At 41.6% G+C, this 142,160-nt stretch overlaps 5 protein-coding genes across 9 annotated transcripts; 2 read left to right on the top strand and 3 right to left on the bottom strand.

Annotated features, from left to right (window-relative positions):
• Positions 1-1,842: 1,842 nt before the first annotated feature.
• Positions 1,843-8,283, bottom strand: LOC134518384 (nucleoporin NUP35-like). The gene is made up of 8 exons (XM_063341124.1): positions 8,080-8,283; positions 6,206-6,370; positions 5,694-5,754; positions 4,945-5,086; positions 4,483-4,552; positions 4,264-4,392; positions 2,527-2,697; positions 1,843-2,127 (listed from the first exon to the last, which is right to left on the bottom strand). The coding sequence occupies exons 1-8, from the start codon at positions 8,281-8,283 to the stop codon at positions 2,077-2,079; spliced, it is 993 nt and encodes a 330-aa protein (XP_063197194.1). The 3' UTR covers positions 1,843-2,076.
• Positions 8,284-11,712: 3,429 nt separating this feature from the next.
• LOC134518494 (nucleoporin NUP35-like) lies at positions 11,713-17,553 on the bottom strand. 2 transcript variants are annotated; one of them, XM_063341357.1, is made up of 9 exons: positions 17,427-17,553; positions 16,407-16,577; positions 15,687-15,814; positions 15,175-15,235; positions 14,464-14,605; positions 14,002-14,071; positions 13,783-13,911; positions 12,412-12,579; positions 11,713-12,012 (listed from the first exon to the last, which is right to left on the bottom strand). In XM_063341357.1, exons 1-9 carry the CDS (start codon positions 17,458-17,460, stop codon positions 11,935-11,937), a joined length of 981 nt encoding a protein of 326 aa, XP_063197427.1. In that variant the 5' UTR covers positions 17,461-17,553; the 3' UTR covers positions 11,713-11,934. The 2 variants fall into 2 exon arrangements, with proteins under 2 accessions (XP_063197427.1, XP_063197426.1); XM_063341356.1 differs by lacking the exon at positions 17,427-17,553 and adding an exon at positions 17,113-17,230.
• A 241-nt stretch (positions 17,554-17,794) lies between these two features.
• On the bottom strand, positions 17,795-24,821 carry DUSP19 (dual specificity phosphatase 19). The gene is made up of 4 exons (XM_063341359.1): positions 24,539-24,821; positions 24,256-24,302; positions 23,047-23,199; positions 17,795-18,993 (listed from the first exon to the last, which is right to left on the bottom strand). Exons 1-4 carry the CDS (start codon positions 24,759-24,761, stop codon positions 18,772-18,774), a joined length of 645 nt encoding a protein of 214 aa, XP_063197429.1. The 5' UTR covers positions 24,762-24,821; the 3' UTR covers positions 17,795-18,771.
• Positions 24,822-38,772: 13,951 nt separating this feature from the next.
• On the top strand, positions 38,773-99,123 carry NCKAP1 (NCK associated protein 1). Of its 4 annotated transcripts, none has more exons than XM_063340560.1 (32): positions 38,773-38,984; positions 50,753-50,770; positions 51,905-52,015; positions 62,367-62,459; positions 62,663-62,719; positions 63,720-63,862; positions 63,952-64,042; positions 66,169-66,306; positions 67,070-67,118; positions 67,483-67,639; positions 68,253-68,309; positions 68,869-68,965; positions 69,103-69,209; positions 70,306-70,438; positions 71,932-72,013; positions 72,462-72,520; positions 73,268-73,413; positions 73,906-74,038; positions 75,755-75,874; positions 76,158-76,297; positions 77,488-77,619; positions 79,093-79,311; positions 79,656-79,786; positions 80,189-80,286; positions 84,158-84,251; positions 84,941-85,023; positions 85,499-85,579; positions 89,158-89,251; positions 90,216-90,332; positions 94,169-94,278; positions 96,783-96,872; positions 97,496-99,123. In XM_063340560.1, exons 1-32 carry the CDS (start codon positions 38,877-38,879, stop codon positions 97,610-97,612), a joined length of 3,405 nt encoding a protein of 1,134 aa, XP_063196630.1. In that variant the 5' UTR covers positions 38,773-38,876; the 3' UTR covers positions 97,613-99,123. The 4 variants fall into 4 exon arrangements, with proteins under 4 accessions (XP_063196630.1, XP_063196631.1, XP_063196633.1 ...); XM_063340561.1 differs by having other exon boundaries at positions 62,373-62,459; XM_063340563.1 differs by lacking the exon at positions 50,753-50,770.
• A 12,769-nt stretch (positions 99,124-111,892) lies between these two features.
• Positions 111,893-132,168, top strand: FRZB (frizzled related protein). The gene is made up of 6 exons (XM_063341993.1): positions 111,893-112,452; positions 121,854-121,901; positions 126,951-127,016; positions 129,059-129,263; positions 129,500-129,563; positions 131,151-132,168. Exons 1-6 carry the CDS (start codon positions 111,999-112,001, stop codon positions 131,259-131,261), a joined length of 948 nt encoding a protein of 315 aa, XP_063198063.1. The 5' UTR covers positions 111,893-111,998; the 3' UTR covers positions 131,262-132,168.
• The last annotated feature ends 9,992 nt before the right edge of the window (positions 132,169-142,160 follow it).

The raw sequence follows: 142,160 nt of genomic DNA on the forward strand, positions 1-142,160 counted from the left end.
AAGAAGAATCAAGGTGTTTGATGACATTATATAGGACATAAGGATTTACAGCTTCTCAGACATGCTCTTGATTTCAACATAGAATCATAGAATCTTCATGGTTGGAAAGGACCTTTGAGATCATCGAGTCCAACCATACACACACAAAAAAAACCCCTACAATCTCTGCCACTAGAGCATGCCCTGAAGTGCCAAATCTAGACATTTCTTAAATACCTCTAGGGATGGTGACTCAATCACCTCCCTGGGCAGGCTGGTCCAGTGCCTGACCACTCTTTCAGTAAAGTAATTCTTCCTAATATCTAATGTAAACCTCCCCTGCCCCAACTTCAGGCCATTTCCTCTGGTCCTGTCATTATTCACCTGGGAGAAGAGGCCAACACCCACCTCTCTACAACATCCTTTCAGGTAGTTGTAGAGGGCCATGAGGTCTCCCCTCAGCCCCCTCTTCTCCAAGCTAAACATGCCCAGCTCCCTCAGCCTCTCCTCATATGACCTGGTCTCCAGACCCCTCACCAGCCTGGTAGCTCTCCTCTGGACACGCTCCAGCGCTTCAATGTCCCTCTTGTACAGAGGGGCCCAGAACTGAACACAGGACTCGAGGTTAGGCCTCACCAGTGCCGAGTACAGAGGCACGGTCACTTCCCTGCTCCTGCTGGCCACGCTATTCCTGATACAAGCCAGAATGCTGTTGGCCTTCTTGGCCACCTGGGCACACTGCTGGCTCATGTTAAGCTGGCCGTCCAGCAGCACCCCCAGGTCCTTTTCTGCTGGGCAGCTTTCCAGCCACTCTTCCCTGAGCCTGTAGCGTTGCTTGGGGTTGTTTTGACCAAAATGCAGGACCCGGCACTTGGCCTTATTAAACCTTATTAAACCTATAAACTTGGCCTTGGCCCATCGATCCAGCCTGTCCAGGTCCCTCTGTAGAGCCTTCCTACCCTCCAGCAGATCAACACTCCCACCTAGTTTGGTGTCATCTGCAAACTTACTGAGGGTGCACTCAATCCCCTCATCCAGATCATTGATAAAGATATTAAACAAAACTGGCCCCAAAACTGGGCCCTGAGGGACACCACTGGTGACTGGACACCAAGAAGATTACACCCCATTAATCACAACTCTCTGGCACGGCCATCCAGCCAGTTTTTAACCCAGCGAAGAGTACACCTGTCTATGCCATGATTCGCCAGCTTCTCCAGGAGAATGCTGTGGGGGGCAGTGTCAAAGGCCTTACCAAAGTCCAGATAGACAATGTCCACAGCCTTCCCGCGTCCAGAAGGCGGGTCACATGGTCATAGAAAGAGATCAGGTTGGTTAAGCACGACCTCCCTTTCCTAAACCCATGCTGGCTGGACCCATCCCTTGAGTTTTACTTCCCAAAAAGCAGAAAATACGACTTAGTTGACAGAAACACAGTTTATATGCATTAGACTCAGAGCCATTTAAAAAACAATATAAGGAAAAACTTAACTTTATATCTTTATCTATAAAACAAAGAATTAAAAGGTTCCTGTGACATTTAGAACATGATGCCAGAAGTAATTATAAAACAGCAATAAATGCTAAAAAAACCATTAACATTGCAAATACTAAGAACAGTCCCTGTCCTGGGCAGTCAGCTGTGCACAGTGTTCTTCCTCCAAGGAGTCCACCACCTTTCAAAAAAAAAAATACAACCAAACAAAAAATGAGTTCAAAGGCATTGGGAAACAAAGCTGCCATTTTAAACATTTCCAACTTACTGGGAAGTAATTTACAGAAAGTAATTACAGAGGGAAAAAAATAGTCAGTGCTGATATGCTTTCTACAATCATGCAATCAGAGAGCAAATGGGGAAAAAGCACTTCTCTTTACACGTACTCAGTTTTTAAAATCATGTCTACATTACCGTCCTTTACAGTGCAAGCTACATGTCTGCTGAATTAACTGAAGGCATAACAGGTGAGATGGAAGTTAAAATACTGCCACCAGCAGTTATACAACTAACCACAGATGCCAGTAGCCTACTTCAAACCCTGAACAACTTTGTGTATTACTTCCTCCTGTATATTAACAGCCAAACACATATTCCATTATTTAAGATGCAATACTTTCACCTTTCCTAGGAGTTTCTCCATTCAAAAACACCTAGAAGGCAGCAGGAAAGAGGAAGAGAGAAAACAGAATCAGTGATCACACAGTTAATTCTTTTTAAAATACACAGTCTTTGTTTCTTTCCCAGAGTGTTACTGTATTTTGACAAAATATCTTTGAAAGATTTTCAAAACCTCTGGAAACATGTCAAGTCATTAATTTCTTCACTAGATTACTACTATCATCATTATTATCGTTATCATCATTATTACTATTGTTATTATTATTTTTGAGACTGAACAGAGTGAGTTTGTACTTGAAACACATCTTTAAAGAAATGACAGGAGGAAAAGGTCAAGGCTAAGCTCACATTGAAGTTAATGTGCGTACAGCCTCATACAACTAAGAGGAGACAGCACAAAGAAACACACGCTGCTGTTCCCCTTAAATTACCTGGTAGTCACTAGCGAAGGCTTTATATGGTGGTGCAAGAGGTCTCATTGTGGGAAACCTCGTCGTATAATTTGCAGGCTGTACTGGTGTGCTGGAGACGCATTTTGTAGGTGGAATTAAAACTGAAGACATGGAGGATGTAGAGCTTCTGTCAAAGTTTGTCATCACAGTCTTAAAAAGAGGGATGATATAATGTAAACAGATACTCAAAAGCAGTATTTCAACCCTTATTATCTAGAACTATTACCTAGGATCGTTTGATAACATATCTTCACATCTCAAAGTCAGCAAAGACCACGGGTAAATTGCCTGTCAGTACAGAGCACCACCAAGCATTTCCCCCACCGCAAGCATTGGTATGTTGGATTATGCCGTTGCAAAGCGGTGAAAGCTTGAAATCTCTTCCCTGTACGTACTAAGTGGCAGCCGGGTTTGAAACAGTAGAGAAAATAAAACACTTGTCAGAGTTGCAACAAACCTCAAGAGGTACTTTTTTTCAGGCCAGCTGAACATACGTAGCATAACAACCTCTTTCTAAATACTTTTCAAAATATTTGACCCGATCCCTACAGGAGCGTCTCCAATCCCTTAGCAACTTGCAGCTTTTGGCTCAGATTCAGTTTGCCAAGGAGTTTCACGCCATCCCCTTACCAAATGCTAGAAGAGGAGTCAGAAGGCTGCATTTCTGTAAGCTTGTGTTTAGAAGGGAATGCACGTCAAATGGAAGAGGCAGCAAGTGGCTTGATGGGAACCACAAGTTCCCCAAGAACCCAGAGAAAACAAGGTGGGGAATGACAACCAGCCTGGGGAGACCCAATTTGCCACGTTTAAACTCAGTGGAGCAGGGCCTTCAACCAGCCTCAAGGCAACAGAAATTCAGCAGCACATCTGGCAGGAGGTGGATATCCAAAACACAGGATAGGAGTAGTGTCCAGTGGGGGCGGCAGCTCACTCTGCTCAACACAAGGGGAGCTGAACCGTGGAACTAACTGCTCCTTTTAAATCAGAAGCCCGAGCACTCGCGTCAAAGCCATCCTATCTAGCTGCCAATTGCAAGGACGAGCTTTAGAGACTAACGCCAAACCCTCACACACATTAGCCTCCAGAATTCTCCCTTGCCTCCAAACATAGAGGTTAAGGATTATGGGCTTATTCATTGATATTTGAAAGCGGACACTACGCACAAGAGACAGAAAATTCAAAGCAACAAAGGCCAGAGACCTGACAATTACATGTCTTGCATCGTTGCTTCTCGAGTTTCAGCTTTTGGACAATTCAGTCATTGATACCAACTGGACACCAAAACAGCAAGTAAGGTAAGAAGAGACTAGAAGCCCTACCAGAAGCCCGCACATGTACCGTAACCAACGCAAAGTGTTGCAGGAACTCATGGGCAGAGCATTGTCAACGCCTAAAAACTAAGAGCCCATGATCAAATTAGCTTGAAATACAGCCAGCCCGACTCCAACCGCTATTTAAAAGAAAGGAGCATGGTTTGGGGGGGGCAGGGTAGCTTCCAAGCAGCACAGAGGTTTCCAATCACGACCCTTCTCTGCAGGAAATTTTGCCAAACGCTTAAGAAAATCCTCGTGTAAGGTAGAAGAGACTCCGCCCGTAGAAGTTAACTTCCTAGGCTTTGCAGTTCAAAATGGAAAAACTAGAAGACGTCGGGACAAATAAAGAGGAAGCCCAAAGCCAGAGTGCCTTCCACTTAAATAAAAACAACAGTTAACTTACTTTATCTATACACGGCTTGACACCAATCATGATAGATTCACCAAAAATTCTTCCATCTTTGCTTAAGGCTTTCCGGGCTTGAAGCTTAGACTGATAGCGAATATGCATCCAGTTTCCTGTGTTGGACATCTAGGCGAGATTAAGGGACAGTTGTGACACTCAGCCTTTTAAAGAACGAGCCAGAACCTTTCCAGAAATTAATCTCAAGCTAAGACATACCACATGCTTTAATATGTTTCCATACTGAGCAAATTGTAGAAGAATATAGGAAGCTGATGCTTGAGGAAATCTGAAACGTGGAAAAACATATGCAAAAAATTACAATGAGTAGTTTATGGAGTCTGCTGCTACAATAGAACCCTATGAAGGGTTTTCAGAAATCCAAAAGAGGCACGGGCGTTCGTGCCACTTTAGAAGCAGTGACTTGAGGAATATTCTCAGCTAGGCTCTTTTACTTCACCACACCTCAATGGTTAGAAGGCTGCCTTTCTAACTTGAAAAAAATAACAGGCAGCTTAAGTTCAGGTGCTTCACTAACACAGGGGCAGTTACTGGCTTTAACCACAGCTGTATTTCTGGCAGAACCTAGGAATGCCAGACAACAGCACGCCCAAGTACCTCTTTCCACACGTTGCCAAGATTTCACCCCTGATTCTTCTAATACTTTGGAAATCCACTTACCCAAATACAGTTACCCACGTGCCATCAAGCTGATCCTCTGAAGTCAGGGAATCACCCTGAGTATAAAAAGGATCTAGCTGAGCAGGAGAAAGCGTCGTCTTCCTAGGCTGCCCAACACTTGCAGGACTGAACGCACTTGAAGCTGTTAAATTGAAATGGCATTTTTAACAAATTACTTTTGCCAGACAGACAAGCTTAGGAGCCTACATGGAAAGAATCAAGTCAGTATCAAGCACTTCGTTTGCTTATGGAAGAGCTGGGGGGAGATTCAGCTGCAGACACAGACAACCGGTAAATCAATCCAACCCTCCCATCTGCAAGCATGCTAGGAAATCTTATGACTCGCGCCCCAACTTTCCCCTTCAGCCCCGGACACCGGCAGCTGAACACAGAACCCAAACAGGAACAAGGCAGCACAATTAAGCTTAGCAAGAAGCCACAGGTTCATACAGAAGACAGGAAATTTAATGAAGATGGAAGACAACCCATCCGTCTCAGTGGCTTCGCTCAAGTGCAACCACCTCTGTGCTCAGTTCAACACCACATTTGGAATAAGGAGTAAGTAAAGTCGATTGCAATTCAGTCACTCTCAGAGTGGAAAAGTATTTCACATCCATGTACCTTTTGAAAAGCTAGTGAAGAAAGATGCAACTCCTTCATAAATTAGCAAGGAGTTGATGCAGCAATGATTTTTGTCTATTGAGGAAAGCAGTAAGAAAGCCGATTATCTATTTTGACAGGACACCTACCTGTTCCAGGAGTTGATGGCATACTTCCAACCAAGGGGCTCTGTGTTATAGAAAAGCTGGCCTGCATTAAAACACAGAGAGTGTAACAGAAATCATTCTTACAGGCACGCTTCTCAGATCAGCAGAGATCATTTCCAGGGAACTCAAGCACCAGGCAAGAATATTTGGACCCTTCTGGCAATCAGCAGCCCAATACATTTACAAGAAGGTGAAAAGCTGCAACAAGGCTGCATTTGTCATGGACAAAGCATAGCAGAGGCAGGATTTGCATTTGTCATTCTCTACCGTACCAAAACGCAAAACCAATAGGAGACAGCTCCACCACCGCAGCTCGCAGTTGGGCCACACAGGAACAGGCACACCAAGCAACCAGACCAGGCAACAGCACGAGCTGAAGTACCCACCAGGCGTTCTGCCACAGCAGTTGATACAACTGAGTTAAAAGAACTCCCTGAAGCGGTAAACTACCTCACATCTTCTACTACGAGCAGGCTGGTATCTAAGCCACTTACTGGTATTCTTGAGCCTAGAGGTGTTGATCCAAGCCCAGGACTAGACAATTCGTCATATAGGCTTCTAACTGGTGGAGCACCACTTTTATCTTTATGTGTAGGGACTACTGGTTGTGGGGGAGATCCTCCTGCAATCAAAAGGAACAAATGAAGAGCCTGAGAAGTCTTGGAATTTTACTCTGCTTGTTCTCAAAAGTTCAACGGGAAATTTGGCCAGGAAAGACTGTTGATTCTTTCACTGGGGGTTTGCAAAACCATCTGGCCTACTAAACTCTTCAGGTTGGAATGTTCTATGTAAGAATATCGCACAGGTGTCAGAACCTGCTTCCTTATGCAAGTATCAAGAATTAAACTGACTGAAAGACCTTGGCATACCTCTGAACATTCTGTGTGGTTACCCCAAGGGGAAGAAAAAAACCAAACAAACAAGCAGAAGAAAACAAAAAACCCCCAAAGACCTCCAAGAACTGTTACAGTGTGTTCTACAAAGCACTCTCCTCCCAGCAAGGTTTCCAGTTCCAGTGACATACTTAACCACCCCTTTTGGGAGGCCTGCGTTAGTATCTTACTGGTTCCCTCTTTTCTGGAGTTCATACCCTGAGGCTGTAATAAACCCTTTTAAAAAACTATCAATCAGGTGAAATTCACACGATTATTGTCAATTTCATAAGTATTTCCCTCAGCGGTTTGTATTGGGGGCGCAGGGGGGTGGCAGGGCGGACAAGATCAAAAAGCAGGAGACCAGCAGAGCACCAGTCCTAGAATATCTCAAGTTGGAAGGGACCCATAGGGATCATCGAGTCCAATTCTGCTTGAAATGGAAAGACAAGAATATCGACAATTATCCTGCACATTCTTTAATCCTCAGTTTCTCCTCCAAAATGACTAACACGCTAACACCATCAGATATTTCGATAATGCCAACTGATCTGATACAAAAGCCAAGACCACCCATGACGTGAAGTTAATCCGTGAAGCTGTCGACTACTCACTCATATTGCTCAGAGAAGAACATAGACATATAGTACCACCACCGCAGAAGCATAGGAAAGGACTATTTCTAGCCAGACGAAGTCAGTGGTTTGAAAGAGCTGAGCATTCACAGCTATGAAAAGTCACTACTCCAGCCCAATTACAGCAGACATATATCCTGGAAATACAACCACTAGATACTAAGTAATAAGTGCTTTGTAGTCTTTCTCCATCCAGTTGTTATGACTCTGGCAATCTGTACGTGACTTCTTAGAATTCATTGCAAAGAAACCAGCAGCTTGCACAAGCAGCTTGTAGGTTGCCAGCAGACATCTCTGTTTTGAACAGAGAGAATCATAGAATCATAGAATCATAGGGTTGGAAGGGACCTCTGGAGATCATCTAGTCCAACCCCCCTGCCAGAGCAGGGTCACCTAGAGCAGGTTACACAGGAACACGTCCAGGTGGGTTTTGAATGTCTCCAGAGTTGGAGACTCCACCACCTCTCTGGGCAGCCTGTTCCAGTGCTCTGCCACCCTCAGGGTAAAGAAGTTCCTCCTCATGTTTAGGCGAGAAAACATTGATGGCTGCATGTGCAATTGACTTGTCACGAGCTGTATGAATTGATTTTATATTAGGAGAGGTTCCTATCATCTTCCCTGTCCAACAGCCTTTCCTGGTACCAAACCCGCCGTGTTTCAAACTCATTTCAAATACATTTCAAACTCAAATGTATTAAACTCAAGTTTACTTGGAAGAACTTAGCCAAACTCTATTGGGTACACTTTAGCTCCCCATTTGTTCAATGAGTTGAGCTCATTTATAGCAAGTTACAAAACTACAAGAACTCAAGCCGAATTCAAGTCTTTGCAACAGTCATGTAGAGCAGCAGTAAGACAGACCAGATTTTGACTCTCAGGACAAGTTTCAGCACATAACCAACTCTGACCTGCAAGTAGTGCCCAAAATTCCCACACGCAGACTGTGTGGCCACGCAAATCGGGTATCGGCCGTCCCGCCCCATCGGGTAAACCGCCCGTCAGGAACTCGGGCAGAAACCGAGCCGCGTCTGCTGCTTTTGGAGAGGCCGGGGTGCCGGAAGCCATCACCGCGTCTCCTGCGCCAATGCCAAAACCCTCTAATAAATAAAGCGGCCAGCGGAGCGCGGGCAGCGCCGGGGGGAAGAGCCGGGCGACCTCGGCCGGGCAACCGCCACCTCTGAGGCGCCTCGCGCCGCCCAACGGCTCCGCGCGAGGCCAGCGGCGGGCGGGAGCGGCGCGCGCGGGGCAGAGGCGCAGGGGGCGCGAGGCCGGGAAGGGGCGGCGGCCCCGCGGCCCCGCTCAGCTGCGGGCGGCGGCTCCGCGGCGAAGACGGCCGAGCCGGGCCGAGCCGGGCCGGGCAGGCGGACGCCTGTGCTCGGCCCGGAGGCGTCTGCACGGCCAAGGGCTTTCCCCGAGAAGCAGCCGGGAGCGCGCTGGGAGACCGCGTTCGGGTGTCGGGCCGGGGGGAGCCGACGAGCGAGGGGCGACCGGCGCTCCAGAAGCCTCGGTCAGCACATGCGGGAAAATCACCTCAGAAACCGTGGTATCTGCCCGCGCAGAGGCTTCTTCTGGACGCCCATCGGTGAAGCCCAAAGTGCCCCGAGGCAGAAACCTCGCTTCTCCCCAGATGCTCTGGGGACTTTACTCAGGACGAGCCCCAGCTTTGTCCTGTGACCTGGGCACCCATCAGTGACCTCCACAGAGCAAAGCCTCTTGGTCAAGAGGTTTTGGCTGGCACGTGGCCCAGACGCCACAGAAGGTGCCTGACCTCGAAGAGGGTGTGAAACCAAACGACATGTCACATGTGTTTGTTCTGCTGCAGCTGCTGCCTTAGAAGACAGCAAAAAATGGAACTTCTGGACCAAAGTCGAGACCAGAGTGTATCCCAGACTAACCTGGGGCAACGGTAATGCTAAAACACACCCCCCGTTGAGAATAATGAGCATGCTAATTAGGTAACCTCCCTCAATGGTCTAAACATGAGCTGAGCTGCATCTGTACAGTCAGGAGCGGTGAGTGAATCATTATTGACCAACTAGCTGTGTTTCAGCAGTAGAAAGATTGGGCAGTTGGAAACATGAGCTGTGCTGGCTGTTGATAAATGCGCGGCACCTGATTCTGCAGAACCGAAATAAAAACAAATATCTCAACTCCATGTGTGTATTGGCTCTCGCACAGTGGGTGAAGAACCCTCATCTAGGGACAACATTAGCATCCGAGGGACATTAGGCATGCTCCTGGACTAACCTTCCAATGTCATTTCACCAGAGAAGTACAGTTGAAAAACCTTGAAACCACACTGCAGTATGAAGCAAAGCATAGAGATAGGTGCGACTGGATATTCACCTGGCAAACATACTACTGACCCACACTGAAATGCTGATGTGGATCCACACTAACACAGCCACAAAATCACAAAAGGAATAGTTGCATGTGGCTTCCCAAGTGACGGCAAACTAATTGCTCTCTTCCCAGACAAGAGAGACCTCTGTCTCAAAGACCAGGAGCTTCCACAACACATAATTACTTGAGACGCTCACCTCCAAAAGAAAACCTCAAGGGGAGGGAAGTTCAATTTTTATAACAAAAAATAAAAAAATCATCATTCAGACAATACCTTTGTGCTAGTTTTGGCTGGGTGTCCTGGTTTGAGCAACACGGCATAATTTCTCTTATCATGCTTGGGAAAATTGCACTTTTTGAAGACTCTGGTGTCTGAATTCGTGAAAATACTTTAAGCCAGCTAGGCTACGTGGGATTCAATGTCTTGGTGTTTTTGAGCCTTGCCAGGTGCAGGGATGAGGAGCGGCGAGACCCGGGCACTTGACCTAGGCTGGCCAGCAGGATTATTTCATACCATGAACATCACGTTCAATACAAATTGGAAAGTTTGCTGTGTAGTTCTCTCTCTCCCTTGATGGCAGCTTTACAGATAACTCCTTGCCCGGACGCTGGAGCCTTGAACCCTTCCCTTCCTCCCAAAGCCGCAGCACTCGCAGTGTCCCACCTTTGCTGTCCCTTGCTGGGAGTGCACAGCTTCCTACTGATAGAATTCACTGAGTATAATACTGGTCCTGCAGTATTATTGGTAAGTATTTAGTCTTATCCTATTAAATCTATTTATATTTCAACCCTTGTGTTGTTTCCCCAATTCCCCTTCCCAGGTGGGAGAGGTCAACAGGTGATAGAATAATTGTCTACACACAACAAGAATTTGTTACGGGTTTTCTCAAACTATAACACTGGGTTAGAGTTAATTTTCTTCAGAGTAGGTAGCATAGGGCTGTGTTTTGGATTTGTGCTGGAAACACTGCTGACAGTACAGGGATGTTTTATTTACTGCTGAGCAGTGTTGCACAGTCAAGGCCTCTTCTGCTGCTCACACAACCCCAGCAGTGAGTAGGCTGGGGGTGCGCAAAAAGCTGGGAGGGGACACAGCTGGGACAGCTGACCCCAGCTGACTAAAGGGACATTCCGTGCCCTACGATATCATGCTCAGTACATAAAGGTGGGGGAAGGAGGAGAAAGGAGGGGGATGTTCAAAGTTATGGCGTTCGTCTTCATGCTATACGTGATGGAGCCCTGCTTTCCTGGGGATGGCTGAACACCTGCCTGCCGTTGGGAAGCGGTGAATTAATTCCTTGTTTTGCTTTGCTTCTGCACACACCTTTTGCTTTACTCATTAAACTCTCTTTATCTCAACTCACGAGTTTTCTCGCTTTTAGTCTTTCAGTTCTCTCCCCCATCCCACTGAGGGGCTGCAAGCAAGCGGCTGCGTGGGGCTTGTTGCCAGCTGGGGATAAACCACGACAAGCTTAGAGAAAATTTCTTAGAAGAGTCCTGAATGAAAGCAGCTTTGGTCATTGACACGTTGCATTTTTCTATTCATCTATTGCAAGTCAACTTTTCACAGCTTAGAATGCTACAGTAAAATGCTTCAGTAAAAGTCAGCAGCATCTGCTCTGTTGATCACACTTTAATAAACATTAGGCAGCATCATACTTAACACTTAGGAAAAACTATTTGCGTACTCTTAACAGAACTCGCACCCATTTAAAAAAAAAAACACTAAGAAAAACTTAACTTTAATTAGCTTTATCTATAAAACAAAGAGTTAAAAGGTTGCTGTGACATTTAGAACATGATGCCAGACGTAATTATAAAACAGCAATAAATGCTAAAAAAACCATTAACATTGCAAATACTAAGAACAGTCCCTGTCCTGGGCAGTCAGCTGTGCACAGTGTTCTTCCTCCAAGGAGTCCACCACCTTTCAAAAAAAAAAAAAAAAAAAACAAAAAAAACAAAACAGAAAACCAAAAAAAAAAAACCACCACACAACCCGACAACCAAACAGGAAGCTTAAAGGCATCGGGAAACAAAGCTGCCATTTTAAACATTTCCAACTTACTGGGAAGTAATTTACAGAAAGTAATTACACAGGGAAAAAAATAGTCAGTGCTGATATGCTTTCTACAATCATGCAATCAGAGAGCAAATGGGAAAAAGCACTTTATTTACAATTACTCAGTTTTTAAAATCATGTCTACATTACCATCCTTTAAAGTGCAAGCTACATGTCTGCTGAATTAACTGAAGGCATAACAGGTGAGATGGAAGTTAAAATACTGCCACCAGTAGTTATACAACTAACCACAGATGCCAGTAGCCTACTTCAAACCCTGACCAACCTCGTGTGTTACTTCCTCCTGTATATTACCAGCCAAACACATATTCCATTGCTTTAGATACAATACTTTCACCTTTCCTAGGAGTTTGTTTGTCAGAGACCACCTAGAAGGCAGCAGGAAAGAGGAAGAGAGAAAACAGAATCAGTGATCACACAGTTAATTCTTTTTAAAATACACAGTCTTTGTTTCGTTCCCAGAGTGTTACTGTATTTTGACAAAATATCTTTGAAAGATTTTCAAAACCTCTGGAAACATGTCAAGTCATTAATTTCTTCACTAGATTACTACTATCATCATTATTATCGTTATCATCATTATTACTATTGTTATTATTATTTTTGAGACTGAACAGAGTGAGTTTGTACTTGAAACACACCTTTAAAGAAATGACAGGAGGAAAAGGTCAAGGCTAAGCTCACATTGAAGTTAATGTGCGTACAGCCTCATACAACTAAGAGGAGACAGCACAAAGAAACACACGCTGCTGTTCCCCTTAAATTACCTGGTAGTCACTAGTGGAAGCTTTATATGCTGTGGCAAGAGGTCTCATTGTAGAAATCCTTGTAGTATAATTTGCAGGCTGTACTGGTGTGCCAGCAGATTTTGTTGCTGGAGTAAAAACTGAAGACATTGAGGATGTAGAGCTTCTTTCAAAGTTTTCCATCACAGTCTTAAAAAGAGGGATGACATAATGTAAACAGATACTCAAAAGCAGTATTTCAACCCTTATTATCTGAGCTTTTGGCTCAGACTCAGTTTGCCAAGGAGTTTCACGCCGTCCCCTTACCAAATGCTAGAAGAGGAGTCAGAAGGCTGCGTTTCTGTAAGCTTGTGTTTAGAAGGGAATGCACGTCAAATGGAAGAGGCAGCAAGTGGCTTGATGGGAACCACAAGTTCCCCAAGAACCCAGAGAAAACAAGGTGGGGAATGACAACCAGCCTGGGGAGACCAAATTTGCCACGTTTAAACTCAGCGGAGCAGGGCCTTCAACCAGCCTCAAGGCAACAGAAATTCAGCAGCACATCTGGCAGGAGGTGGCTATCCAAAACACAGGATAGGAGTAGTGTCCAGTGGGGGCAGCAGCTCACTCTGCTCAACACAAGGGGAGCTGACCCGTGGAACTAACTGCTCCTTTTAAATCAGAAGCCCGAGCACTCGCGTCAAAGCCATCCTATCTAGCTGCCAATTGCAAGGACGAGCTTTAGAGACTAACGCCAAAGCCTCACATGCATTAGCCTCCAGAATTCTCCCTTGCCTCCAAACATAGAGGTTAAGGATTATGGGCTTATTCATTGATATTTGAAAGCGGACACTACGCACAAGAGACAGAAAATTCAAAGCAGCAAAGGCCAGAGACCTGACAATTACATGTCTTGCATTGTTGCTTCTCGAGTTTCAGCTTTTGGACAATTCAGTCATTGATACAAACTGGACACCAAAACAGCAAGTAAGGTAAGAAGAGACTAGAAGCCCTACCAGAAGCCCGCACATGTACTGTAACCAACGCAAAGTGTTGCAGGAATTCATGGGCAGAGCATTGTCAACGCCTAAAAACTAAGAGCCCATGATCAAATTAGCTTGAAATACAGCCAGCCCTACTCCAACCGCTATTTAAAAGAAAGGAACATGGTTTGGGGGGGGCAGGGTAGCTTCCAAGCAGCACAGAGGTTTCCAATCACGACCCTTCTCTGCAGGAAATTCTGCCAAACGCTTAAGAAAATCCTCGTGTAAGGTAGAAGAGACTCCGCCCGTAGAAGTTAACTTCCTAGGCTTTGCAGTTCAAAATGGAAAAACTAGAAGACGTCGGGACAAATAAAGAGGAAGCCCAAAGCCAGAGTGCCTTCCACTTAAATAAAAACAACAGTTAACTTACTTTATCTATACACGGCTTGACACCAATCATGATAGATTCACCAAAAATTCTTCCATCTTTGCTTAAGGCTTTCCGGGCTTGAAGCTTAGACTGATAGCGAATATGCATCCAGTTTCCTGTGTTGGACATCTAGGCGAGATTAAGGGACAGTTGTGACACTCAGCCTTTTAAAGAACGAGCCAGAACCTTTCCAGAAATTAATCTCAAGCTAAGACATACCACATGCTTTAATATGTTTCCATACTGAGCAAATTGTAGAAGAATATAGGAAGCTGATGCTTGAGGAAATCTGAAACGTGGAAAAACATATGCAAAAAATTACAATGAGTAGTTTATGGAGTCTGCTGCTACAATAGAACCCTATGAAGGGTTTTCAGAAATCCAAAAGAGGCACGGGCGTTCGTGCCACTTTAGAAGCAGTGACTTGAGGAATGTTCTCAGCTAGGCTCTTTTACTTCACCACACCTCAATGGTTAGAAGGCTGCCTTTCTAACTTGAAAAAAATAACAGGCAGCTTAAGTTCAGGTGCTTCACTAACACAGGGGCAGTTACTGGCTTTAACCACAGCTGTATTTCTGGCAGAACCTAGGAATGCCAGACAACAGCACGCCCAAGTACCTCTTTCCACACGTTGCCAAGATTGCACCCCTGATTCTTCTAATACTTTGGAAATCCACTTACCCAAATACAGTTACCCACGTGCCATCAAGCTGATCCTCTGAAGTCAGGGAATCACCCTGAGTATAAAAAGGATCTAGCTGAGCAGGAGAAAGCGTCGTCTTCCTAGGCTGCCCAACACTTGCAGGACTGAACGCACTTGAAGCTGTTAAATTGAAATGGCATTTTTAACAAATTACTTTTGCCAGACAGACAAGCTTAGGAGCCTACATGGAAAGAATCAAGTCAGTATCAAGCACTTCGTTTGCTTATGGAAGAGCTGGGGGGAGATTCAGCTGCAGACACAGACAACCGGTAAATCAATCCAACCCTCCCATCTGCAAGCATGCTAGGAAATCTTATGACTCGCGCCCCAACTTTCCCCTTCAGCCCCGGACACCGGCAGCTGAACACAGAACCCAAACAGGAACAAGGCAGCACAATTAAGCTTAGCAAGAAGCCACAGGTTCATGCAGAAGATAGGAAACTTCACTCAAGTGCAACCACCTCTGTGCTCAGTTCAACACCACATTTTGAATAAGGAGTAAGTAAAGTCGATTGCAATTCAGTCACTCTCAGAGTGGAAAAGTATTTCACATCCACATACCTTTTGAAAAGCTAGTGAAGAAAGATGCAACTCCTTCATAAATTAGCAAGGAGTTGATGCAGCAATGATTTTTGTCTATTGAGGAAAGCAGTAAGAAAGCCGATTATCTATTTTGACAGGACACCTACCTGTTCCAGGAGTTGATGGCATACTTCCAACCAAGGGGCTCTGTGTTATAGAAAAGCTGGCCTGCATTAAAACACAGAGAGTGTAACAGAAATCATTCTTACAGGCACGCTTCTCAGATCAGCAGAGATCATTTCCAGGGAACTCAAGCACCAGGCAAGAATATTTGGACCCTTCTGGCAATCAGCAGCCCAATACATTTACAAGAAGGTGAAAAGCTGCAACAAGGCTGCATTTGTCATGGACAAAGCATAGCAGAGGCAGGATTTGCATTTGTCATTCTCTACCGTACCAAAACGCAAAACCAATAGGAGACAGCTCCACCACCGCAGCTCGCAGTTGAGCCACACAGGAACAGGCACACCAAGCAACCAGACCAGGCAACAGCACGAGCTGAAGTACCCACCAGGCGTTCTGCCACAGCAGTTGATACAACTGAGTTAAAAGAACTCCCTGAAGCGGTAAACTACCTCACATCTTCTACTACGAGCAGGCTGGTATCTAAGCCACTTACCGGTATTCTTGAGCCTAGAGGTGTTGATCCAAGCCCAGGACTAGACAACTCGTCATATAGGCTTCTAACTGGTGGAGCACCACTTTTATCTTTATGTGTAGGGACTACTGGTTGTGGGGGAGATCCTCCTGCAATCAAAAGGAACAAATGAAGAGCCTGAGAAGTCTTGGAATTTTACTCTGCTGCTACTTGTTCTCAAAAGTTCAACGGGAAATTTGGCCAGGAAAGACTGTTGATTCTTTCACTGGGGGTTTGCAAAACCATCTGGCCTACCAAACTCTTCAGGTTGGAATGTTCTATGTAAGAATATCGCACAGGTGTCAGAACCTGCTTCCTTATGCAAGTATCAAGAATTAAACTGACTGAAAGACCTTGGCATACCTCTGAACATTCTGTGCGGTTACCCCAAGGGGAAGGAAAAAAAAAAAAAACAAACAAGCAGAAGAAACAAAAAACCCCCAAAGACCTCCAAGAACTGTTACAGTGTGTTCTACAAAGCACTCTCCTCCCAGCAAGGTTTCCAGTTCCAGTGACATACTTAACCACCCCTTTTGGGAGGCCTGCGTTAGTATCTTACTGGTTCCCTCTTTTCTGGAGTTCATACCCTGAGGCTGTAATAAACCCTTTTAAAAAACTATCAATCAGGTGAAATTCACATGATTATTGTCAATTTCATAAATATTTCCCTCAGGGGCTTGTAAGAGTCAGACAAATTCTTACCTGCAAGTAGTGGAGACCTCATTTCCATCACACCAACCGAAGGGCCGCTTAAAGTACGTGGTTGTGGGGTCACTGGTGCAGGTAAATCGCCCATCAAGAATCCAGGAAGAAACTGAGCACTAGCCCCTGGTTTTGGAGATGTTGGGGAACCAAGCGTCATTGGCTCAGCTCCTGTGTTAATGAAAAAAACAGTTTAAAAACACGGCAGACAAGTGGTCGAGACTTTTCCATAGCTTAAATGATCATTCTATTAAAGAAGCATAAAACAGTATACAGTAAGTGACTGAGATGGTTCTAGCAATTTTTCCAGTGAGTAAGGTCTATCACCATCCTGCATTTTTTCACAACTACAAGAACTGCCACACCGACACTTCATTGTTAAAATACACGGCCTTGGTTACGGCTGGATTTCTGGTTTTGAGGGTAATTATGGGGTTTGGGTTGGTCCAAAGGTGTTTCTGATACCAACGCAATCGCGCCAAGGCCGGGTTCTCCTCCCTTGCCGGCCGGTTACACGGCCCTGCCCGGGGAACGCGCTCCGGGAGAGCACGACGGGCTCATGCCGGCCACACCGCGGCTTCCCTGCGGCCCTGCCGCCCCCGCCGCATCCCTGAGCCGCCCCTGGGTTTCGGAGCGCTTCAGGGACGGAACTCATAGCACGGCGGCCCGGCTGCTCAGTTCAACCCCACGCCCCCTTTCGCTTTACCCCAGAGGAAGCCGCTGATCCTAGCACCGTCTCGCATCATCCCACTTCAGCCTGGCGGCGCCCGGATTCCACCAGCACGTTCCCCCCACCACGCCCAGAGCAGGGGGCCAGCCGCGGACCCGGACTCCCTCAGCGAGATCGCGGAGCGCCGGGGGGGAGCGCCGGGGGGCCTCGGCCGGGCAACCGCCACCTCCGAGGCGCCTCGCGCCGCCCAACCGCCCCGCGTGCGCCCAACGGCCGGCGGGAGCTGCCCCGAACGGCAGAGGCGGAGCGAAGGGGGCGGGCTAAGGCGGCGGCCCCGCGGCCCCCCTCACCTGCGGGCGGTGGCTCCGCGGCGAAGGCGGCCATCTCGTCCCGGGCGGCGGGGAAGAAGGCAGCAGCAGCTGCGCCGGCCGCTTTCAAACGGGACGGAACTTCCTCCTGCCGTCACTTCCGCCCCGCCCTCGCGCCGCGGCCGGGCGGTGTTACAGGGAGGGGCCCGGTGTCGCCCCCAGGCCTCGCCCGGGCCGCTGAGGTGGCGGAGCCATCTCCTCAGGACGGCGCCGGGGAGCCGCTGCCACGACCGACAGCACACCAGAGGCACCCACCCCCATGCGAAACGGAAACGCAACGCCCAAAATTTATTAGCACAAAATTTATCCAAGCGTAGTGTTCTTATTTTATTGTGTATTAATACATCAAACCATTTAGAACCGGCAGGAGGGCCACAAAAAAATACTATTAAAATCTTTTACAGATTGTTCTTTTTTTTAAACAGGCCATCTTAAGACAGTAAATTCCAGCCCGAGATCTCTCAGGAAGGTCAAAGTTACCCACCCCATGATGTCTGTTCTTTATCCAGGATGTGGAACGGAGTGAGGGGACAGCAAATGAGGACCAAATGCAAAGTAAAGGCAATAGCAGCGAGGCAGAGATAGGTTGTTATAAACATTTTTTGTATTTCCACCGAAATGATCTACAAAAAAAAACCCCAATAGCCTGGTTCCAGCGCTTTGAAAATGTTAATGCACTTCAAATCATTACTTGGTGAGAAACAGTAGAAAAACATGAAGCATTAAAGCGTCCTACGCATCCTGAGCATCCTCAAAAGACCATCTGTTTTAATTTCCAAAAAGATTTAATGACTGACTAGCCCACAAAATTCAATAAAATCCTCTTTAGTTGCAATATACATTTAAAAACCAATATGAAGGTAGTTTATTACATGAACATTTCATTGTCTAGATTTTATAACTAAGTAGAATGCAGAGATTTGGTTTAGTATTAAAGTGAATGTGGAAACTTACCTTGGTTATTTTATTCCCTTTCTCTATTGCCTACATTTTCTGATGGTTCAATAAAAAGCCATCATTCTGGTGTTTTTTCTAATATATCAAGGAAAATTGAACTTTATCTTTTTTATTAGCGCTCTAGGAAGAGCTTGTTCTTGTGCAAAATCATCTCTGAACTCTGTGGAATACCGTCCAGCCTTTGTATACGCTATATGCTGAAAAAAATAGAAGGGGGGGGGTTGAAAGAGGGACACAGGAAAAAAAAAAAAACCATAGAGAAAAACTTTAAAATACACATGTGAAAGGGGACTGCAAAAGGAGAGATTAAAGTACATCCAACACCTGTTACTGTATAGCCAAAACAGATTGTTTCACTTCTCCCTTTTGATCAGTTGTGGTCAGTTATGCTTCCATTTGCCTTTATGTTCTGTTCTTGGTACTTGTGAAGCTGCTCCATGAAGCCAGGATTTGGACAAGCTGCAGGCCTTGCATTTTTCACTATGGAAAAGGCTCTAGCAAAACTCAGTCTTTCTGAATTCATTAGAAAACCAATGACTACTGCCGCTGCACGAGAGACTCCTGCATTACAGTGGACCAGTACCACACCATCCTTCAAGAAACAAATGAAACATTAATTGGCATATTCATTAAGTAGTTTGCAATAAGTATTATAAACTTTACATAAAATCTATTAGGATTAAAAGCTCCTTGCTGACCTCAAAGTAAATATTTGCACATATAAGTAATTCCAAACACAGAGATATATATATATATAAAAGCCCCAAATTATTTTTCTAACCAAAGCCACGTTATTACTATCAAATACTTCAAACGTAATTCATACCTTAGAACTAAAAAAACCCATGTTCCTCCATCCCCTTCCCCAAGACCTTGCAGCACCTCCCCCTCATGTAAAAACCACAGCCACAGACATCTGGGATACTGACGTATCAGATCTAATTGGGTGACAATTGAAAAATAAATTTTATTTGCAATACAGACTGTGTCTTGTTACCAGGTTAAAAACATAGCAAGGCAGCAAACAGCTAGGCACAGAAGCAGATTTTACAACATCTTGTAGCTTCAGTCGCATGCTTCTTGCCTACTCTGGAGTTCTTCAGTGAAGATTCTGGGTAAGGAGGATAATGCACAGGAACAGGAAAACCAGAAAAGATATCATGTGATTTGCAACAAATCTCTACCTCCCCATCACACCGTAGGTACAATTGTAGCGGTTGGTACAGCTGGTACCAACTAAGGTCCCTTAACTGGGGGACAAAGGTGCAAAATCCCACACTACCGAACCTCCCATAAATTCACAAATAAGTCTCCTGGGGGTTAAATTCAGGCTCATCCTGAATTATATTTAAAAAGAATGTTTTTATCTTACTTAAAAGACAACTAGACAGGCTAGTGTGGCTTAGGCAACATTTGCAGTGCCCAGGCTTTGTGTTTGTTTGTACGCCCAACTATGACCTGGAAAAAGCTTGGTCCAAACTGTTGGTCAAATACAATTTTCACCAAAAAAACCCAACCCAAATCCCTAGTGTCTCCATATTCTGAATAAAGATACTGAAACATGACACAACGTGCTCAGATATTTGAGGCTAAAGAGATATATTCTAGATACAAACAGCCTGCTCCGTCTGCCCTTAGCAAGCACAAATTACTCAACGAGCATTTTACACACAGGAAAAATAGGCCTTGTAGCCACTGGGGTTCCTGTGCAGGAAGGTTATGACTTATGTTACCGACCTGGGAGTTGCAATTATTATTAAACATTCAGAGCAGAAAATGGATCCTGCTCCAAAAATCTTCCAGTTTAAATAATAAGACCCAAAAAAAGTATGAAATTGAGTGTTATTATCCTTGTTTAAGAAATGCCAAGCTGACACCAGATGAACGACTTGCTCAAGGTAACACAAGATTATGGCAGAGCTAAGAACGGAACCTGAGCTCCTGCATCCCAGCACTACAAATCACAATACCGCTTTTTTTTTTTTTTTTGCGCCAAGGAAATCACATCCCCTTTTCACTGTCTGCTGGAAACTGTAATCTTCATTCCGTTTCTCACGTTCCCACGGGCACATTTCAATCACACAGACTACAGTAGAGCGCAAAGCAGACTATCCATTGTAGATCTAGAGTAGTTTTTACTGATTCAATGGGTTGGTTTTTTTCCAGACATAAAGTGTCATAATTGAGATCGCTATCTAGCGGTGGCACTGAGGGTAAAAAATAAGCATTGAAAATGAACCTTTCTTTTTTTTTCGTTGTAAAGTTCATGCTTTATTTTCCGTCTTCACATTTCTTTTAAGGTTTTTTTGTGTTTTTTTTTTTAATGACTGTTCTGTTGTACACTGCCAAAAATTATACAGTGATGTCCATGGAACAAACCTGAAAAATCACTGAACATGAATGAACACGGGCAATAACACTAAACCCAATTTAGTACTGGGAACATTTATCTTTCCTTGCTAAATGCTGTTTTTTCTTTATACAAAGATGAATTTTCCATGCAATTCTTAACTAAATTTGCATTAGATACGAATACCAACTAAAACTAAAAAAAAACCAAACAAACAAAAAAACCCAAACAGATTGCAGGTATGAAATTAATCTTTTATTACTAAGAAATCCCTGCTATGATCCTCATAGCCTAACCTTTGCCTACCCAGAAACGGTCCATGGTCTTGCAAGAACCTCTTAAGATTCAAGACCAAGTTGTTTGGTTTTTTCAGTTGGTTTTTTTTTTATACAGGGAGAAACAAAACCACCTTCCACGGCGGTTATACATAGTGGAGACAAATCTCACTGTGGAAAGAAATGAAAAAGCCTAAAGCTTTTGGTGAAGAGCCATGGGCTAGTGTAGTTCTTTAGAGACCCACTTTACTTTGCAGTGGTGCCAGGGCTTACTCTTTAGGAGGGACAGAGGGAGTAGTAAGGAAAGATGTTAATGAACAAACTAAGATTTCCTCCCAGAGCCTGGAAAGACAAGATTTTAGAGGTTTTACGACTAGATATTAAACTGAAAGATTAAAAAATATCCCTCATTCATAGCACTATGATTTGACACAGGTCACCTAACGTGTCATGGAAAACCTGCCTGCTAACATGGAGCCTAGAAGAAAACGTGAGCTCTGATCAGTATCAGAATTTGTATCATGGTGTCTACAGACTTGAGCAGCTACAGTTTTAGAAAATTGAATCCTGTTACAAGTACCCACCGGCAGTGACATACTGAACAGTGCACGCTTTGCTTGCATTCTCAAATTTAAGTGCTGTCGTACTCCTTCACCAAGTTAACCATGTTCTAGTAAAAATTTCTCATGTATCATGCTCTCTCACCAGCGAACATCTCTCCCTCCCCCATGTTAGGAGATGAAACTGTGGTATCTCTTTGTGACTACTTATACAGCAGAGCACTTCATGATACAATTTATCATAGGCTCTTTTAATGCTACTTTGACAAAGCAAATACGGTGATTCAAACCACCCAGAGATCTGTGTTCATGTACTCACATGCTTCATGATCCCAGAGAACATCTATTCCATCAATTACCTGCTCTTTTACCCAACTCTCTCATTAGAAAAATTATTAATATTGCTATAAAACTTTTCAGGAAAACTCCTTAGCTCACAAAATAGTAACTGGAACATAAACCCCAGAGGCTGGAAGCAACGCTATGCAGTTATGTATGGCAAGTCCCATTTGGAAATGAAGTGGAAACCGTAACTAGAAACCTTGAAAAGGTCATTAAGTGACAACACGTATCACATAGCTTGTAAATGATAGATGAGAGAAGGAAAGAACACTGTGTGACACACAGATAGCTGTGGCAAAATTATCTTCTTTTATCCCAATCTACATAAATAATGAATATGGTAGATATGGTGGAATAACATGCAATAAGGTTTGGTTTTCAAGTCATAGTTTTGATACCAAAGCAATGATGGTCCTAAATTACACAGTAAGCCTGAATTTAACTAATAGGAGTCAGGGATGGTCTTGGCTACAGATGGGTCTGCCAAGCAACCCCAAATGGAGTCCCTTCACCCTATTTCCTATGTCATGTCTTTTTCGGGATTTTGTTAGCAGTTAAAAATCACTGGTTGACTCCAAGACTAACACATTCTCTGACAGCCCTGGTACATAACAGTATGTGGATTCACAGCTCAGTGTCTTCAACGGGTGATGAAGGAAAAGCACAAGGATGATGGACAACTGATGACAAACCACATAGATCTGTAAAAGCCCTGTTAGGCTTTCTGCTAATCCAAACCAACATCCCCGATGGATAAATAATAGAAAGTAAAAAAGTTTCCCTCTGTTAGATATAGCGACTTGGACTTACGATGGGATTATGACAGGTAAAGTCAACAACTGTTCCAAATGCATTAAAGAAGCATTTCTCTAAAACATGCAAGACAGTCATTCTGAAAAAACAATACTGGAGGGAATAGGGATTAACAGTAGTGCCATGTCTCTAGGAACACTTAGAAATTGCCTGGATTTTCTACTGAAAATTAAAAAAGTCAACGGCAAAACTATTTATTTGGTATCATGTTTTCTTTTGACAAAAGCAGCTACTTCAGATTTTAAATAGGGTAATAAATAATCTAGACAGGATAACTAGTAGCATTAATTATTGATATACTCTACCTGGATCTTGGCTGTCTCAATAAACTCAAAACATTCTGGGAAATAGGAGGTAATATCAGTTTCTGGGAGGTCCAGAATAGAAATAGTCTTGTATGTAAAGTCATCAAGGAAGGCATTTTGTACTCCATATGCCACATTTAGAACATGAGTAACCTAATTTAAAGAAAAAAAGGGGGGGGGGAAGAAAAAAGCATTTTCTGAAGACAGCAAGCAAAATCAGCAGTAGCAAAGGTGGATTATTCCTTAAGCATCCACAGATTGTAACTTACACAACTGCATCATTCAGGTTTACATACATATGCTGTCTATGGTGTGCTTTTCTCTGAGCAAAATTTTACTGCATATTAAAATACATTGTGATAAATTTCAGCTTTCTTCCTTTGAGAGGAAATGAAAAGATCTGTGCTCAACCCAACACAGCCTAAAGTAAGGATTTTCAACAGAAAAGGGTGTCATCAGTGCACAGATGGAAAATAAAAGAGAAAGCAATAGGAATGAGAGCACAGACCACCCAACAATCCCCCAAATTTCAAGCCTGCCCTAACCCACCAGCTTAATGTTCCTCCCACTGAGTTACCACAGACTGGAGCAGAAGGATATCAGAGTGAACTACACCTGCGCTTTGTCAGGCGAGGCCACCGCTGGCCTCCTGCCACCTTTGCTCTGCCCAGGCTATGGGTTATTTTAACTTACAGTGAAGTGACATTTAGGTGGCACCAGGTGTCAGACTGGTGCACTCCCTGTCCTGCAAGAGCACCACTGTCCGAAGGCCTTATCACCCCATTACTCTAACAGAGAAGAGTAAAAAAGAACAAAGTTCGGGACAGACTTGGAGCTGCTGCTTTGTTTTTCCTGTCTCACCAACCCCTATGAGGCAAGGTGGCCTGACGCTGCTTAGTGCCTGAGACTGAAATGCGGGAATCTGACCATTAAAGAGCTCTAAACAATCATTATTAGTCTGGCAGCAAAGCATGTCAGCTTCTTGTGAAGCTCACAGGCATCCATCCATCCATCCATCCATCCATCCATCCATCCATCCATCCATCCGGAAACGCAGCAGCCTCTTAAACATGCAAACGCAATACCATTTTTCTTAAAGTTACTTGAGAATACTTCAGCATTTTTCAACTTAGAAAAAAAAAAAAAGAAAGAAATCCACTAGCGAGCGCCGTGGATGAGCGACGCGTGCTGATCTCCGGGTAACGGTACCTTGTGCTTCCTCATGGTCTCCAGGTCGTGCGCCGCGTCCTGCGACCCTGCGGACAAAGCCAGCCGGTTGCCACGCTAAACTCCCGTTCCCGGAAGGCGGCACCGCCGCTCCGGGAAGCTCCTGGACCCGTCGTGTTCCATCTCCCCCGCCCCGGTTCGCTTCGCGGGACGAACCGCAGCCTTTCGAGCGGCGGCCACCCCCGGACCCCTGCCCCGGCGAGGCAGGACAAGGCGCGCCGCCACCGCCCCGGAGCCTCTCGCCGCTGCCCCCGGTCCCACTCACCCAGCAGCAACCAGGGCTTCACCACGCCGACCTGGAGGTCGGCGCTGAGGTCCGGTACGTAGCCGCCGCCGCCAGGAGCCACCTCCTCGTCCTCCTCCACCTGCAGGCAGGCGCCGCGCCACGTCTCGATAATTCTCCGTCCGGTCAGCGTCGTCACGCGGGTGCGCTGCTTCCGCAGGTTGGCCCTAGAGAAGCTGCGGATCTCCTGGGCGAGGGAGTGCATGGCCCGGGCACCGACCACCGCCGGGCACCGACCACCGCCAGCCGCCGCCCGAGCCGCTCCCCTCACCCTCCTCCAGCCGCTGCACCAGCCCGCCCGCCATTGGCTGAGCGCGGGCGGCCCTCATTGGCTGCTGGCCCCGCGGGGGCGGGGCCTCGGCGCGCAGTCGCAAGGGCGCGCGGAAAGGGCTCCCCTGCGCTGTGAGGGGCGGCGGGGTCGCGGCGGGCGGAAGGGCCGCGTGGGCCCCGGCCTTCCCGCCCGGTTTCGCGGTGGGCTCGGGCCGTTCCCGGGACTGGGCACCGCGGCCTTCCTTTTCCCTCGCTGTGGGAAACGAGCTCCCTGCGAGGCGTTCGGCTGGTCCCGGAGAGCTAAGGGCGGTGGGGTCTGCGGTGGCGTCGGTCGGAGATGCGCCGATGCGCCGATGCTTTTTCTTTTAGTACTTCCAAGCCTGTGAGAAAGGTTTGGGTTCGCCTAAAACTTCGGAGTTTTAAGTACTTTTTAAGTTATTATTTCTGGGGTTTTGGTCTGCCGGTAGAGAATGCAGCAGATGTAGTTAAAGCAGTCTTTCAATAGAAAATGCCCATTTTTTAAATAAGTGCTGCTGTTTTGGAAAACAAATCACGCAGCAATGCCAGGCCGGCCGTAGTTGGGACTTGCTTCATGGGAAGCATGGGAAAGTATTATAAGCAGTTAAATGGAAAATATTAGAATTAAATGCTCCTTCCCCACCCGCCCAAGTCACTGGGCTAGTGACCAAATGCTAAACAAAATCACTTCTTGTGTTTACCAAAGAGGCAAAATACGAAGAAAAGGGAGGTGAGGTGAGGCTGGTTTTCTGTTATTCCTCAGTCACTAGAACTCACGTTTTCATGTATTCTCTATAGAGTATTATTTGGAATGTTACACAGCTAGTACGTAAGTATGTGAAATTTGTGCCTGTGAAGTGAAATGGTAGTACCTAAACTCTGCAAGAAATACATTTCAGTTTTTAACAGTCCTCCAAGCCAGTTCTTAGAATAAGGATGTATTACTACAGCACTTCCCCTCTGATGTTATAATGTTCCTCAAACCTATGCTGGCAGGATATGATGACTCTGAAAAGATCCTTCTGATAGTTCCCTAGAATGCAGTACAGAACAAAGGCAACTTAGTTCCAGGTAAAGAGGTCTGCTATGCCACATCAATTCAAGAAGCGGAGAACAGTGTTAGGAACTGCAAGAGCATCAGTTATTTCTAGGAATGCCAGAGGCAATATTCTCACAGGAATTAGACATAGAATCAAGTTCATCTGAAAAAGGCAGAATACCCTGCACACTGGAAAAGCAAGAGTCTAAACCAAGACATAAAAATCAAGGAGGATGCTTAGGACAGGGAGAGGAACCGAACAGAGATTTGGGCTGAATCAGACATCACAGTAGCAAAGGTGCCAAACACAAGGTTCCAGGACAAAACATAATTCTCAGCAATCAGTTTCTGCAACAAAAATTAAATTTTAAATACAAGTAGGAGGTTTTGCAACATTCTGCATGGTAGGAGTGTATTCAGTAGCCTCTCTGAAAGTGGGCTGTGGTTCATAGCAGTTAACTTAAAACAGTAATGATGTAGAAGTTGATTCATTCATTTTTGTTAAGGTCTAATCAATAATTTTGATGCAACCGATCAGAAGACAGCAACGGAGAGCTTTAGATCTGTGGGTTAAACTAGCAGTTGCATAGTATTTCACGGCTGTTATTTTCAAGTTGCATTGGCTTGCTACAGGTGTCCCTGTGAAAGACCAAGAACAGTAGGGTATCCCACGAGAAAGCGGAGAGCCTCATGCGTCAGGAAATTGGCAAGACCGGAGCAAAATCTGCTTGCAGTCCAGACCCAGAAGCCTGCCATTAGAGTAGCAAGGCTGGCTGTAGGATGTGTTTTGTAACCAGCTTCTGCCCCATACCATGACAATGGGGCATGCTCTGTAAGCGTTTGCAAGACAGCTCTGACAGATCTGTAAGACACTTGCATTAAACTTAGTAATACAACTACGTGTTGCTTCTTAACCCCTGAAGAAGAATCTGCAATATGTGTGGACATGGAAAGGCAGCTGATTCCAAAGTAATTGATTCATTTTCTGCTAGGAATGTTTATCGTTGCTATAACTACTTTAAACACCAGGGGTCACTACGGGACGTAAAATCTGTTCTATTATCTCTTTGAAAGCCAAATATTCTGCAGATGTTTATATGCGGAATTAGTGTATTATTATCTAATTAGTGTGTCCGTATCATGAGCACTAGATCTAGCCTGGATATTTGTAGACACTATTTTTTGTGATGCAGGCATTTACATGCTGCTGTCAAGTTTTTCATACTTCCCATTACAAGATAGAAGATAATAATCAGATTAGAGATTAAAATTGGGATCTCAGTTCTCAGATGAACACTTCCTCTTGCGTGCTTTGCTGAGGGTAGAAAACTTCTCTAAAGATATGGCAGGAGCTGGATGCTGCCTCCACTTCATTGGTTGAATGCATTTATGGTACTGCTGGGTCTTCGGATTTTGAATAAGCTACCTACCAATGCAAATGCGGTAGAGCTTTAAGTAATTTTTAAGTTTATGTTTCTTCTGTTTTGTCTGTCAAGAAATTCAGCAGAACCTGTTCTAGTGGTATAAACTAAGAAATGTGCAACATAGACACTAATTATTACAGAAAGCAGCTTGTACACATTCGGAAAGCTCATATGACGATACATCATCTCTCTGCTGTGTTTGTTTCCTTCCACTATTCATTTTGGTTTTGGTACTGCCTGTACTTATCAATGCAAAAGAGCTAGCTTCTGTCAGAGAAATGACAACCAGGCATTCCAGATAGCTGAGAAACCAGCCTTGCACTCTGAAGAATGCATATGTTAGAGGGTTGAACTTGATTGTAAAATGCACCAAAAATTGAGAGTTGATTGCTTATGTCAGTATTTTAACTGAAGCGGAAAGTCAAACCCTAATTAGTTCGTTAATTGCATCGCATTTCAAACTGCAATAACCAGATGAGTTTGAAGAGTAAGAGTAATGGGGCAAAAATCAAAATATTGTCAGCTAACATCTAACTAATAATACAAACCTCTGCTGCAGACTGTATACTCATTAGTTGAAAATAACTGAGAAGTTGAAAATGCCTGCACCGGTTGGTCACAGGAGGACTGTGAATCATGAATGTAGCGTGGTGAAGAGAAGGGAAAGCATGACCATAGATTACATCAGGAGGTATTTGAAATAGGGAAAGGGAAATAATAATGCTATTGTATAAAGTTTTAATAAGCCTTTTCTGAAGTGCATTGTGCTATTTGGGGATGACTCTATTCAAGAAAGATGATCTCATACTTGAAACAAGTGCAAAAAATAGCTAAAAGCTTAAATTGCACTATATATGTGAGACTCTCATCAAAGCAGTCTGTGGTACTTGGACCCCTTGGGACAGGCAGCTCCTGTCCATACTGACTTGAGCAGGAATAGCATAGTAACTATTTCACCACCATTTATGCCAATGCACATATGAGCACTTCTAGCAGTGACTTGTCTGCCTCATACACTCCGGAATGGTGTCCCACACGCAGAGCAGAGGCCCTTACCTGACGCAGAGTCTCAGTTTCAGCTGTGCAAAGTTGTAAAGACGTGATGCCTACTCCTGCTGTCTTTCCTATTTCTGAGGAAGGCAGCAGTTTGGAGGCATAAGTTCAGGATCACTCACATCCTAAGCAACTGGGCAAGAGGGTACATGGGAGGATGGCTGGAGCATGGCATGCTAGAGACAAAAAAAAATATAATATTACATTTCTCTTCAGAGGCATTTGGTTTGGCACGTGTCTGTGTTCCATACCGTTTCCCTCCTGTAGAGGGGTTTTGGCTGAGAGACAGCTGCTCATTTGTTCTCATTCATTTGTTTTCAATCCTTTAGACTTGTCTACATCTGGTAGGCATGGAAAGAATATTCTGGAAGAAAACTAGAGCCCCAGCAAAGTGAGAGTGAAGTTGATGGAGAATGACTTGTCGTCTTCTCCAGCCTCGTTGTGTATCATTGTCCCATATCCTGAATGAGGATGCAGACACTACCTCTTCTGTCCTGGTATACATTAACATGCCTGGAAGATCTGTCTTAAGTGGGATCCTGACTGGGAAGCGAAACATATGACCTCAAAAAGCTACTTAAAAGTGTAGACAAAATCCTGAAGTGTCATTTTACGAGGAAGAAAGAATTTGTAGCAAAGCCTCTTCTGGAACTGAATATAGTGAAGGTGAAAAGTCTGCAGGGATTCTCAGTTTTGTGTACTGAGATCACTACATCACTGAGGTGAGCCATATAGGCTTAAGAAACTGTAAGTTTGCCAATTATTGTAGTGTGGTTTTTTTTCTTCTAGGATGGCAGGAAAAAAGGGTGAAGGCAGGGGCAGATTGTTAAGTATATGGCATTTTAAAAGTGTTGCTGTAGTACTTGGTCTAAATGGGGAAGGTTATGGGAAGCAGGACCACGCTGAAGGCTGCCTACAGGATGTTATCAAAACAAAAAGTTGACAGGGCATTCCTGGGCGTATTGCTGCAGTTGCACGTACTGTGACCTGGCGGTTAGTGAGCCGGGCTTCAGTATCAGGTGTGTGTGTGTTTGTGGATTTCTGGCTCTGCCAGTTTGTAACACATTAGAAGCACTAGGCCCTGCTGTCTAAACAATGTGCAGTTACTCCTATGTGGGAACCGGGTGAGGCCAGAGGTGGTGGGAGTCATCTTTGAAGTTTTTGTGTGCTTTGGTTCTACATAATCGTGGCGCTCATTTACTGCTGCAAAGGGTTTCCCATTGTAGGGGCTACTATATATCCTAAGCACACATTTATATAGCCTCTCTTCCTATACGCCTTTAACATACAAATCAAAACATCCGTTAAAGCTACGCTTCTAATGTATGCTACATCATTCTTGACCAGCTTTACCTATGTAGTGTTTCTTCAGGTGAGAGCAGAGGATGGATCTTGGTCAAGCACGGAAATAGAGCCAGTTCCTCAAGTCTTTGAGTCTGTAGCCTGGGAGACGTAGTTGGTGACCTGACTCTGACAACGTGCGTATGAAAGCCCAGTCCACGCTGCAGAAGACTGTGAACAGTCAGAGGCCCAGTCGTTGCTCCTAATAGTATTGCTAAGTCTGTGGACCTCCTGCAAACACTACTTTCTATCCCTGGACTGAAGGGTAGGCAGCTTCTCTTGATTTTCTTTATTTATTCAAGCAGCTTTTAAGCAGTATTTGCACTGGCATATCTCTTCATATTGCTGCAGGGGAACTTCCCCAGAAGCAAAGCCATGCCCATAACCAAAGGCACAGCCCTACAAACGCTTATCAGGGGATTCCTCTCAGCTCTCACCACACTTTGTGAGCGATCCATGCAAATGAGCAGGCTGATTCACTGATCTAAAGATGTATATTTTCATAGTGTGTCACAGATTATACTGAATAATGAGTGCTGAGGAACAGGGTGGAATGCAAAGCTGAAATGTTTGATAGCCATAGGGAGTATCCCTGGGGACCTGTTAGTCTGAGGAAGATCTGGTAAAACTCATATCTGTATTACCTAAGTAGGATCTGAATTCCACTCCCATTTGTGCTCAGGTTTCTCTTCTCCAAGAGTACTTCAACTTGCTTCAGTGCGGTCATCTGTGAGCAAATATATATATATATATATATATATACACATATATATATCTATATATAATGTTCTTGTGTTCAGGAACCTTGGTGTAAAAGCAGGTATGTCAGCTCAGTAGTAGAGACACAGGCAAAGTTAACCAGGGAAAGGAACAGTCTATCAAGAGACTACAAAAGCATGACCCGTTTTAACAAAAATGTACATGTACAAAACACCTTCCATTCCAGCTGCACTGCAAAGGAGTGATGGTTCACTATACAGTTAGCACAGGCCATCAGTCACCAAGGCAATTGTTCTCCACCATTTGTGTGTAGTTTCATTTTAAAAATACCTTTTCTTCAGAAAAACTGACTTAAAAGAAGTTAACTTTGGAGTAAATCCTGAAAAGAATCTGTAAGGGTCAAGACCTTCAAAAAGAGAAGAAAAAATCTGCGCTTTTCAAGAGAAATTATTTTAACATAGGTGAGCTTCTGTAATGTTTTGAAGTCCTTTGAAACCCCAAACATGGATTTATTTCTCCATTTTAGGGGGCAGGGGTGAGGCAAAAGGTAAAATTACTATTTTTCAATGGCTGACCATTATGACTACTCATTATTTGTTTTTTATCAAAACACTCAAAAGAGCAATTTTCATTTTGCTGTTCAGCGTCTAGCAGCCTACTTCTGCATAAATGCAATTAATCTGTCTCCCAGCCTTCCTGTTTCTCTACGTCATTCAAAGACATAAGAGCTACTTTAGAACAGAAGCCCCCAAAAAGTTGCTCCTGCAGCAAAAAAGGTAAAATCAAAGTTTATTTCAGAGTTCTTGTAGCATCTTATGCTTAGCTTTTGCTTACGTGTAGCTTCCACAGGCATAATAAAATATTAATGTTACAGTTTGTACTGGGATGCATAGCAAGTTTTTCTAGCTTCACAGAGTTCAAGAAGGAAACCATTATAGCTACTAGTCAGGATGATAAACTGAGTGGAGTAGGAGAATTATTTTGTAGATTAGCTTAGTCAGACATGGAAGTAGGGCCTGTTCTTATTGTTTACCATGAAGAGATGCCTTCTATAAGTAGGAGTTAAGGTGAAGTGGAACATGCATAAGCATAGCATCTCACTTCCTGGAAAAAAAATAATTGGAGAATACGGTTCCTCTGCATGCCTTTTTCTTGCCTTAGCATATTGCTAATATTGCATTGTGTTTGCATGCTTGTGTGTGGGACGAAGTTCCCTGCAGGCAGGGAAGGAAAATGAAGCTGTCTGTGCCCTATCTCATTTTCCGTCTACAGCTTGATCCAGCCAGCCCAGAGCTTCTTAATAACTTCCATCCTTCTAACAAGGAGAGATCTAATTTTCCTTTCCTTCTCAAAATACATATATATTCAGGCAGGAGCTGGCCTATGTTACTTCTTCAAATTCCTATATACAAAACACAGTTAAGCTAAGTGAGCCTTTTCTACAGAATCCTAAAAGTTTGCGTGGTTCAGAAGGCGATGGATGCATTCATAGAAGAGAAGCAGATCAACAGGTATTAAATGCAAGACAGTGTCTCCGGCTCACAAAGTCCCTGAGCCACAAACTGTTGGAGCCTGGGAGTATATTCTGCAGAAGCAGTGGTCCGTACTTAGTAAGTTCTTGCATTCTTCCTTAATGCTCCATTCTTTGGCCACGGGATAGAGACAGGGTACTGAGCTGGATGGACTTTTGGTCTGACCTAGTTCTCAAGTTTTTGTTTTCTTTCTGATCAATTAAATTTCTTTCTGGTCAATTAAATAATAAAAATGAGTAAGCTCAGTTATAAGTGTGTCCAGTTCTGGGCTCCCCGGTTCAAGAGGGACAGGGAACTGCTGGAAAGGGTGCAGCGGAGGGCTACGAGGATGATTAGGGGACTGGAACACCTCTCTTATGAGGAAAGGCTGAGGGATTTGGGTCTCTTCAGTCTGGAAAAAAGACGTCTGAGGGGTGACCTTATCAACGCTTATAAATACTTAAAGGGTGGGTGTCAGGACGATGGGGCGAGGCTCTTTTCAGTGGTGCCCGGGGACAGGACAAGAGGCAATGGGCACAAACTGGAACATAGGAAGTTCCACCTAAACATGAGGAGGAACTTCTTTACCCTGAGGGTGGCAGAGCACTGGAACAGGCTGCCCAGAGAGGTGGTGGAGTCTCCATCTCTGGAGACATTCAAAACCCACCTGGACGTGTTCCTGTGTAACCTGCTCTAGGTGACCCTGCTCTGGCAGGGGGGTTGGACTAGATGATCTCCAGAGGTCCCTTCCAACCCTATGATTCTATGATTCTATGATTCTATGATTCTATGATAATAGTTATTATAAAGTTTAAAAATTCCATAAAATCGCTTCATATTTTAATTACACAAAATTCCTGACCTCAGCTGCTGTATCTGAACTGCAAAAGAATACAAATTGCAGATGACAAAGTAAAACCTTAATAGTCAATAGTGTTGATGGGCTGAAATCTACCACCATAACTAAGTTTGTAAGGTGATATTGCATGTGTCAGCAAAGAAAGCGATACTGCTGGGATTTATTTTTGCTGTGAGGACTGAGATAGATGCATCTATCAATATTTGGGGGTAGCTGAAAGCCTTTGAAAACCAGGGCTTCAAAAACAGGAAGAAACCTGATAACTTAAAGGAAAGAAGTTTCTAGAAAAAGAGGTGACATCCTGGAATATACGCATACGCACACACATGCACACACACTCTCTAATCATTTTTGGTATACTGCAGAGTCAAAGAATGACCCAGATTGACCTAAACTGGTGTCTAAGTGTTTAATATTTTTTCTTTTATTCTTCAATAAGCAGACAGACTGAAAGGTCAGGGTTTTTTTAACTATGTCTTCTCTTTGAGTATTTCAGTAAAGAGAAAGTACAGAATCATTTTGCTTCAACTCAAAAGTTACTCCTAACTTTTATCTTCTTTAATCATTACTTTTAAAGTAGCCAAATGCTTCCATTCTGATCTCTTATTAAAATAATTTATTAATTTATTTTATTATTTTTATATAGAATTCATTTTGACATGTAGACATGTAGACCATAAATGAAGTTCTTGATGATGTAATAATGTTTTCTGATTTACTTTAGAAAAGAAAAAGGGGGGTTTGGGGTTTTTTTTGTTTGTTTGTTTTAAAAGCTGGTGGTGTAATCCCTGCCTAGAAACAACTTAAGGTCTACACCCATACCAGTTCAAGACCTTAATTTAGTCTAGTGACTCATTCTGACATCCCTCCAAACCTTTATTTGATAGCCAGCAAGAAAACTCTTTAATCCATTTGGTTAATGGTTTCTGCAAGAGTTAACTGTAATCCTAACTCTGAAACTATACAATTGGATCTAACCTACCATCTTGATTCCACCTCTGTTCTAAAACTAATCACTGCTTCAGGCTAAAACAAGCCAAATCTTAGCCCACCACTACTTTCTAAGCTCATTCTGTTCAGCCGTGCTGATAGCTCACACGTAATCAGTTTTCTTCCTGCTGTCACCAACTTCCATAGCCACCAGGCTGATGTTTGATTTGCCAGTTAAGCATTACTGGTTAGTCATGGACCTGGGACACACTGAGAAAGTTGATAACAACCTGCTTCTCAACTGATTAAGACTCGTTTGCATAGTGTAGGACTAGAAGTTCTGGAACAGGCTCATCATACTTGTCCTTCCAGTATGAGCAGAAGTCCTCATGCATTCGCAAACTGGGGGGTTTCTGCAGTGCATAAGAGAATATCTGCTATAGTATTCGCCATCTGTTTCAAACTGGCTTTGCACACCTCTTCCATGTCCTCCCTATCCAATGTTCGTATTCTTTTCTTTAAAGTTCAAAGGCGTAGTATCTCTGAGCAACTGCAGTATGTCGTGTACAACCTCGGCTAGAAGGACTTTGAGACATGCACAAAATTGAACAGGGAGCTGGCACACATGTGAGCTTGTGTTAAGGGGAGAATAGGTTAAAATAATACCCAAATACCTTTAAAGCATGAGAAATTGCAGACGTTTTGGCTTCATGACAGATTAAATAATGAAAAAGGTTGGTATTCATCAAGAAAATTATAGATTAAAGTATAATGAATCTGTCAGCTTGGTTTAGTGGGGATGATAGGTCTTTTGAACCTGTTGCTCTTTCAGATAGGATTAGAAGTCTGTCTGATAAAGGCAACTCTGTGTGTTCAATGCTATTTATTATTTTTATAGGTGATCTAAACAATGGTATAGCCTTTGCATGGTAAAGTTTTCAGCTTGTGTGCCTTTACGTGCAAGCTCAATGATGTAATAAATATTTATGTATTATCAACAAATATTATGGCATGACACAAATAATTGGGATTATGATGATGACCATTTAAAAATTCTAGTCAGTGCAAATAACAATTTGGCTTTGTGTTTTGAATTGTTTCTACCTGAAAAGGGAATATTGAAACAAAGCGAGCCTGTAAAAATTGCTTCTTGGGTTCTGTTGGCCCAATGGGCAGAAGTCATGCAGTGGACCATGCTGGTGGAGAGCGCAGCTCCTGAGGGCTGCGTTTCACTGGAGCTCCTGGTCATAGAGTTTTGAATAGTCCCCAAGTCAGAAAATGTTGAACCAAGGAAAAGAAATGCAAACAGGAAAGGAAATATATGTATATAAAAGTAACTTCTACAGAAATGTAGGTTATAAGTGTAGCAAAGACCTAGGTGGCAATGCAGTCTACTCTGCAGTAGTAAGTTGTCCATTACGTGTTTTAAAGTAGCAACGCTAGAAAAGTATACACACCATTTACGTGCTTCACTGAACACCAGTGGGGTTGATATATATGGAGCTACTTGGTGATTATTCTTTTAAAGCTTCTCAAACGACATTTTCATTACTGTCTAAAAGCTCTGTAGTGAATAGCACAATTAAACCCTGAACTGAACAGAAAGTTGACTTTAAAAGGACCAGAGCTGAGCGCAAGCCAAATCCAAAGTACTGTTTGAAACTTGGTCTAAACTCATACTTTTGGAATATAGAAAGCTGTTTAATTGTTAATCATTAATAAAACATCAAGCAAATAGTAGTTGTGTGTTTTAAAAGTAATTGTTAGCCTTATTCTTCCCTTCATTTAACTTTGCCACACCTGTAAGAGCTATGCTATTACTGACAAAGCTTGTATTTCCACTTTATTGTTATGCTTGCTGCTCGACTGGCGAACCCAGACTGTACAATGCAGACATTTTTATAATTTAATATGCAACAAATCTTCCTGCCGAAAGCCTATACGTATTCCTGCAGTTTCTACACAAAGTTGCAGCAAAAGCAGTACGACAACATGGGCTTTATCCTGACGCCATTAAACGCAATGACAAAACTGTTGACTGCTTAAGTATGTGCATTCACATTAACCAAGTTCGATCTCAGTGACGTCTGCTTACTCTTATTGTGTTTTCTGCATTCACATATAGCAAAGGTTTCCAAGTTTTTTTCATGTGTTTCTATGAAACCTAACTTTTTGGCTATACCGTATCTATCTTCCCTAGATGTGCCCATTTTCTCTTTCTAATAAACAGTGTTTAAAAGCAAGAGGAAAAAAAACGCATGCTTTGTAGTTCCAAGCTTGACACCAGTCCTGACACCCGGATTAGCAAGATGCTGCTAAGTATGTGATCAGCAGCATCTTGTGTCTGCGTGGGCAGTAACATCTTCTGTCACTGAGTTTTGAACTCGCCTTTCATGTCTTTCTCTGAGTTGAGATACAGTATACCTTTGCTGAAAAAAACCCTCATTTTGCAGAGAGTGGTAAGGGACACTCTGTACTTGAAAACATCTGGTCTACTTTGTCAGGCTCTACTTAAAGAGGAGATTATTTTCTGTTTTAATGTATCTGCTTGCATGTTAGAACAACATTGTTAAAAGTCTGTGACTAACCATGTTACAGTGATAACTCAGATAATAGTCTATTTAGTGTTAGGTCTGTATGGCTGCACAGTAGTAAAAACCCTTGTATCAGAAATTCTTATTTACTGATATTTAGCTTTCCCTATACCAATATTCAGTACGTTTTCATGAAATGCAGCTAACTCAGCACTGTTTGCCGTAAAAAGAATATTATAGCAACCAGAGGTGCCTCCTTATAATGCTAATAAAATAGGATCTTGCAAACAGCCTCACAAATAGTGTGGGAGTTTAAAAACAGGATGCTCTGCCGTTTCTACAAAGGAGAGAGTCGGTCGTTTTTCCCGTCTGGGTCTCACCCTATTACCTGTGCCGCACGGAGAGCGACTGGCGTTGCTTTCACGTTGAAAACTACGTTAGTAGTTACAGAGAGCTTGAAAGTTCTCCAGCAAGCTCTGTAAGCGCAAACTTTATTGAAAGCCAATTGACTTTGACTCCATTGTAATCCATAGTTTTTCTACTAATTCCAGAGGAAGAAAGATTGGGATATTAGAGCATAGGTGATTCAGTGTGACACACAAAACACCCCAACGATGTCGATCTCATTCCACTTGCTTGGCTATATATAAATTACAGGTTCTGTGATTGTTAGTGTTTGAAACTTTCAGAACACTCAATATAGCTGAAAAACAGTTGAATATGGAATTAAAAATTGGCTGCTGTGGTTTTAGCTGTAGATGAGAAACAAAACAAAATTGCTCTCAGCAATAGTACAACTACATGGGAAATACCTTTACTGCCACTAGAAATATTTGATATTTTTAAAAAATTAGTTAATAGAAGGAATATGCTTTGCGTAAAAATATTACTATAGATATTATCCATTAAATACTTTGAAACTACATAGCATTTTGTGCTTTACAAATTTAAATACCAATTTGAATGTTTCTGATGTTTTCCATAGACTCTAGTAGTGAAAAGTCAGGTCTAACCCGATTAATCATTACAACATTGTTGCTAGGTATTCCCAAGTCTTGGACACAAAGCTGAGGCAGAAAATCATCTGATGAAGGCCAAAGAATGAGTCAATAGCAGACTTAAGGCTGGAACTCTAAGTTCTTGCTTCCCTGTTTCATTCTGAATCATAAATTATCTTCTAACTGCTCAAGTGAAGAAGGAGGTCAGTAACAATTTAATTACATCTAGGCTTTTCACATTCATTTCTATGCTTTCTAAAATCTATTAGTTTAAAACCGCTAAAAGGCTGAGATTGTCTGATTCTGATTTCTAACGCAAAAATGGAAACTGAAAATTAAATGGAAGTATTAATATGCAAAAAAGGCACAGATGGTGGTGCCATTATAAAAAAATGAGATTAGAAGGTTAATTCTTAAGCCTGCCTCCCATAAACTGGTTGCAGGAGCCCTGCATCCCAGCTGGTTGTGCCTGGTTGTGTAGCAGGTTGCAGTAAGGGGTAGCTCTCGTGGAAGCCCCTCGTTGACATTCACAGCACGGAAATATCACTGTTCCTTGAAAATATATGCTTTTAATTCCTGTGGTTTCAAGAGAAAAAAAAATAGCAGTGATGTGACTCATCTAATTGGCAAAATGGTTTTTCTTGGATTTGCTGTAGAGCAATGGAGCTGTGTGAGTGGAGAGGGTCCCTGGGTTCCTTCTGCTGCCCGGATCCCAATCCAGGTGCTATTCTGCGGTGCTGACAGAAGTCCCCTCAGAAAATTACAGTCACCGTTGATGATAACTGCGTCAATATTCGCTGTGCAGTGCTTCCAGTATCTGAAGGGGGCCTACAAGAAAGATGGAGAGGGACTTTGTACAAGGGCTTGTAGGGATAGGATGAGGGGTAATGGCTCCAAACTGGAAGAGGGGAGATTTAGGTTTGATATCAGTAAGAAATTTTTCACTGTGAGGGTGGTGAGCCCCTGGCCCAGGTTGCCCAGAGAAGCTGTGGCTGCCCCATCCCTGGAGGGGTTCAAGGCCAGGTTGGACGGGGCTTGGAGCAGCCTGGGCTGGTGGGAGGTGTCCCTGCCCAGGGCAGGGGGTGGCACCGGGTGGGCTTTAAGATCCTTCCCAACCCAAACCATTCTGTGATTCTACGATTTCAGTTGATTTAGTAAAAACAATTGGGTTTTGTTATAAACCTTGGGGAAAAAATGAATGTTCTTCGTGGTCGTGAGGCACGCCTTGGGATTCCGCCTAACATACAGCCTAGTGGCTCTCATATTAGGAACAACGGCCAAAGAAACCAGCCCGAAGACGACTCACCGCCGTACGTACGCGCACCTAGCGGTCACGCCCTGGGCTTTTCAGCGAGGCGACCAGCCGGGCCGGGGGGCAAGCGGGGGCCGAGCCGGGGCAACCGGGCCCGCCCGCGCCGCCGCCCGCCCGCAGGGGGCGCGCGAGCGCCGCCCCACGTGACCCGCGCCGCACCGCCGTGGCCACGCCCCGCGGAGGCAGCAGCGAGCGAGGCCGCCGGCGGCGGCGGGGGGAGGCGGCGGCGGGGGGAGGCAGCGCCGGGCCGGGCGGCCGCGCCACGGCGGGGCTCTGGGCCGGGGCCGCGGAGCGCAGCGCAGCGGGGCAGGATGTCGCGGTCGGTGCTGCAGCCGAGCCAGCAGAAGCTGGCGGAGAAGCTCACCATCCTGAACGACCGGGGCGTCGGCATGCTCACCCGGCTCTACAACATCAAGAAGGTGCGGGGGGCCCCGGCGGGGAGGCGGGGGGAGGAACCGCCCCAGCGCGATCCCCGCCGACCCACTGGCCCCCGGCCGGACTGGCGCGCCGCCGCCTTGCTTGCGGCTCACCCGTCCGCGCTGCGGCCTAGCTGCGGGGCCCGAGAGGCAGGGCGGGGAGGCCGCGGGAGCCGCGCCGCCGCCGCGGTCAGGCGCTCTGGCCCGGCCCGCCGCTGCGCCGCCTGTGGGCCCGGCGGCGGGCCGGGGCTTCGCGGGCGGCCGCCGCCTCGTTACCTGGCGGGGGGGAGGAGAGAAGGGAGGCCCTGCGCGGAGCGGCGCCCACAGGCCCGGCACCCGCCGTCGCGGGGCCTAGGCCCGGTGCCGCCTGGAGCCGCTCCCGCCCCGCCGTGCGTGAGTCACGGGAGCCGGGAGTGGGCTGCTGGGCACGGGCCTTCCCACGCCGCCTTGCGAAACCCGTCGCTACCGAACAGAAGGGTTTGGGGTAAAATTAGTAAGTTTAATTTTAATAAGTTGGGGGCGCGGCGTTGCTTAGCAGCTCCGGCCTGAGGTGGAGCAGCTGTTTGAAGCTGTGGGAGCTGGGGCTGCTCCCCGCCCGCCCGGAACGCAATAAACCGGTGTTTGCATGGGTGAGGTGGTTCGGCGGCGCAGGAAGCTGCAGGTCTCGGTATTGACGGCAAAGATGGGGTACGCCTCCCTGCAGAGTTGATTCCTCTTCTGGAGGAAATCTTTGTGCTTTCGTCTGTGGAAGAGCCTGATTCATGGCCGTCTAGGTGCCTCGTGTCCTTCCCAGCTTAATCTTCCTGACATGCGATACACCATCTGAATGTGTACAGCGGCTCGGTCCACTTTCAGTATGAATTAGTTAGGATTTTGTTGCTTTGTCTTGAACACAGGTATTTCTGAGAGGTTTTTCTTATTTCAAAGAAAATGTGAGTTATTACATCCAAGCAATGAGCACTGCTTTGCAGATTTAACATGCTAAAATTTCTGTGCTGTTCTGTATGCTGGGCTCAGCTGGCTTGCGCTGCAGCAGTAGCAGAAGGAATTTGAGAGTTTTAGGTGCTTCCTTGATCACTCTGACTCTAAACCCAAGTTTAGGGAGTGATCCTGCCTAACGGATCTGAGCTAAAGGTTGTGTTTTGTCAAATTGTTTTGCTCTTATGGGGGACTTGTACTTCAGAAGCGGTAAGGGCTACTTGGCTATACCAATTGCAGTGTTGATTTTAATTAAGGTGGTGTTTCCAGGAAAAAAAACAAATGACTGCAGTATTCCAAAGTCAGCGTTGATCCAAAGCAATGTCAGTAGTTGGTGTGCACTTAAGTGTTCCTGCAGGCCTTCACTGACATAAATAAAGCATTCTAACTTATTGCAAATTCTTCTCTTTCCATATATAGAAGTGATGTTCCTTTCGGTTTGCAGTTTTGTTTGTTGGAAAATTGCTTCAACTTAAAAGTGTGATTACATTGTTACAATTATTAACACAAAACAGAAATTCCCTATTTGTGGGGGAAAGCATTAAAATGTTATGCTTTTAGAGAAGTACACCAGGTGAAAAGCAGGCTAGGGGAATTTCGTGTGAGCATAGCCATACTTTGTGGGGAGAAGGCAGGAAATGAGTCAGGAAAAATTAAACCTCGTCTTGACAATTGTGAGTGCGGCCTCTGTTTTTGTTACCGGAGTTCTGGTTTGGGGACACTTACTCATGTTAAGCAGTCCACTGCCTACAGACACATTTCCACTGTTACGTTTAGATTGCAGAGTCCTGACTGCTTTTGCCCATATGGTGGTGGTAACTTCTGCCATTGCTCGTCTTAGTGAAGTGAGGCAAGCAGATAGGCTCTCGGTAGGGGAGTATCAGCACAAGAGGTGGCACCGGTTTTTCCTGCAAATGTCATGAACTGAGTCCAAAATTGCGTAGGTCTTGCGTACAGAGAGAGAGGAGGCATGTCCAAGTGGCTAGATTGTTGTGTGAGTATAGTTTTGCAAATCTGGAGATGTCCCAGACACAACTCTGGGTATTCATATAGTAATTTGTGATTCAAATAATTGTTTTCTTAAGCTGCAGTGAGTACCGCTTGACAGTGGTAACTAGAGAGCTCTGATGATGAGCCCCAGAAATCTCAGGATCGATTACTGTATTTTAGTGTGGATTTTTCTTCAGACCAGCTGCAGCATAGCTGGCTGCTTGCAGCACTTTATTTTTCTTTATTTCGTGCTTTTTTTTTTTTTTTTTACATTTTCCCTCTCTGAAAACAGTGGGTTCTAAAACTGCTGTTTAAGACTCTTATAGCTTCCTCCATTGAAGACGATACCGAAACTCAAGTTACTAGAGATAACCACACAATATGTGGTATTGCGGTTAAAGGAAATGGTTAAGACTTTTTTTAATAAGAGGAAGTGGGAGGTAAAGTATTTGTAGCTGCCTTACAGATTGCTGTAGATGCTGTCTAGGGAGCAGATTTTAACAGATTAAGAATTTTCCCCACTGTTAGAAACAAAGCGGGACAATTTTACTTCCCAAGGAATTACAGAAGTTGTTAAAAGCAGTTAGAAACTTGATATTTATACTTCATCTTCCTATCTAAGTTTCAATTTTGATGTCATTGTGCTTATAGCTGTTAATTGTTCATCATTTTCTGTCTGCTGACCTTCTGTGCTGCTGTTGTCTTCTGAAGTAGTTCAAAGTTTGTTGTTTTTAAGATAGAGTATCTGAATATATAGGGGTTTGCCTCTGAGAGTGACATGGAAACTAGGAAAAGTGGACTTACTAAAGTAATAGTGGATGATGAGATAAAACTTGCATTTGGTCTGTGTGGAGATGGATTTTGTTGCTGCTGGTACTTGAAAGGATGATCCTTTGCCTGCTGCTTTCACTGTCTTTTGTACTGGGACCAGTACTAGTCCTGAGCTAGGAACTCTTCCCATTGCAGTTGCTCTCCTGTTTTGTTCCTTCTGCTTTTTAAGAATTTGTCCTCAATTATCCAAGCTAGCAATTTTATTATTGCTTTTCCTTATAACTCTCTTGTCATTACTTGCCTACAACGAAACCTCTGTAAGTCAAAGACAGCAGGGTTTTTTTCATGCCATTCTGGCTCAGGTGAAACTTGAATTTTCTGGTTATCGTTCAGAGCAGACCGAGACTGTTGGTAAGCTTTGTGTGATGCTGCCGGTATTGTCAATTAAGTGTATTGTTCAAGAGTGATGGTAGAGGAATAATCTTGTTTTCTCTGGGCCTGTCTTTTGTTTGTTTATAAAACCCTTGGATACTGGGGACTATTTGCAGTAAGAGATTTAATCTTAAAATATCTGAGTATCTGATTTAGTCAGAGCAAATCAAGAAAGTGTGATTTTGATGAATGTTGAAGCAGTGCTACTGTAAACAGTTAGGGTTTTGAATTATTTAGAGTATACATTATTCAAATGTGACGTGTCTGTTATTTATCATTAATTGCTTTGCTAGCAGTGTTCTGTTGTTCTTCATGGTACAGGTTTTATATTCACATGCAAAATTTTTTCTTAAAATGTCATTACCAAAACTAATTCTTGTGATTTTTACAATTCTGATGATTATGTACTATCTGAAAAATGAGAATCTTAAACCAGTTCTTAGATATGAACTGCATAACCATACTGAAGTCATAGATAAGGAACAGAATAAATATTTGCAGGTGCTTTAGCTGACTTTATCTTCACCGTTCCAAACCAAAAATGTGGTCCCAGTCCTATTGTGAGCACCACATAGTTTAGTATGAAGCCAGGTTTAAAATCATTTAGCAGGTGATTAATTGCCAGTTAGTTCTTTAAAGATGCAATAGTTGGAATATTGGATTTTTACCTGTATTGAGGACGTTACTTGTTAGCTGTTTTAAAGACTGGCTACTTTTTATTTTCCCTATTTATTTTCTCTTCTGCAGCAGTTAAAGCACATACTCTTTTCAAAGGAGCAAAAGAAGGCATATACTGTGAGGGAAAGAGGAGGACTGCATCAGGTCTCCTGTGGTAAAACGGTGACAAGTTGGTCAGATCAGCCAAGGCTGAAGAGACCAGCCTTTTACGCTGCTCCTGAGATTGCGGTGAAGAAAAAGATCCCAAAAGCTCCAAAACTGGACTGGAGAGGACCTGACAAAGTCTAAATATTGCAGGGGGACAGTTGTAAAAGCCAGTCAATAAGGTGTTTTATTTTGCTCGGGCACTAGAGCAGTTCTTCAGGAAGAATTAGGAGAGATTTTTGCTGACACTCAGAACACGCAGAAGTTTCCAATCTGCACAGCTCTGAAGTTTGGAAGGGTGTAGGATCAGATCACCCTTTTGACACTGAGCTCTGTGCTGGAGTGTGGAGCTTTGAGCTGAGAGGAAAAACTCACAAATAATACTGTTTTGAATTGAAAGTTTGGTATTGGAAAGAACAGATAATGTCTTCAGGTCATCAGGAAGTGTCTTAGGGTGCGGCAGTGTTGCTTCTAGTGCTCAATAGATGTCAGCAGTTCTTTAAAGGTTAAGTTGCCAGTATATATTGGTCTGTGATCTTGGAGGAATAGCTCAGAATACTGTCCTGCTGATAAGAGGACAAGGAAACCCCAAACAAACTTACAGTCAGCGCTGGCAATAAACAAAAAATAAATACAAGAATTCCTTTGTTCAGGAAGCAAACAAAGACTGATGATACCATGTCACACTTTTTTTTTTTTAATTGAGAAAAGCAGCTAATTTTGTAAAGAAACAATGAGACTTTCTAATACAGTATGAAAATATACCATGACATCCTCTAAAACATACAGAGAGAAAGCCAGGTGGATTTATCCTTTTGTATCAAGTGTGGATACCCAGAATTATCTTGCATTGTTTTTTTGTTTACAAATACGAATTACCTGCACCCCCAATTCCTGTTCATTTGCCCTGCCATGGGTTGACACAAAAACTAATCTAGTTTTAGTTGCAAGGGCTTTTTAAGATTGTGGACAAAGAAGATGCAGCCAAAAGGTCTGAAACAGTTGACATTTTAGATTCAGAATAGACAAGACATCCCCATTGCCTTGCTTTCTTTTATTAAGATGTTACTTTGTAAATTACAGTTAGGGAAAGTTTTGTGGCAGTGAAACTTCTCTTCATTTTTCACTTTGCATTTTACCTGCCCCATATTTGATGAGTAGAACCAAGTGCTTGCTTGAACAGGTGCTGCAAACTCAAGAGGGCAATAAGAATTTATCAATGTACAGATAGTGGTAAACCAAGTCTATTTCTCTCATGGGCGAGGTGACAGGTCACTCTAGTATGGACAACTTAGTAGATATTTTACACATTAACCTTGGCAAGGCTGCTGACATGACTTCATCTGATTGTTCTCACAAACAATGTGAGGAAGTACAGTCTGGATGAAGTTGTAATGATGAACGCAGCTGGATAACCATGTTAGGGAAGGGAACGAAGATCCCATTGTCAGACCGTGGTTCAGCAGGGTCTCCTTGGGTGTGTTTTACCTCTGGTTCCAGTCACTCTGTGCATTAACAACCTAGATGATGACTGCAGTGTGCCTATTAAATTGGTGGGTGATAGGAAACTGGGAGAAGCTACAGAAATAATGAAGAACCTAATTGGAATTCAGTGTGAGCTTAATGAATTGTAGGTATGGTCTAACAAACTTGGAGGTGGTTGAGCAAGTATGATTGCAAGCTATTTTGTGCTTAGTGAAATTTAAAATACAAAATTAAAAATAAGGAGATAGCAAGTGTGCAGAAAATAGACAGGAAAGGTTAGGGGCGTCCCAGGGCAAGCATTAGCCAATGAAGTTTTGCTACAAAAAATCAGGGATGACGTGAGGTTTTATAAATGTGTGAGCAAGATAGTCTGAAGACAAAGTAGTTCTTTTGCTCTACATGGCTCGTTTGAAATGTATCTGGTTTGACATGGTTTTCAAGAAAAATGTGGATAAATGGAGAAAGTCCAGAGCAGAATAATAAGAAAGACCAGTGATGCAGAAAATTTGACCCGCTAAGAAAACTGAAGTAGGTTTTTAAAGTAAATTAATAAGTGATATGAGTTTTAAAGTATTTAGGACTGCTGTAGAGAGAGGAGGAATAGTTTGTGCAATTCAGTATGGCCACGGAGATCAAGAAGCGATGAATTAAATTGTAGTGAGAAAAGTTCAGTTTATATGTTAGAACTTTCGAATGAAAAATACCATTAAATATTGGAAAAGACTGTGAGAATGTTTTTGAATGTAGCCTGTTGGAGACCTGTGATTTGGCAGACATCTCCCAGGTGTGATACAGATACAGTTGATCCTGCTTTGGAACAGGAAAGTAGGGTACGCAATTTCTCAAGGTCCTTTCTAGGCTTTTCTTCAGGTTTCATGTGAGTTTACATTTTAATGGGTTGGATCTCTGAGTAGAGATACACTAGTATTTAAAATAAAGTATATACTTGGGCGTTCAAGACACACCAAATAATGAATAATGATGGGGAAGAAGTCTTGCTTAGCTGTAGGAAATATTGGACTGACTTTTAACACCTTTAATTGTAATTTTGAATTAATATGAAAGTGTGTTATCTTTCAAACTTTTGAACCTTTGTGTGTGAAAAGTGCAATAGCTGTTAAATTTATAATAATTTTGAGCCATATTTTGGATATGTCTGAGGCCTATAGAGACTGTCCGAAAATTAGTTAACTGTAGACTTTGTTCTGATTTCCAGACCCAGTTTTGGCTGAATCTTGTAGCACAGTTTATATATCAAAATACAGGTTTACCTTTTGTACAAGTATCATTTATGTAACTGCAAACATCAGTAAAGTGATTTACTTGGTACAGTGGTACTGGTGTAGGACAGTTAAATTTTAGTCATCACAAGTATTAAACTAGACTCTAATAATTTGTCCATGTGCGATCAACTAATTCTTGCATCTGTTTGCCTAGCTATTGGGAGGGACAAAGCTTCGTTCACAAAGCTCATCTGGGACAAGCCTGTTTATTATTAAACTTAGGCTTCCACAAAACCTAAAGTACAGGAAAGCAAATCATTGAATGGTTTGGATTGGAAGGGACCTTAAAGATCATCCAGTGCCACCCCCTGCCCTGGGCAGGGACACCTCACACCAACCCAGGTTGCTCCAAGCCCCGTCCAACCTGGCCTTGAACCCCTCCAGGGATGGGGCAGCCACAGCTTCTCTGGGCAACCTGGGCCAAGGGCTCGCTGCCCTCACAGCAAAGAATTTCTTCCTCATATCGAATCTAAATCTCCCCTCTTTCAGTTTAAAACCATTCCCCCTCATCCTATCGCTACATTTCCTCATAAAGAGTCCCTCCCAGCTTTCTTGTAGGCCCCCTTTAGGTACTGGAAGGCTGCTATAAGGTCTCCCCAGAGCCTTCTCTTCTCCAGGCTGAAGAACCCCAACACTCTCAGCCTGCCTTCATAGCAGAGGTGCTCCAGCCCTCTGAGCATCTTTGTGGCCCTCCTCTGGACTCAGTCTAATAGGTCCACATCCTTCTGATGTTGGGGGCTCCAGAGCTGAATGCAGTACTCCAGGTAGGGTCTCACGAGAATTGCAGTAGGCTTCATCAGAGATGTTAAGGCAAATGGAGTATGAACTCTTTCCTTACGTATTCATCATTCAAAGCAGCTCTCTATTGATTATTCATCTCTCTCTCTCTCCTTCTCAGTAGCTTTGCTCTTTCAAAGTTAGAGATTTGACAGTTGGTAATCTCATTATTTTAAACACATACCAGAAACAAAGAATAAATATGTTTTGTCCTACAGAAATATCAAGTTAATGATGAACCTGTCTCTTTTTGAATGCTTTTTTGCCAGGTATTATTTAGTGTAATTTATAGGATGCATGGCCGCAAAACAGGCATTGAAACTTATAGCTGCATTTTAGGGTAGCTTTAATGCCAGCACTATTACAAGGGAAGAACAACAGTGTTACTGTGCGTGCCTTTCTTGCCTGCCAAGAGAACATGCTGTGGTAAACTAAATGGTACGTACAGGAGCTTTTCCCATTTTTTTAATATGAGAGATCTTACTATATTTCCATTTACTATTGAATGTTACTAACTCGGGAGATGGCATGTTTTTTGCTGTCATTGAAACTTATGGAATTGAGAAACTCAGAGGTTTGTAGTGTAGATTCATTTGTAAATGAAACTTGAAGGTGAGGTGATTTGTTGACTAAGATTATTTCAGTCTGTGTTGTCACAGTCCAGTGGAACTGTGCTCAGCAGTGTTTTATCTCAAGTCTGCAGTAAGTCAAGTAATAAAACCACATTAAATTGCTGCAAAATATGACTTGTTTTATGATCATCTGATGTAAGGGGCTTGGGGGATGAAAATAGGAAATGATTGATTCAAATGGCCCCCTTTCTTTTTTTTATTGGGAAACAGCCCCGCTAATCATTTGGAATAGGTGGGGCTTAGCAACAAAAAGAAGTATAAAAAAGGTATTTCTACAGTACAGTAACATATTTAGGCTTTTTTATCATCCTACCCCATGTAACTCAAGTAATACTTCCCAATGTTCTCACTCAAGGACACATGGCAGGTGTATGTAGAAGGCATAAAGTGAAGTTTAAGTGTTCTAAATGCAAGCTTGCACCCTGCATACTGTGCTGTGGCGCTGGCTTTTGACAGTGATTGTACCTGAAAATAAATGTCCCTTTATTCATGTCACATCAGATGGATATATATAGTAATTTTGTTGCTGGAAGGTTTTTTGTTCTCCTCCAACGCCCTCTGTCCTCAAGTAGGAAGGAAAATGTTAGGCTTTGATTTTTCACAGGGATAGCTGTTAACTGGGCTGGGGCAAAAGGTCTTTATGCTGTGTATCTTAATGTTGGTGTACTCTGGGCTAAAGGCAGCTGTGCTGGATTTGGTGGTGTTCTTTAAGGGCCGCTTATCGTATGTGTAGACCTTAAGCAGGCTTTTATTGTTGGATATTTTCTTGTTGACCGCTTCTGAATGAGTACAACCTAGAAAGTGAAGCTATGTAGTTTTTTTCATTTTCAAAGTGAAAATAGTATAGAAGAACCTAATAGCATGAAGTAAAGAATAGAGTCTGAATTTTGTTTAATAATAATAATCTAGTTGTCTAGATTATTAGGGTAGGTAGAAAAACACTGCTTTAATTCAAAACGTATGGCATAGTGAAGCATCTCTAAAGAGTACACGCAGTCTGATCTGTCTTACCTGAAGTTTGATGGCGTGTGCATATGATAGCAGAGATGTATTCTGAATAATGAATCTCTTAGCTATAGAAATCGTGATGCTCTTGTTAGAGTTGGATGCATAGAATCAGATCAGGAGAGTATGTCCACTTATAGCAGGGTACCGTTCTAAAGTGCTGTGGAAAGAAATGTTGTGTAACTTGATAGAAATCCAGTGTCTGAGTCTTTTTTAATTTCTTTTTTTAATTACTTAGTCTCTATTGGGAGCTTTGCGTCATCTTTTTCAGCATAACTGCTTGACAGCTGTTTAGTAGTGTACAAAGGAATTTAAAGATGACTGCTGGGAGATTCTTTCAGTATAATATTTCGGGGCTGAAGCAGCTGGAATCCCATAGCTTCAGAGCTGTATTCCATGAATGCTGCACTAGTAAGAACACTTTTACTTCATGAATTTCTTTTTAATGCCCCAAAACTGTAGCCATCCTGTTGTTGGTTTTGTTGTGGTGGTTTTGTTTTTTTTTTTTTAAATAAGAAATGAAACAAGGTTATTGCAGCCCACTTAGGGGGAAAAGTGATATCTGAGGCTGATTGAGAAAGCGCTACAGCGTTTGGCTAATTCTCAAAATTCTATTTGAATGCTGGAGAGCTGTATAGGGCAAAGTGATCTTTGTATGTTGTACCATCGTGTTTCTGCCTGTTACAGTACTGACAAGGGATTTTGTATTGACTCATACAACAACTAAAAGCAAAAGCCACCTTTCTTATCTATAGTCTAAGACCGTTGCCCTCAATGTCTTCGTTCTTTCTACTGTGCAAAATTGTGTTTATGTGCCTTATCACACATTCATGCTTGTGCGAAAGTGCTAAAATTGGGGATCATATTTTCATTCTTGTATACTTTATAGAGTAAACTGTAGTGAGTTTGATCTTCATAGGTGTGTTTGGCCTTTTAGGAGAGGTTTAGCTTACGTAGACAGTTTTACATGTGATGGTGAATGCAGGTAACAGTACAGATGAAAACTGTATTGGTGCAACAACAGTTAGTAATCAAATAATATCAATTCTTAGGAAGGAGCTGAGCTGCTGTGGAATATGGGAGAGGGAAGGAAAAGGCATCAACCCACTCGTTCGATGGTGTCTGTTCTCCTTCTATTCAGTCCACGTAGGTGGGCTCGTACAGCTTTTTAGAAGGTGGAATTTTGAAATGTATGAAGGATATCTTTAACCTTTTGTATCTTGCAGCAATTTTCTTTCTTATCCATGGATCAGTCTTGTGTAGTTTATTAGTAGGAAGAATTACAGTTGCTTAAAGTGTGATGTTAGCAAACAAACAATGGGAAGGAACAAAGCTCTCTATTGCATATTCAGGTATATCGAGGGGACTGCCAGTTAGACTGAGCATAATATTAATCATCTCTGGGAACTGAGTTCCTGAAGCCATGTGAGCATATGCCTGTTAGTGTTTTCATACATCTGTTTCCATGTGAGTGATCTGTATGTGAAGGCCTGTGTAGGACATAATTTTTAGTAAACATTTTGGAGAGCTGATTTATAAGAGGAAAAACATCTGTTGCTAGGAAAAACTTAAGGAGTATGTGGAAGTAATGTTTCAATTCAGGCTGAAAATTATTAGGAAGTCAATGGTCGCAGTTATGTTGTATATAAGGGCAACCATATTAGATTTTAACAGGCCACAAATATATGTTGTCCATTAAACTGTTTCCTTTAGCTTGTAATCCGTCTTTTAGTAGAGAAAATTATACAATGTGTGAGAAGGACAGAAAGTTGAAATAATCTGACACAGATTCTGACAAACCCATGGCATCTAGTTAATTAAGACTTCGTGAATTTGAAGCTCAGTGTTTATTTTTTTGATGCCTATTTGCAGTACAATTTTTACTTTTGAAATTGTGTAAAGACTTTAAAGTGTACACAACAGATCTTCTGTGGCATGTGTTGTTTGCTGCTGTGAAAATATCGAAGCAACTATTTAATATCTAATTGATAATGTGGATGTTGCTGAATTTATTTTCCTTATAAATTCCTCTTGGAGTATTACAGTTGTGACATTTTAATAAAATTTAGTATTTTTGTGGTAAAATTAGCAAATGTAAGAGCTATGGTGTCAGAGTAGCATGTTAGCGTACATCATGATGGTCATGTGCTACTGGTAGGAGTTTTAGAAACTTACAATAATGATTCTTTTGTTTTTTTTCTTGGCTACCGTTTCTTTTTCAGGTATGTAAAACTTCACTGAGTTTCTCTCCTTTTTTCCCCTGTAGTTGCATGTGATATTTGTTAACTCCTTTTTTTTTTTTCTCTCCCTACTTGAACTTAGTTTGGAAATATTATTAGAAGTTACATGTTTCAGCTTATAAGCAGCACTTTGCACAATAGTAAAATTCTAATAAGTACATGTAAAGTTGTTTGTGAGTATTAGAATAATCACCATCCAGTAGAAAGTATGCTGCCTAGAGTAACAGATTGATCATAATGTTCTCTTGGATGTAGGTAATAGTGTATTAGTTCACTTAAATGTAACATATTTTAGAATTTAAGAGTAATTTGTTTATATGTAATTTTTCTCTCTTTTTGTTACACTGCTTTCCCAGCAAGGACAAGTTTGGAAGGTTTGCAAAGCTTTTCACCTTCCCTTTGCCCGCTTGCCCGCTTTCAGAATCGGTCTCATATTCCATGACTTCTGTCTCTACAGTCCACAACCTGGTCATAGAAATTAATGTGGAAAAGTTTTTAAATGAGCTGTCATTCGAGTTCGCTATGTTGTGTAGAAATGCCTAGCATGTAATTTAGTTCTGCATGAGACACAAAACTCCTTAGCAAATCCCTCTGAGGACTGTAAAACTAAATGAATATTTGAGAGAAAGTACAATTTGAGCACAAACTTTGTCATGTAAGTAATGCTGCTTTTAGTATGTTTCTCCAAACTAAATGGTATAGCATGGCTCGCTAGTCAGAGTAGTTGAGAAGTAGTAGCGTGTCTGACAGCATGCGCTGTAGCTGGCAAAAGTAGGTGCTTTGTCAGTTGTTTGTCCACAGAAGCTGTTCTGGTATGTCTACGTAAGTTATTGAAGAGTCCTAACACTTAGTTGCGACTTCTGTTGAAATCAAAATGTAATGAAATTTCTTGATTGCTGCTTTTAAAGCACAGCCTATGCTACTGTAGGAGTAAAGAAAATGAGAAAACTTGAGTTCTTAATCTAAGGAAATAGAATACTTCAGGCAAGTACTGGTGGTTTTATTGTAGAATGGAAAACTGTCTTGCAGTTAATAATTTAAAGAAAAATGAAACACAGATTGGTGGTGGGGCTTTTAGTTTTGTTTCACAAAGGATAGTTTAATCATTTAATGTGCCCAGCACTGTCCTCCACAGATGATGACATGATTGAATTTTCTAACAGTTTATTAACTCCAGATGCATACAACACTACCTCAAACAAGGAATAGCATTAAAAGGAAACCATTTTTTTCTCCTTCTTTTAGGATTGAGTTTTTTCCCTCACTGCTGTTCTGCACTAACTGCTTTGATATTTCCATGCATCTTTTTCAGTAGAAGAGCATCTCTGTACTGTTTCCCATTGCATATTTCAGCTGTGACAGTCCCTGCACTTTGCCTTTCATTTTATCACCTGCTCACTAAAAACAAACAAAGAATCTTTCTAGTTTGTCTTCAGATTTGCAACTATCGCTTAGCTTTAGATGGGTGATTGTGTTTTTACTTCATTTTTTATTGTATTTTTTTATAGGCATGCGGTGACCCCAAAGCCAAACCATCCTATCTTATTGACAAAAACCTGGAATCTGCTGTCAAATTCATAGTCAGGAAGTTTCCAGCAGTAGAAACACGCAACAACAATGTAAGTAACCAAATGGTTTTATAAGTATTTTTCTCAGTACCTTTCAGCGCTTGTTGCTCACATTGGTGAGGTTTTTTGTGTTCTTTTAAAGCATTTGATGGTGACTGTGGCAGTTAAAATATAGTTGTTGATTCAGATCTCTGACAGGATACTTTCGAAAGAACTATTTTCAAAGAAAGAGTATTATACTATAATTCTGGATTGGTTTTGTTAGGGTAGGACACTTTCTAGTTTTCTTCTTGCCTCCTGTCTTCTGTTCCATTTCAAAGAATTGTCAATGGGAAGTAATCCTCGAAAAAAATCCTGCTCGATCACAGAAATTCTTGGTGACCAGACTAATTGCAGATGATGGAAGTTGCATAACTTTATTTGTGATAAGACCTGAACAGCAGATCAGTAAAAGCCACCCGACTGCAAAGTGGGAAAACATGATTGTACTTTACAGGTGCCCTTGCTTGTGGGGTCAGTCCCTGGGGCAATAAAGAATGCTTTGGTACATAAGGAGAAACCTCACAAAGTACAAAAATATGGAAATATAGTTGTTTCCTCTTCAGATGTAGTGAGTTCAGTTGCAGTAGGAAATTATTTTTCACCCTTCTGAGTGATCCAGTATTGCTGAATTTGTCTCTGTAGTCTTTTAGAGATAATTAAGATTACTGGATTACAGGTAGGTGTTCTGGGAGGTGATGTACACTTGTTTCTCTTTCAATTTGAAAGTCAAGGGAAAGGTTTTTGTTTTACCTGCTTTATATTTCTTTCCAAAGGTGGAAAGTGGAGGTAGGTGTTGGGTTTGCATGTTCCCTGCATGCAACCACTTGCATGTGTGCTTGAGAGGTTTAGGCTCGCTTTAAACATTCAGGTTTCTGCAGAATGGTACTGGTAATAGCAGTGGGAATAATTAGTTTCTTTTACAATGCCAGCTAGAATTTCTATGTAATGCTTCCAGTAATACCAATGGGGGGGGGGGGGGCGGGGGGGAAGAGAGAAAAACTTTCCCTTATGGAGGAAACAAGTTCAATAATAATGTGCTTACTCACTTTAAAACTTGCACACGTTCTGTAGTGTTTAATATTGCTGATCTCTGTATTGCATTTGATAGTAACAGATACCACAAATTCTTCATCAAATCTATATAAAAATAGTAAACCCTTCAAGCCATGTTTGGTAAACGCTTCCATATTCTCTAAACTTCAGTGGCAGATCTACTATTAAAAGCAAAAGATTATGTACATGGAATTTTGTTTAATGCAGTTGCCTGTATGCTCTCTATATATCTTCCGGTTGTTGACTGTGAATTTGGAGCTTAACTAATGATAGATACCTAAGGATTTCGTACTCTGAAGTTTATGACAAGAGATCAAAGCTAAATTGGTATATTGTGACAGTCACAGTTTCTAAAATGGGACACACTCCTTGTGTTCCGTCACTGCCTTGTGTTTATTTACCGTGAGCCAGCTAGGCCTGTGTTTATTAAGCACAGTTATCAAAAGCCTGCCCTCCTTATGTATGAGCACAGTTTAAAGTAGGGGTTTTCAGTTCTAGTAATAGGCAGCTGAGGTTTCCCCGCCTGCAGTCAGAGCTGATGGCAGTTTGCTTGGCTTAGTTGTTTACAGATTTTTCCTGTAGAGTGTTGTATCTCCCCAAAAAAAACCCTTTACCCATAGCAGATACCTAATGAGACAAAAGCAGTGTCATGTGCAGAGAAAGTTCTACTTTGATGTAAGTTAAATTTGTGTTTGTAAACCTTAGCTTCAAAAAGGCATAAGCAACTAGCTCCTGGGCAGGAAGATATTCTCCTGCTGGCCAACAACCAGCTTGCCATATGTTAGGAGGGCGCACCAGTGAGTTCCTTCAGTAGGGAAATGGGTGATCAGAGATGTAAAAGGGCAAGAAGCTTATTGGAATAAGGACATATCCATTAATGAAATATTATGAAGCATTATTGCAGGGGAAATAGCTGAGAAATCATAAGCTGTGCTTCCTCCTTGCAGTGAAAATTCCAGGAGAGCCTTTCGGGGAGGCGTTTTGGATGTGGTATGCTCAGCTGCAGCGGTTGCCATAGCTTAGCATTGTGCATCTGTGCAGTTAGTAATACCTAGTGACTGCCAGTAGGTGATGGTGCTAAACAAGCTTGCATGCAGTGAGAGGAGCAGTGGTGCCTGCTTTTTGGGTTTTTTGACCTATTCTTTAGCTGGTAGTTTGGTTTTCTCAGGTGCCATTATTCAGAGTGTGTTGTCTGAGGTGAAGAACACATTTTATTGAAGAGTATGAGCAGTGTCTGCTGTAATCGGATAGGTGCCTGATCTTGAAAAGTCTGCATTTTTAGTCTTTTGAAACAAGTGATTCTGTTATGTTTGCTATTGATAGCTTTTACACCTTTATTCACAAAAAATACAGCTCCTGGTTTTGTTCCTCCTTCAGTGTTTGACATGCTGATTCACACTACAGTGAGGTCTGGCAATCGCTGTTTTTTCAATATTGTAGCAAGAGTGAAAGTTTATGAGCAGTTCAAACAAAAGTGAAATGTCCAATGAATCTTTGACCTGGCTGAAAAATAAAATGGAGTAGTTAATCTTCCGAAGGATCAATTATAGGTGACTCTGGGCTTCATCAGTTCATCACTCACTCTCTACTGTTGTCCTAGGGCATTCCCTCTGATCTTATACTTGCCCTTTCTCCTCCAATCACCATCATGAGCCATACAAGCTTGAAAACGTGCAGTTTGAAGACTGAGCTCTTAAGTCAACTGTTAGTGATGTTGACCAGCAGTGTAGTATTGCTTAATAATGTATGAAATACCTGCAAAGGAGAGAGTGTATGTAAACAAAAACTGAAGGATTGACAAAGTGAGAAACAAATGTTTTAGATACTTTTTATTATATAGTTTCTCTCTATCTTCTGTGTTTGGGAAACCTTAGTATTTATATTTATTGTAAATTGACTTAAACTTTGCTTTGAAAATTGGAGAAGCCGCCTAAATTGGAGAAGCCTTCCATCATTCTTGGTCAGACCAGTGATCTGATTGTGCTAGTATTGACTCAGGGTAACATGTATTTTTACTGAATTTCCTTGACTAGCTTCAGAAGAAATTTTCCAAAGTAAGCAGTGCAGAAGCAGACTGACGTTTCTGAAGGTTTTTTTAGACCTCTTCCTCTTATGAGGTGTCCAGGCACGGTTCTCACCACAGAGAAATTGAAAGAGAATGTACTGAACTCCAAAAAAATGTATTAGGACCTAAAATTTGCTCAGTTAATGCTAACGTTTAATGCCATTGTAAAGCCAGAACAAAATATTTCACGATGGGGAACTGGAGATGCAGGGAGAAAAGACAATTTTCTGTGGATTGTGGGTGGGATGTGAAGAATGTGCTGCCTGCGCAGGTAGAGCTCCGTGTCTTTGTGCGGTGGAGCTGACTGCCTTGCTGCTTTCCTAAACATCACATGTGGGAAGTGGTGAGAAGGTCTGCCTTCTTTCTTGAACGTGTGTTTTTTCTTTTACTCAGACTGTTCCTCAGCAATTTCCTTGTAGAAAAACTTCCTGTATTTTTAAATGTCTATTGGAGAAGTTGAGGCTTCGTCACTGCTTAGTGTTAAGTAGACTGGTGAAACACTACTCAGAAGTTTGTAAGTATATGGTTAGTGGGAGAAACGTCCATTTCTTCCACATACCGCTAATCTTAATCTTCTAGTAGCTATCTTCCCAGTATTGCTAATGTCAGTTCCACTGTGTTTTGTATTGACTACACATTCAATTTCTTAGGAAACAATGTTTTAGGGGCTTATTTCCCTGATTTAATTGTAATAATTTTCTGCTGTATTATGGCAGCAGGGACTGGAAATAAGATCATATGAGAGTAGAGTACAAGCGGTGCGAGCATTTCCAGCCTTGCCTGGTTAGGATCTGTAGTTCACTTTACATTTTATTTACTTTTTCTTTATGAATGTGCTGGCTTTTTCCTTTTAGGTCCCAGTATGCATGTTTGTTCTGCTTACTGTGTCTTTCACAGTTGCGCTTTATAGTGAGCTGGTTGCAGGGCAAATTGGCTGGATATAGGAGAGGCATTGTGGGCACAGCGTGGCTGGACCTCCTTGGCCAAAGCTTATTAGAAGACACAAATGCATGCTTTTATTAAATGATTTCTTCTGTAATAACATTATTGAAATAGGCACTTTATAACCAGTCCTGATTTTTAATATGTGATAGGTGCTTCCAATAATTAGTCTTTTTCAGAGCACTTAACTGAATACAAATAATCATTTGCTTTTGAAGTGGTCCTTTCAGCCCCTCCAAGAGGTACAGTGCCAAAAGGAAAACGGCATTTGTTTGTTTGCTTGTTTCTAATGAAGCTTTTAGTATTGTAATTTGCACAGTGCTAGTGAAGGTAGCTTAGAAATTCTCTTCTGAGGAAGAATTGGGGTCTCAGCTGTGTTGCCTCATGTGCTGGTAATTATTTTTCTCTAAAAAACTTTTGACGAAACAGTAGGGTAATTGACACCTATGGCAGCTGATTTCTTAAGATTAATTTAAGCAAAGTAACTTAAATCCACAAATTCAGTAAATTTAAATATATTTACACAGCTTTCCGGATCTCTTGTCTGGGAGACTTGATTTTTCAGACACCTAATTGCTTAGTTTAGCAATAAAAACCCAACTTCCTGTATTCCACCACAAAACTAACTAGATTGCTGGCCATGAGGGCTAAAATCTTTTCCAGGTAAGAGGATGCCGTGCTTTCCTTGCATGGCTGCCTGTTCACCTCTGCTCACTTACTGCTCAGGGGAGTGCAAACGGGTTGGTTTTCCAGAACTCACTGGGTCAGCAGTTCCGTTTACAGGAGATCCCTCTGCACGAGTAAAGCCAGCTGATGAGTAACTAGTCTCTGTTCAGCTTTGTACAAGCAGTGGAGATTTCCTTATGTTTGAGAATAGGATGTACTAAGTTTATTTCAGAAGAAACTGCAAAATATCTGCAACAAATTATCTACGCTTTTACTAAAAATCATTCAGAGTTGAAGTTGCTCTGCTAATGTCGTGCTCTGATACAGCCATACCTACTGTTCTGATTGGGTACGCAGTGGCGTGTCTGACGTCTTCAGTGGTGGCCTGCATAAGACTGACTTCGCAACTTAAAATGACTTATGCTATAACATAATCAGAGTAGTATGTAAAATTTTTCAGCCTAACAGTCATTTGAAAGTGACCGTTTTTTCATAGTGATTCCAAAAGGTGATGTGAAATCTTGAAATCTCTTTAAAATGTTTCACCAAACAGAACTGCCATAATGTAACTTACCTTTTTTCAACATGGTAAGCGCTAGCAGCAGAGATGTTTATATTTATGGCTTAACCCTTGATTGTGCATGAATTTGAGATGGAGTAGCATCCAAAACCAATTTAATTTTTATCCTTATTTGTAACAAGTTATTGTAGTACACTGCTGTAGGTCAAATCAGTCCACAGAAGTCACTTGCCAAGGTAATCCAAACTAGTCATGTTCTCGCTCTTGTTGCTGAACAGTGTATGCAATACCAGCAAAGGAATGAATGTTTGTAATACTTACCCTGCATTCTTCATCCATTAAAACTGAAATCCTCTCTTGATTTGATGATTGACAACTTCAGAGCTTGGCCATTAAAAAACAAAGAAACCAAAAAACCTCATTAATACCTCCACAGTATTTTAGTTAAGTAGTGTCACTGAGATGGCATTCCAAAATGAGTTTTCATGCATTTTAAATTAATAGTTCTTTTGTGATTTCATGACATAAATGTAAGTATGCAGGCAGCTAGAGACATATGTCCAAAACATATGTCAAAATGTACAATATGTCAATATGTACAAAAACTTAATTTTGTAAATAGTTGCCTTGGAGATGTCAAGACCTGTGGCCAAAGCTTGCATGATACAATATGTAATGAGCATAATGTAGGAATTACTGTATGAATTTATGTAAAAGAAAGTGAGAGAATGGGAAACAGTTCCTTACGACTGACAAGTAGATCTGCCATTATTAATAATATGGTCAACCCTGGGGACAGTAATGATTGTGGAGGGTCATGGGTAGCAATTTTCCTTTTCAAAAGACTTAACTTAGTGCTAGAAACTTGAAAACAAACCAAAAATAGATCTTGCAGTAGAAATGTTAGTTAGTAAACATGTTAAGTATTCTATTACATCTTTTTATATGCAGCATGTCACTTCAGAGGCTGATTTTTAATTGGAAATAACAAAACCAAGGACACATCCATCATTCTACAGTTAGTTTACAGAATTTAAAACTCATTCTCTTCATTTGATTAGATCCTTCTCTCTTCCCACCATTCTCGTAGACACAGAACTTTGTTCACGAGTTGAATTTTTAAAATCTTCATCTAAAGACTCTACAGGTGGCAGGCATAGTGAGTATAGTAAGTGACGGTAAGAATGCTGACAGTGATTATTTACCCCTCTCCACAGCATTTTAACAGTCGTAATTTGTAATACTGCTTTTTGGGGCTTATATTCCAGCTAGTAAGATGAAGTTGATGGTGTTTTCTCTGGGGACATTGTAATATCTACAGTATCAGTTTGTAGAAAACAAATATAAGTGTTTAGTGATCATATTTGCAGAAAAAATATCACATTGATATAAGGAGGCGAAAATTCCCCTATCTACTGTCTATTTATGGATCAGGAAATAAGACATTTATTCACATACTACTGCCAGCAGTCAAAGAAATATGATAAAGTAGTTACAGAACTACAGTTATCTTCTGGTTTTCCACACATAAAACTCTCTGAACAACCTTTACTACTTATCTTGTATTCTTCCTGTGCCTTCATATTACATCTGTATTTATTCACTTTGTTAATATGCCAGCGTCTGTGTCATTACTTTCTTGTCTCTGTTCATATAAGTTTTATGTGAGGCTGTCTTACATCTTCTGATGTGGTTTTCCCTGCTTTTAATGCACTTCTTTTAATGTACTTTCTCTGTGTACATAATCAGTTCTGTAAAGATTTTGGAGGTTTAATGTGAAGAAGGAAAGGCATGAGACAACTTGGTAAAGATGAGTAGATCTCTTGTAGGTAATGTACTTGACAAAGTGTCAGCTTCATTCCCTGGTATTTAAAATCCCGATTTATGAGTAATCAAATATGATTGGAGATGTGGTATTTTGTTAACAGACAAAATAAATTATTTCCCTTTTTTTTGATCCTGTTATGTTAAAATTTCTACAGCTTTTCCTGTGTCTTAAATCTAATTCACCTTCGTCAACAAAAATACTGTTGTCCTTGTTTGTATAATTTGTACTTCAAATTCTTTAAGAATAAACAAAACACTTATATCTAACCCATCAAGAAAGCATGGTTAGCTATAGTGAAAATAATCTTTTGATGCTGGTAATGTTTTAAGAGTTATTTCTTCAGCTTATCCTATTTTAAAACTTTTGTTGAATATTGGAAACAGAAATGTTTGCTGATAAATGGAATTGCAGGCTAAGGAAAAAAGCCTCAAACCAAATACAAAATGATATAGCACCAGCTATTTCTTAACAGCTGTTAGGAAATTAGTAATGGAAAGTTTTGTTGCAGTGGGTGTGGAAGGAGCTACACCCACATTCCTGAGAGATAAAAATGCAAATAAACATCATCCAAGACCCTATATGCTGTAAACTGCTTTTAAACATCGCTGATCAGGCAGCGCTGTGTGAACTGGACTGCGTGTGCCGCACTGATGTACCAGTGATTACAGTTGATGCATTGTTTTACTTTGATACTGACATTTTAAATAATAGTTTGTTTACACCCTTAACACTCAGAGTTCGAAGAAAGATCACCTTAACTCTGTACGAAAGTTTTAGCATCCTTTAAGTATAAATATTCCTGGGAATACAGGTAACTAGTTAACAGTGCACGGCAGTGATTCCTTAGTTCTTGGTTGAATGTAATGAATACCTCCCTATATTCTGTTATTTAATATACAACTTCACAGAATTTCTGAAATAAAGATTACTTATTTTGCAGGCGTAGCTCCCAGCACTGTCTCCCTTTCTGCCTTGTCTCCCCATTTCATGGATTGCGCCCCAAATGTGTCGTGCCCTCCAGAAGTGGGCACTCAGTTGCTATTTGTTACAGCAAACATAGCTGTGGTGTACAGCAACCTATATATGATCTTGATAGTCTCCCTTAGCATTGCACCTCGTTTAGTGTGAGTTAGGATTGCAGTAGGAAGAAGTTGTTAAAGCATATGTGCTGCTATAATATGAGTTTTGGGTTTGCCTTCTTTCTGCATGAGAATTATTCCTATTTCTGAATGATAGCATGTGATCTGTTCCTAAAAAATCATGAAACAGCTCCTCAAATTCATCCAATTCATGCTTGTGTTAGTTGCACAGAAACAAACCCTATTTGTTTCTGTTTTAAAACTATATATGTTTTAAAAACAAATCACTTGGAATGAATAGTTTAAGTGACAGGGCCAGGGTAAAGATTAAACCCAAGCTTTTTAGGCAGTGAGTGTTCCTTGTGTAACAGCTGCTGACTGGCAAAGCAGCCCCCAGAGCACAAAAAGCGCTTTTTCCTCGGGGGAAATCCCGAGCGCAGGTTGTCCCAAAGGTGGCCCGAAGTTTTGCTGGAGCTGTGCACACCCACGGGAGCTTTGGATGCTTCCTTCTCTGAGCACAAAGCAGTTAAAGTTTAAGGTACATGCCGGGAAAGGTAGTAGCAAATTCATACTGAGAATCAAAACACATTTCATGGGACTTACATTTGAAAACAGATTTTGTGCAGCAGCAGCTTAAATGGAGATAACCTATTTCCTAGTGCATGAGATCATCGGGAGAAGTTACACATGTGAAGAAGAATAAACACTTGCACCCATGTTTCATTTAAGTCCCAGCTAACGACTACATGAAAGGAACTTAAATATTATATAGGGCAGGCATTGAAAGTCGGACCTTCAAAGTTAAATCCTATGCTCTCTGGTTTAAGAGTAGCAAGGAGTATTTTATAATGTAGCCATCCCGGCTTGCTCATAACTCTGTATATGCCTGTCTTTCTTGGTTATAATGGAAGTCTTATGACTGAAGGCTTTTAAAAATCATAATCGCCTCTCAGAATACAGAGGAAGGAAGCAAAAATTATCTTACATATGATGTAGTGGTCCAGGGAGTCTATTTTTTGAATTTAGAGGAATTTCAGTGCTTTACGTAAAACTGAGAACACAGAGCACAGCTTTATGAAGCGAGGGAGATGAAGCAGCGTATTCAGTTTTAACTTGTCATATGGAAATAACCAACTGGAAACAATTTATTAATTCACTCTCATAATTGATTGCTTTTGCTGAGAGGAAAATCATATTTAACGCCATCAGTCTTTAATTTAAAATCTTGCAGCTTTTTGGAGGGCACTTTTTCATATTGAGTGTTATGACTGCTTTAACTCATTTCAATTCGTATTTCAGGGAAGAGACTTAATTAGTAGATGGATATTGCAAGTTAAATAATTGGATTCTTGCAGTGCTGTGAGACTGTAATACATAGATAAACAGAATGGCTGTTCAGTAAAACCTGTGGGTTTTTTTGTGTTTTTACTTGTAATTGTTTAAGTGATCTGTCTGGTTCCTCTACAAAACGTTGAAAAACATGAAAATTAAATGATATTTCATTGTCTGTTTAAAAAAAAAAAATAATAAAATCCATGTGAACTATTTTATGCCTTTGTATTCACATATGCCTCTTCCATTTTATCCACCAGTGTCTAATGCTAGTGTTTTGCTTCTTTTTTTGTTTCTTTATTTTGTTGCTTTTGTTTGAATGTATTATTGTGTTTATATGGAACTGGTCAAAGAACCGTTACTGTATTTTATGTTTGTATCTACATTTTATTTTGCATGCTTAACGTGGCTTTGCCTGGATATTCTTTTTGGTAAGTTCAGAATTTAAAAGCATAATGTTTTTCTGTAGTAAAGTTTGTAACCTGCCACCTTCTTTTCTCCCACCTCAAGAAACGTCATTGTTTTTTTGTCATACTGATTTGTGCTCCCGTACTGTTCTGCTTTTGCTAATTATACATATAACACTGTTTTCCTAACGACCCATTTTCATCCCTAGCTGAGCTAAACAATATGACTTTGGTACTAATGTGTACTAATTCGACTTTTGTCTTCAAAGTATAGTCAACAGCTGTTAACATGATCTGTTCTGAGATCTCTGTGTGTGTTTGAGACACACAGAACCTCAGTCTTAGAAAACCATGTTAAGGCTTCTTTGCGTAGCCTGGTGGTTACTCTGCGCTTCAGAGGTAGTATTTTTCAAGCAGTGTTCTCCAGATCTTCTAAGAACAGTGTGCATGTTTATGTTTCTCTTTTAGCAACAGCTTGCTCAGCTCCAGAAAGAAAAATCAGAGATTCTGAAGAACCTGGCATTATACTACTTCACTTTTGTCGATGTTATGGAATTTAAGGTAAGGTATTGCAAATATGTCAGTTGTGCTGTGACGTCAGGTTTCTGTCTTTATTTATGAAGTAACACTATATAATGAAATAGATGAACTTCTAGCCCTGTTCTTTAAAAAAAAATTATAAATAAATTAGTCTCCATCACTAAGCAGAGTAAAGTGATTTACTTAGATATTTTTAAACTACACTTCTTTTTTTTTTCCCCAAGGACCATGTTTGTGAGCTGCTGAACACTATTGATGTTTGCCAGGTCTTCTTTGATATCGTAAGTTTCTGGGTTTAAACTTTCAAATACTGCTTAAAAACGTTTCTAGTTGGAGTCCTTTGTAGACAATTAGAAGGACTTGTTTACGTTAGCCCAAGAAACATGACATCTCTAGTTGTAAACACAAGAGAAAAATATTTTAATCTTCAGATCTTTAACTTTTATAAATAGCTTGAAATCAGAAGATAGACAATTTTGAACAGGCTACTTATGGACAGTAGTAACAGTGTTGTCTGTTACCAGACATACAAATCGTTCTGTAATTTTTGCTGTATTGTATCTGCAAGTTCATTCTTAGAGGTTTACTGTCATCTACATGCTTAAGCCATGTAGGCTTACAAAACAGGAATATTACTGCTGTCCACCTAAGAGATATGTGAGGAGTTCAATTCTGGTGTTGACTAAAGCAAGTGCAAAAGCAGCTAAAAGGGTTCCATTTAAAAAACAAAACCCAACAAACCAAAACCACCAAATACCAAAAAAACCCTCAAACACATTTTCTTTTTTGTTTCAGCTTTCTTTTTTAACGTGCATAATGTCACCTTGCTAAATGTAGTCATTATTCTAAATTTTGGCTGACTTAGTTTCACACAAAGAGGAGCAGGTATATATCCTGTGGAATGATCTCACCAGGCCAGTGGGATATGTGATAGTTTCTTACATTACAGAGTCTTATTAAAATACAATTCACAGCCAAGGCACTTGCTGACTGCTTAGTAATATCCAAGAAAAGTTTTCCTATCTGACAGCTAACCTGTGACGCTTGAGCCTGGAAAGATTTATTTGCATGCTTACTTTCATGAACGCACAGTTCTGGGGATTTGAGTGAATCAACTATGATTCAAAGTCTGTATGCAGACAGAACAAAAACTTTGGTCAAGACAGTCCATTTTATCTAAAAAAAAAAAAAAAAGGCTGAAAATTGGTGGAAAGGTAAGAAAAAGTTTTGTACTTGTTTCTGAAAGTTTTAGAATGATAATTTACTGTTTTTTATCTCTAGACTGTAAACTTTGATTTAACAAAGAACTACCTAGATTTGATTATAACCTACACAACTCTAATGATTTTGCTGTCTCGAATTGAAGAAAGGAAGGCTATCATTGGATTGTATAACTATGCCCATGAAATGACGCATGGAGCAAGGTAAAAAGTCTGTTGTGTAGGAAATGTGTTTAATAATAATAATAATAATAATGACTGCATCTGAGTGAATTGTTTGTTGTTGCTTTTAGTGACAGAGAATATCCACGCCTTGGCCAGATGATTGTGGATTATGAAAATCCTTTAAAGAAAATGATGGAGGAATTTGTACCTCACAGTAAAGTATGTAACTACTTTTCACAGGAACATAGTAACCTTAGTTGAGAGGAGCAGAGATAAAAAAGTAAATATGCAAGAGTTTGTTTTGTCAAAAGCCATTAGGTGTAATTTTTACAGGAGATTTTACTTATAATGCATGTCTGGGGCTGGTGATTGATACCGTATTAAATAAGAGAACCTATTAGAAATACAGGAATGCTAAGACCCATTGGTAAGGTTCCATTTTATTCACTAAGGATTAGAAAATTATTAAAAGTCAGTTGTGGCTCATCTGAGGATAGCTACATCTGTGTTGTATTTTCATTTGTAGTTTGAAATTAAGGAGATTCCTAATGTTTATATGAAACCGGTTTTTTGCTGGTTTACCATCCTAGATGAATGTGTGTTTTTCTATGTGGTAACCTGGGAGATTTTGCTTTGGATTGTCCTTAAACTGGGGGTGCTGAAGATTGCTGCCTCTAATAATATCTCCTATACTCCAAAGCTGACGTTGCGTACCCTGCTCGCTTGACTTTGCTAAGTTAAAGGAACCCAATCCCTTTAGCCTTTTCTGTATAAATGTTTTTAAGATTTTATTCTTACACAGCTGGTTGTGCTGCAGTTCTGATTTTTCTAGGCTGTATTTTTTTATGCAAATACCTTGGAAAAGTGTCAGAAGCCTCACCCAAGTCAATGTATATCCTGTTTATCACTTCCCATTTGTCCACTAGGCTTGCTCCTTGTCAAAGGAAACTAGATTTGTTTGGTCAGTACTGACTGACTGTCCTTTATAAAGGTGTTATTTTCTTCATGCTTGCAAATTGATTGCTTAACAACTTATTTTGGAGTCTTTGGCAGGAGTTTAAGTTAAATACTAAGTTATTGCCTGAAGTTTTTAAGGTTTTGGGGTTGGTTTTTGCCCTGTTTCGAAGTCTAGGTACTAGTTGTGTTTTCCTTTTCTAATTCTCTTGAGATTTTACTTAATTTCCTTAAACTTTTTAAGATAGTGACTAGAAGTTCAGAGTGTTTTTAAGCTACTTCTCGAAGTGCTCTGAAGTGAAATAGTTTTGAATGCATCTCTTTTGTCTGTGTTGTCTTATTTTTGATAGACTTTCTTCTGCACAATTCCCATCTTCTTAAGACTTAATTAGCTGAGAATCTCATTTGCAATTAATCTTTTCTTGTACACATTTTAGCAAAGATGCTTCACGTTTCAGTATTATTTTTGTTTATGTTCTCGTATTTAATAACGCACCAGTCCTTTCCCTTGAAATGTCTTGTAAAGCCATTTTTCATTCTGATTTTGGTCTTCAGCTTACCCTGGTAGAGGTATAGATTGGGATCAGGGATCCCTTCAGGCACCACGCTATAGAAACAGATACTTAGGTTACACTCTTACGGAACTGCACGCTCCTTCCATTATCTCACTGCTTTGCAGTAAACCTGGCAGTTGTTTAGTCCTTTAAATTAGCTTCAGCAGATGACTTTTTGTCTGAGTGACCTCTTTGCTGGCATAATGCTTAGCACTGGCTCCCTGCGGACTCATACAAACACCAGTATTGATGCAAAAGACTAGGAAAAGGTGTGGAACAGCACTTACTCAGATAAGCTTTATCTGCTATGAAGATGCTCCTGTAGACAGTATCTGTTCAAAATAATTATAATTTGCTAGTGGAGAGAGAAGGACATACTAAATGAAGTGGCAGAGAAGGTAATAACGTAGCAAATGGGATGCTTGAATAAATAAGGAACAACTGTCAGTTGTATATTTGTTGTCCCCTGTTGATTTTTTTTTCATGTCCTCTAATTCTGAACTCCCAGTTTTAGAAGTCTAATTAAAAAAATAATTAAAAAAATAAAAACCTCATGCTTCTCTTCATCCCTCTCAGCCTGGAATAGTCTTTGTGTGTGAAATTAACTAGATGCAGTGGATTTTAACCTCAAGTTTAATTTCATAACTAGCTCAGTAAAATGTTTTGATTATTGGTAGTAATACTGCTGAGAAAACAGGGCTACTGACAAAATAGTACTTGTGCTTGGAGTATGACAGTGTCAATACACAGTTCACAACGTGAAGTAAAGAACTTGGATATTTATTCAAGACTCAGCCTTGAGGTCATCTTCAAACTAATCATTGCTCTCCTTTTCAGTCCCTTTCAGATGCTCTGATTTCACTCCAGATGGTCTATCCTCGAAGAAATCTCTCAGCTGACCAGTGGAGAAATGCACAACTACTGAGCCTCATCAGTGCCCCCAGTACAATGCTGAATCCTGCACAGTCGGACACAGTATGGCCCTTTAATTTGCATTATATTAAAACTCTATCATTGAATGATTCTGTGATTACATGGTGAAGTTAAGCAAGGTTTTAATTAAAGTAATATAGGAATGTTTTGTTTTCTATGTGATTACCTTTATGTGGCTTTTGATCAGAGAAGTAGATAGGTTAGTTGGGAGAGCTGAATACTTCAGTACGCGGGAAAAGTTTTCTCCCATTAATTAAAACTTCTGTTAGTTAGCTCATGCCTTCTTTTTCGGTATTTGCTAATCAAAAGATGAAAAGAAGCAATGTTAACTTCTGCAGTGTAAAAGGAAGGAATCCTGTGTACTGTCTCAGATGTTTTGGGTCAACAGACTGGAAATAGAACTGATACTTCCTTTAAAATGTTTACTATTTGCATTTGCTCTTAGTTGTAATATGAATGGTCATCTTTGTGAAAAAAATTGTGTTAACACCTGTCAGGCTGTGATTGGCATACATCAAAAGCCTTTAGTTCTTTAATATTCTTAAATACAATGTTTGAAGATAAACATTTGCCAAAACTTGTTCACAGTTTTGTTCAAGGTATTGGATGGTATGGAAGCTCATTTAATGTTCAAACCCTCGGTTTCTAGAGGGTTGAAACACGGCCCTGTTAGTAATCGGAATCAGTCTTCCATGATTCATCAGCGTTTAAGGCTTTATTCATCCTTTTTTCTAAAAAATGCTTCTTGTGAAATGCATTGTCTTTTATATAATTAGTTGGCTACAAATTGCTGTTTTTTCAACAGATGCCATGTGAATACCTCTCTCTGGATGCAATGGAAAAATGGATCATTTGTGAGTAAAAGATTCTGAAACAGCTTGTGGTTGTATAACTTGATTAATCTTGGTTGTATGCATCCATCAGCATATGATGGAATGGATTTTGTCAGCAGTTTATTCCAGACTTTGACTAACAGTGAGGGTTTTAGTAATTCCGATGAAAATAGCTGAGTAGTATCAGCATGAAGTAATTCATGTTACAAAAATATTACAAAAATATCGCCACTAGAATGGGGTGGGCTATTTTTTTATATATAAAACTGTGTTATCCACTAAAAGTTTATCAATGAACTATTTGAACTATGCATAATAATCTCACTGTTCTCTCACTGTCTTTGTGCATCTGGTTTGTGACATAAATCAATGTGAACTTGTGAAGTTGGATTTATTTTGTGCCATGGAATCCTAAATAGTGACGCTACAGCTTTGAACCTGTGGAAACTTGCACTTCAAAGCAGCTCTTGCTTGGCTCTTTTTCGAGATGAAGTATTCCATATTCACAAAGCTGCAGAAGACTTGTTTGTAAACATAAGAGGGTAAGTTTTTGTTCTCTTTTTCTCCTTTCAGAACCTCTGTTTAAAAAAGTATCATTTCTTGAAGAAGTGTTTGAAAATGCTCCTTCCATTTCATATAAGTTCTATTTGAAGATAGTCAGTACACAGACATTTTTGCCTAGTATCTCGACTGTTTCTTTAATGCATAACTTCCAGGAGCCTGATTTCATAACAGTCGTGCCTTTTTTTATCTCGGTTCTGAACAACTCCGGTGAATCAGTCTCTAAAATGGCAAAAGTTAAAATTAATGATCTCGCCCACAAATCTTAATCTAGGGAAGAGAAATGATGTCATGAATGCAGAGTTTGCTTGAAAAGTTGCAACTGTCTGCCATTGTTTCTGCAATATATCATATGAAAACTGCAGTAACAAAGTTGAGGTCTTTACCAGCTAATACCAGGACCACTTCAATGAAGAGAATTTTCAGTTTGGGTATCCAGTTTTAGCATTTAGCTCTGAGCAGGGAAATACGTCTTGTGGGAGCTTTTTGCCGTATCCTACTTGCTATGGTATTGCGGCTCCTCACAAGTCACAGCTCTTTCTAAATTGTACTACCAATACTTATTAACGTATTGGATTATTTTTTTACTTGCAGCTACAACAAGCGTATTAATGACATCAGAGAGTGCAAAGAAGCTGCTGTTTCACATGCGTAAGTGTCTTACAAAGTTTTCTTGACAGATTTTAGTGTTATTTTTCTTAGTGAAGTTATAAAGAATGTATAAACAGGATTTCTTGAATGCTGACTGAATTGCGCATTTTCGATCAGTACATGATCTCATTTGTTCTTTTAAATCTGGATTTACTTAATGGTATGCCATTATCCATTTAAATTCCCAAGTTTTAGATTATTTTTCAAATTTTCAGGACAGAAACATTTAGTTTATATATTCTCCAGTTTTTGTCTAATTAGTTAACTATGTCTGTGTGTGAACTGTGAATGCAAACTGAATCGAGATGTTTTAGTGGAGTCAAATGCAAATCACAGACCAGGGGCAGAGAACTTGTTTTTTAAATTTAATCATAGTTCAGGAATAGACAGCATTGGTGATGGGGATGCCAATTTTGATTGAACCACATCCTTTGAAATTCTGAACTTTTGAAGTTGGTATGATATGAGCTGCCTATGCTTGGGCTTAAGCGTTTGGAAAAATCAAGTGTTTTGTGGTTAGCAGAGTGGATGATGTTTCAGTTTAATTCTTTTGATGCAGTGGTTCAATGCACAGAGAGAGGCGCAAGTTCTTACGTTCTGCACTCAAAGAACTGGCTACTGTCCTGTCTGATCAGCCAGGTCTGCTGGGTCCCAAGGTAATTACGGTTCTTACGTTTTGCATTTATGCAATCTCTCTTTTTGTTTCTCAGTGATAATAGGACATTTTGTTTCTTTTGTGGGGGGAAACACTTTATTCTGAGAGAAAACCTACTCAACAACTTCTCTTTTTCAGGCACTTTTTGTATTTATGGCACTATCCTTTGCTCGTGATGAAATTATTTGGCTTCTTCGTCATGCAGATAATATGCCAAAGAAGAGTGCAGATGACTTCATAGATAAGTATGTTAACAATTTTTAGTGTGATACCTTAAATATTCATGAGAATTTCACAGATGAAGGCGAGGGAATCTTGGAAAAGGATGGCTATATGGAAGAGTTGAGACTGTTCAGAAAATCCTTACCTGGGAATCCCAGAAACTGAAGCACATCATTGGAAGTTTCTTTTCTCTAGAAAATGTGTTTATAAAATAAAAATAGTTTATAAAAGTTTTATACTTTTTTTTCCTTTAAGGAAGCAAAACAAACAAACAAAAATCTTTATTGTGTGTCTTTAGTGTTAATGATTTGCATTGAACAAATCAGTGGTGGGGGGAAAGAAACTGTCAAAAAGCTTGATCTGTTGATTCGTAGAATGTCTCCTGTATTGTAGCAACACCGTCTTTCAAATCAGATGAGATTTATTTATATGATACAGCATTAGTATAATCATAAACAGAAGGTAAAATGAGAAATGGTTTTAAGAGACTTATGAGTAAGCGGAAGGGCACTAGTTTTCTTTGAGTTGTTCTCAAGATTATTGAACACAAGATTGAACTGAAAAGCTGTGGGCTCAGTGCAGGAGTTTAAACGAGAAGTGACAATCACGAGGCTAGAGCAGAAAAACCTTGGGTTTTCTTCACTGTACTAGGGATGGTGGTCCCACAGCCACTCTGAAACAAGTATTTAACCATCCTCATGGTTTTAAAAACCAAACAGCCAAGCTAAAACAAACCCAACAGAAAAGCAGTTATTACAATTGTATTCTTCAGATTTAACCACTTTTTGAGATTTTATTTTTTTTCCAAATAGAGTGTTATAGAAGGGCTTCTTCAAGAAAATAAGTGGAGAGTTATACAGACCTTTGAGGATTACCATGAAGGCATCCTGCTAATTTATCTCCTGATGAGTGGATTTTACCTTGCAGAGAAAATTACCTATGTAAACTCTTTTTACAATGTGAACAAATATTTTAATACAGAAATTGCCTATTAGTAATAGTTTTAAAGGCAAGGTGTTAGGAGGAAATCCCCTTGAGAAGCATTCCACTGGTAGAAATTGTCTGTATTATTTTTGGATGTTTTCTTACTTGTAAGCTTTTCCTTGTCTTCTTGCCTAGGCACATAGCCGAGTTGATATTCTACATGGAGGAGCTCAGAGCACATGTGCGAAAATACGGTCCCGTGATGCAGAGATACTATGTACAGTATCTCTCTGGCTTTGATGCAGTGGTCTTAAATGAGCTTGTTCAGGTATGTCAAAACTCTGGTTTTGGGTTCTCAAATGCAAACTTTAAAAAGGGCGTTTTGTCCGAAGTGTCTTTATGAAATGCAACCTGGTTTGAATGTTGCGGAATAAGGCAAATTAGCTTAACTTGCTGTTTAATTCTGGGAGGTAGAGTTGTGCTTTTGGTTGTTATGTGACTGCTTAAATCAGCAGTGTTATGTTGAGAGACAATGAAACAAGTACTGCCACTGAAGGAGCGTTGTAGAAACTTTTTCTTACTTGGCCTGACAAAGAAATGATAGGCTTTCTGAACTGTTTATTTCCTAGTGACCACTAGATGGAGCGCAAATTTTGTGACTAGGTCAGCTGCTCAAACTTGACAAGTTTGTCCTGTAAGCTTTTTTTGTTGTGTTCAAATATTAATTTCACACTTCAAGCATTACATCAATTACCAGAAGGTGGAACTTATGTACTCTACTGCTTATTTAAACAAACTATTTAAACAGTTTAAATACCAGTTTGTATCACTGTTTAAATTATTAAATGTAACTGGATCCTTGGGTTTATTTCGAGACCAAAACAATTGCATTTGGGACTCTTTTGCTTATATCTCTATATACTTGTTAACAAGTGGGTCTTTTTTTTTTTTTTTTTTAGAGTGACAGAATTAAATTTTTTTTACATTTGTCATCGATTCCTGGGAAATTATTTCCTTGATTTGATGAATGCCTTTTGAATGCTGTACAAGTGGCACAAGTGTTGTGTGTTTAGATAGGATAATACGTAGAATCAAACTGAAATGAAGGGACAAAAATTGGCTTGAATTTTAGTTGTGATTAATTTATAACAGGTACCAAGTATGAGACTTTGACAAATGATTGAGTGATAATTTGGATTTTTCAGCCTTTGTATTAAAATGTCAGTCATATCTGGAATTATGAGAAACGTCTCTATTGTATTATTTAAGGGAAATATGATCTTATCAATTGCTAAAACTGCTTTTTCATGAACTGTTGCATTTTATAAAATTTGCAAACTTGATACCCCATCTTTCAGGTGGTATCAATCATTGGAGTCAATGTTGGTAAAAACCTGTTGAGAGAGGGTTTTATGGGAAGCTGATGTGGGCTCCGTTATATCCTGCCGTGGACAGTTTTTCTTTGCAGACAGATCAGGTGTCTCTAGAGTTTGGAAAAATGTTTGGGGTCTGATGTATAACAGGAAAATGTTTGGTGTCCGTTTTGTAAATGACTACAGCTTGAAAATGAGTGGGCACATTTACTGGCAGATTTTTCTGTTTAAAGCAGATGTTGGTTTGGAATCAAGCTTTTCTAGGTATCTGTCAGCAACCAATGAATTAAAAAGTGAAAGCTGTTAAATAGCACTACTTGACATATTCCATCGATTAAGTTACCTTATGTAAATTTTTGTATATTTCAGAGTATAGCTGATAAATTGGGCATGGGCATTGTTTCATAAACCATGTTTGAAATAATAATAGCAATAACGTTTATTTCAGAATCTTTCAGTGTGCCCAGAGGATGAATCAATCATCATGTCCTCTTTTGTAAACACAATGACTTCACTAAGCGTGAAACAAGGTACGTTTAAACCAGCTTGGGAAAATTGTAGCAGAATGGAGGATTCCTCTGGAAAGCTTCATCACCTTTTCTTTCATGCAATCGGTAGAAGCACATAACTTGCATAAACTGAATTTGTTCACTTGTTTCTTTTTCATTACGGTATGTGCTGCTTCTTGTGCGTCCCTTTTCCAGGGCAGCTTTATACAGATAGAGCTTTTGAAGAATGCTATTAGGAAGTAACCCTCCCTTGTAATTTAGAAAGCACGTTACACATGTTTTCATCTAGATACTTTCATTCCTATTAGTGTGGCTGTGCTGGATTGAAATCCTGAGGTAAAAGCATGAGGTTCAGTACTCAAGTAATTTTTGAGTACTTGGTGGGGTTTTTTGGCGGTCTGATATAGTATATCTGAATTTGTAGTTGTTTTCCTAAAGGGTTTATATTCTGTATTTTTCCCTGCTGCAGTTGAAGATGGAGAGGTGTTTGACTTCAGAGGAATGAGATTAGATTGGTTTAGATTGCAGGTAAGAATTTGTAAATATGCATGACGCTTTACTAACTTAAACCCAAAACGTTTAATAAATTACTGCTCTTCTGTATTACTCTGACACTGTAAGTGGATGACAGGCTATCTAGGGATGACCTGCTCTCTCAAAATCAAACAAATACTGAAGGAGATAATTTGCTACGTTTTGATGTAACTTTGTCTGCATTGCGTACTTTTTGCAAATCATTCCTTGGGGCGTTTATAACAGTTTGGAAATAGAATATGTTGAGGATGAGCAGTTTGGCAGCTGTGCACTGCGTGGGGTGGGATTCAGCCTGCCCAGACGAGGGAAAGTAGGGAAAATGTTCGGTGAGATCACATCTGTGCATTGCAGTAACAGTATCTGCAACTGACTTAATAAAGGGGGGAGTACTGTTTAGACTGTAAATCAATTGTCTCCATGTTAGAGAGACATGTTATTTTTATATTTTCAAAATATGCACTCTTGTTCTTGCTTCCCAGAACTGGATTGTTAAAGAGGAGGCTCACAAGTGAATGTTTGTGTTTTTTCAGTACCTTTGTTCTACAGTTTGTCTGCGAATTAGTGTCGTATAAAGGCAGTTTGCTTTTCTTAAACTGTAATGGAAAGATAAAATAGTCTGTCCATGATCTTTAAGTATACAGGTGTCCTACGCATAGCATAATCAGTATTTGGGCAATGGCAATGGAATTTGAAAAAAAGCGGCTGTAGATATAACATAAACTTTTTCTTGTGTCTTTCCAGGCCTACACCAGTGTTTCTAAAGCTTCGCTTAGTCTTGCAGACCATAGGGAACTAGGAAAAATGATGAACACGATCATTTTCCACACAAAAATGGTAGATTCTTTGGTGGAGATGTTGGTTGAAACCTCGGATCTTTCTATATTTTGGTATGTTACTAACCTGACTGTAGAAATTTTTTATTATTTATTGTTTGTTTTGTCCATGCAAGTGTAATTTCTAAATAGCAAGCTTTGTAGGAAGATAGGCCAATGGGAGAATCAATTAGAATTTCTGGTTTCCATCTGAATTAGTTTGATAAAGGTATTTCTGAAGATCTGTCACAGAGATTATTCAAGTTGTCGTGTAATTGGGGTCATTTGCAGATTTTTCCTTAATATACTCTTGCAAAAGATGCAAGTTTTCGCAGTGCCTATGTGGCAAATATCACAATAAAAATATGGTAATAATAATAATGGAGAGGTCCAAATAAAACGCATAAGAAGTGAATGCAGAAAACAAACTTTGAAAGCATAATGCAATTTTTGGTGTAAGCTACAACTACAAATCTGACACTAATAGCATATTTGATTGGTGTGAAGTAGACTTTATTTGCAGCAAAGTTATGCGTGTATTCCACTTAAATGTCTATTTCTGATCAGTTTTTATAGTCGTGCTTTTGAGAAGATGTTTCAGCAGTGTTTGGAGCTTCCTTCTCAATCAAGATACTCAATTGCATTCCCACTGCTTTGTACTCACTTTATGAGCTGCACCCATGAACTATGCCCAGAAGAGGTAAGTTTTAAATATATTGTTGTAGTTATTTTCATCTCCCGTTTAAAGTAGAGGGGACTAGAGCTGAACGCTGCAAGCAGGTGTTTGTTATGGCCGCCTTGTGTGATTCTTTGTCCATAGATCTCAGAATCCTTTTCTGAAGTGAGTGTTATCTTTGCTTTAGAGAGAGATTAAACTGAGGTACAAAGGTTAGATGACTCTCTTCTGGGATCATTCAGGCTTAGACGCTGATAAATCCAGTATGACTATTAAAATTTACAAGCAACAGTTTTTCTTCCAAATGGATTATAAACTTGTAGTTAGAAAAAGGAAACAGGAAGTTGGGAATTCTGTAAGGCTTGTTATAAATAGTGTTGCTTTAGTAAGATTAAAAAAGAAAAATCCTAAGAGATATACAGTATAATGCAAGCATTCATTTTGGTCAGAACTGGGTAATGCAAGCCCTCTTTGGTTAGAATTAGAAATTAAAAAATGCAGAATGTTGCTTAAAGAAATGGATGCTTTGTTAAAGGAAGTAGTTTGATTCTGAGGAAATTCTTTCTGGTTTTGTTGTAATGAAATAGATCCTCCTTCAGTACATTTCCTGTATGTCCATTGACTTTGGAATTACTCCAGGGGTTAACTTAGCCAATTTTCTGTAGTGCTTATGAAAGTGTGTTTCATTCTTAAGAGTGTTCATCTGAAACAATTAGCTGAATGAGATCTATTGAAATATGCATGATGTGGGGCTTTCTTATTTGAACATTAAATCCTCTTCTGCTAATCTTCATCTCAGTATATGTCTATATCATTATTTTTCCTGTGTACTTTGCTTTAAACAGCTGCAAACTCTATTTATACTAGACAACCACTAAAAAGTTTCCAGGAAAGCTTCCCTTCAGGACAAGAGATGTCTTTCAGAACAATTATAGTAACAGTAAGGAATCGATAGCCAAAGTCCACTGTACACTAGTTAGTGTGAATTCAGCTGCAGCAAGCACATTTTGCCACAGCCAGCAGAACTCTGAATTCAATATCTGAATTGTATGACTTGGTAACTATTACCATTTTGGAAAAATAATCTTTGCTGTACTGCGTACAATGTGTGGTAGTGTGGCTGTTAGAAAGTAAACACTAGTGGTGAAAGAAGGATTTCATTGAGACAGAAGGCTGCGTTTGTGCAGATCCAGTGACAAAGGAACTGAATCCAGAAATTAATGCAGTAGAGCTTCGCTATTGACTTTTTCAGTGGTGTGAATGACACTGTGCTTTCTCTTTGCATGTGCTTTCAGTTGCGTGCTCTTCTTTCTCTTAAACTTAGTACTGATACAAATTAATGAAGAGGAGACTCACAGAACCCTTGAGTACTGGACACTTTAAAGTAGATTCATCCCAAAATTAAACAGGAAAACCTACTTTTTCTTAAAAATTAATTTTGCCTCCTTTTACAGAAAAGATTTTGCAAAATACAGTAAGCAAAATATTTTTAATGATAATTTGCAGTTTTGACTTTGAACATTTCATGGTTCAAGTTACTTCAAAAAAAAATAATTCTGCAGCTGGGACTATTAAGGACTTTAATTGATGAATGATGAATAGTAAATGAATTTATTATTTCTTGTACCCCAGTTCAATGATTTAGTGAACCTTTAACTGCAGTAGAGTGTGTGTTGTCTAAGTGTTGTAGGACTAACAGGAAACTGAAAAAATATGTCCTTTTTTTTTCCTCTTTAACAGCGACATCATATTGGAGATCGTAGTCTTTCCTTGTGTAACATGTTCTTGGATGAAATGGCTAAGCAAGCTCGAAATCTTATCACAGACATTTGCACAGAACAGTGTACACTGAGTGATCAGGTGAGTGTGGCTGTGTGTGGTTTAATTCTCCTCTGAGATTTTCTAGGTTGTTGAACTTTCTGAATTTTTATGGTTATATTTCCTCTTCACGTTTTTTCCCTGTTTTGGGGAAGTTTTCTGTTTATAAAATGGAAGATGGTTTGGGGAAAACTTTTTATACTAGTAGTCAGGAAAGAATGTGTTGTGTGATGAAGTCTCCACCTGGACCATAAGCTTAGTTTGTATCTCATGGCTGCTAAGAAGTTGGATTTTAACTTGGGGGGCTATTTTTTTTGTCTACTAGTTGCTGCCAAAGCATTGTGCCAAAACCATCAGTCAAGCAGTGAACAAAAAGTCAAAAAAACAGACTGGAAAGAAAGGAGAACCTGAAAGGGAGAAACCAGGAGTAGAAAGCATGAGGAAAAACAGATTGGTTGTGACAAAGTAAGACTCTTCTGTTCCTTTCACCTAGAATCCCAAGTCAAAACGTGTGTGTTTTACATATTGAATGCTTCTTGCTTAATTTATCTAAGTTTAATTGACTGTAAATACGACGACTTTGTAGCTTTGTGAGCATATGATGCTTCTGTAGCTTTATATAGAGCCTGAAATCTCTTTCACAGAGCAATAGGAATGTATATCTCTATAACTTATCCCCTTGGCTGTTCCCTTTCCTGAATGGAAAGGATCCCCGTGTTGTAGTTGGGCTTCCTGTGTAGTCATCTGAAGTGTGGCAGTCCAAGGAGTGGATGACATCTTTGATTCTGCCTTGCTTAATGTTTTTAACTAGGTAAAGTACGGGCTGGGCTGGAAGTGCTTGCTGCCAAAAGGCTGTTTGCTGCCCTCAGCTGCTGGGGTGAAGTGAAGCTCCAGGGCTGGTACCAGCTGGGGAAAGTTTCCTTCTTAGTGGCTATAGAGGAGTTGAAAGCGCCAGCAAATAAACAACAAAAATATCTGAAAGAGATAACAAGACAGATTAGTAAATGCAGTTTGGGCTTTAAGAGGTGATAGGGGAGGGAAAGGTAGAAGGTAATTGTTAGGAAAGATCACAGGACGAGATGGTAGTGACAAAAGCATGAGGAGGAAGGAAGCTAAGAAAAGGAAACAATAAGTGTTTAATGTGGCTGAGAGTGGTTGAACACACAGACTGCTGAAAGGGAAGTGGTTTTGCTATAGTTGCAACAACTGAACATCAGAGAACTCTAAAGATTGGAGAAGTTGAGGTAAAAGAACATCCTTGTAGCTCAAGATTCCCTCCCCCAATATTTTTAGGTTTTTAGTAGTGTGCTGGTAGCAAACATTACTTATGTTACTTAGTTCAGTTAGGAAAGAACCACCCGAACAGACTGTTCTTTTTTTTGGGGGGGGGAAGTATATGTACGTATAAAAATATGTATATCTTTCACATCACTGTGTGTGATGCAGATCAGTAGGCAGTTGTAGGATGTGTTCTTACCCAAAAATACCATTTTAAAAATAAGCTAGAAAAGTGTCTCAAAGCAGAAAAAGATAACGAAGGGAAGAGAGAGAGCTGTACCCGCTCTTGAGGCGTCTTCCATCCAGCGTGTGCTTTCCCTGATAATACATACTCATGTTAAGTCTTTTTCTTAATTTCTTGTTGACTGTTCTTAAAGCCTGGACAAACTGCACACTGCACTTTCTGAACTCTGCTTCTCAATCAATTACGTACCGAACATGGTGGTTTGGGAACACACGTTTACCCCAAGAGAATATTTAACGTCTCACCTGGAAATCCGCTTTACCAAGTAAGAAATACTGTAAATATAGATGTAATCACATACAAGATAAGTCTTTGTTGATTTGGCACTGGAAGTATTGTATACTTAGTACAGAAAACTAGGTTTTTAAAAGGATGGATTCTGGAACTTGTAAGTCAAATTATGAATGAAATGACAGTTAAGTTATAAAGTTATATAAGCCTAAAAAGAATACTACAACAAGTATTTGTTTACTAAGAAGACTTCATTTGCTTTAAGGGACCCCCTGATACAGTTTGCTTGAGGGCCTGGTTTCAGTGAGATACTGAATGAAGTCCGTGTCCATTTATGTTAAAAGGGAATATACAGTCCTTTGTGCATTTCTGATGTAGGTTGAAAGCTAGCCTGACGTATAGGATGTCTGTTATTAGAAGCCTGGTCTTATTTACAGTGAGAATTTGGACAAATCAAAGTATGTCCTGCAATTTCTTCACTTTTCGATTGAAGATACAAATCATTGTGTCAGCTAAAGGGAGATCTGTTTTTCATTAATAAGATTCCTATTTATTTACTTAATATTAACAATACCCAAATTTTTAAAACTGTATACAATTATAACTGAAGCTTACCTACCAAGTGATGTAAAAGTATTTCCTTTTATCTACTTACAAGATAAATGCTGAGAGGCATTAGCTGTTGAAAGCAGAGCTTATGATAAATTCCTTGAGAAGTTATTTAAAACAGTGGAAATGTAATTTTTTTAAAAAATGTGCTCCAGGAGAGCTATCTGTATTGCAAAAGAAATGAGATCTCAAGATAGCTTTGAGATTTATTTTTTTTAATACTGCATGAGCTGAGGCAGAAAGAGGAGAGATTAAATGGTCTATGGTCTGTGTCTTGCAGAATGTATGCACTCAAATACAGTCGGCATACTTAATATCACAAGATAATCAGACATGCCTTTAAATACTTGTGCAAAGCAACACAAGATAGAAGTTTTGTTTTGCATATTTTCAGTTAATACTTAATCATAGCTATATGTTTATTTTTTTTTCAGATACTTCAAACTAAAACTATGACAGCAACTTTGGTCAAAGAATTCTTGCCTTAGTTAATATGCTTTGAATACTTCAGTACATCATTGCTCTTGCATTTCCCAGAAGTTTTGCATTTTTAAAGACTTTAACATTGAGTTATTTACCAAAGTAGCTGTAATATAAGTTTTCCACATTGTGGATTGCCCTTATGTATGGGGGAGAAAAAAGCTTTATTTTAAAAATGCTCAGTGAGTATCAGTCTTGTGAAATTTTTGCTGGAACCATGAATACAGTTGTCTTTTGACATCTAGAACTATTTCTAAAAGTCCTGGTGTAGTATATTAATTGATTAGAGTTTGATCTGGAGAAGTATTCAGATAAAAACTTTTTAATATAAAATAATTTTTATAGGTGCATTTTTGTCTCAGTTTAATTTTACTAACAAATGCAATATATTTGTTTCAAACCTTTTTGTTTCTAAAAGGTCAATTGTTGGAATGACTATGTATAATCAAGCAACACAAGAGATTGCAAAGCCTTCAGAGCTGTTAACCAGTGTAAGAGCCTATATGACAGTCCTCCAGTCAATAGAAAATTATGTACAGATCGACATTACACGAGTATTTAACAATGTTCTGCTTCAGCAAACCCAGCATTTAGATAGCCATGGTGAGCCAACCATTACGAGTCTGTACACAAATTGGTAAGTAATTATATGAACACTTGTTACAAGTTTTCTTATTATTTTTTATTCAATTAAAAATGTGGGATTGGAGAAATGGAGTGTTTGGAAATTTTGTTAAGTTTCTGACTTCACGAGTTTACTTTCCCCAATACCCGTTAAAAGCACTTTAAAGTTTGCCTGTTGTGTAATTCTTTTTTTGTAGGGGGGAGATGTAGAGTAAGATACATGTATCAGTTGAACTATGAAAGTGAAACTTTAGTCTATAGGCTGTGCTGTCCCTTGTCACACAGGTGTACGTCATCTGTATAGAGTAGCTACAAACATGTGTCTCTTCACCTGAAACTTTTTCCCTTTCTGATAAGGTATTTGGAAACTTTGCTACGGCAAGTCAGCAATGGTCACATAGCCTATTTTCCAGCCATGAAGGCATTTGTGAATTTGCCTACAGAAAATGAATTGACATTTAATGCTGAGGAATACTCTGACATATCAGGTAAACTTTGATGTTTCTACTGAGTATGTTTGTGAGGGATAGTTATTGTACGCTTGAGACACTGCAGTAACAACAGCTCTTAGAGTCTTCTGTTATAGGCAGCATTTGTTAACTTTCAGTAGTATTTTAAGTACTTTTATTTGTGCTGCCTCTATGCCTTGAGAGAGCTTGCTTTTCCTATTTTTGGTCAAAGTAGGGTCGATGCATTTGAGCTACAGAGATAGGAGTATGATGTGTTGGTGACTGCTGCTTCAGTTTTATTACAGCACAAGTTCTCATACCTAAAATTCTATTTTGTGGTAAAATATTTTGCAATTAAAACGCTATTGTTAGATGCATGATGGGCATCAAGTAACTTGAAGAAGGACTGTTTGAAGTAGAACAGTTTGTTTTATTTCTCAGAAATGAGAGCCCTCTCTGAACTTCTGGGACCATATGGCATGAAGTTCCTAAGTGAAAGTCTGATGTGGCACATTTCTTCACAGGTTGCTGAGCTTAAGGTAACCTTGGGAAACTGGTGGGTGGGAAGGCGACTTGTTTTCTGTTTAAGCTTACTTTAGGATATTTAACTATACTTCTGCATGACATCTTTTTGGAAGGACTGCATCAAACAAACTGATAAAGCTGTGAATTTTACTCTTGTTTTATAGTACGTTTGCACATGTAGTACGTTTGCACATGTAGTACGTTTGCACATGTAGTACGTGTGCATCCCACATTCTTCAACAGCTGAATGGGCAGGACTTTATGGAGGCTCTCTTATTTCTGTGTAGATGCCCTAAGCTAGCAGTCAGCTCTCTTTTTATCATCAATGGGAAGATAAATGTTTTTCAAGAACTCTGGGTGCTTGTGAAGCGCTGATCAAAGTTTGTTGACTCTCAAAACTTAGTGTGAAAATCTCAAGTGTATCTTAGTCATCTACAAGGACTTACTTTCTTTACCGTGTGTGTTGGCATCTATTGTTCATTTTACATGGATCAGAGACTTCAGGTCTTTTCTTTGTTTTCCTCATTTTTAGACACACCTTTCCCTCTAGCTGAACAATATCCATTTTATTATAACTGTCTGTATTCTCATAAATAAACCTGATACCTACAGCAACACAAACAATAAAGTTGGTGCCATGAAAAAAACCTGAAAATATGGGCACGTCAAGGAAGCTAGTTACATGTATATTTGAAACAACGAACAATGACAGGGTAACCACTTGGTGCCTATGTAATTAACTCTTTCTGGAAAGAGGGTTTAATAAACTTAATAACTTGTACTACTCTACCAGGATAGTCATAGTATTAAAATGCCACTAATTGTCATATATTTGCTTTTCATATGACTTACTCTTTTACTGTCATTTCCAAAGTTAATTCCAAGTTGTTACTATATCTCGTCTTCAACTTTTTTTAACCACGAATAAGAATTTTTTTTAATTATTCATGCGTGCTGTGTTTTTAAAAATGCAGATGAATACCTAAGAGATCTAAGGAACTTTCTTTTTCTTTTCTTCAAGAACAATTTATTATTGTTAGCATACCAGGCCCTTAAAAGTGTGTTTTTTTCATACATCCCATATTACGATTTCAGAGACCTTGTTCTCCCTGTAAACATTGCGTGTTTCGGTGCTGCTGAGTTGCTAGGATGTGTGGTGCCCTAAAAGATGTGAAGCCTTTTATTCAATGTCAGAGCTTGAGGAGAGGGGCTGCTCATGCTTGCCCAGCTGCTGCGAGAGCGTGCAGCAGCCCTGACCTGAGCCAGACTGGGGAGTTGATTCCTTACGCCCATTCCAACTTTACAGTTCTAGAATGAGACTTTTCCAGGTGAGAATGCTATGATTTTAAGGTTACGTCTGTCACGTTTCAAGTAAAACACAAAGCCGTTAGGCAGATGTTTGTTGGTTACTGCTGTCTTTGTCCACTTATTGTGGTTGTATTTCCTCAAAATCAACACAATTCATACTGTAGCTCTGTGTATTTTTTTAAAAAGCAACTTTAAATTGTCTCTGAGGTTTGTTGTTTTGTGATACCGCTAAGGTTAAGCAGACTATAATGTAGTTCCACATGCGCATGACCACATATTTGGAGGAAAAAAATAAAGCAATAAAATGTTCATCTCTTTGGCTGAGGTGCAGTTGGCTTAGCAAGAGAGCACTGAGAAACATCTGTGTTTGGGGGAAGGAAGCAACATGAGGATAGAATGGGGAATTTATTAAGAGTAGGGTTCAACATGCTTGCTTTGCTTCCCGCAGTGGGACCAGGTGTTGGTTTTATATTTGAAGTTTAAGACTGGGGCGAGGAGGGGAAGTTTGCCTCATTTAAGTAACTACTTGAACTGCATTCCAGCCTGTTCCTTTTAAATCTTAAACTAACACGCTGGTTATTTTTTGTAAAGCTGAAGGCTTGACTCGATAACAGTGTGCGTGGGCTATTGCCTTCAATCTTGCATTCTGGAGAGCTTTGAGGGTTTTCAATTAAAATGTCGCACATCTGCCAAGTTCTGATACATCGGTTGGTTTAAAATTGCCCATCTTGATTTCCGTACAAACCGCTCTTGCTTTGGCTTTCAACGTAGAAGTACATCTTGTGTTTCTATGTGTGAGCACACGTTCTTGGAGGTGGTTAGTTTCCTGCATCTTGTATTACCTTATTTCTTTCCTTGCTTCTCACTGAAGATAAGAAGAATGAAGGTGGGAAGACTGGGTGGATTATGGATAGACTCGAGCTTATGCAAATAGCATGGCCATGAGACAATGTCATGGCAATCTGAGAGGGCAAAGCTGTTGCACAGATCTGCTTTGCACAGGCTGCTTGACTGGGAGGTGGAAGTAAACACAGACCACCATTTATTTCATAGCAGCATTATAGTTTAAGTTGTGCTAGATTTTTCTCCTCCTGTGTTTTTTTTTACTCTGAAACTTAATCTCCATTCTTGCCAGTTGCTATGTTTTGCCTTATTTTCAGTGTGTGTCGAAGCAAAGTAAAATACAACCATTAAAGCAGTTAACAGAACTAGCAAAGGTCAAATGTTCTGAGATCCTTAGCAGTAGGTCCCTGCAGGTATGTCTCCTCTTAGATTTTTATATGATATATCTGAAATTATGGTCCAGGCTTATAATGGCCTACATCTGATGAATAGTAGTTCTTCCTGCTTCCCCTCTCATTGCTCCTTTTGTTTGTGCTGCCTAGTAATTAAGGTAGATTGGAATGCATCCACTTGAAAAATAAAAGTATTGCTAGTCACTTTGGAAGACCACCCCCAATCAAGAATATCTTGTTTTCTTACTTCATCTTTCAGTTCTTTTCTACCTTGATATTATTTAGTATACAAAGCACTAAATTATGTCTCCTTCGCAAAAAGGGAAATACTTTCTTCAGTTAATGTTCATAAGCACACAAGATATCTTAAGTTTTCTCAGCCACTGGTTGCCCTCTACCTGAAGAGAGATAATCATATTTTCCATTTCTGAAATAGGATACTTTGTATTCGAACTGCAAAAATATGTTTTTGTAAGAATAAAGTACCTATATCTTGCTTGAAGAGAGTTTAAAAATACTACTTTGCACAACATAAGTTCCTCAGCTAGCAAGAAACCCTTTTTGGATCTGACATTTTATAGATGCGATTATACAATCTCTGTAATTTAAATTTAAATCTGATACATATTTGGAGAGTGATTGTAGGAAAGTTATTACATTTACCCTAATGCTAAAAGTTGCATGTATGACAGTTGTTACAAATTGGAAACAGACACACATTTTCTTTTCTTTTGGTCACACTGACATGAAAAATATTGAACTTGAGTTTTACTGCTTCAGGCTAAGGTGTTGAGGCTTAAATTAATGTCTTTGTTTTTATTTTAATTGTAATAGAAGAAAATTTAAAGTAAACTGCACCACGGTTTAACAGTCTGACTCTTAAACTCTTCATTCCATTCTTCAGTTTTACCAACGTTACATTTCTAATCCTTACAGCGTAACTAGTCAAAGGAGCAACCCAAAGGAATGTATTACTTTGAATATGCATTTTAATTGGTGTCTGTATCCTTTTCTTACAAAAAGCTAAATTAGCATGAGGAGCTATTGTTTGGCTTTGCTGAGTTTCATTCCCCTGTTTTAAGAAGTTGTGTACGCTACTGAATATAAAAATCCATGTTCCAATGGGTATCTAATCCTCTGCTTTTTGATTCAGAGCTTGTTTTTGGGTAGAGTAGTGCCTGACGATAATACTGATATTGTAGTCTCACTAAAACCACAATGGGTACATCTGTATTCCATGAGTTTAGTTGTCTCTCTGCCAGACTGAAATATCCTAAACCATGTATTTATCCTGTTAACATACTGAAAACTATAGCTGACCTGAATCCTTGCTTCTTTTTAGAAACTTGTGGTGGAGAATGTTGAAGTTCTAACACAAATGAGGACCAGCTTCGACAAGCCTGACCAGATGGCAGCACTCTTTAAAAGATTATCATGTGGGTAACTAGCAAGGTCCTACTAAAGATACAGTATTGTTTTTTATCTTTGTCTTTATAAAGAAAATGGGAAAAACTAATTTATCCATATTAAATATATATAGAAGCAGCAAAATGTATGTGAGCTCATAGATGCATCTTTTCAAAATTTTCTAGTCGTCTTGTGTACAGACAAAATGAGATTTCAGTGTTAACAGGGGCACCAGCACTACAGTAGTGATGAGCTTTGAGCATTTTTTCTCTTCAGGGATGATAACGTGTAGCTATAACTACCAGGTGTGTACCCATAGAATAGAAAAGGGTTTTTGACACACATTTCTGATTTGATTCCGTCACAGTGTAAATTGCACTCTTTGGAAGTATTTTTACATCTAATTATTTTTAACAAAAATAACTACTATAAAGAGACATTTTTGGCCTCAGGAAAACACAGAACTAATGTTCACATCCAATACTGTGTGTAACCGGGTTCATTCCATGAAGTGGTTAACAGGATACATCTACTGAAAATCTCATTGTCAACTCAGCTATAAAAACTTGCTTAAGCACTGTTTATTTTGGGTCTTTTAAGGAATGCCATTGTTTCAGTACCTTGTGTTTTTTGGTATTTTGTTAAATATTTTCTTTCTCTTTTTTGAAGAAATGAGCTTGTAAATATCAACTTGTTCACTATTGTTCTTTCTCTCCAGCTGTTGACAGTGTTTTGAAGAGAATGACGATTATTGGTGTTATCTTGTCTTTTCGGTCTTTGGCACAAGAAGCACTTAGAGATGTAAGAAATAACTCAATATCTTCTGAATAATTTCCATTGTATTTAATTTAATGGAATGATAAAATATTTGAAGCTTCACTATTTAGAAATGCTACCTCTTAAGATTGGCGTGTGGGTAAAACGGCAATAGTCAGTCAAACCCAACTCTGAATTCCCAGCTGAGCAAGGGGAGTCTACTTTTTGAGTGCGGTTCAGTGAAATAATTACATTAAAACATAAGTTTTAGTTTGAGCATGCTTCTCAAGCTTTTCTGTTTAGTACATTGTAAAAGCTTTCTTTTCACTTTACTTGCAAACTGCTCAATTTTGAGTTTATTGGGCTTTAATGTCTCAAATCTGCAAACAAATTCCTATGCAGAAAATAAAAAAACTCATTTTAAAAAAGTTAATAAGTCTAGTAAAATAATGGTAGTGTCTAATTGACCCTTAACATGGGAAGTACGTTTTCTCATTATTGGTGTGTTTGTGTCTCTTAGGTCTTATCCTACCACATTCCTTTCCTTGTAAGTTCCATTGAGGACTTTAAAGATCACATTCCAAGAGAGACTGACATGAAGGTAATGTTTGGCCCCAAGGGTGATGGAGTCATTTTGGGACCTCATTGAAAATATGTAACGGGCAAGACTTTCATGCTTAGTGTGAAAAACCCAGAAACAAAGAACACCCCCTTTTTTCTAAAGAGCTAAGTAGTTGTGCCTCTGCAGACTCCTGATGTTCTGGGGAAAAAAAAACCCAACCAACTGATGGGATAAGCACAAGAGTCTGTCTGCCTGTGATCACATTTGAGAACTTTCATGGAAAGAATTAAGAACAAAACTTAGCAAGTGTTAAAACACGACTAAGCGACAAAGGGAGGAATACTGAGCTGCTTTGTGGTGTGAGCAGCATAACTGGTAAAAGTAAATGTTTCAAGGACTCTGTGTACGTGATTGGAACTCTATGCATGTAATAGCTACAAGTGTGATTTTCACCTTAAATCGAAAATTCTTGTAAACCCACCATCTGAAATGCTTGAAAAAAAAGTTAGCAGCTTAAATATGGTGGCTTGCTTCTGAATGGTAGTATGTTTCCATCAAGAAACCGTTGTTGGTACATCACATGCCTTCTGGACAGGTATGCACAATAACCGCGGCCTAGCTGGTTTTTTAATCTCTTATTGCAGCTTGGGGCCTATGAAGGTTTGCAAGCTTCTTAATGGTATTGTGGCAATTTGATTTGCAGAGAACAGGTAGTGGGATATGCATTGCGCAACTCTTGATTAACTTTTACAGAAACAATTTAATGAGTCTGCTCTTGAGTAAAGTATGGGTTTTGAGGGCTGGAATATGTTGTTATTGCTGAACTTGAAGGTTATGTTTTGCTGTTTACTCTTGAGGAAAGAAACTTAAGTTCTGTTGTGTATGAAGATTCACTAAATAAATAAAAAAACACCTTCTCCTTTTTAAAAGTACATTACAAGAACAGTTCAGAGTCCATTATGGTGAGCCTCCTGATTTCAGAAGACACAATTTAGCAGTCTGTCTGAAAATGAGTCAGAGGTTGCATGAAGAATATGATATGTTACTGACATTTCACACATATGCCATGTCACTCCAAAATACAGTCACATGCTTTTTGAAACTTGCAATGCTCATAAACCAGCCACGAGTTTCTGATGTCACAGAAAACACCGAAATGCATACCAGAATAGAGGGATTCTGTGGAAGTGCTATGAAAAATTAACCTCAAGGATACTGGCTCGTGATAAAAATTATATCCAAATGAGGCAAGTTACTTTCACACTTCTCAAGAAAAGCCTTTCTAAAATTCTCACCTATAATTACATAGAAAATCACTGATCACCAAAGCATTGTGTTCCACTATTGAACTTGAGGAATCAGCATGCAGAAGAGATGAGAAGGGAAGTTCACTGCTTGCTTTGCTTCACCTTTTCAGAAAGCATCTTACACCCTCTGGTATCAAAGGGGTGCTGAAAAGTATGGTGGGATAAAGGCTGCAACAGTAGTCATCGAAGATAGTATTTTACCATTGATATCTTTAAGCTGATGAACACAGATTATTTTAAACATCTCAGTGGATCTCTAAAGATGTCACTGAACTCGTTTGTGTCAGCAGATACAAGAAAGCATAGTACTTGCTGCTTCTTTTCTGGAAGTCACTGGAGTAATTTGCAGTCACTGGAATAACTGGATGGCAAAAAAGACCTACTCACTGCTAAATAAAACCATGCTGAGGACTGTTCTCTTGCTTGTGCCATGTAGCACCACCAAGTTACCTCTGCTTCAGATAATACTTGCCTGTTGGCCTTCTCTGGGCCTGCTGTAGTTCCCCTGTAATATTTAAATATACCTATTTTGTGTGTGTGTTTTTCTAGTTCAAAGTGTCTAAAATAAATTTAAGTGCCATGGTACAGTCCACCATGATGGTGTTTGCATGGTACCAACCATAGACACGAGCGTCCTGTGGTGTGGCGTGATGCCATGTAGGCTTGTTTGAGAGTACATCGCTTGCCTGCATGAAGTTGGAGGACTGTGCATGGAGGAGACAAACCTGTGTAGGCTTGTCCATAGTGCCTGCTGGGGGCTCTGACATATGTTACGCTGTAACTCTGCCAGAACTTTGTCTTGGAAACAGCTTGTTGGAAGGGCCAGAACTGTGCTATAAGCCTGCTAATAATTAAGCCCTGTGGACAATCAGCAGCTCATTGTCTGAGCTTTCTCCTGGTTTTGTCACATACAGCAGTGCAATTGTAGGCAACAAAGGCTTTTTGGGGGACAGTAAAGTAGACTTTTTTTTCTGAAATGAAGGCACATCAACAGGCAGATCTTCACAGGGCTTTGTACAATGGATTAGGACAACTGCCCAGTTGGGCATATTTTAGGAAATAATAACATAGTAATTTCCTATGTACTGAATTTACCAAGCAAAGCATAAACAGCTTTAAAGCTGTTGATGAAATGAATACTTGTTATGAAATGTTGTTTTTATTTTAGTATCCCTGAATTTTATGATTTGGGGCAACTGGCAAAATGGGGATTTGTTCTTCTTTTATTTGGTTATTTTTTATATTAAATCATTGGGTTGTCTCTACAGGCTTTTAGAAACAGGCTTGCATTTGTTCCACCATTGCTCCTTAACCAGTTTGTTGTGAACTGGCTCTCATCTGGATGCTCTGGAATTCTTTTAATGCAGGACTGTACTCAACGTACATCCTGCTGACAGCATGGCACTGTGCAAACAGCATTGTGTGCTTTTCATGTCAGAACTTGCCCTTAGGTAGCCAGGCTGGAGCACATGAATAAGGATAGTCTGCCCAGCTTCCCCCTATGTGGAGCTGACCAGCTATAGATGAGAATTTACAGGCAAAGTGTAAAACTTCACAAATATTCATGGCAGTAAGACACATTGCTAGCGTTTCCCATAGTCCTTCGTATTTGGTATAAACCTGCTTTTGCAGAGATTCATCTGAACTACAGGTTCAGATAGTTTGTCCAAAATGTAAATTGGGGAAAGAGAGAAGAACTGTGGTGAACACTCGTTAATGGCAATGAAAGATACAGCCTGGAAAATGGAATACATTTCAAGACGCTCTTAGTTCCTCCAAGTGTTAGGGCCGCTGAGAGTCTAATTCTTGGCACTTGGGATCACTAGACACTGAATGTGTATCAAATTTGAATGCTGTAATATTTCTGCCTTACTCTAACACTTCACCAAACTGTGACTTTTGGCTTTTGTCTAAAAATGCTATATTTGCAGATGTTAGCTGATACTTCAGATCTAGTAGTGAAAATCTGCTAGTATCTTTTGAACACCGAAGAAAAATGTAGAAACAGCTAATTGGAAGTCAGGATGTTTGCTTTGGAGGTAATGTGGAAAAGTATACAAGCTTCGTTTGGCTTGACAAAAAGAAATAATTTAGCACACAAAGTACTGACCCAGCTGTTCAGTGTCGGTTAGAAAGAAACAAAAATCTAGAGTCTCTTTATCTTGTTTTAGCCAAGTCTCTGAAATTCCTTAGTGCCTCAAACCCTAATATGAACATTTTAAACGTGACAGCAAAACCGTGCTTCATCATGTTTACACAAAAAGCAGTCGATGTTGTCTTTTTTTTAATTATCTTTCTTCTGGTCCTCAGGTGGCAATGAATGTATATGAACTGTCATCAGCCGCTGGATTGCCATGTGAGATTGATCCTGCCTTGGTTGTAGCGCTGTCTTCCCAAAAATCAGGTAAGAAGTTACAGCTTTGTAAGTGTAAAAAAACTAAAACAAAACACCAAAAAACAGGAGGAGCAAATAATGCACCAGGCATGGAAGTGTTTAAAATACTAGGAGGAGACTTTTGTATCTTGGGCCCTTTGTATTCCTTCGATGAACTCCGTAAGTGGCATAAGTGAATTATTTGTGCCTGCTGCCTACTGATGCGTTAGCTTGAGAATCTTTTCAACCATACGTGAATTAGCTTGTTTATCTACAAAAGAATGAGTAGACATTGAAGGGGTTTAATAGCTAGTGGTGAAGACTGCTGTAATTTAAAGACAATGACAATAGGACTCTTACTGTGAACAGCTACGGACGTGATCAGTTCGGTTGTACAGATCTGTTACAGATCTGTGCCATTAGGAACCGAAATGCCAGCTGAATGCACCTCATGAATTTCAGAACATTGTGTTACTGGTATGTTATACAAGTGTTAACATGGAGCTTACAAGGAGAAACATGGTAAAATAAACATGTTAATGTTCTAACATGTATAGTGCTTCCTCTTACTTGCTTTAAAACACCACTACTTTTGTTTACTCCGGCAGGTTTGAAGGCATGAAAGCACTTTTAAGGGCTTTTAGAGAGTCTTCAGCTTTTTTCCCTATCTTCCTTACTGAGCACTCTGTTGCCTTTTTTTCCTTTACTGTTCTGCTCAGCATATTAAAGTCTTAGTTACTAAATGATTAGAAGTGATAGGGTGGAAGCGGTTTGCCCTCATTTTTGTAGATAACTGGACATTTTGAAGCTCCACCCTGTGTTTTGGCAAGACTGACGTAATATTCCTCCTTCCACAGTATAGACATTGAGTTCGTTGTTGATGGGTTTAAGTTTCAGTTTGGTCAAACATGTTACGTTCTAAACTACCTGCAGTTGAAAGGAAATACTTTGAGATGACTTCTTTAATTAAAAAGAACTTTGGTTTTGTTTTTAGAAAACATCAGTCCAGAAGAAGAGTATAAAATTGCTTGCCTTCTCATGGTCTTCGTGGCAGTCTCCTTGCCAACTTTGGCTAGTAATGTGATGTCTCAGTATAGCCCCGCCATTGAAGGTAATGTAGAGTCAGCTAAGTATTTGCTGTGAATGCTTTCTTCATAATAGTTCTGTAGTTTCTTGAATATTTTTGCTTCAGATACTTAACTACGTTTTGTAGTAAACAAAATTGGAAAATCAGTGTAGCCCTAATCCAGGAAAGTTCTTCTGGAAGTTACTTTAAAAAGCATTTACTTAACTCTTGTTTGAGATGACTTTCTGTGAAAAATGAGTCTTCTGCTTGAGATTTTAAGAACAGTTCGGATACTGTAGGGGGCAATCTCGTCCTAATATATAGAATTGCTGGAGTATACATTCTGTGTCACTTAGTGTGAGACTTTTATATAATAGTGTAGATGTTTTAGTAATCTTTACATTGGCTATGGGCCACTCGTACAAGGTGTCTTTTCTATATTTAATATGCTGTTCATATTACTAAGCATAAAATTTTTGAAAACAGAATCTGGAAGGTGTAAGCTGTGAACAGAATTATATCCTATGCAGTAGTTCAACTTTTCTTATTTAAAAAAAAGTAAAATCGTTGCCTCAAGGAAATTCTTTGCATGTAATCCACAAAAAAAAAGTTCTCTTTCAGACAAAATTAAATTAAAAAAAAGACTGACAAAACTGTTCCAACACATACAAAAGTCACCTTTCAGCTGTTCAAGCTATTTCCTTTGTGATGTGTAGCATGGCTCACATAAAAGACCATGTTTATTCTGCATCCATTTACTGGGTACAGCATGTTTTTTCTATTTTTTTTTCAATAGTTGCATTTTTAATCTGGTCAAAGCTTAACTCACAAAGAATTGTCTAAACTGACTTCTGAAAACTTAAAGTACTAGGAAAAGATCAAAAATCCTGAAAGTCTTATGTATCAATTAGTGTAGTATGCAGATCACATTTTTTGAGAGACTCAAGATTATTGTTTTAAATTGGGTTAATTAACGTTTTCTTCAGTTTTGAGAGATTAGGGATTTGTTAACTCTAGTTTCATTTTAATCAGATAGCGTAGCCTTTTACCAGTTGTGGAAAAAGTTGTATAAATCTCTGATGCAATGATTAGAACTTGAACATTGATTTGAAAAGTTGTGAATTTTAAAATTAACAGCTTTTTTCTGATGGGTAGGGAGAACAATCTGTAACCCACAGAGTTGCTTCATGTTGTCTCTACTCTCATAGTATTTCTGTGGCATTTTGTGAGCTTTTTCAAAGTTACAATGGCTGAATGAAAATATTGAAATAGAGGCAAGAGCAGGGCATATCACGTGTGACTGGGTGAGGGGCACAGGTAGAAACTTGCTTGTTAAAGGACAGTCAGGTTCGTTCTCTTAACTTGGTCCAAATGAATTTACTTATATGTGTTAAGACCATGTCTCTTAAATATTGTTTATTGTTTCATAAAAGAAACCCTCAGGAAGCACTTTCTGCTACCAGCTTCTCCATCTTACCTACTGTAGCGTCTCAAAACTTTACTGCTTGCTGGGGGACAGTATTAAAAGTTTTTAACAGTGATTGTACTTTCACGTTCACCCCTTTGCAAATTTATTTCAAAGTATGTGAGTCAGGCAAGCTGGAGGTGCTCCAGCAGGTTAGAGCTCAGGCAGGTTTGCCCTCCTCAAACTCCCTTCTCTTCCAAGGACCCTGTTTGTCCTCAGAGTCTCAGCAGGCTGAAACAGATAATTCTGTCTTCTGCCTGTTTTATATCAGGTAGCTTAAACATTCCAGCTTCTGTGATTTCATTTACCTTCAGTAACTCTTAACGTGAAGTCAGACAAAGCCTGTTTCAAAGTGGATTCTTAAAGTAAGTGCACTTAATAAGACCTCATAAAACTGTGGCTGGAGAGGAGTTCCATCTAGAACTCAAATGAGCCCGTATTAGGAGTTGCTACTGATTTTACGAGATGTGGCCCCTGTATTATGTAATTCTTTACTGAGTGGGCTCTTTTTTTATTGAGAGGAAAACAGCCTGGCAAAAGGAATCTATAAAATACGTTCACTCTACAGAAATAACTGAACAAACAGAATAGACCTTGTCAGTTCTGCAGTCCTTGCATAATACTACTTTTTCTCCTGTTCTGCCCTTATTGTAGAACATCTGGCTTGAGATGCTTAATATAGATGCTATTTCCAGAATGAGAACTTAATAAAGGCTGCTTTTTATGAAGCACATTCCCTGGACAAATCCTGAATTTATCCGTCAACAAGTCACAAATTTGAAGGAGTTTCAGCTTTCTAATCTGGCAAGACATAACCTCCCAAATACAGACAGTTCTTGGACAGCTTTAGCAATGTCTGTGTTCTCTCTGCCGACTTCAGGATCAAGCCTGTTTCTTCCACTAGCTCCAGATAAAGGCTCAGACTCTAGCAGGACTTTACTTTTGTTCTCAGTAAGAAATCTGAACTGCTAGTCAATTGTCAGGCTAGAGGACTAATTTGTCATTTAGAGGCTAGAATAGAACACTCGACTGCAAGAGACATAGCCTTTTCTAAAGACTTGAAACCTGTCACAGGTCAGAAGACAACAATTCATCAGCTGAATTCCCTTGCTGATGCTTTTTCTACAGTCTCCGAGACATAAAAATGAAGTAACTTCAAAGAATCAAGCCACTTCAAAAACAAATATAAACTTAAATCAGCAGAATTAAGCAGAACAGATGTTCTTGACTGATGTTCAAGGAAAGTGGTGGTCTGTTCTTTTTTTTTGGACTAGCATATTCATGCAGCAATATTTAATTAAAAAATAGGAGATGGAGCAGGGGTATCAGCAGGCCTGCTGGTGGAGATCCATAGGGATCTTTGCTGGGACCTACCAGTGAACATATTCATAGACCACCCAGAAGGAGGGTGAAGCGTGAGGTGAGAAAATTTTTGTATTATGTGAAGTTATTGAGGATATTAGAGGAGTAAAGAGCTGCAGATGGATATTACGACACTGAGTAAATTGTGCAATAAAATGAGAGATAAAATCCATTTTAAGTAAGAACAGTGATATGCATGGGGGAAAAAAATAAATTTTTCTCATGTGGAGTGATGGGTTCTAGCTGACCTTGCTATTTAGGCATGATCTTGGAGTTACAATAAGTGACCAAATGAAAAAAATGAGCTCAGTGCTCAGCAATGGTCAAAATGAATCGGAAAGAATCAGTAGTGTTTGCATGCTTGTATGCTTTGTAACTCCTTCAAAGATCTCCTGCTTTTCGTACGTTAGCACTTTCCCAAGATATTCGCCCAGGTGTCTATTAATTTTGTTTTAAAGTGGTAGATTTTACTTAATTTGCCTAGAAGAGGCATCAGGCTGAGGAGCAGTTCTGCTGTCTTTGAAAACTGGTGTCATTTAGTCACATTCCAGGCCTTTGAAGCCTGGGTGAATTTTAGGCAAGATGTATACAGCAGTTAGCAATTCGACAGTGTTGTTCTTGAGTTCCTGTAGATCTCTTGGGTGAAAGCTGTCTGGGCATGACAACTTGTCCATTTACATAGAGGGGAGAAAAATAGCCAATTAGCTTGAAAAAAATCCTGCTGATACATGTCTTTTTAGCCTAGTCAAGTAGTAACACTCTCCAGTTTTGTAGAAGCCAAATAAACTTTCAATATATTATTTTTCCTTATTTCTAATAGCCACAGGGATCTTTGTCATGTTGTTGTGACCATTACAGCATTCAGAAGGGATCTGTTCTTCTGGTGCTTTTCCTGATACCAAGTTCAAAGTACAAGTACTTTGCTCCCGTTTGTAAGATGTTAAACGTTGATCTTTCATCGTGACAAGTCTGTTTACTCTTTGGTGATATTTTCCAAAGAATACTGTCATTTTCAAACGTGATGCTGAGGTAATTTGTGTGTGGTTTTGTCTAGGGCATTGCAACAACATCCATTGCTTGGCAAAAGCTATCAACCAGATTGCTGCAGCTTTGTTTACGATCCACAAGGGAAGCATTGAAGACCGTCTTAAAGAATTTTTGGCCGTATGTACAACTTCATTTCTAGAGATAGATCCTCTAAAAAGAGAGGGACTCTGACCTTCTAATGCCTCTCAGTCTGTTTTTATACATAGTCTGCTTCCACGTTAAATTACCAATGTCTTTGTCATTGCAAGTGTTACCTTTACAGCGGCAATCGGACATGAGTAATCTTAATCACAAGGGCATACTGTATAGATTTAGATTAATATGGATTAATATTGATTAACCAACATCTATTCTAATAGCAATATCGCTTCATAGTGCTTGTTATGTTACTTATTTTCCTGTAGGTACAGACTCCAGAGAAACTAAAGTTATTGTAGAATACAGTGTTGATTAGGAGAAAATCAGATGTAAGTTACTTTTTGAAGTCTAGCAACAGGTTAAAATTTGTATCATAAGAAAAATATCGATTGACTTGAGGAAGTATGTTCAAATTCAGGTGGAAAATGTAATATTAATTTGGGATACAGTGCAATTGATTTCATATAAATCTGGTTTTGTTGCACGAGAGAAGCATATTGTTAATACAAGTCTATATGTAGATTAAATTTAGTAGTAGTCCTTTAGCAATAGTCAGCTGTGTGTGATGTTGGAAAGTAACAGTAGCAAATCAGTACAAGTGTTATAATTTGTTTTACTATAACTTTTAGTATTTTAGCACATAACCATCTCTTACGTTGTGTGGCACATGACTGGAAAAAAAAAAAGTGCAATGCATATAAAATCCAGATTCTGTCTAGCAGACTTTTTTCCCATGATGAATAAACTCTTTAGTTTGTTTTACTTTTTTAAAGAAGGTAACTCCAGAGTGCCTTTTGAGTCCTACCTTTTGACATATCTACCCTTCTTAAACAGTAACTGTCTGATAGTGGTATGCTACAGGGATATTCGGGGAGACACATTTTTATGCTTTGGAGTAGGCTGAAGATCAAAGCTTCTGAAATCCTTAGGAAAAAAAAATAAATCAAAAGCCCTTAGGTGGTGGTGATGCATTTTAAATACACTTTGGTGTGCTGCCCAAGTAGAGATAGAATTTTTAAAGTGGCTCTTAATTAGCCGATACTTGAAGGGAAACTAAAGGCTAAAACGGCAGCTTCACTTTAATTTTTAAAAATTACTACTGATTTTGAGTGATTCTTGATTCTTGCTGTTTAGCCTTGAAATATGAAAAAAATATCTCGCCTCCCCTTGTTTTAGGTGCCTAACACACTTACAGGGGTGGGATAATGGTAACTTTCTGTAACTAGAAGAAACTTTTTTTTTTTTTCCTTAAAAGGATCTTTTATTTCTGGAACTTCATTGCATTTTGTAAAACAGAAAAAAAAAACCTCTGGCCGTTGACCTTGTCTACTGCAACTGCTGGCTCTAAAAGATGAAAGAAAAATGGCTGTGTCAAGCTGCATACGTTAGACAAGTGAAGGAAACCAGTATAGTTTAATGTGATAAAAACACTTTTGGTATGAGGTTTGCATTTTTTCAGTGTTTACGAACTGGTTTCAGACCACTGCTTTATTGCACAGACCATGACTTGATGGTCTTCAGATATTTTGATAGTCTCTTTTTTTCTAACACCTTTTATATATCACTTACCCTTAGATGAAAGAAAAACATTTATCTTAAGACGAAAATGTAGTGCTGGGGATGATCTGCTTTCCTGTCAAAGTTCATTAAATACAGAAAGAACTTGGTAGGATACTTAATACTGATGGGTATATGCTAGGATTATTTTTGAAGTATGCACATTCACTTTATATTACAAAGTGATTAATGAGAGAATTTGTTCAAGAAGAAGCTTCATTTAGATTTTAAAGTTAACATTTTAGGTTTAAATCCATTTCTGGTAAATGTGTGGCTTTGGCACGTGGCCATTGCTTGGTGTGAGAGCATAAATGATGATCGTACATCTGAAAGTTGAAAAGAGGTTTTTTCAAATTTCTGAAAGACATGAAACATGGGTTATCAATGCATCTGCAAACTTGAGTATTTCGCTGTATTCTGTCATCCTGAGCTTGTAAATACCTAAGTAGGCATTACAAGTTTCTAGGATCTCTTTTAAAACTAGTGTTGTAAGGTTGCTCATGCGCTGATAAAGTATTATTCATTTACATTTAGGATGGAATTCTTCAAGTAAAAATACAGTTTAGGAAGTAAAACTTGGTTTGTCCTTCTATTGCAAAACGGGTATAACTTCAAACAATAAAACTCCAGTCAACCAGTGATAACAACTGAAAGTTCTATGCAAGAAATTAGTTCACTTTTTGTATTAAAATAGCACATATTGCTTATTGAACACTGCTAGAAATAAACAAATGGCTCACCGAAACGAAAGCCCAGTGATGGTTCGTGTGTTCAGGACTACTTACTGTTCTTTGTAGTCACTAGTACACTGCAGTGCCTGGCTAAGATACCAATTTCTTCAGAAAGGTTTTGTGCATGAATAGCAAAATAGAAGTTGATTGATGCATTGTTTTATTTATTGCTTTGAAATACTTGTTTTTATGTAGCTTGCATCGTCCAGTCTACTGAAGATTGGCCAGGAGACGGACAAAACTACTACAAGGAACAGAGAATCTGTTTACCTGCTACTAGACATGGTAAGCTTTTGTCTATTTTATGTGTTACTAATTTAAGGAATAGGCTCCACATTGTGTCATTCAGCAAGGGTATTTTGGGTGTCGCTTTGTGTGTTGTAGGTCATCAACCAGTGGAAATTATTTTTTTTAATGTCATTCTCCCTGGCATTCTAATTGTTGGAAGTTAATTTTTTTTTCATTCTCCCCCCCCCCCCCCCCTTTTTACGATCATCCTTTGTTGTCTAGGACATTGTATCACATCGTTCAGATCATTTTAATCAATCATATAGTATATGCAATATTAAAATGAAATTTCACCTTAAAGAAGGACTGTTCAGAGTGTGTGTGTGGGGAAAATCCTCTCTGCTCAGAGGTGTTCCTTTCAGAATTCTTTATATTTCGGAAGTGGCAGGAGTGCTACATGACAATATATAAGGGAAGAAGCTAAATGACTGGCTTTGAGAAGTGATGAGTTTATAGCAATGTGTCTTTCACCAACGTTTAAACTTTATTATTTCATTTTGCCGTGAGATATGTGAGTGGTGCTGTGGTGGTGCAGACCAGCAGTATCTCCATGAAATAAACTAGCAGCAGCAGGCAGTAGAAGGCGTTCTGCAAAACCGTGTGTTTCTGGTATTTTTCAGATTGTTCAGGAGTCTCCATTCCTGACGATGGATCTCTTGGAGTCTTGTTTCCCTTACGTCTTGCTGAGAAATGCATACCATGCTGTCTACAAACAAAGTGTCACATCCTCTGCCTAAGTATCTACTTACTGGAGATAAGACATAGCACGCATCTATGTGGCCTCAGTTTTATCTGTAAACTGTGGAGCTATTTTATTTTATGGCCTGATGAACAGTTTTGTGGATTATAAATTTTTTCCATAAAGTTGTACTTCTGATCAGTGGTTTCTTAATATGGTTGTACTACAATATAAGCTTGGTTTATTTTAGGTTGCACATTCATGGAAAATCTTTTTTCTCATTTCTTCCTTTTTTTTATTTTAGAGCATCAGTTATGTTTAAAAAAATACTACTTCTGCTATATGTTTTTTGATATTGATCATGCAAAACAAAAATTGCTTGTTTATTTCCCAAAAGAAAAATGTATTTAGTGATTATTTTAGATAGCGTAGCTTTCATCTGTGTGTAAATTATTTCATATAGGGAGAGTTATAATCTTGTACCTATTGTTCTTATTGAAAACAAATATTGGATGTGCATTTCTGTGAAGTAATTACAGCATTTCTAGTTTTATTTTGAAACATTCACCGATCTATGTACTATGACACTATCTAACATTAAAAACCTATAGGACTGCTTATCCTTCAGACAGCGATCCTCTCCCGATAAACAACAGCAAGTGGTGTTGTTTGTATAAAGCATAGTGGAAATTTTTTTTAAACTAACTTCTGTGGTGCCCTGTTGGCATTAACACTACCATTGTACCCTGCTGTATAATAAACATTCTTACACATTTATCACATGTTGATAAAATGTTAGCCCTTAACCACTTTTTATATGTTTTAAATTTTTGAAATTCAAGTGTACCTTCCATAACATACAATAAACACTAGACTGTATTATCTGTAGGTGAATTATTTTTAATATAAATGTTATCCTAGTATTTTAAGCTTAAACTGTGCTGTTGTGCATTGATTTACATCTCACAGTTCATTAAATATCAATCCTTAGAGCTTTTCTGTGAAGACTTCTTTTAATCCTTCACCTTTTAGCTTCTGCAGTAGTGAATCTTGTAAAAAGTTGGTAGAAGGAATTAAAAACAATGTAAAAAGTGTCAGTTTAGTGCCATTATCCTTTAAATCTTAATTTTACATAATAAAGTGAGAAAAGCATTTATATAGTACGTAGTGATGCCAGTTGTACCCATCGAAATAAACGTATTGTTAAAGTATAAAACTTGAAATAATCATAAAACAGGAGAGTGTTGCTAAAACCGTAACATCAGACATTACTGAGACAGATGTATAATAGGCCCTTTTTTATCAATCGTGCAAATTGGCATGCAGGATAGCACTGGCTCATTTAGCCTGAAAGCGGACCAGATGGTTGTGCTCTTTAATCCACAGCATATAAAAGCGATGTGTTTCTCAACAGGCTCCGGACATTGTATAGAGCCCCTGTTCTTGATGCAACTTACGTGTGTGCTGGTAACTTTTTCTATTATGAAAGAGCTGTTGTGTGCTCAGTTACAATAGCTTCCTCTGTCCAGAGGAAAAAAAGACTGGAATAAAATTGTCCTAAGGAAGTAAGATAGTACTTCTGTATTTTTCCTAATTATGCATTTTATGTTATAACCATGGGACTGTTTTTAAATGGATAATTTAGTGCCATAACAAATAAGTTTGTTCACAAAGAAGTTAGGTCGAATGCGAGACTTCAGAGTTCTGTTCTGTCATATTTATAATCTAATACGTTCAAATGTCTTGATTTTAATTAAGGTTTTGATTGTAATGTAGCCTTTTGTGTAAAAAATTATGCCATTTTCAAGACTGACTCTTGAAAAACTCAAGTTTAAGAAATAACCTACTTTGTGTCTTTAATCTTTCTAAGTACAAAGCAATTGTATTTCGTTGTTTACCTTGCATCCCTGTCAGCTCTCTGCTGTCTGAGGTGTTACTGAACTAGGCCTAGAAAATAGGTAGTTTCTGACCAACAGATAAGGAGTGCAGTACCTCTGCAAGAAGGTACTTCTGACGCAGTCGGATCAGATTTAGTTGTGAGCCTTTTAGACTCGGTAGTTTCTGTGGAGCCCTTGACGTCGCTGCGCTGTCTGGCACACGAATGCCTGAGGTGAGGCCTTTTTAACTTAGCCTTTTGCAGGAACTCGGAGAGAGCTCAGAACCAAACCAAAGAACGGAGAAACTGGGGAAGAATTATGTGGACTCATCCGTGTATTGGTTGGGGTTTTGAGTGGTTTTGGAGGGTTGTGGGGTGGGAGTGGGAGGGTGTCCTTGCTTTGTTCTTGCTTGCTGTATTTCTATTATTTCTGGTTTCAGCTGAGCTACCCCAAAGCTATTTAGGGTTCAGCCTGCTTGTGGAAGGAGGATGTTGCAGGAGCACATCAAGCACGGTCCTCAAGGCAACCTGTGTCCATACACCACACAAACTGTGATAAGCCTGTCAAAAAGTCTGGGGAACAGGGTAGAGAAGACATTCTTTCTCTGGAGCCGGCAATGCCATGTCCACAACTTAGTAAGTTCAACTGCTGAGACTGTACATTGACTCATCTCAGGTGGCCTTTTCTGCATTTCCAGGAGTGTTTGTAATTCCTGGCGCATGAAGCACAGGCGGCTGAGCTGGTCCCAGTGGAGCCAGTTTGGATCAAATGTCTCATTTGTGGGGGAGGGCTCTGCCTCATGTGAGAAAGCGCATGGAAGAATGTCCTGTTGCAGCCCAGAACGCTACTTTTATAATTTAAAAAGATGTGTCCATCAGGACAAAAGATACCATTGAAAACAAGGGCTACTGTTAAATGGTTTTTGCTGTAGAAATTTATTTTCTAGATAGGAAAAAGAATTGGTAACCAAACTTGGCACTTGGAGTATACTAGTTTTTATGCGCTGGAGAACGGCATTCTCCCCAGAAAATGTTGAAATGCGGCCGCTGATTTGAGGAAAGATATGAGCCTTCTCCAGCAGGTCATCGTGGGCTTGTATGACTTCAGAGCTTGTTTATTCCAGATTCAAGAATTCTCGACCATAAGTAGATGTGCCTTGCCTTTAAACTGTATTTTTACCACAAGTTTCCCTGGCCCTGGGATTCAGCTTTGTGATTCACACTAAAAAATGAAATCTGGGTTACTTACCGAGATCACTTATTATAAATTCTGTAAGTTCGAGTATGTCCAAACTAATGCTGTAACATTTTTTTTGGTGAATCGCTCCGTCAGGCTGAACCAAACTCACAGCCAGGTTTATCTGTGTAGCCAATGATCCTATTGAATCAATAAAAGTGGTTTTTAGACATAGGCTTCAAATTGTGTTTATGTTCAAATTTAAGCATCTTTTAACTCCGTAATACGTTTTGGAGACTACAGAAGTGTTATAGTTGTATTCACTACTGAACTTGGCCGACAAGTTAAGGACTGAATGAATACAGGGAAGCTGTGTTCATTTCAATCCTCGTGCAAAGGATGCAAAAGGAAGGTAATTTAAATGACAGCTACACACATTTGACTGGGTCTCATGGATGAGGACCACTGTTTTCAGTGTTGTCAAATAACTAGTTTTCAAAAATACTAAAGTTCTGCTTATTTTTTTCTTTAAGTACAATTTTTTAATCACTTTTATGATAAAGGTAAATCTTCCCCTGAAATGACAAAAGTTTTTTACTTGAATTGACCATTCCTTGTATGTTTTTGCTATTTGTCATGTTATAAAGTCTGTAAATATTTGTACTAACACGTAACAAAATCAAAATGGCCCCCTGACCTGTGTCCAAAACCATATCTAATTTGCTGTTAGTCATGCTGTTCCTAGTACTTCTAGGTCAAATTGACCTGCTCACTGGATATAGCGTCAGTGTCTTACGCAGTTCAGGAATAGAAAATGTTGGTATTAAAACCGGAATAAAAAGCATGTGTTGAGCTTAGTGTAAGCAAGGGGGTTTGAACAGTTTCTTGTGTCGGCTTCCCTCCTATCGTCTTGTTCATGAGAATAGTAATCTTTAAAAGCGCCTTCTCACAAGTCATGAAGGTAAATAATAAAAAAATCATACTGACACCTGTGTGAGTACAGATGCGAGCTGCAAAGCTACTGCAGCCCAATGTTTGAAATGCTGATGCTCGTAAATCCAATTCGTTGTCCGCTAACAACATAATCTTGTATCTTGTCAGCACTCGCTTCAGGCTGCGACTGTAAGATGGGGAAGGCATTATCTGAGGTTATCTTCAAACTCTTCTGCCCTTGTCGTTAGCCTTTGAGTTTGGCTAAATTTGAGGTAAAGTCTGTGGGCAGGCAGTGCAGAGAACAGACGACTGGCGTTCGGCAAGAGCAGTGTTATTTCTAAATACGAATTAAATGATAATCTTTTTATTAACAGCAAGGACACAATAGCAACAACAATGAAACCATTCCCTGCGTGGGCACACAAGGGAAAGGGAAGTAAGACTAAGAATGCACTGTAAATTAATCTTATGCTAATAATGGTGACGGAAAAGAGGAGTGAAAAGAAAAGGGAGCTAAGAGGGGAGTTGAAAGTGGTGGTCACAGTGCTCAGAGAAGTGGGAAGAGACGTGGCTTGGTGACTCTGAGTCCCTTTGGTAGCTCTGAAATCTTATTTGACACTTCATGAATTAAATCTAGATTGTATCTCACAGACTTCAGAACTGCAGTTAAAAACTTCAGCTGAGGTCTCATCTGTTTTCCGCTCTGTACATGAAGCAGACTTGTCCAGCTTTAGGGGCATTTGTCAATAAAGGATGCTTGAAAATGTAAAACTTTGGGGGATCTTGGTATGAGCGTGTGTTTACCCAGACGGAGAGTCAGCAGAACTGGATGGGAACATCTCTCGTGCCTATTGCAGTGAAACATTAAAGATGGTCTGTGCTGTTTGGATTTAGTTCCGCTGATGTCTTCAAAGTGGGAGATGTCAGGATTGGTATTTAGTGTTACAGTGAGATCAGGTAAGTGAAAGCTCATCTCAGCAGTTTATTATTTTGGATAACAAAGCACTTCAAAGGGCTGAAGAGCAGCTGAGAAAATGGGCTCAGCCTGTAGCTAGCTTTAGAGGTAATTTTATTAGAGAAATAATTGCACTGTTATTTTCATAACCATTTTTGTTTGAATGCCAAGGAAGTATGTGAACTTTATCTAGTAAAAGCTCAGAGGGGAACCATAGCAGCAAGCAATAACGCATTTGAATTTTATCATATAATACTAATTGTTTGCTGGCTAATCCCTGGTGGCACAGGTGCCGGCTGAAAGTGGGCACAATCATTTGCTAAGGGGTGTGTGGAACCAGAGTTCGTTTGGGTTTAAATATGTCTCTTCAGCCGGTGGAAATGGGCACCGTCCCGTGGATTTTATTGGCCAAGCTGACGCTTGGCATCGTTGCAGTAGGTCTCGGGTGTCTTTCAAGAAGGATCCTGGAGTATTTCAAACCAACATCATCTTGGAGCTTCTCAAAACCCCAGTTACTGGCAGAAGATCCAAGCAGCAAGTAAGAGCGGTTGTGTATCAGTGTTGTAACCTTGCAGGGGGGTGATGGGGACGGAGAACAGCGTGCGAGGATACGGCCTCTGGTGTAACGCTGAGGTGCCTGGAGCTCACCTTCCAGGTCTGGCTGCTGTCAAGCACTCGGTGACCCACGTGCGAAGGGGGAGAGTGAAATTAAAGCCAGCAGTGACCACTGAGGACCGTTTTAAAACCACCGTATACCCCGCTGGGACCAAGCGGGACAGGGCTGAGAGCGTGGGGTAGTTTGCAAGAAGCTTTGGAGCCGAGATGCAGAGCGGGTGAAGCCCTGGCTGCCTTCTCCCCGGGGAAAGCTACCAATGAAAAAATCTTGGGGTACTGGAAAATGTGTTTTTTCTAAACTTGCATTCTAATGATTCCAGCATGGTGACTGACAGGCCTGCCAACAGAGGATGGCCTCGTTGGGTATTTAATTAGTCCTTAGCGAGCAGTTAAAATACGCAAGCTTTTCTAAGTCACAAAATGTTGAGCGAGTTTATTCCTGTCCAGTTAAAACTGGCAAATATTTGTGTGTATGCTTGAGCTACACTGCTAAAAAAGGACTTGTGTTTCTAATTTTAGTAAGCAAGCCTGTGGCTTTGGGGAGAGGAAAAAAAGTAGCATTGTTACATGAACGGTCTATAAATGTGTTTTAAAAAAAAAAAAAAAAAAAAAAAAAAAAACAAAACAAAAAACCCAAACCAAAACTCATCAAAAACCCTAGCCTGAGAGGGTTTTTGCTCCCAAAACAAGCTCCCAAAGCTTGTTGGGAGGTTTGTTTTTATAGGTCTTGTGAAAGAAATACTAGGCGAGGGACTGCGAAATGGCCACACTTAAAACCTATAAATATTTTCTGGAAAAGCGCCATTAGCTTTTTCCCTTGGTATTGAGCTGTGGAAGTTTGTTGAGTAGATAAGTAAAGCAGCTTTAAAACATTGTTGGTAACTAAACTGTCATCCCATTGTTTAACTTTTTTTTTTTTTATTAGTTAAGAAAGCATTGTTGATGTTATCAGGGAACTGGAGAACAATAAACATGTTAATAATTTCGTGGGCACGATTTTTTATTCTGCTGCAACTAAAGTGTGTGTGGGATTAAGAACTACGACCCCAAAGTCCCAAAGTTCCCAAAATATCCCCCCGATCACTTTTTTGAGGTGGGGATGGGCTTTAGCGTGACCTGGTGCATGCTTCGAAGCAACTGTAAATCACTGGACACACGGAACTCTCGGACTGCTGCAAAGGGCTAAAAGGGCAAGGAAAGGGCTCTGCAGAAAAATAAGATTTTTCAAAGAGACCGGGCGCTTACTTTAGGCCGGGCTGTGGATTATGTTACTGCGCAATGGCTTCACACTTAAGTGGCACGGTGGTATTTGACCACCAGCTTTTCCTTAATTTTGTGAATCTTTCTATACCTATTTTCTACTCTTTATTTTACTATCTCTCACAGAAGTGAAAATGAAGTGGCAAAACGTGAATGCCCTTGCAAAGTCACAGCAGCGGCTGCAGCCTTGGCAGCTCTGCCCAAATTTGCGGCTTTTCAGTAAATCAGAAATGGGACAAGACGCTGAGTTGTGAAGTTAGAAATAAGCCATGGAGGAGCTGCTCGTCTGGAAGCGGAGTCGGCTGCGTGTGATTAGGGCTGCAAGGGGTGCCGTCGCGGGGGGGGCACGTCAGGCAACCGGAGATCTTAACCTGGAAGAGTTAAAAACTTCTCTCTTAAAATGAAATTGTTTTTACAGGGTTGGATTTCATAGCTCTTGGTTTTCCAGAGCATCTGCTGTTTGTGTGGCTCGCAGGTATGTTAGTAGAAGGCAAAGTTTCTTTTCCTCAGGTTCCCATACAGAGCCCGTTGTCAACCCACCAGTAATTGCTAAAAACATGAGTAAAATACACACCAACCGTGTTGGCTTCTATTTATAGGTAATACTTGATCCTCAGGCATGTCAAACCCCATCAGCTCCCACTGACATCGGTGGGGAGTCTGAGTTTCAGCACCTGGCGATATTCGGCTGTTACTGTAAAACTTGGCTGTTTGTGCAGGGGCTTATTTTTAAGGGCAGGGGTGTGATTTGGTACTTAATGCTGCCGGGCACTGCTAATAAATCTGGGTAAGCGGGAGCAGAGGCAGACTCGGGCCGTGCAACCGGAGAGGCTGTAAATCTGAAATAGTCGAGTTATGCTTTAACAAAATTAAATTCTGAGTGGTTACGGCCTTTAAGCTTGACATCTCAAATTATTTCTGCAGGGGCCAGACTAGAAATGCTGCGTAATGTATATGGTGTTATAGGGCTTTGCAGGGGTGGGTTTTTTTTGCCTTAAATGCTCCATCTGGAGGTGATTATAACTCAGGGTTCAGTGGGTTTTGTTGTGTCTCTAGCAGGGCCCACACTGGGAGGGAAGGATGTATTTTTTCATTATCTGCATGGTCATCGTAATAGCATGTAGTGATTTGCTGCATTAGAATAATGAACTGAATGCATATTTAAATTGAACATCTATACAAAATACTGCCGCGGAGGCTATCTGGCGTTCATAAATTCTTAAGCAATTGTTTAAAAAAAATAAAATTGTATGCTGGGAAGCGAAGCGGCTGAGCCATCCTCCCCAGCGTCCCCTCCAGTGCAGCAGCAGGTTCCCGCCACCGGAGCAAGAATTGCCTTCAGGACACTAATTACATTTCAATCAGTTCGGCGAAGTGAGTGAAGATCGTTGTACTTCATCTTTGCACATTAGAGAGAATTGCTGAGGAACAGTGGAATTAAATGAAGACGGAGCTGCTTTGCATCGAAATGCAGGCGAATGCTTTCCCAGTCTTAAGTCCCCGAGCCCACGTGCTTTGGGGGTCTGATCAGCTCAGCTCCGTTATTGCCGTTTTCTTCGTATTTTCCACAAGTTAAATTGATTCTGCAAATATTTAGACAAACCTGGTAGTCTTCCAGCACTCACAACAGGGTTATTGCAAGGGGGGCCTTTGAGGAACTGGGGACAAAGCTTCTGTTCTCAATGCCTCTGAAAAACAGGCTCTTCTCACATTTCTTTGTTGTAAGTACCTGCCTGACGCTTTTGCCTTATTTTCCTATACTTTTGGGGATAAACTCACATGACTGAAAACATCCAAGTATCTTCCCGTAAATTTTTCAATGGAAACAGAGGGCTGTGTGTATGGTGATCCATCAGAAAAAGTGCTTCCGATTTTCGGTGTTCTGAAATGTGACAACATTGTTCTGAATGTCATCGCAGACTTTAGGCAATTTACTTGCGAGAATTTCAGTAAACGTGACATTTAGATGATTTTAAAGATTTGGAACTGGCTGTGCTTTTCTGCAGGAACGCTGATGCAAGTCACAACATCCCGGTGGAAAATCAGCATTGCAGGTAGCAAACTTCAGAGTCGAGAAGCTGGTAAGCCCTGACACGGCCACAAAAAACCTGGGAAAATCCCAAGCAGCAAACAAATTCACCCTGCAAAATGAGACTTCTATGGGAGATGTATATGAGGGTGTGTCTGTGCCGACAGAGTGAAAGCCTACAACAGGCACTATGAAACAGAATTGCTGTTGGCATCGTTTGTCTTCGGAATGCCCGGTAGTTGGCCGCCTTGGTGTTTAAAGTGACATATTTTCCTAGCCATTCTATTAGTTTTACCAGTAACGTAGGATGCGGAGCACTGGGCAAATAGGTTTTTTTGTATTGTGGTGGGACTTCAAGGAGACAAGTAATAGGAACAAATATTAATATGAAAAATTTGATTCTAGGAGGCACGCAGACCCCGAGGGCACGGGACAGTTAATAATGAGCTGGCTAATAAAAACATCCCCAAAAATCACAAGTCTGAAGGAGACTGCATCAAAAGAACCTTTTCTTCTTCCTTGCTGCTTCCAAGTCATCCATGTAGAGGCTTGAAAGTTTATTAAAAGAAGTTAATAGTCCCTTGTGTTTTGTCTACCTGAGGGAGCTGAAACAAGACCCTGGCTGGAACAGGAAATGTACAATAAATCCCATTTTTATGACTCTGTAAGTCAATGATTATGGTTTTAGCAACAGCCATGTAAGAAGTATTTTAGGGTTTTGGTTTTGTTTGGTTTTGGTTTGAGGTTTTCTGGTTTTTTTTTTAAGGCAGCGTGTATAAGCAAATTAAATTGCATGTAATTCTGAGATTGCTATAGAAGGGTTCAGGAAAGCAAAAACCTGTTCTGAAGAAGTATTTTTATCTCTGCTAGTTTTCTTCTTAGGCACAGCCAGACTAGATATGGTCATGCTTGCACTTCTTTTCAGTTGGAATGGGCAGCAGGAGACCGTAAAACATCATCCCTGGTTTATGAACAGCAGCCCGCCGCGCACGTGGGCAGCCGGAACCAGCAAGGTGATGGGAAGCCCACCAAGCATGGGACGAGCTTGTGTCTTCTCTGAACGCTGTCGCTAGTTGGTGGCCGGCAGGATCTGGCAGAACACGCAAACTAAAAGGGAAAAGGTGACTTATAACAATGTCACCTAGAGCTTACAGCTGAACGCAAGCTGTTCCCTACGGTGCCAGGGGGGTTTATGGTATCTAAAATATAAACGTGCCATGCAATGTCAGGCTACCCCTTCATCGTCAGGGTAGCTGTTAGTTAGACCACGAAAAACGACATGCTTGTTCTGCATCTTTTCCTGATCTTTGCTCTAATTTTCCCTTTCTGAATTTCACCTCTTCCTTGTTTGTTTCAGACACGAACTCATTTCTCAACCGGTCATAACAGACTATGGAGTCATATGCATCCACAGTATCTACTTAATACCATTGCTCTTAAAAATGTAAATACGGATTTGTTGATCTGCTGAACTCTGCCCCAAGCCAGAGTAGATGCCACCTGGTTTGAGGAGGGCTCTCGTCCTCCCTGTGCCCCCTCTGGCCTATAAACACCCCCTGCCTTGTAGAGGTAAGCTGCTGGGATGTATATATGGGGATGTTTCACGTACCTAAAGGGAGACTATAGCGCTTGAGGACAGAACAGATGCTCACACATGCACTCAGGAGTGCCTTGGCTAACACCTGTTTGTCTTAGCCAAACCCCTATGCGTTTCTCGCTGTTGAAAAGAAGGCCTCAAGCTTCAATTTTAGTTTTAATAAGGTAATATTTCTATTTAGTAATGTAGTTCTTCTAGCTTAAACTTAAAATACATACATTTCTATGTTTTAAGTCATGAAGTTTTGCTAACGTACAGTTCTAACAGCTGAGCTGGATGTCAGAGCATCTCAGAAAGCCAGATCTTGCTGCTTAAGCCCATTGCTGTTTGTCTAACTCCCATGAGAGAAAAACAAGCAGAAGGGGGGGAACCAACAAAGGAATAAATTAATGCCAGCCGTCTGCAAGCAGTTTCTTACTCAGTTTCCTTCTGGGGAAGGGGGCAAAAACAAAGCCTTCGGTCCCTTTTCATGTTCTCTGCAGCCCTCCTCCTGCTGACACGTTTCTGTACCCCAACAAAGTCACCGGGCCGTCCCCGGAGCTGTGTTATCTGGCCTGAAATCCATCCTCGCAGCACTGCAAGGCCACCGAGTTGGTTTTGTTTTGTTGGTTTTTGTTTGGTGTTTTGGTTTTGTTTTTTTTTAATAGAGTTATAAATGAGTAACTGAGGTCATTTTGGCCCTGGGCGGCATTTTTGCATTGTTGTGGGCTCCTGTGATTCTTGAGCGGGGGTAATAACAATAATAAACTTTTTCTGTAATTTTATGTATGAGCTACTCCGGGGGCAAATCCTCGCCCTAGGCCCCAGCCCCACGGAGGACTTGTTTATTCTAGGAAATGACTTTGTGTGATACTATGGGCTGTAGTATTACTCCTCAAATTTCTAGGTCTGGAGCAGTTACTCAAAGCCCCCCGCAAAACTCGTCGGCAGGCAGCGCTGACCCCAGCCTGCTGCCCGGGCGTGCTTTTATTAAGAAATTCCTGCTCACCATACACAACACTGAGCTGATGTAACGATACTACAGTAATTTGACTAAGCCCTTTTGGAGTCGCGCAAGGCTAAGGAATCCGATTATTGTCACCACCTACCCCTGAAGGTTTAACGTTGCCCTTGTTGCTACATGCTGTGGAAAGAGACTTTGTTTTCTTCCTAAATCTGAAGAACGTGTCAGGAGAGAAGGGGATGAAATTCCCAACGGCGGTGCGGTGGCACCCAAAGTAAAAGTGACTTTTCTGCCGGACCTTTTTGACTGTATCTGAGCTTTGGGTGAAAAATCCATCACCTAGAAAACGTGCGCCCTCAGGGCCGCCTGGGGCAAGCGCCGACAGCCCAGGGAGCAGTGAGGAAATCTCTTCCCCTTTCCCAGCACAGTTCCCCCTCTGCAAAATGGCGGGGGGGGGGGGGGGAGACAGTGTGGTCTTGACCTTTCTTATATGGTATTTTGAGACTGGTGGCAAATTCTAAACACTGCAGCACACACTTTGCTCAGCCAACGTATGAACTCCGCGTTCCTCGCTTTAAGTATGTACACGTATTTTAGTTTCAATTAGCAATTCCAGTGTTTTGTGGCAACCGCGTGTGAAGACAGAGGGCAGGTTGTTACTTGGCTCTTTTCCTCCAGCCATTTTATTTTCCCTCCAGCGTAACCTCTCCAGTTGCCGGGCAAAGCACTGCGACCACACTTGTATAGCATGAAAACCACAGCTCTCCTCTTCGCTGTCGCTTTTCCTCCTTTACCAGCCTCCGCACCCGTTTAAAAAGGCGTCGAGAGTGGCTGTAGCGTTTCTTTGTAACAGAAAACAGCTCACTAGACACTGAGGTTTAGATATTTGGTAAAAAATAATAATGCTCGGGGTCAGTAACCAGATTGCCTTTGCCAAGTTTCAGCCAGAGGTGAATTTTTGCCACCAGGTATAAACTGATTTATACTGGAAACACCAAGAGCTAATTAACAGCCCTGTTGGGCCAGCAGCCAGGGGCTGGCACTGGCTCCGCACCCCCTGCCCCCGCAGCACAAGGGCAGGACGGGGGGTGATGATGCTCTGCCAGGTGAATGCACGGGAGGGAGGTACCTTCACACCCACGCTGGGAGATGAAAAGCCAGATCTCATGGGAAGGTATGTTAGTGCTTGCGAGTCTGGGGGGGCCATCAGCATTTGCTGTACTGAGAAAGCATTTGAAGTATTTTTACTGTTTAAAAAAAGAAGTGCAAGGTTATCTTGCATAGATCATAATTTGGGGTAAAAAATAAAACTTATTTAATTGATAGCCTCGCACAGGAATATTCAATATATCAATGCTTTTTCCTGCAAAGCACAGGAAATGTTTTTAAAGCTGTTCTGTGTAATTATCAATTCTAAAACAGATTGGAGGTGATCTGAAAAATTACTCCCAGAAATAAAATACAGAGATGAGAAAATTTCACGGTGAAGGGGAAAAACATGAATGAGAGTTTATTCACGTCACTGCTTCCTTTGCATCACTCTGGCCTACCTCGCTCGACTCGGATACCCCAGGATGCGCCATTCCCACATCCATCATCGCTGCCAGGGAATGTCCTGCAGAGAAAGCCAGCGTACACAGTTCCTGACCAGCTAGGCAAGGCTTTTATTACACCGCATACTTTTTAAACACATCTTTCACACTACAGGAGGAAATTCAAGCCTCAGACTTTGCTATGGCTGAATTTGAGGAGCGGAGAGGGTGAGTCAAACCAGATCTCTTTTGAATTCCCCCTGCAGAGGAACAAGACCCCTCCTGCCTGCCCTTGCGGCTGTTCTGCCCCTGGACGCGGGCTGCGGGCACGGCAGCCTGAGGCTGCCACACGCACACGTGTGTGGACATTTCCGCTCCTCTCTGAGGCCCAGGTTTCTTTTGGGAGCGCAGGGAAACAATTCGGTCCTTGAACTTAGCACCTGCAGGTTTCATCTGCAGTGATAAAGTTAAAAAACGCAAAAAAGCCTTTCCGGGCTTAGGACCCAGCGTTTCTGAGTTTGTATCCATGGTTGCTTTCACAACCCATGCACGTTTTTGGTCCGTTTTCTGAGCACCGGCTTCTGGTAAGCGTGTCTCTAGGCACAGGTTTGGTTTAATGGCAGAAGCTGCAATAATGAACCCGCTGACACCACACTAAAACTAAACCAAACACATCATCACCCCGTTGCTTGATCCCTTTATAACCAGGAAGGATTTATTCAGTTAATAAACGTTGGTTTGTTTATATCAGGGTGCTTCTTTCAGATCAAGTTGGGCTACCCTTTGTTGTGCCACTGCTCCGTAAACCTACTTAAACATCAATATATGGCTTTTTTTAACCTTCTAAAAAGAAAAATGCCCCCAGCCGCCCAGCTGAATCTGCCCCTTCTTCAAGCCTCTCAACGTTATTACAGGCTCTCCTCCAAAAGCGGTCACCCATCGCCCCTTGGCGCAGGCTTCTGGCACGTTTTCCTCCTCCCGGCGCGCCTCCCTGCCGAGCCCGGAGCGGCGGGGAGCGGCGGGGAGCGGCGGGCCCGCCAGCAGCCGTTTCCCAAGTGCCGTGCCGATGCATCTCCGGGTGCTTCACGGGAAACCACTGCATTTGTGTCCATGTCCGCAAAATGCGACGTTTATTAATTTCTTCCCGGAGAAAACGTCCGCCTCGCCGTGAGGGCGGGAAGAGTTTCCTTCTGGGTTGTGTTTTTTTTTTTTTAACATAAAGAAAAAGAAGAAACATTCCCCTTCCCTCCCCGGGCTGCACCCCGCCGGGGCTCTCCTTTGTTCGGGGGCGGAGCGGGGCGCCCCCGGCCCCGCGGGGGAGAAGGGCGGGGGGGAGGCGGGTCCGCCGCAGCCACCCGTCCCTCCCCGTCCCGTCCCGTCCCGTCCCGTCGCGGGGGCGGAGGGGCCGGTCGGCGGGCGGAGCCCCCGCGGCAGCACCGCGGCCGCCGCCGCCGCCGCCGGAGGAGCCGCCCCCCGCGCCGAGGTCTGGCCGCTCGGCCCCTGGGCAGCGCCGTCGGGGCGGGCGGCATGTGGCGGGGGCTGCCGGTGCTGGCCCTGGCCGGGCTGCTGGTGCTGGGGCGGGCGCCGGCGGGGCGGGCGGCGGCCTGCGAGCCGGTGCGCATCCCGCTGTGCAAGCCGCTGCCCTGGAACATGACCAAGATGCCGAACCACCTGCACCACAGCACGCAGGCCAACGCCGTGCTGGCCATGGAGCAGTTCGAGGGGCTGCTGGGCACCAACTGCAGCCCCGACCTCCTCTTCTTCCTCTGCGCCATGTACGCGCCCATCTGCACCATCGACTTCCAGCACGAGCCCATCAAGCCCTGCAAGTCCGTCTGCGAGCGCGCGCGGGCCGGCTGCGAGCCCGTCCTCATCCGCTACCGCCACGCCTGGCCCGACAGCCTGGCCTGCGACGAGCTGCCGCTCTACGACCGCGGCGTCTGCATCTCCCCCGAGGCCATCGTCACCGCCGAGGGCGCCGGTGAGTCCGCGGGGACGGGGACGGGGACCGGGACCGGGACCCTCCGCTCCGCTGCGCTGCGCTCCCCGCCGCCCGCCCGCCCGCCAGGACAATGGGCGCCGGCCCCGCGGAGCCCTCTCTTTCCCCCGCTCTTTCGGACTTTTCTCCGAGTCTCTTTTCTTTCCCTCCGCTTTTTTTTTCTTCCTCTTTCTTTTCTTTTTATTCCGCCTTGACCAGCCACGTCACTGCTGGGAGAAGTTTTGCTGTTGGGAAGAGAGGGCGTGTGACAAATGACAGCCCCGCCGTCCCGCTGGGGAGCGCCTCAAAGCGTGGAAGCGACAACTCTCGTTTCACGCAAACGGGAAACGTTTCCCTACCCCGCTTTGCTTTTTCACGGGCAGCCTGTTGCGAAGGCAGAGCTACCCAGGAGACAGGAGCTCCTGCTTGTCCCCAGGCTGCCGGGTCCCGCAGAGCCCCTCCGTGCTCACCCCAGCCGCCTGCTCTCCCCAGAGCGGGCTGCTCCCCTCCTGTCAAGGCCGTCACCCACCCCGGGCAGAGGCAGAGGATTTTGGGCCAAGAGCCGTCCCCAGAGGCGCCCTGGGCAGCTCCAGTGCGGCTCCGGTGGTCCCTGCCCTGTTGGAGCCTCACGGCTCTCTCACCATGTCCCATTTCACCGGCTGTACTCGCTGTGGTCCCACAGGACGGCTGGCGCTGGGTGTCCGACTGCCATCCGAGGGGAGCGGGGAGGCATGAGCATCTCCGGGTGGTTGGGTGAAGACTTCTGACCACTCAGGCCACCACGGTGCTGCAAAGCTGCTGTTGCTCAGGGATGTGCTCTGTTAGGGGTGTGCTCCGGTCACAGCTACCTTTTGGGTCAGAGGAGGTAGCAGGGCACAGCTCAACGCGGTGAGCTGAGCACCACAGAAATACTAAATTGAAGGAGTTATCGAATAGGAAATCAAAGTGAGCCAGTGGGTGGGTGTCACGAGTGAGCTTCAACCTTTATGAAATGACCCCAGTTTCTGCATTACTCAAAGAAAGCTGCTGGTGAAACCAAGCAACATTTCCCTGCTGCAGAGTCTCAGCGTCCGTGGGTCTGTGAGACCTCTCCATCGCAGGAGTGGGTGAGCAGAGCTGGGGGGGGAGCAGACAAGAGGGGTGGGTGGCTGAGGCAGAGCAGCACCCACGTGCCCTGTGGGCTCCTTGTGCTGCCCGCCAGCTCCTACAGTGCCCACAGCTGTAACGCCAGGTTTGGCATCTCCTGATGGGCATCTGCCATCTCTCCATCCTCCCCCAGCAGTGACCTGTGAAAGAAAGGCGGGTGAGTTTTTTTCATGCTATGCTCAGCACAGCGTTTGACTGCGCTTCTGTCCCATTACCAAATGCTTTATGTATCCCACTGCCAGCAATGCCAAACACTGTAACTCCTGTTTTCCTCTCCTAACGAAATCTCGTGCTTCGGTTTCCTGACTGTGCTCCCCAGGTCAGCCTTCCAGGTAAGCTGCTCTCACCACTCCTCCCATTTATTTGTAGGCCAGCCTAACCCCGCTCTTTCTCTCACTCCACGGAATTACCCTCTTCACCTCTTGAAGTCTCAACTCAGTGACCATACCCTGATATCTCCAGTGGTTACTACTGTTTCTCTCTAACGCTTGTAATTGTTCCTTTCCACCCTTCCTCCCCCCTGCAGTTGTCCCCAGCCCATGAACCCAACCATCTCTTTTTGCCCGCAGGTCCCTCGCTGTGGTGGTGGCGGCTCTCTGGGGGCCGCAGACCTGCTGGGATGGTTTGAGGAGCTGCGGTTTTGAACACCAAGCGCCTTTCTCCGCAGTGTTGAGGTGCTTTCAAAACCGCCTTAAAAATGGCTCCAAACTGAGCGAGACTTGGCAGGTCTGCAGCGATCTGAAAGCAATCGCATTCAAATCTGGAGGGAGGAAGTTTGGCTAAAATTGCCCCCGAGTTACCTATTTCTGAGGACCTCAGTAGTACAATAACCTCTTTGAGGGATTCCAGGGCTGGATCCATGAAAACTCTCTTTCAGCGAATGAGAACCTGATGACATTCTCATTTCTGGGCTGAAAATTTTGAACTGATGCATTATGCACCAGACTGAAAGAATCCTTCTTGAGGGAATAAAACTGCTCCTTTAGAAAGCAGAGTGGATTCCTGTTCTAGGAAGAGGTAAGGTGAACACTTCCAAATTCAATTCTTCAAATAAAGGATTGCAGCCAAGTAGAAGACACGAATAACCAAGTGCCTAATGGGGACCGTGCAGAACACTTGCTCTCATTTTATCTCCTGAGCACTCCCGCCCCTTGTGCTGTCTGTAAACGGCATCTAATAGAGCAGGCAGAAATATAAACCCATTTTCTCTTGTGTTTTTGTTGCAGAAGAGGGTGGGTTTTTTATTCCTCAGAAGTGAAATCTTGATTTTTTCCTTCCTTTTTTGCCTCCTGCAAAATAACAGGATTCTACAGTTTCCTTTCCTCTCGAGGTCTCTGCATCATTACTCGTGTGTGGGGTTAGTGCATTTGTCTAGTCCCTTCCGTAAGGCAGCAGCCTGAAGGATGACACGGTCAGATGTTTGTCCTTATTAGCCCAGGAACAGGGTTCGGAAAGCCCAATTTCCATTCCTTTTCCAGTATTAGACCATACATCTTTCTCATGAGCGCATGGTTCAGCTGGGCACAAGGGCTCTTCTGACCCTCAGGACACACTCTCTGTGGGTTGAGGCACCTGCAAGAGGCTGCAGCGGGTTAATATCGTGCCGGATCAGTTATCCTGTAGACGCTCACGAAAATTCCCTGTCACCGTTAAAGTAATGGGTCTTGACTCTCATTTCAGTGATGACAAGTTGAAGATCGTTTGAAGTTCACTTGGTTATTATTTTTTTTTTGGCTGACGTTGCAGCACAAGATGAGAAATTCCTCTCCAATCAGTTGTGTTCCCTGTGCCTAAGTAGACTGTGGCTGTTGCAAAACGTGGAGATACCGTGGTCAGTAAAATCTGTGCCAAATCCCAGTAGGAAGTTCACTTTTGGTTATTGAGGCACAGGTTATGAGTCCTCCACAAACGTCTTCCAGAACCTCTTTCCACGTGCAGCCCAGGTGGTAAGGACGATCTAGAGGCTTCCTCTTTGCAGGAACGAAGGAGGTGTTTGTGTCATTCTCATGATGTTCTTCAGGGCTGATTACAAGTTGAAGGGATGAAATCGCTGCTGCTGTGTCTGTGATGGAGAAGGCTGATAAGAACAGTAGAACTGCCTTCTTTAGGGCTCTGCGGACCCTACGGGCTTGTGCTGGTCTCCAAAACCTGAGTGTGTACCTGCTGTATACCACACTGCTGGTTTGGAGGTCTCAGGTCCCTCAAGGTACAGGGACAACCTTCAGATAAGCGTCCTGTAGGAAACTTGTCTGTCTTGGTTTTTCATTATCTTTGGGAAACACCTGGGTTCCTTTACACCCATGCAGCAGAAGGATGCTCTGGGCATGGTGTGGGTGTTCTGGAGGCAGGTGTGATGCTGAATATTTTGGCTTTTTGTGAAGGATCTGACAAATCACAGTCCGGGCTGTAGGGTGAAAAAGCCTTCTGGCAATACGTAACATCCCGGATGGGAGATCAGTACCTGGTGATGTCTTCTGTGTCGTATGGCTTTTATCGTGCGTCCCAGTCCTGTGCTCTTTGGGGCTGAAGGTGGTTCTGCTCACAGACATTGGTACAAGCTGTCTTGCGTATGCAGGAGGTCCCATTCACGTGCTCCGTACGTTTCCTTCTCTGTGTGCATATGCCGACTTTTCCTCACGTCTGTCAGGTTATCTGCTTCCTTCGTTCAGCGTCTTGTCAGATCTCCTTTAGTCTGTGAAGCAGCAAGAAGTGCAGATAGACAAAAAGCCTCTTGAATCTGAACTATCGATAGCGGGACCTGTCTTTAATTTTAAACACAATATATGACCAGCCTGACCACAGTCATTGCTGGTGTTGGGATTCTGACTCGGAAAAGTACTGAAGCGCCTGTGCTTGGCTGCTACTGTCTGGCAGATTGTTTATGTCTCAAGCGATGTGTTTATTCCTGTTTTGAAGAGGGAACTGGCAGTAAAAGGCGAGCACTGCGATGGGTACCACGTGTATCAGAGGACAGATCTGTCGGTTGGATTTCTGTCTCATCGTATCTTATTTAAATAGAAAAATAACTTGAAGGCATGTTGGGTTAATGAGACGTTGGAGAAAAGGGAAGTGTCATCACAGGGTATCAACCACGTGTAGTTAATGCCTGAACCGTTATGGGTGATTATCATAAGATGGCTGAGGAGAACTCTGAATCTCTTAAAAAAAATTATCACCTCTTAAACATGAAAGAAAATTAGAGATTATTCAAGTGATGGAGATGTGTTTTCTGAAATCGTCTGTGAACCCCTCATTTCTCTGTGTAGGCCAGGTCCTCTGTACCTGCCTGTCTGCCCAGCTGAGCTCGGAGTAGTCCCGTATGGGACTTTGGCATTGTATGCTTAAGAGAAAAGTGAGAGAGCCATTTCCCCTGCTTGTTTTTTGTATGTTATTAACTTAATTTTCAAAACAGTGGTTTCCAAACTCCAGATCACCTTTGCTCTGTCTCAGACCTTGCACAGCTCTAGGTACGGTCGCCGAAATGCGCAGCGGCGTTAGGAGTGTCCCAGACACTGCCACAGACGAGCAGTCGTGCCCCGGTTGTCATTTTAAATTGCTCAAAACTCAGAAGCAGCCTCAAATCTCAGTTAACAGAACAAAATCATTACAAACTTCAAGCCTTAAAGAAGAAAGGAAAAGTAAACAGGAGTATTTAAATCTTATTAATGAAGATACTGTTGATGGTGTTATACTCTCACTTCAGTAGAGAAGTGAGAGCCTACTCACTTTGTAGGCTGGGTCCCCTAGAATGGCTTTTACGGTCTAAGTATCAAGTCGAGACCTAGGCTGTAAAATGTCATCGAAACCCAGCAGGATTCATCACGTGGAATAATTCATTATGTGGAGCAGCCGTGCTCCATGTTGCAGGCTGCTCTGCGGCCTGGACTTCAAGCGATCTGTATCAAATTTTAACGAGGTTCCATTTTCCTATTACTTGGCTTCACTGTGCGTGTTTTTGCAATCAGATTAGCAAAGGTCCTCTCTGCATTAAGACCTGAGGTAGATTACAAAGTCTGAATTCCTGCATATTTGGAGGTTTTTTAATCAATGGGGCTCACAGATGTCTCTGTCTGCAGAGAGTGCCCAAGCAGCAACCGCTCGCTGTGGTTTTGTTCTTTGGAGCTGGGCGTCTGGAATGGCTTCAGTAATAGCTGGGCCATATTCTTTAATTGCAGTGACAATCAGGATCGTGTTACTTTTGGCTGTTTCTCTGCCTTTTTTTTTTTCCTTTTAAATTTAAACTGTGCTATAAGATGTTTGCTCAAAACGAAGTATTACCAAATTGTTTCCTTTTCCCAAACCTCTCATCCAAATCTGTGATCCAGGCATTGTTATTTTGTACACTTACTAGGCAAGTGGCATCTATTCTGCTCTCCTTGTTAGTGGTTTGGGTTTTTTACATAGTATCTCTCTGAAAAGCGCTTAATTAAAATAGCTTATTGGAAAAATCAGTTTGGATTTTTTTCCCCTGCTCTTAAACAAAATTTAGTAGGAAGCCTTTGGATTGGAGCTCTGGATAATGTTTCCTCTTTGGCAATCCTGCTAATCATCACTGACGGATACTTCTTTCAAAAAGATTGTTTTGCATAGAGAAAACTTGGCAGAGAGGTCGCCTCAGAAGAGAAGTGGAACAATAGGAAGTCAGTTGTTTATTTTTAAAAACAGCAAACGGCTGCTTTTTTTGTTGTTTTTTTTTCTATCTGCATTATGGCTGGGGGTCTCAGCAGTGTGCGTCTCCTGATGGAGAGAGGTCTCTGCCCAGTAGACTGCTGGAGTCAGGGGATGGGATTTCGTGGTTCCTCGCGCCCACCTATGATCTTGTGAGTGGCTGGTGGCAGGGCTGGCCCAGACCCTTTTTCCTGTTGCTTCCCCGGTGGATGAGAAGGGACCAGGAGGTATGAGCTTGACCTGGGGCAGGCTCAGGGAGATGTGAAGCCTTTCCCGAGATGTGTTGTACAGTGATGGAGGTCTCTGGTCCCCTCCACAAGCCCGCGCTACTCTCCATCAGTAGGAAGTCCTCATCCCTAAAGAAGCATGAGTGCACCGGGAAAGATAAGCATCAATGCAAGGTCAGTACTTGCTGGCCCAAGCCCTCACAAGTAGGGAAATGAGTCACAAAGTGATATATCGGTACCTGTTCACTCCTCCTCTGCTCATTGACAGACACTGCCCTGACCACAGTTGCTGAGCACAGCACGCCGGGCACCGCAGCCTTCACCCAGTGCAGAAACGGGAGCCGTTTCCACTGATGGCTGCTCTGCGCACTCCGAATTCCTTGTGTGGCTGCTTCGCCAGATAGCCACAACCACTGGTTTGGGGTACAAGGACAAGTGACCTGGCGAATGAATGCAGAGTTGGGAAACGGGTTGAGGTTATGCTGTGTTGTAATTTGGTAAAAAAAAAAATAAGTTGTGTACTTAGGAGTGGAAGGGAGCATCTGGTGGAAAGCAGTTTAGTTCCGTGTTTGTTTGCAGGGCCCAGTTTATATTGGGCATATTGAGTGTTGACCACACATTGAGTGTTTGCATTGGTGTGAGTTTGAAGGACAGTTCCTCAGCCCACAGACAACACGCATCCTACCCCCGAGTGTGGTCAGGGAAGGCTGTGAACCCCATACTGGGCTCTGGATTATGTTTAGTTGTAATTCCAGAGTGAATTGGACGTGGTTTGCTCAAACAGCATGAAACTGCTTGGATCAGCCCTTGGTTTAGGAAGGGAGAGTCCACTTCAGGGCTTCTTTTTCTTTCCATGGTCTCTCCGTGGATGTGAAGATGGTAAGCATTTAACCTGATACTTCCCTTGCCTCCTCTGCTAATGAAAATTTTTTCTGCCCCTATAACAGTTTCGTTGGTGTAGGGAATGTGCTTTGGAGGTGTGAATGAACTGTCCCTTCATTCATAACTGAAGTACCTGTTTTGCTAGGAGTTGTAGCTTGCTGCGCCACCTGAAGCACTAGAAAGAGTTGCCTTGGCCATGTGCAAAGCCAGCCAGCACGGAAGGCAACCTGAGAAGGTGGCCAAGGCAACGAAGGAGGCGGGCAGTGAACCTGGAGAGCTTTCTCTGCAGCGGTCTTGAACGCCCAGAGAGTGGTGAAACATCTCAGTCCAGTCTTTGGCACACAGAGAAGTAGAGCCACCTCGGAGAAGTAGAGCCACCTCTCCCTGGTTGGTGGCTGGGAGGTTTTGCAGACTTCGGTCTGCAAGGGGAGCAGATGGGGGGAGTACCAGACTATGGACCCAAGGGCTCTCTGTGCTGTGACCACGTCAGAAGGAGCTGCAGGTTTAAAGCCAAGCCCTGGCTAAATGAACAAGACAACAGTGGTTTGGCCCAGGAGAGGAGGAATGAGAAGAAATGTGGTCATCCTCTTACTTAACCATTTTCAAGAGGAAGACCATTTTAATTCCTCTCTTATCTTTCGTATCCTGTGTGTAATCCATGTAAGCACTTGATACAATGTAAAGTGGATTTAAATTTGATTAAGAATTTTTTTATTTTTTTATTTTTACCATATGCTATTGGTAGAGGTCATGATCTTCAATTGCCAGCTGATAACAATGCCTTTTTTTAAAATTTGAGAATAGCTCAGGTGAATAATCAAAGTTAAACACGTAAGTAAGAACTGGCGTGCGTAATCTGACTTGTTACAAGGCAGCGTGGAGAAGCCTTACAGCTGCCGTGGAAGTGCATGATAACTGAAGACCAACCAGAAGTGAAGAAAAAACCCGTGAAAATGTTGGGTTTGTGCTATATACTAAGATACTGCGGTAGTTTGAAGCTTTCTTTGGAAGAAAATTAGCGTGATTTTTACTAGCAATATTGGATGTAGAAGGGCATCTATTCAATCCGTCTGTGCTATTTTCTATACCCTTTGCTCTTTACATTGGTAGGAATCCTTACTCCTGAAGTCTCAATTTTGTGAAGTTTGTTATTATGTTGGTAAGGGAATTAGCTGTTTTTCAGATTTACTCTTGCCCTGACTGTCATTTAGCCACAATCCCCTTTTATGTAAAGGAAGTTTCAAATTGCTATGAGAAGTATAAATATGCATTAAGGTGGAGATATATATTTTTTTTTTTAAAGGAGGATGGCCAAATTAGAAGATTAACTAAGTAATGTTAGATCTCTTGTAAACAGGTATTTTAAATACATATTTGCGGAACTTGTGATTAAATAATTAAAAAAATTAAAATTTAGTCCACACATCTAAACCGTTCATCTATACGGAGTATCATCAGTGTCCTGGGCTGTGTTACAGCCAGATCCTTACAGCTTCAGCTGCGAGAGAGGAGCTTTTGTGACGTGGTCTTGTATACATTTGTCCTATATTGTAAAAGCAGTGGTGGTGTGTCCATGATAATGTGAGAATGTAAGAGAGGTGATGTTTGTATAATACCAGCTTCCGGAGTTGAAAAAGCTGTGTAAACTTTGGGGCATGCAAACTTAAAGAAGGGCCTTTTATTTGAAACCTCATTTATTTTTCCATTTTATGTGTCATTGTAATAAAGTATACTGCCTCTCTCCCAAATCTTGTTTCTCTTGCATTTATTTTTTTCTGAGCTTGTACAGTGTTATATGAATTAACATACTTGTTTTTCATGATTTAGTATATGTATAAATCCATCAAATTGTGTGATTTAATAAACAGGTTTGAAATGACATGTTTTACTAATGTCGCACACATCCCACTCACGAATGTGTCTAAAAGCAGTTCTTTGGGCATAGTGCCTTTTTCCCTTCTGTTCCTTATCTGTCCTTCAAACTAATCAGTATGTTTTTAAACTGAGGGGAAGGGGAAGGTCTGAAACATTTGTTTTGGCATTTGCTTCAATGATATGATTGTGGTTGGTTGGTTTGATTTCCTCAGTGACCAAAAAAACAAACCAAAAGTAATTTCTCCTTCATCATCTAATTAAATGCAAACAGTACATGTGCTTTTTGTAGGTGCTCGTAAATTCGTGCCATAAATTTCCATCCTCGTCCTAAACCTGCCAGTGTGTGCACCGGTAGAAATGGGATATTTAATCTGCCTCGGCATTTAACATGACGTGCTGGATTCAGGTCAAGTTCAGTTAAGAAACTGTGTCAACTTTTAACAGGCTGGCCTGTAGGACATTATGATCTGTTAGTTGATTAAGTTATTAAGTTTTAGTATACTAAATAATAGAGAAAGAGACTAAGCATTGTAATGTTGGTGTATTGAAATAATCTAATATTAAAAATACTAACATTTCTTTACATATTTTACGAATCTGTGACAGATTTCCCTATGGATTCTAATAATGGCAACTGTAGAGGCGCCAGCATTGGTGAGTACGCTTTTATAAAACTGTGTAATAAGCTATAGTCTTTCAAATCCTTTTAATACTTAATAAAGTAAGAGGGGTACTAAGTGATGCATAAATACTCTGTCTTGTCTGGGAATCCTGTAGGTGTCCCATGAGCAGGTGGGATTTGGGGCTGGTCAGCCTGTTGACCTCTCAGGGTACAACTCAGTTGACCCTTTAGCGTGTCTTTCTAGCACTCATCTCTTTTGCTTTCGTCAGGGCAAAATTTCTATCAGATCCAGAGGGCTGTGCTGATTTCATTAAAAGTTTTGTCTCAAACAGTGAGAATGATCGTTAAGTGGATTTTCACTGTGCAAAACCAGTGAAGATAATGGTTCATTCTGATTTTAAAGTTTGCACATTGGACTCGGCACTCTTTGTAGATAATGGCAAAGCTCCTGTTAACCTGAGGAGATTGAGGCTGTGACCTTCCGAGCTTGGTTTTATTCCAGCAGGTCCCCTGTTGCTTTTTATTTTTGCTTTGTTTTTGCTGGAGCTGAGTAAACCCCCTTGAGTGTTACCACGAGTCATAGGCAATGCAAAGAAGCAAAGCCCAGGTTGGGAGCTAACGGATGACAGAAATGTCAATTTGTTGCTCAAGCAAGCCAATGACTACAGGTTTCCTTGAATTCTATTGTGATTCCTTCAGAGGTTTTCCTCTTAGGGGGTTGTCAAGAAGGTGACACTTGGAAACCTAGCGTTGGCCATCATGTCTCTCCTTCTCCAGAGGTGGTGATGAGCTGTAGTGTGCACTGATGCTCAGTTTATTAATGTAAACACCTAAGTATGGCTGTGGAACATAAAATTAGATACCTACATAAAACTGGATAGCTTCAGCATTCATCTCTGTGACTAAACTGTAGAAAGGTATTAATAATGCCCAGCTTATAATACAGTTTTAAAATGCAGTCAGTAGGTCCCAATGTGAAGGCAGCTATGTAGGTGCAAAATGTTATTTAAATCGCAGTGTATGTTCTTTAGAAAGCCAGCTACAATTAGAAAAACCCAATAAAAGTAAGCCCCTTAATAAGCTTCACTTTAATTGCCGAGAGTATGGTACCATGTTCTGAAAGACTTTCCAAAGATTTTTATTACTAATGTTAGTATCTTCTTAGTTTTAAGCCATTTTCAATTGTGTGGCATTGAGAAAGTGTGGATTTCGTGCTCTACAGTGACTGTACAGAGCATACAAGCTTCACTTTGAGTATGGAAGTAAAGCTGGATAACTTCAGCGTCACCTTATATCAAAAATATCAAACATATCTTTAGCGCAGCCTGTCCTTAGGGACGTTGACAGCATGTAATACCAGTAAGTGACCCTGCAGCGGAAGAGAAAAGAGTAAGATTCAATTATACTGTTGCTGTCATGATGCTTTTCAGCTAGTAAAAGCCAAACCAGAGATAAAAAAAAAATACAAAAAATGGGGTGAAGATGCACAGAAAAATTGCTGATGAAAAGGAAGGGTAATGTTTTTATCATTGCGTTTTGCTGTACGAACACAATTTCTGGTTCAATGCGCTACACCTGTTTCAACTGACAAACACAGTTTAGCCACCTAAAAAGCTATGTTCAGTAAAGTAAATTTGTAATGTTGCCATTGTAAATAGGTTTTGGGGTGTTTTTTTGGTTTTGTTTGGGTTTTTTTGTTTTTTCAAGTAGCAACCTGATGTGTTTTTAAAAAGCCGGGATTAGGCACTGTGGTTTCTAGAGCATATTGCACGTGGATGTGTACAGCTGGAGTGAGCAGCGCTCACGGGTTGCCCCTCTTCAAGGCACCTTTTATCCTTGGCAGTGCACACTGAGTCTGCTTAGGGGGGACGTTTTTTACCTCTCTTGGCAGTAAACTGCGTTGTTGTCTTCTTCATCAGGTGCTTTTCAGGTCACTTAGAAAATTTTCCAGAGGTTTTTTTTATCCCTAATTTATCAGGGAAGCATTTTCCAGGTTTGAGTGCTTGTACCAATCAATAGTCAGTCAGGTATTAGGTTGTGCACGCACGTGTATTTGAGATGGCACATTTCTTGATAGCAGTCCATGGGGAAAACGCTTTTCCCACGTAGTCCATTGAATTCAGCATTTACGGGGGCAAGTTTTCAAAGGTATAGATTTTGGGATTTTGTTAGTCCTATATTAACTAGTATTAAAAAAAAATATTTAATGGCAAAGTTAGCTGAAATCTCAGTCGAAACTGGCGCGAGCCTCTACTGCCTGTCTGCGTGCTTGGGGTATAACATTGTTGTGGTCCCAGAGCTCTTCTGGTAATTCTGGCAGCTTCAGAGGAGACTGTCACGTAAGATGAGACTCTCCCTCAGCATCAAGAGATGCAGTATGTTTTTGTGGCCACCTTTTGTGGGTGTTCCCACTCCAACTTTGCAAGAAACATGCATCAATCAAATGTGTGTTCTCTAACACTCACGTTGTGCTTCCTTTGAAAGTCACTGTAAGAGAAACTGGGAGAAATTAATCAATTTTAGCTCTGCGACTGACTTTCTAGCTAGCCTTGGCAAGTGACTGTGTTAGTTTCTGCATCTCTAAAGAGCAGTTAGAAATAATGCAGCATTTTGTAAAGTTCCTTGAAATGTAAATTTGAAAAGCACTGGATGACTAGGAGGTATCCTTCATTAAGAACATGGACAGGTCTATAATTTGTTTCAAGAACAAGACTAGTAAAACATATTCCTCAAATTAATAAAATAAAAATCCAATACCATCTTAAAATTGAGGGAAATGTGAGGCTATGTGTTCTTGTCCTGTAATTCAGATTATTTTTGCTATTTGTGCCACAGGCAAAGTACTGAAGAACAGGAGAACGTTAAAGGGTAAAGCTTGTTGGACATGAACACTGAGATGCCTGCGTGCGTGTGGGTCATAGGAGCACATCTTTCATGGCCTGTATTGAGGCAGATTATAAAATGGGCCATAATTTGACCTAAAGTATGCAAGAGCTCCCACAGGCAGAAGGGAAGCCAAAAATCACTTCCCTTCTCTGCCTTTATTATTTTAGCACAGTCTTGTACAAAAGCCGAAGCCTGTAGGACTCTATATATAGATTCCTGAGGATGTGTTTGAAATTCAAGGAAACAATATCCTCTTCTTTTGAAATGTTCTCCTCTTTCCTGTATTTTTTTTTTCACTACAAAAAAATCTTTCAATAGAAAATAAATAATGATTTGAGAAGTCCATAACCATATGATGCCATCTCCTTTTTTTTTTTGATATGAAGAAATCTTACATAGCAAATAAAAGTTCTTTTTCAGACTCTTCACATTGGATTTAACCAAATCACTAGCTGTATGCATTGTTATTTTAGAACTGTGGTATATCGAATCGGGCTGCATTAAGTCAACTTCCACTTTAATGCCAAGTCAAATGTCAAAATACATGACCACGTGTACCTATTACTGGGACCTGCTGGTTGCAGTGGGTGCCGTGGTGGGCTTGGAGGGGGAGATACCAGTCAGCTGGGCTTGGCCATGCAACTCCACCAAACTCCACTTGCACACTCGCTTGAAGTCATCAATATTTGCATTTGAACAATCAGCCATGAAATATTGGTGGTGAATGCATGAATCTGGGGCTTCAGCGCCAGCACTCCCTGGGCACTAATAACTGTGTTTTTACCCCGTTACTGTTCCCAGCTCTCTGGAAGCTGCACCACTGGAAGTGCTGCTCTGATGGTGCTTATTTGTATTGTCTTTTGAATTATTACCATAAGGGCTAATAATTTCCTTATTTTAATTAAACCTGAGGTTCTGGGTCATAATTTTATACAGAAGACCCAGACAGCAGTGTGGCTCTGTGGCCTACATTTGTTATTATGTGTGTACCAATTCCACCTGTGTGGCACGGGCTTAAATTATACTCGGGTCTGGTGAGCCATGGCATAGATTTATCAGAAGGGCGGTGGCAGCTTTTCCAGGCAGCTCTGCTAACCGTATTTTTGAGATGTCTTTTTTGTTTTGTTTTGTTGCAGAATCGGTAAGATCAAATGCAAACGTGCCAGTGGTTAATATTCTCCAAGTAGTGCTCTAAAATCTCCCATCTAGGTCAGTCCTGTGTAGAGCGTGAAGCCGTTGGGTTGACACACCAACCAAGTCTCCTAAAGGCCAGTCTCCAGCCAAAAGCCGTTTGCTCAAGGCTGGCTTTATTAATTGAGGGAGAGGCCAGAGCAGGATCAAAAGTGACACTAAACGCTTGCAGTTATCAAGTGAAGCCCTTCAGCCTCTTAATCTTCAACTTAATTTTAAACTCAGTCTTAAACTTGGTCTCTCTTAAACCTCCTATCAGACGCCACTGAAGAAACATGGTTGAAGTTTGATTTTTGTCAGGACCATCCCAGCAGAGTTCAGAGCTGGGAGCCACGTGCCGCTTCATCCCACCACCCTCCGACGAGCTTCGTCTGTTGACTGTAGCTCTTAAATGTCTTTGAGAATTAGCCACAAAAATCGCCTTCCTTATGGCAAGCGCACGCTGGCCAGAATATACAAATGTGTTAAACTGAGCTGAGACGTGTAGTCCCCAATCAGATGTGAAACCGTGCCCTGTCATAGTATTTTCCTTCTGTGCCTGTATAACAGTCTATGATTAAAGGTGCAGAAAGGAGGAGTGAGTGTAGTACAAGAGAGAATGGCATTGTGAGGATATGGAATTGCAGCACTTGTGAGCACAGAAGAGACTAAAATCAAAGCTTGAATTGGCTTAAAATGGAAAATTTTGTCACTTCAGACTCTAAGTCCTTTTACCTTTGTTGTTGTGAGGTTGTTTGTTTGTTTGCTGTGCTTTTGTTTTGATTTGTTTTTTTAATTTCAGCATGTCAAGTTCACACATAGAAACCTTTGAGATCTCACAGACAGTTCCACAACAGCTTCCATCAGAGCCGACCAGGAATGCCCCGTGGTTTTAATATTTAACATGCCTGTAATAAACAAGTCAATTCAGTGAAATTTTCGTTAGGTGTGAGCTTGGGGTTTCAGGAAGATTGTCACTGAACGTGTGCTCTTTTCTTTCTAAATGAAATTTTCTGGTTTTGTAGAGCGCTGCAAATGCAAGCCTATAAAAGCTACCCAGAAGACCTATCTACGCAACAATTATAACTACGGTAAGGACAGCTGTGTGGATGGCTCCTGGTATTTCTAAAGGCTACAGTAAGGGGAAGGTTTTCATTAAAAAAACCTATGGGCCAATTACTGATGGTTAATCCATTAGTACTTGTTACAGAAGGAAGATGTGGCCTGAAACATTGCCAAGTTCAAACCCGATAGTGCTTGTAGAGGGATGGAGTATGTTAGTACAAGACCGTCTGCGTTGACACTGAGTGTTATTTCGGTGTCGGCACGGGCATCTGGGGTTCGTGCACTTCTTTGGTGTGACAAGTGATGTGACAAAAAATGACGTCGTGGGCTGCTATGCCTGAACTGCTTTGATTTCCAGCTCTGAGATGCTCCGCTTTTGCAGGAAATTATGTTTTTACTAACTTTCATGCCTACAAACTCACCATGGGTTCTAACAGGCATACTACATTCTTTCCTTCTCACATATCGAAGCCAGCAACGAGTCTCTTGCCAGCTGTGTTCTGCTGTCAGTAACACCTGTAAAAGTACACGGTGTCCATATATTGTCTTCTCTTGTCCAGATTGTCCTGGTCTTCAGGCATATCACAGGTCCAGGCTGCTACTTTTCTTCATACGGTTTTTTTTTTTAAAGCAAATTAAGCTGATGAAATCCGTGAATATGTATCACAGGAGTCGAAGAGCTGGGCCTATCCTTTTTCCCATTAATCAAGTGAATAGCCTTAGGCTCATTGAACCTAAAGACTTCATTTAAATAGTAGTAATGGCATGATATTTATTAATAATTATGCATTTATACAACTATTGTCAGATAAATTTCTTTTAACAATAAATCCTATTAAAAGCTCAAAAATTATAATTCTATTCAGCCAAACATTGTTGGGTTTTTTTAGGTGGCTGGTCAGTTTTATGTAGTTTTGGTGGATTTGTTTGGGAAATCTTTCCAGAGCGACTGTTCTGTAGTGGGTACCACATCTGTGTGTGGTAGAGAGTCACGGAGTGTGCTACCACCTATCTTTTCAAGCTTTTGAAATTAAAGAGGTTTCAAAATGCATTTGAATGAACGCCAAACTAAAGGAAGATTTTGTTTTGAAATCTTAAAGAGATTTTAAGGAAGTGGATCACTTGACGTAAATTGTGTATGTTAAATGCACAAGTTATTAATTGTTAGCAGCTATATTTAATGTGGCTGCAAAACATGGTGGCTGATTGTCTTTATGGGCAATGCATGTGAAGGGAGGAGATGGGTAAGTCCCTGGTTTTCTCTCTTCCATACTACCTTTTTTACATAGGCTAGAAGAAATTGGGAATCCGGGAAGGGGACTCTTGTTTGCAAGCTGTGAAAGAGGTGGCATTCTCTAGAGCATGACCTCTGGATTGGCTTTCCATTTGCATGTGGTATCAGTTCACTGGTCACCATGAGAGAAACGAAAAGTGTTGCCTTTGAAAGGCTACTCTTCCTCTCATGCAACTTAGAGGGTGAGGGAGGACACAATTAGACAGGTCATCGGGTCAAGATCAGGAGTGTTTGGAGTTCATAAAGAGCAGAGCAGCTTGGTGCTGGGTCACTGGAGAGAGAATAAAAAAGGTAAGGGCCTGTCAGGCAGAAGAAGTAGTGATACAAGAAGTTTTAATGCATATTCGCATTTCGTGAAAGGTCGAGAGTGACAAATTAAGTTCGGTCATCTGTACTGCAAGTAGTCAAAGAGGGAGCAGTTACAGCTTGAGCTGTAGAGAGCACACAAGGAATGAATCAAATATATAAAGTGGAAAGGGTGAAGAAGAAGGGATGTTAAAAATTAAGCCCAACTTAAACAGGATGCAAATCAAATTGGTACAGAACTCCTGCTTGTGACCATACTGTTTTGAGATACACTGGGCTACCAGGACCCTCTTGGTGGAGGATGGAGTAATGAAGTGAAGATATGGGGGCAGGGACATTGCTGGAGTTCAGCTGAGCTTTTGATAATGGGCCATGCAACAGACTAATCCCAGAGGTCACCAAGAACGGCTCGGGGGTGACCTGCATTGTCTGCTGCTGCTAACTACACTCTTTCTGATGCTTTCCCAGTCATTCGGGCTAAAGTGAAGGAGGTGAAGACTAAATGTCATGATGTCACTGCGGTAGTGGAAGTAAAGGAGATCCTAAAGTCTTCCCTGGTGAACATCCCAAAGGACACTGTAAACCTTCACACAAACTCTGGCTGCCTGTGCCCACCACTTAGCGCCAATGAAGAGTACATCATTATGGGCTACGAAGATGAGGAGCGCTCCAGGTAGCTCTTTCTGCATTGTCCTTGGGGCATATTTGTTGTTATTTGTTCCCCTGCCTGTAAAGCTGAACTCCAGAGCCACCAGCTGTGGGAAACTTGGGTGATTCTCTGCACATCTCCTTAATGGTTTTTGGGGGGGACAAGGCTCTCTGCGGGCAGAGATCTTAGTCTTTCATGTGTTGGGTTGTGTAGCTTGTGCACGCCTGTTGGTGGAGTAACTGGGTGTCTCTGTTGTGAAGGTTACTCTTGGTGGAAGGCTCCATAGCCGAGAAATGGAAGGATCGTCTTGGTAAAAAAGTAAAGGTAAGAAAACATCTCACCAAAAGTCAAGTGTTGCAGATAGCATGAAACATCTACCTAATACACATGCTGACCCCTGTTAATTAATATCAAGTATCAAAAATTAACTTTGTCTGTTATTTGCTATATTACTTATAAATGCATGCTGAATGAGCTAAAGGGATATGTTGAGCTACCCCAAAGTACACCAGTGTAGCAGCAATCAAAACCTCCGTCTTAAAAAAACAAACAGTAGGAGTGTTTTAACTCCGTAGGCAAACTGCACTCTGCAACACACGCCTGCTTAATTTGGATGTGATACTAATTAAAAAAAAAAAAAGAGGGCTTTACAAATGTTTTCCAGAATAAGTCAGAACTATACTTTTCAGATTTAATAGTCTTCGAATACAGTTCTCTTACCAAATTGTGTGGATTAGCAGCTATTTTAAACTGACCTTCCTGGCTTAGATGAGGGAGGTGCATGATAATGAAGTCATGTCACAGCAAATTGGAAGCAATGAGCTCAAATGTGAGCAACATATGAAAATATATTCTAATGTTTTCTAATTTAAATGTGTTCTAATACCTTCCAAGTTGTGGAAGGATTGCGTTGTTATGTTTTGATGCACTGCAAAGCATCAGTTATTTCAATGCTGTTAGGAGTGTCATTTTACACAGAATGTTCTTATTTTGACTCAGTTTCTCAGTGCTAGATTTAACATGATCGTTGTGCCTGTGCAAACCAGTCTCCTCTTCCATTTGACACTTTCTTCAACAGCCTTAATGGTGACTGGCAGGAAAATACTCTGCTGATTACAAATGCAAGTTTTTCTGTGCACCTTTGTCACATCCACAGAGATTACACGAGTGAAAAGATGTGGGGATCTTACTCCAAGTTAATGTTTGATTTGTCAGAGCCTTATGAAATCCAGTGCCGCAGAGCAAATACCATGATACTGCTGTGTGCTGAGTTCTTCTTAGTTCCAGTTCTTGGGTGACAGTATCATTTGTTGGGTTTTTTTTGGGAACTGATTTATTTTCCGACGCATTGCCCCGTGGGCCATGACCCGCTGCCTCTGCCCTCACGTCCTGTGGCTGCTGAGGAACGTGCCACGCCACCATGCGCTTCTCAGCACAGTTGCCTTTTCCAAGACCACCATCAGTTGTACCGTCTATATTTATTACGTCTTTTTGTACTGTGGTTGCTATTACCTGGAAAAGTAAAAATAAGTAAATAACAATAACCAATATTAATAAAAATCACTTGACTGTTTTTTCATCCTGCTTCCCCCAGAGATCGCACAGATAGCTTCGTTTACATGCTATTATTTAGAAGGTGAGATGCTTTTCTGCTGAAGCCAGTTTTGCCTTGTATCAGCCCTTTCATTCACAGAGGCTACAAGAAAGCGAGCAAATGGTTTTTCTCCTTAAAGTGACTTTTACTGATAACCTCACATTCCACCATTTGAGCCCAACACAGTGTAACGTGGTAGGAAACAGCGATGGCTTTTCTATTTTGCTGCTGTTTGTAAACAGATGCAGTTGTTTTACAAATGACGTGCATCTTCTCTTGTAATCTCTTTTGTAATGTCTTTGCCTTTTGATACGCAGCGCTGGGATCAGAAACTCCGCCACATTGGGAAGGCGAAGGGAGAGCCCGGACACAGCGACTCGTCTCCGAAGCCCGGCAAACCCAGCAGTGCCCGACAAGCACGTAGTTAGATGTGGGACGCCCTACGTTGACATGCAGTGGACTATCTACCAAGACTTCATTGTTGAAGCAGCAAAGGAGAAATTGCACTATTGCACGTTATATTCTATTGTTTACTACAAAATAATGTTTTAGCTTATATTAGTTTTTATTCTCCCTCTTGTTTTCTGCCTTTTTTTTTTTGGATGTGTGCAAGCTCTGGAAATATATATATTTTTTTCTGTTACTAAGAACTGTAGAAAACTGCCCTTATGAGATGGGGAGAGAGAAGGACATGCTGAATTTACCATTTTATCTCCTGAATTTTCTTAGGGAGAAAATCCTGATGCGAGCAGGAATGAGATCTGGCAAAGACCATCGCTTAAAGTCGTGACTCGCACCGGTTTCCCCCTTTCACTTTTCTTGGTCACTGTTTGCTGAAACTCGTTGTGTGGGGGGGAGGTTGTTGATCTATTTTTAAGTGGGTACATTTTTATTCTGAGATATATAAAGAAATGATGTTAAGAGAGCTGTTTTAATCAGTACGCCTTTGTTAAGTTTTCTTCCTCATAAACAAACCACTTGCGTAAGCCAAAGTCTAACTTAAAATATTTCCTGCGACAAACACAGTGCGCTTGTACACAGGAGACCTGGGTTTTCCAGCTCTCTGGACCTTGCAGGAAAGGTTGTCTAGCTCTGTTACTGCAGGGTGTAATGTATAATGTACTTCTTCTCTTATAATGGCAGTTTTTTCCCCTTTTCTTCCTTTTCTCTGCTGAGTTGTAGGAGTAGACTGACTTACCAGGCCTGCTTCTCAGTACAGGTCTGCACTTTATCCTTTTGATTTTGTGGTGTTTTTCTTTAATCTGTGCCTCATAAACAACTGTTCAATGCTCAGTAAAATATGTCCAATAAAAGAATTGTAGTTGTCAACACAGACCTTATCTGACTTTTGAATCAACGTCGTATTTTTTATATTACTGTTCAAAATATAAAAAGAAATAAAAGTTCATTTTTGTGCTTTTATAGAATTCTTTGCAGATAGTGCCAACGTATTTGAAATTATCTTCTGTCTTCCTATTCTCTCACGCTCAAAATAAATTAAAATGGGGTAAATAAAAGGACAGTCCTCTTTGCTGTAGTCTGTAGGGGAACCCGCTCTACCTAAGATGCAAACGGCTGTTGTGTTCTCAGCTGTCAGCATTGTCTTAAGTGTGCATTAGGGCTGCCTTGGGTTAAGAAAACGCCGGTGCAGCTGTTAATACGATGTTAATATGATGATAATAAGTAAACACAGAAGTATTTGGGAATATTTGTAACAATGCTCTTTTAAGATTTCGGTTAATAACCAGAGGGAGATCTTGGAGCAGGTTTTCCATTGGGCTGGATACCAAGCGGGTTGAAACATAGAACTGTTTCCTGCAACGCTCTGAATCTTTTTTTTTTTCCTTTTTTTTTTACATGAAAAATAAAGGGGGAGTCTAGGGGCAAGGCTGGCTCTGAAGGCTAGCAGTGGAATATTACGGCTCCAGCTAGTTCAATGTTTGCTCGGGGGACCGCACAGGCAGGCTTAGAAGCCGCGGAAAGACTTTCAAAGAGGAAGCTGAATTAGAAAAGTAAGAATCATTTAAACAACAACAAATGGTGCTTCCGTTCTCTACTCTGCTGCCTGGTTCCTGTGTTTTCCAGCCACGCTACCGGCAAGGGGTCTCTGCCTGTGGTGGTCACAGTAGGCATGGCAAGGTGAACATCATCGCCGGAGCAGCAAGTCCTATGAAGCCCATTGTCAATCATAATTAATTATTGGACTTTGGACTTTTAATTTATTTAAAGAACTCAGCAAATAGGAGGCAGTTAATGTGAGAAGGAAAATCTGCTGCACAAAAAGCCAAGAAAACCAAACTTCTGAGTAACTTGTTTACTGCTGCCTCCTGTCCCTATTCTCGGAGCTTTCTGAAGAAAGAAAAGAAATTTGTTGTTTTACATCTTGCTTAATTAGGTCTCAATTCGAGACCCACCTAACCTCTCATGTAATTTAGAATTAAGAGTCCATGGTGTGAAAAATCCTTTTTTTGGGTCTTTCTTCTCCAAGTTGTGTTGAACTTTGCTTTGTGCTTCCCCCTCGCTGTCACCCCAGTTCTGCCCTCAAAGCAGGTCAGCGTCTGCTAACAGGTAGTATTTTACTCAGTTAAAATGTTTGTGATGGTCCTCCTTCCAATCCAGATGATAGTCTTCCTTCATCTTTTAATCCCCCTAGCTAGAGTCAAAGGAAAAGTAATGCTCTCTGGGGACAAATAAAGGGAAAGAAGCAGATATGTCCCATTAAGTGATGAGAACCAGTTTCTGATCATATTCAAGTCCATAATGTTTTATTTGTGAGGCTGAAACTCTTGCCCATTCTCCATGTGATCAACAAGCTGATGACCAAAACATGAGGCAGCTGGTTTTGGTGTCGTTAACTGCTGCTGTTGAGCATTTTTCCAGTGAGGAGAGGAGGCTGTGGTGGTTCCTCTGCAGGAGTGCAAAGGTGGCAGCGGTGGGTTTGCTCTCCTCTGTGCCATGTCAGCCGGGGGAATCCTCCCTTTCTACATGTGCTGCAACTACGTGAGGGTCATTGTCAATCTATTACAAAAACCTTTGTAGCTATGGAAAGAGTGCTCTATAATGATTTACTTGTATTTACTAGTTTCACTTGCAAAGACTTTCTTTTTTTGGAACTGGTTTGTTTGGAGGCAGCACTAAAATCCTATAAAAGGAGCAGAAACAAAACCACGTGTGGCAGACAGCTTATTAATGGTGTACAACGTGGTTATTTTACTGGCTGATGCACATACCTACGCGTGCACGTGTGACCAAGTGTCATGGGATGTATAGAAGGATTGATTAAAACCATGCTTTTCCCACATCTGGGTTGCATTAGTCCAGAGAGAAAATATGCAGTTTAAAATCTCTGTGGATAATTAGCATGTCATGTTGCTTATCAGAAGGCAGCCTTTCCTACTGCAGATGAGAAAGCAGGAGGAATAAACACCAAAGTTGCTTATTCGCAAGCAATGTCTAGTTTCTAGCAGGGGGTTGACTCATGGTTTTAATAAATCTGCTCTGGATATGTTAGCAATGGCATGAAAATAACAGAGCTTAATTTCAGCTTGGGTATTATTATTTCCATGTATAACTCCTTCCGTCAAAGCCAACAATAAGCAGAGCCTATATGGTGAGAACAACGTTCCCATCAACGCCGATGGGAGTAGCACAGCTCAGCCGAGCAGGGCTGCAGGGAGAGCCAGCGCCGGTAGCAGTAGGCAGGCGGAGGGCCTCCTGCTTTCAGAAAGCCTTTGTTCAGAGAAAAATGCAACATCAGTGCAGTGTGGTGGGGCAAGAGGAAGGGGAAGATGTCAGTGTTTTTCAAGGGAGGATACCAGACTACAGAATAGGACTCAACCGGAATAATTTATTTTTTTTCTTTTTGTAAGATTCTAGTGTATCAAGCCTGAGAAAAGCACCAGTCGAGTGTAGTATCGATGGTGGGATGAACTATGTCTACTCTGAGTTACACCCTGGGCAAATCCAGTGTCTGCTGGGAAGAGGTAAGTTGCCAGGGTCCCCAGTTTTGGGGGCCCGCCAGTGCCATTTTCTGGTTCCCCTGCACATTGCTGCTATTCTGTAAGATGCCAAAAATCCATACCTTTGAGAGTTTGAATATTATACATCAGGCAGGTAAATCTGTGAGATAGTAAGAATAAATGAACATTATGCGCTGGAGAAGTAATACAGCTGGGGATGCTTAAATCCAGCTGTGCGGGAGAGATTTACTGGCTACTATTGTTTCCCTTCCCTGACGCGAAATAGCCCGAGCCCCGTACCAGCTGGTGATGCCTGCTCACGGCGCGGTCCGGACAGCCTGCGGAGCACCTGGAGCCAGGACCCCTGCCTTGCCTTCCCACTCCCTGGCCGTGCTGCTGTGTAACTTAGAAAGAAAAAAGTCCTTTGCTTCATCTATAGGACAGTACAATAGCTCTCTGTCCTGCGGGAGAGGGCTTAATAAGTCCTTCTGCCACCCTCGGAGGGGAGATTTTTATTCCCTCTGTAACATGGTACAGGTTATTTGATTATTATTCGCTTTGCACAGTGCTGTTGGGGCGTGGGTAGGTGCAGACTCTGATGACTGCCGTCTTGCAATCATCGTGAGCCATGGCTAGAGTTTTCTTTGTACTGCTGTGCTCTGCAAGCCTTCAGCAGTAAAATGAATGAACAGAGGAAGGAGAACGAAACGTAACCATCCCTGCAATGCAGTTGCCCTCTCCTGATGATAAACAGCTAAGCCCTATGTATAAGATGCATTCCTGGATGGTCACTGCACCGCACCATTAACAAGGACACCAAAAAGCAACGTGTCCAGAAAGCTGTCTGTAGCTGCGTCACTGACCCGGCCCCGCAAGCACCGACATCGGCAGCAAAACTGCTTGGGCTTGACCCTCTCTGTCAAAATGTTCTTGTTCTCTGCGTTTGGGGAAAGAAAAAAAGCTTTGTTCCCTGTAGAATTCTTGGGAGAGATGTATTTGCCCACCCCTCTGACCTGTCACCCCGGGGACTGCAACCCCCCTCCGCTGAGCACTGGGTTAATTAGCGCCTGGTTCTTCCCACGCTTCCCAACCCACTGCTCCGAACCTGGAGCTGCCTTGCACAAGGCTTCCCAGACGTGCAGAAAAAACCTTGATTTTTTTCATCTCATGCTGGAGAAGTGTGTGTAGATGCAGAATTGTCTAAGCCACGGCAGGAGCGGTGCCTGTTTTGATGGGCAGCCTCTGTACGGTTATGAAACGGGGCAGACGAGGATGTCGGAAATCCTGAGGCTGAATTACTCCCTTAGTAATTGCCTACAAATGAGCCCACATTATGCAGTGACACCCAGGGGAAAGACCCCGCGTCGGCGCTGGCTGAGCCCACTGTTGTGATCCTCGGTTGGCCACAGAAAACTGTGTAACCGCTTCGTTCATAGAGCAGCTCTAAATGCCTGCACGAGGCCCAATAAGCCTTGTCACACAAGAGAGATTATTAGTTTAGAAGTAATCCCACGCTGGCAGATACGGTGCTTTGGGCCAGCCAATTCAACTGCTGCAGGGCTTGAAAGCTTTAATGAATGATGATGAAGGGAGACGGGGTGAGTGACGGAAAAGGGCTGTCAGGATGAAGGCAGCAGAAAGTACTTGCGGCTCTGCTCTTGTGCACCTTTCCCAAGTGATGCACCACATTGTCCCTTCCCAGGGCAAGGTGGACGCCTGGACAGCAGATGCCACATGCTTGCATGTGGCATAAACGCACAGCCCTCCACATCGTACGTGTGAAATGCAGTAAAAACTATAAAGACTTTAGAACATCCCATCTCAAGGTGGGACCCTGCAGCTAGAGGGTATTTCTGGTGGGTTTGGTTTAGCTTTCCGGCTGTACAAGGAAGGTGATAATTTCTCATGGAAGACTAAGATGGTCAATTCCTGTGAGTACTTGTGGCAGCAAGAACGCCACCGAAATGCCATGCAGCGGGTTGCTCTTCAGCCAGGAGGTGCCGAGTAGTTAAAAAATTCAGGATCCCACAAATGAAAGAGCGTGTTAGTGTATAACTAAAGGCGGCATCGTACCGTCACAGGTCAATAGTGAGGCTGAATGCACATGTCATCAATAGCTCTAATATTAGGACTTCCTAAACATTAAATACTTAACGTAGCAAATACAGCCTTTCTGTAACAAAGAATTGTGTGCAGTTATCTATGATTTGAAATGGGAGACCTGAAGAAAGTTTGATCACAGGAGCTGATATGGTCCATTGGGAAGATTGAACCTCTTTGTCCTCCATATGGACCTGTTTCTGTCCCAGGTGGTGTGTCTTCTTATGGCCCTCTCTTTGCATCGCTGAGATAGGGAAATCTACAGCACCATTTTTTTTTGTCCCAGGCTGAGTATCCCTAAGTGGTTGTTGGTCACATCCACAATCCCAGCTTGTTCCAGCTTTTCCTTCTGGGAGGTTGTTTGTCTGAGCGACTGCTCCTCCCCACAGCAGGGGATAACGAGGCTTCTCCATCCCATGCTCCAGTCTCCGTCGCCCCAGGGACTTCACAGACAGGCTCCTAGTCCCTCCGCTCCCCCTTGCCAGTGTTGTTTCCCTGCTCCCCCCGGGCCTCACGGAGCCTTTACCCCAGGGCCTGTGCTCCGACATCCCATCTGACGTTTCCTGAGGGCTTCCTTTCTGATAGGGGCTTCCTTTCTGATAGGGGCTTCCCTCCTGTTCGCTGCTGGATGCTGGTCTCGCTTTTCCCCTTGCCGCTCTCCCTTTCTGCTTTCTTGCGGCTCTCTGCCCCGCTCTCCCCTGCCTGTTTCCTGGCTGCTTATCTCCCTTTCTTCCGCTCATTGTCCCCCGTTCCTGCAGCTGGGGCCAAGCCTCCCGCCACCGCTGCTGGGTACCAGGGACGTGTGCTTCCTCCCATCGCCTCGTGTCCCTTTTTAGGGTGGTCTGTGGGTACCTGTGACAGGGAAATTTGCCCAGTCTTTGGAGAATTTAAACTGACTTTCCCAAGAACTCTTGGTACGTTGTTGACCCTGCGGCAGCCCTCACAGTTTAATGTTAAATTTCTCCCCCCCACCCCAGATTGCCAAGAAATGGAAGTGCTGGAGCTGCTGGGAGAGGACTGGCTTCTCCTCTTCTGTGTGGGTGGACGCAGCACTCTTCCCCGGCTTTGCCCCTGGAAATGACTGTCTGAAACCAGAGCAAAACAAAACAACCCCAGCCCCCAAACAGCTGATATTAAATATTTCAGGATGTGCAACTACTCAGTTGCTAAATATTTCAGCTCAGGGCTTACAGCTTGGCAACGGAGAGCTGGGTGTTATTCGGAGAAGTATTAGGCAGCCTTAGATACCGCGCTGCGAGAAGCCCTTTGGCTGATATCTAAGTGCTGAGTAACCCATTGCCCCGCGTGGCCAGTTTCTTCTCAAGTACAAAACACAGCACAGGGTGTTCTTAACTACTTAAGGGGGAAAAAAAAAAAAAAAAAAAGAAGGATGTTAGCATTCGCCAGTTGAATTTCAGTCGGTGGTTTTAGCACATTCATCCTTGTTTAAAGTCACCGTGCGTCTGCAGCTGGCAGGAGGGCTGGCTCCGGACAGGGCTGGGGGGCTCTTCAGGCTACAAGTTCTGCTGCAAAGAGGTTCCCGTCCGTCCAGCGTGTGGCTGCTGTGACAACCGTTTGGTATCAGCTGGAGCCCAAAATATTCTCATGGCCTCCAGGTATTTCTGGGAGTGGTCCAGAAAGCCAAGAAACGCAGTTTTACCTTAAGCAGCCCTGAAGATCAGTCAGGCTTTTGGTCCTTCCCCTACTTAAAATCACATAGTAAATGGAAAGCAAATGCTGACACCCACATTCCTGCCATCATTATCCTGAAAATAGGTTAACTCAAAGGTCTTTAATCCTTGAATTTTCATGCTGAATCCCTGGTAACCCTCTCTTATCCATTGTAAAGTCTCTGTTAATTCCCAGAAGACTGCTTGACTCCCTTCAGCTAAAATTCTTTTTCGCTTTTGATGTCCTTCCCCATGATTTGCATCTCCATCTTTCTGAGAATTTATATGTCTCTGGAGCTTGATTTACATTTGTAGCTAAGGCTTTGTGAGGGCTCCCGGGGAATATGCGTGATGAACCCAGTGGTGAATGGGTTCCACTGGGCTGTGCCAGCCCACGTGCTCAGAGGTAGGGGCTTTCTCGCCATTCCCTGTCCCTCGGGGACCAGCCAGATGTTTGGCTGCAGGAGAGCTCATTTGTCTTCCTCGAGCACTGCTTGTCAGAGAGGGGGAAGCTTCTCCAGTGCTCTGTGAATGGGATGAATAGGAATAATGGGAAGTCTCTGAGCATCAGTTACACAAGACTGATGGGGACCCTATGGGCTTTCAGCCATTTAATTTACAAGAAATAAAGGCTGGACTTTGTTACTCGTCCCAAGCACTGCTTGGGCATGTCTGTAAATCACCCTCTACTATAGCGGAAAGCCTTCCCCTGCTGCTGTATAATAGTTTACAAGTGATGCTAAGTCCTGTGGTAATCTGTATAATCAGCAATTTTCAAAAATCAAGTTTGATATCCACCCTAAAGTCTGTCTGAAGGTTTTTTTCCTGCTCCTGCTGACTGACCAGAATATATCTGAAATTCAATGTGTTTTTTAAAGGTTGCAGTCTCAGCAAGGAAGGAGTTAAGCTTTTCTGCCTGGGAGCAAGGAAATTCTTAGTTTTAGTGCAGACATTTTTGCAGGGTTAGAGGGTTGGATCAATCATGGGGAATTAATTCATACCCTCCTCGCGCTAGAAGAAGGATACACATCATTGCGAACAAATTTGCCAAAGACGGTTTCCAAAAGAGCCAGGAGACATGTTTTTGCATTCAGCTGGATTTCAGAGTATTTTGCTCCTGGAAGGTTGAGAGGAAAAGGTAAATGTCAGGGTATTTCTTTCTTTGCCAGCTTGTTCATGGAAAACCTATTTAACAAACAGTTTTCCCCTTTGCGGCGCTCAGTCCCTGCTCCCTCCCGACCAAAGCTCTCGTTCTGCCCCTCAGGGCTCGCTTAATGCATCGCCCACCAAAGAGTGTCTGGTGACCTTGCAGGCTCTGAAACACAGTTTCCCACCTCCTTTTTGCCGTCCCTACCTTCCACCAGCACTTCATATCTCTCCCCTTTGTTCCACGTGCTCCGCTACATTTTTTGGCAATGCATCTTCCGTATTGCACCTCTTGCCCTCTCCTGGTTATTCCCCGGCCACGCAGGAGCCCCCCTCTGCCCCGCGCAGCTGTGAGCCACAGCTGGCGCTCGGCTCCTGCGCCTCTGCTCTGCCCGGGTGGCAGCTGCGTCGTGGCTGTTGGCAGCCCCAGGAGTAACACACCCGCCGGCACAGCGGGTCCCCGGCGCATCTGCTAGCCAGGGTGAAGGAGGACATGGTGGGGAGGGGAGGGAAGACCGGCAAGAGCTAGTCAAGCTGGGCACTAGGAATATAAACCCATTTGTGCTCCGTGACATCCTCTTTCCAAGGCTGTTCAGCCCCGTAAATGCTGTGCTGAATGGAGAGGGGAGCAAATGTGGCAGGGAGGCAGGAGCGGGCGCATCCGCAAGGGAGGAAAATCAGCTGGCGCTCGGAGGAAAGGCCTGGCAGCGTCCTCTCACTTCTACAAGATTAGAAGGGCGTAATGCCCTCACCTTTAACTCAGCTAAGAGTTTTGTGTGTGTTGCCGTTAAGAAGATGGAAAAATATTTCCTTTCACTTTTCTGATAAGGAAAAAAAGGTCATCCCATGACGCACATTTTGCACAGGCATCAAAGGAATTATGTCATTGCACAGCAGATCTATAAGTCATTGCTGCTATGTTCGTAACCATCTGAAAATAGTTTATTAAAAATATTTTTACCTCCTAGGTGATTCTAAATATCTCTTTCTCTTATGATGTCTAAGACATGCAGGATATGACTATAAAAGATAATCAGTTCTTCTAGTATCTGTATCCACAGATATCTCAAAATATTGCATTGTCACTCATGGAAAAGAATCTACTTATTTTTCTGCAGGAAGCGAAACACGCGTCATTGTCAAGGGTGTACCTTTACCAGGTACCATGGCATCTGATTCAGCAAAATGCAGGGGGTCCTCTTGGCTCTGCGGGCATGCTTGCGGCAGGCTTTCCACGCCGACATATCCTGATGAATCTGATGCACGTTTTACGTCTGATTCCTGTCTGACTGTTTCTTTCCTGCTTGCATGCTGCTTTTAAAAGTAGTCACCCTAGTATCTATTAAAATGATAGATCTCCCTTGATGGCATTTTATGAAACCCTTTTGGATGTCTATTACACTTTTAAAAAGCATTTTGCTAAACCATTTGAGAGCAGGAAACAGTCCAAGGAAGTTGCTGATCCTACACTAAGACTTACCCTGTGTTCAGTGCTCTTGGAAGAGAGGCCTGATTTCCATCTGATGTCAGTGTTTGATGACTTCCACATGCCCTGTATTTTAAACAACTTAATCTGATCGTATTCTAAGAGTGTTTGTTTGGACTGTGACTGATCCCGAAACTGTTTTGTATCAGGAGTTATTTGATATGCTTTGCTGGTATGTGGAAGATGGGTGTGCGACACTTCCACCTATAAACTAAACTGATGCATATTTGTTTCATGCTGTTGTAAATTACATGGTTTGGGTTAATCTCCCCTTAACTTCCATACTTTTGATGATAGACTTTAGCTTTCTGCAAAGAAATTTTATGTAAAGCTTTGAAAGACCACCTTTTGCAGTCAGTTAAGGAATGTACTCTGAATCACTTGGTAAAAGAAATAGGTCTGATTGCCCTACCTACATTAGCCACAGAGCTTTGAGAGTCAGGCATATTTTTCCGATGAAGAGTCCGTTAATTTTGGAATATGTGCTTTTTTAGGCAGAATCACCTAGGCTGAGTTTTGCACTGCGCAGGCAACCTGAAGATAAATGACAGCCAGCTCCAGGTGGGATAAAAACTCGGGGTTGGAGCGGAATAAAGTACAGATCTGTTACATCGGTGTCTCGGTGTGTCTTGCCCCTTTCCAGGAAGGCAAACAGTAAGTCAAGGCAACAACACCGGCACTGCAGCCAAACCGCCCTGCCTCAGACTTCGCTTAGTACCTGTAAGGACTGTTGCCAGAAGGTCTAACATCCTCAATAAAGCATGCAGGAATTTCCTCCATATCTCTGTGACATCGAGCTCTGCCCCGGCCACGGGCAGAGAGGCTGGCAGGGGTCCAAGGAGCACCAGTGCTTCCACGGGAAAGCGGCAGGAGCGAGAGCGCGGCCGCTGCTGGGAGGAGAGGGAAATAATCTCCCTATTTCCAGGTTATTTTACTATGAACCATTTGTCTTTCTACAACCTTCAG

The sequence above is a fragment of the Chroicocephalus ridibundus genome, chromosome 7 (assembly GCF_963924245.1).
Source record: "Chroicocephalus ridibundus chromosome 7, bChrRid1.1, whole genome shotgun sequence".
NCBI classification, from domain to species: Eukaryota; Metazoa; Chordata; class Aves; order Charadriiformes; family Laridae; genus Chroicocephalus; species Chroicocephalus ridibundus.

Excerpts from the sequence above, each read along its gene's own strand:
- LOC134518384 (XM_063341124.1), bottom strand. The coding sequence starts at position 8,283 with ATGGCTTCCGGCACCCCGGCCTCTCCAAAAGCAGCAGACGCGGCTCGG. Across the intron at positions 6,371-8,079 it reads GTCCTGAGAGTCAAAATCTG|ACTTCTCAGGCTCTTCATTT; the intron begins GTCTGTCTTACT and ends TAAAATTCCAAG. Across the intron at positions 4,393-4,482 it reads GAAACATATTAAAGCATGTG|ATGTCCAACACAGGAAACTG; the intron begins GTATGTCTTAGC and ends AATCTCGCCTAG.
- LOC134518494 (XM_063341356.1), bottom strand. The coding sequence starts at position 17,152 with ATGATGCGAGACGGTGCTAGGATCAGCGGCTTCCTCTGGG. Across the intron at positions 15,815-16,406 it reads GAGGTCTCCACTACTTGCAG|GAGGATCTCCCCCACAACCA; the intron begins GTAAGAATTTGT and ends TTTTGATTGCAG. Across the intron at positions 12,013-12,411 it reads CTTCCACTAGTGACTACCAG|GTGGTCTCTGACAAACAAAC; the intron begins GTAATTTAAGGG and ends GCTGCCTTCTAG.
- DUSP19 (XM_063341359.1), bottom strand. The coding sequence starts at position 24,761 with ATGCACTCCCTCGCCCAGGAGATCCGCAGCTTCTCTAGGGCCAACCTG. Across the intron at positions 24,303-24,538 it reads GAAGCCCTGGTTGCTGCTGG|GGTCGCAGGACGCGGCGCAC; the intron begins GTGAGTGGGACC and ends CTTTGTCCGCAG. Across the intron at positions 23,200-24,255 it reads AGACCATGAGGAAGCACAAG|GTTACTCATGTTCTAAATGT; the intron begins GTACCGTTACCC and ends TCTTTAAATTAG.
- NCKAP1 (XM_063340560.1), top strand. The coding sequence starts at position 38,877 with ATGTCGCGGTCGGTGCTGCAGCCGAGCCAGCAGAAGCTGGCGGAGAAG. Across the intron at positions 62,720-63,719 it reads GCCAGGTCTTCTTTGATATC|ACTGTAAACTTTGATTTAAC; the intron begins GTAAGTTTCTGG and ends TTTTATCTCTAG. Across the intron at positions 85,024-85,498 it reads CACAAGAAGCACTTAGAGAT|GTCTTATCCTACCACATTCC; the intron begins GTAAGAAATAAC and ends TGTGTCTCTTAG.
- FRZB (XM_063341993.1), top strand. The coding sequence starts at position 111,999 with ATGTGGCGGGGGCTGCCGGTGCTGGCCCTGGCCGGGCTGCTGGTGCTG. Across the intron at positions 127,017-129,058 it reads ACGCAACAATTATAACTACG|TCATTCGGGCTAAAGTGAAG; the intron begins GTAAGGACAGCT and ends ATGCTTTCCCAG. Across the intron at positions 129,564-131,150 it reads GTCTTGGTAAAAAAGTAAAG|CGCTGGGATCAGAAACTCCG; the intron begins GTAAGAAAACAT and ends TTTGATACGCAG.